The 134,789-nt window shown below is 40.2% G+C and overlaps 6 protein-coding genes across 9 annotated transcripts; 3 read left to right on the top strand and 3 right to left on the bottom strand.

Moving 5' to 3' along the window:
* Positions 1-13,419: 13,419 nt before the first annotated feature.
* Positions 13,420-17,135, bottom strand: LOC122747572 (40S ribosomal protein SA-like). The gene is made up of 3 exons (XM_043993515.1): positions 17,128-17,135; positions 16,255-16,899; positions 13,420-13,447 (listed from the first exon to the last, which is right to left on the bottom strand). Exons 1-3 carry the CDS (start codon positions 17,133-17,135, stop codon positions 13,420-13,422), a joined length of 681 nt encoding a protein of 226 aa, XP_043849450.1.
* A 9,419-nt stretch (positions 17,136-26,554) lies between these two features.
* On the bottom strand, positions 26,555-27,342 carry LOC122749767 (40S ribosomal protein S3-like). Its single transcript, XM_043996283.1, has 2 exons — positions 27,298-27,342; positions 26,555-27,148 (listed from the first exon to the last, which is right to left on the bottom strand). Exons 1-2 carry the CDS (start codon positions 27,340-27,342, stop codon positions 26,555-26,557), a joined length of 639 nt encoding a protein of 212 aa, XP_043852218.1.
* Positions 27,343-47,236: 19,894 nt separating this feature from the next.
* On the bottom strand, positions 47,237-60,028 carry FBXO45 (F-box protein 45). Of its 2 annotated transcripts, none has more exons than XM_043996619.1 (3): positions 59,593-60,028; positions 51,402-51,758; positions 47,237-49,813 (listed from the first exon to the last, which is right to left on the bottom strand). In XM_043996619.1, the coding sequence occupies exons 1-3, from the start codon at positions 59,917-59,919 to the stop codon at positions 49,628-49,630; spliced, it is 870 nt and encodes a 289-aa protein (XP_043852554.1). In that variant the 5' UTR covers positions 59,920-60,028; the 3' UTR covers positions 47,237-49,627. The 2 variants fall into 2 exon arrangements, with proteins under 2 accessions (XP_043852554.1, XP_043852555.1); XM_043996620.1 differs by having other exon boundaries at positions 49,679-49,813; positions 51,307-51,758.
* Positions 60,029-60,087: 59 nt separating this feature from the next.
* WDR53 (WD repeat domain 53) lies at positions 60,088-73,696 on the top strand. The gene is made up of 3 exons (XM_043990455.1): positions 60,088-60,428; positions 66,642-67,137; positions 73,070-73,696. The coding sequence occupies exons 2-3, from the start codon at positions 66,658-66,660 to the stop codon at positions 73,661-73,663; spliced, it is 1,074 nt and encodes a 357-aa protein (XP_043846390.1). The 5' UTR covers positions 60,088-60,428; positions 66,642-66,657; the 3' UTR covers positions 73,664-73,696.
* A 13,399-nt stretch (positions 73,697-87,095) lies between these two features.
* Positions 87,096-102,591, top strand: SMCO1 (single-pass membrane protein with coiled-coil domains 1). The gene is made up of 3 exons (XM_043998958.1): positions 87,096-87,166; positions 95,239-95,388; positions 101,904-102,591. The coding sequence occupies exons 1-3, from the start codon at positions 87,111-87,113 to the stop codon at positions 102,295-102,297; spliced, it is 600 nt and encodes a 199-aa protein (XP_043854893.1). The 5' UTR covers positions 87,096-87,110; the 3' UTR covers positions 102,298-102,591.
* A 4,083-nt stretch (positions 102,592-106,674) lies between these two features.
* Positions 106,675-133,519, top strand: RNF168 (ring finger protein 168). Of its 3 annotated transcripts, XM_043997615.1 has the most exons (8): positions 106,675-106,999; positions 107,662-107,672; positions 107,771-108,107; positions 121,147-121,223; positions 123,971-124,147; positions 127,866-127,978; positions 129,147-129,234; positions 130,197-133,519. In XM_043997615.1, exons 3-8 carry the CDS (start codon positions 107,801-107,803, stop codon positions 131,136-131,138), a joined length of 1,704 nt encoding a protein of 567 aa, XP_043853550.1. In that variant the 5' UTR covers positions 106,675-106,999; positions 107,662-107,672; positions 107,771-107,800; the 3' UTR covers positions 131,139-133,519. The 3 variants fall into 3 exon arrangements, with proteins under 3 accessions (XP_043853550.1, XP_043853549.1, XP_043853551.1); XM_043997614.1 differs by lacking the exon at positions 107,662-107,672 and having other exon boundaries at positions 106,676-106,999; XM_043997616.1 differs by lacking the exon at positions 107,662-107,672 and having other exon boundaries at positions 106,677-106,999; positions 107,930-108,107.
* The last annotated feature ends 1,270 nt before the right edge of the window (positions 133,520-134,789 follow it).

Here is a 134,789-nt window from a genome sequence, read left to right as displayed (position 1 = left end):
AATTTGTAAATATTCAATAATGGCAGCACCCAAATCACAAATAATTTAAAATTATTTTTTAAAGAGTTCAAATTTCTTTTTTTTTTTTTTTGCGGGGCAATGGGGGTTAAGCAACTTGCCCAAGGTCACACAGCCAGCAAGTGTCAAGTGTTTGAGGCCGGACTTGAACCCAGGAACTCCTGAATCCAGGGCCGGCGCTCTATCCACTGCGCCACCCAGCCGCCCCCAAGAGCTCAAATTTCAAAAAAAAAAAAAGGGGGGCGCAGCTAGGTGGCGCAGTGGATAGAGTACCGGCCCTGGATTCAGGAGGACCTGAGTTCAAATCCAGTCTCAGACACTTGACACTTACTAGTTGTGTGACCCTGGGCAAGTCACTTAACCCCAATTATCTCACCAAAAAAAAAAGAGTTCAAATTTCCTACCAAGTACAAGTCCTGAAGATTCTTAAGCAGGTACTGAAGCTAGGCTCTTGATGACATCAGTGAATTTTATACAACGTTATCTCAGATGATCATGGAGGAAGCAGGATGACCTGTTTTTATGAGATGTTGGTGGAGATGAAGCTCTTGCAAGCTAGTCATTGGGAAAGCCTTAGTTGGGAGCTTAGCTAGGATCAGCTTGAGCATCTCTTAAGTCTGAGAATGGAGTACCAGGGATTTCTTCTAGCATGAAAAGGATGAAAATAGCACCCACTTCCTGGGGTTGTTGTGAGAATCAAATGAAAGGATATTTGCAAAGTACAATGCCTGGCAGATAAGTACTTAATAAATGCTTCCTCCCTCCCTTCAAAATATAGGGGGGGGGCGGCTAGGTGGCACAGTGGATAGAGCACCGGCCCTGGATTCAGGAGGACCTGAGTTCAAATCCGGCCTCAGACATTTGACACTTACTAGCTGTGTGACCCTGGGCAAGTCACTTAACCCCCACTGCCCTGCAAAAAAACCCAAAACAAACAAAGACAAAAACAAAAACAAAATATAGGGTGGGCCAAAAGTCATGAAAGGGTTTCAATATTTAATGACTCCTTTATTTTTTGTTCTTAATTTATAATACCATAGGATGATATACAGTATATGTAGGAAAGGAATTTATATTATGTATGAAAAATCAACTCTCATAAATGGTGTAAAATAAAGAAAAAATAATTTTCAAACAGTTCTTAAAGCATCATGACTGGGGCAGCTAGATGACACAGTAGATAAAGCACTGGCCCTGGATTCAGGAGGACCTGAGTTCAAATCCGACCTCAGACACTTGATACTTACTAGCTCTGTGACCCTGAGGAAGTCACTTAACCCTCATTGCCCTGCAAAAAAAAAAAAAAATCATGACTTTTGGCCCACCCTGTATAAGGTATATTGTGGATACACTCAAACTCCTCATGTCAAGTCAGATCCTCAAGTTCTGGCTTGTAGGTGTGCTCAAAACCAGTGGCATTCACTGTCTTCTACATGAGCACAGAGCTTTCTCAAAAAAGGCACTGGTCTATTCTCCATCTTTTGTAAAAATCTAGAATAGTCATGCTAGGGACCACAACCATGGGCTTTTCAACTGAAAACTGAAAACCAATTGTGTTGATTGTAGGGGGTCCAGCCCTAGAACTTCCTTCCTTTCTGCTGGTAGAAACTTGGTTTAATAGAGGCTGAGACCCAGTTATTTTCCATTTGCTCTCTTCTGAATGGCTATACAAACCTTCAGACAATGCTTTTGTAGTCCAAGGGGAATGAAAATGTTTTTCCTAATATAGAAAGGAAACATTTAACTTTGGGGGGGGGAGTGGGGGGAGGGTGTTGGGGTTTTTTAGACTTTTATTTTCCAAATTACATGTAAAAGCAAATTTTGACATCAATTTTTTTTAAAACTTTGTGTTCCAACTTCTCTTTCTCCCTCCCCTCCCACCCCCATCCCATGAACTCAAACAATTCAACATAAATTATTTGTGAGTAGTCATGGAAAACAATTCTGCATTATCTAGGTTGTGAGAGAAAACAGATGAAAACAAAACTTCAGATTAAGGAATTGTCAAAAAAAAATGTGTTTCAGTCTGTTTTCAGATACCATCAGTTCTTTCTCTGTAGGTGGATTGCGATTTTCATTCAGAGTTATATTGAATCATTGCCTTGCTGAAAATAACCACATGCTTCCCAGCAGATCATCTTACACTAATGCTGTTATTTTGTATACAGTACATTTCTCTCTGCTTCAGTTCATGTGGGTCTTTCCAGATTTTTCTGATAGCATCCTGTTCATCATAATTTTTATATAGTACCTTGAACCTGACAGAGAATTTTCTTCACTGGGCCCAGGGCTGGTGCTTTGTCCACTGTGCCACCTAGCTAACCCATGATGACATCTTTAAAATAGGGGTGAGGGGTAGGAGGAATAGACTGGGGGAGGGGGAGGTAGAGGTGGAATGGGGAGAGGTAGCTGAAGGTACATGAAGTGTTTGGGACAAACTGCCTCAGTTTACCCAAATAACTCGAGGAGACCACCAAGTCAAGCAGAGACAGATTTATTACATTCTCATGAGAACGGGCAAACTCAATGACTGAGACTGAGTCATAATAAAAGGCTCATGCTTTGGATTTTTATAGGAATTTTTTTTGGGGGGGAGTCCTCACGTGCACTGGGTGAGCCACAATCTAACATCCAATCCTGTCTCACCCAGTGTGTACTTAGCTCGTGATCAATGTGTAGAGACATATATACATGTTCCAGGAACAAGGGGGAAAAGGGGAGGGGGAAACATTCCTCTATCTGATAGCAATTAATTCATGACAGGGACTGGGGTCTGACATGTTAGGGGTGGGGGGGCAGACTGGCCAGAAACACTTTTTTTATTACAGGCCATAAAACTAAGATGTAGCTGACAAGTAAGGAGACTAAGCAGGGCTAATTGGAAATAAAACTTAAACAGAGGGGCAGCTGGGTGGCTCAGTGGATAGAGCACTGGCCCTGGAGTCAGGAGGACCTGAGTTCAAATCCGGCCTCAGCCACTTAACACTTAACTAGCTGTGTGACCCTAGGCAAGTCACTTAACCCCAATTGCCTCTCCAAAAAACAAACAAACAAAAAAACTTAAACAGAGACAGTAAGAAGTAACAAGCAATAAAGAAAGGCAAAGACAGAGAAACTAACTATACTGGGGGGCTGGGTATCTTCCAGACCCCATCCTCAGAGTTTAATCTGACTCAAATCCATAAGCATTTCATACAGAACTGACTCAAGTCCATCATCATCTCATACATGAAGGAAACAAGAAAAAAGCCTATGGATGGGAGGGGAAGAGGGGGAAGAAGAAGGGGAGTGAGTGAACCTCACTATCATCAGAATTGGCTCAAAGAGGGAATAACATACATACTCAAGTGGGTATAGTAATATATTTTTGCCCTGAGGAAAAGTGGGAGGAGGAGATGGGGGGGGGGCAGGGGAGAAGAGGGGAAGGAGGGAAGGGAAGTTTCGGGGAGGGAATTGTAAAAAGCAAAACACTTTCGAGGGAGGTGAAGATGTTCTGCAGAACACCACATGTATGACATATATTGAATTGCTTGATTTCATAGGGAGAGTTGAGAAGGGAGGAAGGAAGAAAAATTTAGAAAACAGAATTAGCTCAAAGGCCTTAACCTCATCAGAGTGGGCTCAAGGAGGAAATAACACACATACAATAGGGAAGAGTAATCTATTTAACCCTACAGGAAAGTAGGAGGGGAGGAGGATAAGGAGGGAAAGGTGAATGAAGGGAGGGTAGAGCAGGGCAGGGGATAGTCAGTAGCAAAACACTTTTGAGGAGGATTAGGGAAAAATAAGGAAATATTTAACTTTTGAGCACATCTGGATATTTGAACCAAAAGTTGCTAATGACCATGAGAAAAATCATGCATATTAGAGCAAGGCAAGGGAAATACTTGGAACACAGTGGAACAGGAAGATAGTATGTATATATATAAACATGCATATACACCTATATATACATGTACATATACACATACATACATAGAGAGCACAAACACCAGAAATCCAGGTTAGTTTTCCATCCTATAGTATCTTTGATCTCCTTCTCCACCTCCTGGTTTGGGATGGTAGTGTAATGGTGGGAAAATGGGGTACTGGTTGGGGTAGGAGTTGGGGTTCTTAGGAATTCCTCTTTGAAGAATTACACCCTCTTGCACACAAAACGTAGTTAGAATAAGGTGGTAGTTTATTTAGGAGCAAGGGAAGGGAAGGGTGATGGGGGAGGGAAACCATGAAAGAAATCCTTAGACTTTCATGGGGAGATTGGCATAAAGCACATGGTTCAGAGGTACCAAATCTCGAACAGGATACTGGAAGGTACTTTTATAGAGGACTGATGGGGGTGGACCATCTGCCCGTGAAAAGTTCTTTTAGTGAGAGAGGACCATCCCCCACTGGTGGTAGCTGGGGGAATTGGGTGAGCAGTGGAGGACCATCCCCCACTGGTAGTGACTAGAGGAGGGTGAGGGGTGGCTACGGATCCCTCTTCAGAACACAAAGGCCGCAGCCACACCCAAATTTATCTCCCCAGGGTAAGGGAGACCAGAATGAAGGGTAGGAATCCCAAGCTAGCTCAGTCTGATTTGGTTCAGTTTATCTCTGTCCTCTGGTTTAGTTTCTCAAGGAGAAGATTCTTCGGTGTGCCCCAGAGAAATTCTGGGGTGCTCTGCGCCCCATGACAGTAGAATCTGCATGTGCTGAAGTGGGCCAGAGGCTACAGTGGATACCTCCTCAAAGGACATGATTTTGATCATCCACCAGTCTTAATCTTGATCCATGCTTACTTCAGCTCATCAGTGCTTTTGTCAGCATTTCCTGAAGCTAAGTATGCTTTTGAAATTACAGAAGATAGCAGTACCAGGAGGCAGAACACTCACTCTCTAGTAACTGACATGGGAAATGGCAGAACCACTCCAGTATCCTTGCCAAGAAAACCCAAATGGGTCAGACACGAATGAAAAACAACAACAACAACAGCAATCCACCTGCCTCCCTTCCATGGAGAGGGAGGAATACTATGGGTGCAAAATGTTGTATATATTATTACTACATAATAATAATAATATAGCTATAATTACTAACATTTATGTGGGTTAGCTATACACTTTACAAATATTGTTTCATTTTATCTTCACAACAACCCTGGGAGGTAGATGCTATTATTATCCCCATTTTACAGAGGAGGAAACTGAGGCAAACAGAGGTTAACTTGCTTAGAGTAACCCAGCAAGTAAATGCCTGAGGTGGAATTTGAACTCAGGTATTCTTGACTCCAGGTCCATTACTCAATTACCCATTGCACCATCTAGCTCCCTAGAGGACTTCTCACACCCCATCCCCATCCTCCTTAAAGGAAAAATTGCTAATCAACCAGACTGGAGATACAAAGACAAAAACAAAACAATTCCTGACTTCACATAGCTTAGGAGAAAAGTAAAAAAACTTTTCAACTTGTCACAGGGAAAATAGGTGGTAGGGGTCCTTAGGTATTCCTCTTTAAAGAACTGAGAAAATGGCTTAGAGATAACATGATTCTCTGAGGCACATTTCTCCTCAACAAGGAGGCCAAAGCCTTTATAGAGGACAGATGATGGGGGCACAGATGGGGTGACCACCTGACTATGGGAAGTTCCCTTTGGGAGTGGGAATTTTCAGGGAAAATTTTCTTTTGGAATGATGGTCTTGACCTCTGGAGTTATCTCTATCTCCTAGCTAAGGTAGTAGCCATGCCTAACTGATTTTCCTACTATAGAATTTAATCTCCCCCTACTTCTTAGGTGTGTCCATCCTGATAGCTAGTTGGACAGTTTCCCAACCCCCATGTCAAACTCCTTTGGCCATAAGGTGCATTTTTTGTAATATACACAATACACTCAAATACATAGAATCCAAATGTTGTGGGGAAATAGGGTAGGGGTTTGGGATAGGGATAAGGGTTGGGGTAGGGGTTCTAAGGAATTCCTCTTCAAAGAATTATATCCAAAAAAAAATCAGTAGAAAAGGGAGCAGCTAGGTGGTGCAATGGATAAAGCACAGGCCCTGGATTCAGGAGGACCTGAGTTCAAATGTGGTCACAGACGCTTAGACACTTAATAGCTGTGTAACCCTGGGCAAGTCACTTAACCTTCATTACCCTGCCCAAAAACAACAACAACAAAAAGAATTACACCCTCTTGCACAGAAAACCAATAGAATAAGATAATAGTTTATTTAGGGGCTGGGGAAGGGAAACAAAGAGAGAAATCCTTGGACTTCTTCTCATGGGGAGAAGGCATGGCACAGAGCATGGCTCTGAGATACCAATCTCCTCGAGCAAGAGACAGGCAGAAACTTTTATAGATGTCCGATTGGTGTAGGAGGCAAAAAAAGGGTTAAGAGAAAAACCTAAGACCCATGCTTTTATTCAGACACTAGCTCTCAAAGGGACCCCAGTTAATGGATAACTTACAAGTCAGGTTGCTAAGTTCTCTTACCCACAGTAATCAGTACCCATAATGGAAACAGAGGGAGCTTGGCGGTGAAGGCCTAAGACTATAACTATGATACATTGACAGGCTATAGAAACTTAGACTAGGAATAAATGAAAAATGAAGATGTTTGAAACTAATTATGGGAAACAGAAAGAGTCATGCACAGTAAAGGCCAAATTTGTCCCCAGATTCACCTTATGACATGTAAACCCCCAAAACACACCTCCACAGAAAAAGGCACCCTCCTCGAGGGTTGGCTTAGAACCCCAGGAACTCCAAATTAGGATAAACCCCTCCCCTGTACCTCCCCAAGGTGGCCATTATTATGAGACTGATAATCAATTTATCCATACTATACATTGAGAACTAAAAAATTTACTGAGAACTGATTCCCCACCCAGTCCCCTTTTCCTAGACAAATGAATTACCTGGGGCTGACCAATCTTTGTCATTTCCAGACTCTTGATTGCTTATGGATCTCCACCAAACAAACTATCCCCTCCCAAAGATTTCTAAGCTTACTTCTGGAACTTTAGGTTATTATGTAAAAAGGTCCATTTACATTAAATAGTTTCTGTCTGTGAGAAACTTACTTTTCCCAAGGGCTGTTTCATAGCTCTCTCTGTTCTGTTACCTCATAAAAGCCCTGTCCCCTGTTCCCATCTTTGGGTATTCCTAGCTTCGGAGCTTTGCAATACCATGAGGTATAGTTCCTCTGCCCCGATTAAAGACCTTATTTTCTCCTATATTGATTGTTTCCTTAATTTCCAGGTTAACATATGGGGGCTCTTTCCGGGATTTGAAGACTCTGTGTCCAGCAAGCCACCGTTTTTTACCTCCAGACGCTCAGTGCCAGAAAGAATCTTTTGTGTTCCAGTCTGGACTCAAATTCAGAGGCAGGGCCTCGGTAAGGGTCTCTCAAATTCAAAACTTGCGTCCTTTTTGCTTAAGTTCCTAAAAAGCTCTTTGGTCAAGGGTCTGGTTATGTCCATGGATGACTTTGTAATGGGTCTGTTGACAGGTCCCCCAAAAGGGGATGGCTGCAGGTTTTTTATGGACCATATGTGGCCACTCCGATAGGTCCTGCAAAGGACAGCTGCCAGGTTTTGTTTTCAAATCATGTACCACATGATTGCAAGTACTAGCAGAATTCAAGTCTGACCCACAACACTGATGGCCACAGAGGGGTCACTCCTTTTTGAGTTTAGTCTTGATTCTGCCAGTCCAAAAGCTAAAGGCCCTGAGTGGGACTTTGCTTTTTTCTTTCTCCTTTTTCAATGGCATTTTGAATAAGCAAGACATAAGTATAAATCTGAACCCTCCTCCCTTAAAAAAAAGGGGGGGGTAGGAAAATAGGATTTTTGTTTTTGTTTGCGGGGCAATGGGAGTTAAGTAACTTGCCCAGGGTCACACAGCTAGTAAGTGTCAAGTGTCTGAGGCTGGATTTGAACTCAGGTACTCCTGAATCCAGGGCCTGTGCTTTATCCACTGCTCCACCTAGCTACCCCCCAAAATAGGATTTTCGATAGGACATTTTGTCCCTCAGAAAAAGGTCTAGTTTTTTAAGGAAAAAAGAGACGAATTAATCTAGCTGTCATGGGGAAAATGATGGCCGAGCCCCGGGTGATACTGGAGATTGGAGGTGAGCAAATAGAATTTTTTTTTTTTGAGGGGCAATGGGGGTTAAGTGACTTGCCCAGGGTTACACAGCTAGTACGTGTCAAGTGTCTGAGGCTGGATTTGAACTCAGGTACTCCTGAATCCAGGGCCGGTGCTTTATCCACTGCACCACCTAGCCGCCCCGCAAATAGAATTTTTGATAGACACGGGGGCCACCTTTTCTGTTTTAATCTCTCATGCAGGACCCATCAAGGCATAAGGTTGTGGGGATGGGCAGGGGGAGGACCCTAAAATGTAGGCAGACATTGCCTTTAATATGTATGCATGAAGACCATGTGTTCCAACACTCCTTCCTGATTCTAAGCTCCTCACCCTGCCCCCTACTGGGGAGAGATATTATAGGAAAGCTGGGGTCGCAATTTACCTTAATACCTCTTCTTCCCTTACTCCCCAAAGCATCTGTCTCCCTCAGACCAGATAACATCCCTTTAGAAATCTGGGGACAAATAGACATGGATGTCTGGGGTGTAGGGGTCCCAGGGCTGGCAAAACAAATAGCTGGGGCAGCTAGGTGGCACAGTGGATAGAGCACCAGCCCTGGAGTCAGGAGGACCTGAGTTCAAATTTGGCCTCAGACACTTGACACTTACTAGCTGTGTGACCCTGGGCAAGTCACTTAACCCCAATTGCCTCACCAAAAAAACAAAACCAACAATCCTTAAACTTTAGACACTGAAACCAAAGATTCCAGAAAAGAAAAACCTAATCTAGTTTAGTGATGGCTCTTCCTTTGTTGAGAATGGGGAGAGGAAGGCTGGGTACTCTGTGGTCTCCCTGACTGACACCATTGAGGCCCAGAGCCTCCCTCCTGGGACTTCTGCTCAGAAAGCAGAACTTATTGCTCTTATGAGGGTCTTAGACTTGGCTAAGGGCAGGTCGGTTAACATCTATACTGACTCCAAATATACTTTCCATGTCCTCCATGCCCATGGCGCCATCTGGAAAGAATGGGGATTATTAACCTCTAAGAACTCCCCCATAAAACATGGGTCGGAAATCATGCACCTTCTTGAGGCAGTAACTCTCCCTCGTGAGGTGGCTGTGATGCACTGTCAGGGGCACCAAAGGGGAGATTCCTTATGTTGTGGGCCCAAAGTACCCTAGAAGTTCTTTGGAGCACATCAAGGAATCTTGTCCTTGAGAGATTAAACCAGAGGACCGATAAGCCTAGAGAGCTAAGGGGAACCATATCAGACTGAGCTAGCTTCCGGACCTCCACCCTTCATTCAGATCTCCCTTACCCCTGGGGAGATAACTTTGGGTGTGGCTGGGGCCTCTGTGTCCTGAAGAGAGAGATGGCTTGAGAGATCCATAGCCACCCCTCACCCAATTCCTCTAGCCACCACCAGTGGGGGATGGTCCTCCCTCACTAAAGGAACTTTCCACAGTCAAATGGTCACTCCTCCCCGCACCATGATCCTTTATAAAAGTACCTGCCAGTCTCCTGCTCAAGGAGATTGGTACCTCAGAGCCATGTGCTTTGTTCCATACCTCTCTCCCCATGAAAAGTCCAAGGATTTCTTTCATGGTTTCCCTTTCCTCCCCCCTTCCCTTCCCTTGCCCCTAAATAAACCACCATCTTATTCTAACAGCTTTTGTGTGCAAGAGGGTGTAATTCTTTAAAGAGGAATTCCTAAGAACCCAACCCCTACCCCAAACCCCCTACCCCATTTTCCCCCATGACATTGGATTTCCCAGGAGAACAGGAGAGCAGACCTTGCTGCAAAAGCTGCAGCCAGAGAGTGCCATGCCCTTGCCTTAGTTCCCCTCTACCCTTCCCTTCCCCCAGGAGTTTCTCCCTCTTATACACAGGAGGAAATAAGCTCTGCTACTGGCCAAGGTTTTACCCTAGAAACCACTGGTTGGTATAGATCCCTCACTGGTCAGCTTCTCCTTCCAGGCAATATGGTATGGAAGTTAGCTTCAGGCCTGCATCAGACCACCCATTTAGGAAGGGAGTCCTTAATTATCCTGATTAAAACTCTATTCACCAGGAAGGGCATTACCAAAGCTGTGGGGGAAATTTGTCACAGATGTTCCCTATGTGCTCAGACTAATACAGGTGGAGCCTTAAAACCTCCCTCTCTTCTGAAACCAGTCCAGCACAGGGGGGAGCTCCCAGGAGAGCACTGGTAGATTGATTTCACTCATCTGCCCACATGCCGGGGGTTCTTTTGGTTTTTGTTGATACTTTCACTGGCTGGGTGGAGGCTTTCCCTAGCAGATTCCAGAAAGCCTCTGAGGTAGCCAAAGCCCTCCTAAACGAGATTATTCCCCAATTTGCTCTCCCCAAATCTCTCCAGAGTGATAATGGCACTGCCTTTACCTCTCGGGTTACTCAACTCATAACAAAGGCATTGGGCATTACTTAACCCTTTCACGCTGCCTGGCACCCCCAGTCCTCGGGAAAGGTATGTCATGGAGAAAATGGGGTAGGGGTTTGGGAAAGGGATAGGGGTTTGGGGTCCTTAGGAATTCCTCTTTAAAGAATTACACCCTCTTGCACACAAAAGCAGTTAGAATAAGATAGTAGTTTATTTCAGGGCTGAGGAAGGGAAGGGAAGGGAAACCAAAAGAGAAATCATTAGACTTCTCATGGGGAGAACTGCATGGCACAGAAAGTGGCTCTGAGATACCAATCTCCTCGAGCAGGAGACAGGCAGGTACTTTTATAGAGGACTGATGGGATTGACCATCTGACTGTGGAAAGTTCCCTTAGTGAGGGAGGACCATCCCCCACGGGTGGTGGCTGGAGGAGTTGGGTGAGGGGTGGCTGCAGATCTCTCAAGCCATCTCCTCAGGACACAAAAGAAGAACCACACCCAAACTTTTCTCCCCAGGGTTGAGGGAGACTAGAATGAAGGGTGGGGGTCACTGAGTTAGCTCAGTCTGATCTGGCTGTCCTCTGGTTTAGTTTCTCAAGGAGATGGTTCTTTGATGTACCCCAGAGAACTTCTGGGGTGCTATGGGCCCATAACAGGTAGAACGCATGAACCAAACCCTAAAAGGAACCTTACTAAGATCTGTACAGAAGCAAAAATAGACCGGATCCAGGCACTCCCCATTGCTCTCTTCTAGGGCTAAACTGGGTCTAAGCTCTTTTGAACTCATGCTTGGACAACCATTTCTTTTTTTTTTCTGATAAAAGTATTTTTTTCCAGTTACATGTAAAGATAGTTCTCAACATTTGTTTATACAAGCTTTCCAATTTCAGATTTTTCTCCCCCCTCCCCTAGACAGCAGGTAATCTGATATGGGTTTTATATACACATAATAACATTAATCCTATTTCTGCATTAGTCCTGTTATAAGAGAAAAATCAAAGCAATGAGGAAAAACCTCAAAATAGAAAAACAACAGCACCAAAAACAAAAGAAATCGTATGGTTCAATCAGCATCTATACTCCACAATTCTTTTTTTTTTTTTCCTGGATTTGGAGATCCTCTTCCAACATGAGTCCCCTGGAACTCTTCTGTACCATTGTATTGGTGAGAAGAGTCTAGTCCATCACAGTAGATCAACACTCAATGTTGATGATACTGTGTACAATGTTCTTCTGGTTCTGCAGGCCCATAAAAGACTTTTACTATGCCCCCAGTGATTTAGGGACAGCTCTATATCCATAACCAACACGAAGCAGTTACAGAATACATGACTGTTGCCCTTTTTCCCTAGATACAAAGAAGGGGGGAATGTTATGAGAGGATTATGGGCCCCGGTTACCCCAGAAGTTGTCTGGGGAGGTCAAGGATCAAACTGAGCAAGCTCTGGGACCACCAACCTGCATTCCAGCCCTCCTCACCACCTGGATGAGGTAATCCTGTTGGGTGTGACTACACCAGGAGAAGACCCAGGAACTGCCCACCAGCAGACTGCTTTGACCCACCAGGATGGAGTTAATGCCCATCACCAGATTGCTCATGACTAATCATCAAACTACCCCAGCCTACCACCAGACGACCCCCAACCCATCCCCCATACCCACACCATCTTAGCCCTATAAAAGGGCACTCCCCAAGCTAGTCGGGAAGGAAAGCATTTTTCTCTAAAACCCCAATAAACCTGTTCTTTTATTCCTAAATAGGACTTGCGCAAGAGTGTAATTCTTTTTTTTTAGTGAGGCAATTGGGGTTAAGTGACTTGCCCAGGGTCACACAGCTAGTAAGTGTCAAGTGTCTGAGGCCGGATTTGAACCCAGGTACTCCTGACTCCAGGGCCAGTGCTCTATCCACTGCGCCACCTAGCTGCCCCAACAGTGTAATTCTTTACAGAGGAATCCTAAGGACCCACATGCTTTCTCCCCATATCATGGCTCAAATTAATAGGTCTTTGAGGATAGAGGAGTTAATTTGTGCATGCTAAATTATCTTAAGAATTTTTACCAATATTGTTTTTGTGTCTGTCCCTGTAGAATGCCATTTGTTAAAATGTTCTATATGTGTATGTATGTGTCCCTTGCTATTCAAGCTGAGCCCTTTATCTTGCGTTTGATTAGCACTTTGCCACTCAAAGTAGAATTGTCAGAAAGGTAATTTACACAGAGAGGCAGTTAGAGAGACTATCTTGATTTATCACCAGTTTAAAATGAGATTATTGATAATAATGGTCTGATATTGAAATGCTAGTAGATAGACTTCAGATAAATTGAAAATTTTACCATATGGAAATAGTTCCAGTTGTAACTGAATTCTATTCATCTTATTTTAAGTGAAATATGTCTTCTAATAAGATGTGTGGGTTTTAAAGGCGAGGTTTATTTTGAGATTTACATTAAGACAAAGTGTTTTAAAAATTTGGATCTGGAAGGGGTACTTTTTCTTCCTCTCTCTCATTGGCTGAGCCACCTCTCCTGTCTTGAGGGTCAGCGGGGGACGGCCCAGCTGCTGCTACCTGCTTCGGGAGCAGCTGCTGGAAACATGGTGGGACGGAGTGGGGGCGATCGCTGCTGCTGGGCCCTCTTCATCAGCTATTGTATTTACTTTGACCGCAAGAGAAGGAGCAACCCCAACTTCAAGAACAGGCTTTGAGAGCGAAGAAAGAAACAGAAGCTTGCTAAAAGAGAGAGCTGGACTTTCAAAGTTACCCGACCTTAAAGATGCTGAGGCTGTTCAGAAGTTCTTCCTTGAAGAAATACAGCTTGGTGAGGAATTACTAGCCCAAGGTGAATACGAAAAGGGTGTTGACCACTTGACACATGCCATTGCTGTCTGTGGGCAGCCACAGCAGTTGTTGCAAGTTTTACAGAAGACTCTTCCATCACCAGTGTTCCAGGTGCTGCTTCTGACTAAGATGCCAACAATAAGCCAGAGAAGTGTGAGTGTACAGAGCTTGGCCGAAGATGATGTGGAATGAGAAACATGTCAATGTAATAAAATCTTAATAAAAAAACAATTTAATTAAAAATTTGGATCTAGAAATAACTGTCTTTCCTTTCCTTATTTGAGAGATACCTTTCCACTATTCTGGTTATCTCCCTGTGGTCACTCACAGTATTGCAATAAAACTTGGGAAACTGAGTCACTGAGTCTTGTAATTCTTTTGGGACGACTCACGATGGTGGTCTGATGAGATGATCGTCAGACTGGAAAGTTCCCTTAGTGAGGGAGGACCATCCCCCACTGGTGGTGTCTGGAGAAGTTGGATATGGGGTGGCTGGGATCTCTCAAGCCATCTCTCTGCTCCTCAGGCCACAAAGGCAGCAGCCACACCTAATCTTATGTCCTGTGGAAATTTATTTTGATTTGGGGACCCTACCTTTAGGCTGAGATTAGAAAGCCTTAGGCCCTCAGGGTCTCCCCCCCCCCCCCTCCTCAGTTTCAGCTGAGTGAGAAAGAAAAAAAAGCCCCCAGCTCCCTCTGACCTGAGCGGATCCCGGATAGCCTGTGCTGAGGCATGTGAAACTTGGAGCGCACCACCCCCCCCACCAGCCACAGCTCTGGCTGGTGGATTAGCTTGGTCTGTGGGGGCGTAGGAAACCCTGAGATTTGAGTGGAGAGAAGAAAAGGTATATATAGACCTGGGAGACAGATTAAGGGGAGTTCGGCTGACTAGAGGAGGAAGGAGACTAGAGGGAGATGGACTAGAAAAAGAAGAAGCGAGGACAGACTAGATAGACAAGATTAAGGAGAGAACGGCTGACTAGGGTAGGACGGAGACTGGAAGGAGACGGACTAAAAAAAGGAGGGGGATGGACTAGAGAAGGACGGACTAGGAGAGAAGCTGACTAGAGGGGAGCTCAGACAAGGACGGAGGAGAGTTCGGTTCGGAAAAGGAGAGACCGGGCTGACAAGGTTACAGGCCTTAATACAAACCAGGGAAAGTATAACTTGCCCTGAGGCTGGAGGCGGCTAAGGCCCTTATTGTATTCAAGAAGTTCGAAGCTCAGCAGGTGCGAAAGAGAGACGAAAGAGACAAGAGACGCAGTGGAAAGAGACCACAGGAAAGCAGTCAGGTTGTACACTTTATTTCCCTGTATTCCTAATTTGAAATAGTATCTCATAAATAAACTCTGCTTTGATTATTTGGTTAAGAGGCTTCTTAATCTTTAGTCTATCAGTTTGGGAGCAGTGTGGTGGAACTTTATAAACGGCCCACATTAAATTAACGAAGTCAGATAGCCAAATAGTCAAAAGTCCCCAGTTTAGTCCTCCAGTCAGATTAGCCCCCCAAATTAGGCTAGTCATTTAAAAATATTTTTACAGTCCCCAGGGGTGGAGGAAACTGGAATGAAGGGTGGTGGTCCCAGAGCTAGCTCAGTCCTGATCAGGTTCCACTTATCTCTTTAGGTGTGTCTGTCCTTTGAATTAGTTTCTCAAGGAGAAGGTTCTTTGATGTACCCCAGAGAACTTCTGGAGTGCTCTGGGCCCATAACAAAATGATGAGCAGGCAGATTGGACTGGAAGAATGAGGAGGAGACAAGAGGAAGAAGGTTTGAAAGAAGCAATGAGGGTAAAAATTAGGTTTAGAAGAAGGAGGCAGAATAGTTTCAAATGATAATGAGGTCATGATCCAACTCCTGTGGATGGTGAGAGAAATGATTATTTCATTTATTAATAATGAATTATTTAATTAGGACCAAAGTTTTTCTCCTTTTCTACTTCCTCATCCAGAAATCAAACAGTGTGGGAAAATCTTGGCCAGAGACTTACCCAGACTAAGATCTAATCAGAGAATAAAAGAAATTCAAAGTTTAGGCAAATGAGTGGATTCCTGCTCATTATGTTGAGGAAAATGTGGATTCTTCCTTTTGTCAGACAGATGGTTTGGAAATTGATTTCTCTTTGACCAAGACTTGGGTAATCTAAGTCATATACCCCCAAGACCCTCATTAGAATGAGTCCACATCTCATTGTAATATTCATTGTCTCATTAGTTGTTAACCTATCAGAGTTGATTGCCACCCTCAGAACACCCACTCTTCCAAGGGCATATAAACTGTGAGCCCAACCCCATAAGGGTCTTTGGCATTTGAGAGTGCCACTGACCTCTTTTATTAATGAAATACTAGCATTATTAATAAAATGATTAATTACCTAGAAACTATGTCTCTCAAACTTTTATTTATTTATTTAGCTATTTGTTTATTTGTTTTTGTGGGGCAATGAGGGTTAAGTGACTTGCCCAGGGTCACACAGCTAGTGTCAAGTGTCTGAGGTCACATTTGAACTCGGGTCCTCCTGAATCCAGGGTCAGTGCTTTATGCACTGTGCCCCCTAGCTGCCCCTCAAACTTTTTAAATGTCACAGTGGTCAGATGAAATAGAGTCAAGGAGGAGGTTGTAGTTTGAAGAGGTTGATTACCTGGGAGGCCAGGAATGTCAATACTGTTGTGGGCCCAGAGCACCCCAGAAGTTCTCTGGGGCACATCAAGGAATCTTGTCCTTGAGAAACTAAACCAGAGGACAGACAAGCCTAGAGAGATAAGTGGAACCAGATCGGACTGAGCTAGCTCCGGGACCTCCACCCTTCATTCAAGTCTCCCTCAACCCTGGGAGACAAGATTAGGTGTGGCTGTTTCCTTTGTGTTGAAGAGATCTGCAGCCACCCCTCACTCAATCCCTCCAGCCACCACCAGTAGGGGATGGTCCTCCACCCCCTCCCAAATTCCTCCTTTGTCACTGCCTTCTCAGCTGCAACCTGCTCTTTTTTCTCAATCTCCTCTGGATCCCTGTAGAGCAGGACTTCACCGGCCAGCATCCACCACATCAGACCCACGGAGTGAGCTCCCTTGTTGTTGCCTGGAATGGCAATGTCCACATAGCGAAGTGGAGAATCTGTGTTGCACAATGCAGTAGTTGGGAAGTTAACATATGATGCTTCAGTCAGAGGCTGGTGATCCGCCTGAGGATCAGTGACCACGAAGAGGTGAGGTTCCCGGAAAGCTGCCTGATTCTGGTTAGTGACAGTGCCTGGGGTGAAACATCCAGCAATAGGTGTAGCGCCAGTGGCAGCAGCAAATTTCAGAACAGCTCGCTGGCCAGTGTTCCTGGATGAGATGACACTGACATCAGCAGGGTTTTCATTGGCAACAATGGCTCGAGCAGCGAGCAGAAGCTTTTCCCCAGTTCTCTTCAAATGAATGATGTAGATGCCATCACTCTTCCTTTTGTAGATGTACTGTTTCATCTGGAAATCCAAATTAGTGCCACCCAAATGGGTTCCTGCAGTGAGAAATTTGAGGACATCTTCCTCCTTCATCTGCAAGACATCCAGGGCTCGGGACACTGTGAAAGTTTCCCTTTAAAGTTACGCGGGGAACGAGGACAACACCGTATGGACCCCTCTTCTGGGTAGCACAGAATGTTGAAAACTCCAAAAATAAAGACAAGGGATGAGGAGGAAAGGAAAGCCTATAAGCCAAGTGCTAAACTCTTTGAGAAAGGAGGAAACTCATAGATGACTACAACAAGGATCCAGATAGGGTGATATAGGTAGATGGAGTGAACCTCAAAGGAAGAGAGGTTACAAAGTCATGGCAGCAGGGATATGGGGTAAAGCAAGAAGTAGGATGGTTTCTCTTCCAGGCATGTAAGGGCTACAAAGAAGACCAATTTAGCTAGACCACGGAATTTGGGAAGGGGAGTAATAAATAATAAGCCTGAAAGGGTAGGTTGGGGCCTGGATATGAAGGACTTTAAAAACCAAACAGAGAAATTTATACCTGATCCCAGAGACAATAAGGAGTGGCATTCACTGGAGTTTACTGAGTAGAGTTAAACAGTCAGACCTGTGTTGAAATGAAATCACTTTGGCAGCAGTTCAAAGAATGGTTTAGAGAGGGGAGAGACCTAATGCAGAAAGAACAATTAGGAAGATACTTCCATAGTGCAGGCAAGAGGTGATGAAAACTTGGACTAAGGTGATAGCCATGTGACTAGATAAAAGGGACAGTTGTGAGAAATGTTGTAGAGGTAAAACAACAAACCTGAGTGGGAGTTTGGGAATGGTTAAAAAAAAAACACCTAAAATGTATTAATGTTGATTAAAAAAAATTTTTTTTCTTTGTTTTTTTTGCAGGGCAATGGGGGTTAAGTGACTTGCCCAGGGTCACACAGCAAGTAAGTGTCAAGCGTCTGAGGCCGGATTTGAACTCAGGAACTCCTGAATCTAGGGCCGGTGCTTTATCCACTGCAACACCTAGCCAGCCCAAAAAACTTTTTAAAGAATGAAATGAGGCTCCATATACATCAATGTGGGAAGCTAAGTGATAAAGTAGATAGAACACCAGGCCTCAAGTCAGGAAGACATCTTCCTCAGTTCAAATTTGGCCTCAAACACTTACTAGCTCTGTGACTCTGTTTACCTCGGTTTTCTCATTTGTAAAATGAGCTGGAAAAGGAACCACTCCAGTATCTTTGCCAAGGAAACACCAAATGGGGTTACAAAGAGTCAGTTATGACTGAAAGATGACTGAAAACAACACATCAAAATATTTATAGCAGAACTTTTTGTAGTAGGAAGAACTGGAAACAAAGTAGCCCGGTCCATCGACTGGGGAATGGATAAATAAATTTGTGGTACATGAATGTAGTGGAATGTTCCTGTGCTGTAAGAAATGATGAATGTGATGAATACAGAGAAATCTGGGAAGATCTACCTGAACTGATGCAGAATAAGAAGAGCCAGGGGGCAGCTAGGTAGTGCCATGGATAAAGCACCTGCCCTGGATTCAGGAGGACCTGAGTTCAACTCTGGCCTCAGACACTTGACACTAGCTGTGTGACCCTAGGAAAGTCACTTAACCCTCATTGCCCTGCAAAAAAAAAAAGAAAAAAGAAAAAGAAGAAGAAGAGCCAAGAAAACAATATACACAATGACTACAACAACCTCAAAACAATCAAAAGTGAATGCTGTGCAATGACAAAAACCATGCTTAGTCCCAACAAAGAGACAGAAAAAGACAGTCCATTCCCCCTGCTCTTCATTCACAGTGGTCAAGTTCCACAGGTGTGGAACATTGCTTATAATATCAGATTTTTTTTTCCTATGTGTTAATCTGAATTATTTTATCTTCTTCCTCTGTTTTTTTTTCTCTCTTTTTAAAAATTTATTTTTTTAAAGGGATGACTCATTGAAGAGAAAGGAGGGGGGGCAGCTAGGTGGCGCAGTGGATAGAGCACCGGCCCTGGAGTCAGGAGTACCTGAGTTCAAATCCGGCCTCAGACACTTAACACACACTTACTAGCTGTGTGACCCTGGGCAAGTCACTTAACCCCAATTGCCTCACTAAAAAAAAAAAGAGAAAAGGGAAAATCTAGGTGATGTAAAAATAAAAGATAACAAAAATTTTGTTTAAAAAAAAAAAGAAGGGCAGAGCAGGGAAGGGAAAGGAAGGGAAAGGAAAGGGGCAACATGGCAGAAATAAATTTTTCTGGCCTTTGATTTCCAATAAGCAAAGTAAATATTGGAAAAATGCAAGGGTAGGAAGATACAAAAGTTCTCAAGCCCCATTCAGAAAGAAAAGAGGTCAGCTTTGCAAAGAATATGTCATTTGTGGCTGAACCCACTACAGAGTGTGGGTTGGGCTCAGAGGTTGGTTTGAGGGAATATTTCTCTTCTTTCTGGGTTTCTCTTTACAAAGCTCACTGATAACTGTGCCAATCCTGCCCTCTATTGACAGAAAAAGGCTGGTTATAATAGGGATCCTTCCGTGTATGAATCAGGTCCCTTCCAACTCTCAAATCCTGTGATTCTATGAAAGATGGTGACCAAGAATGAACAGAATCACAGAATTAGAGCTATAAATGAGCTCAGAGGCAAGATGGGACAGGAAAAGTTGTACTACTCATCTATAACATCTGAGACAAGTAGTCATCCAGCCTCTACTTGAAAACCTCTTTTGTGGGAATCCACACCCCACTGAAGCCACCCTTCCAGCTCTGAGGGTTAAGCAGGTTTTTCTTACATCAATCTAAATTAATCTGGAAAGGAGTTACCCAAAGAAACAGACACGACAAAGTATAGTGGAAAAGGTCAAGTTTAGGAATGGACAACAAAGCAGGGTCTCAGAAAACTGATGTAATATCCCTTTCATTCTGTCATCTGTTCTCTTCTGTTGTATGGAACTCCTCAAGGGCTGAGCAATAAAAATAATAAATAAATAAATGAAGGAAGGAAGGAAGGAAGGAAGGAAGTGACAGGCAGGGAGGGAGAAAAAGCTAGCCACAAGGTGCCTTATCCACTTTAAGCAATTTTCAGCTGTTCCCCGGTGACTGAGTCATGGCATGGCTATCTGGTTCAGGATTTTATTTTTTGTTTTGTTTTATATTTTGTTTTTTGGTTGGACAATGAGGGTTAAGTGACTTGCCCAAGGTCACACAGCTAGTAAGTGTCAAGTGTCTGAAGCTGGATTTGAACTTCAGTCCTTCTGACTCCAGGACCCAAGCTCTATCCACTGCGCCACCTAGCTGCCCCTGGTTCAGGATTTTAAACAGTGCTTTTATTGGGCATGGAGCAGATAAACCTGGAAAGTTCCACTTATTGAATGACAATGTCACTGTGCAATTCATAGATCTAGTCCCTGAGACATAGATAGCAAGGAAATGGGAGTTTGGATTTTGGCTTAATGTATATTTTGCTCTGGGTGCTTATCCTTCACTGACAAAGATGGAGACGGAGCTATGGATGGAGGGCAAAGGCATCCCATCTCTAGAGGAGAGATAGGCAAGGCAGAGCTAACAGTAGTACTGTTCTGAGAGATCAAACAGCCCTTTAGCTCATGCATATTCTAATATTAGTCTCTACATTGTTATGCTCCACCTAGCAGCTCAGTTGAGCCCTCTACTATCCTGTTTCCCCCATTAATGATGGAGCAATCAGAAGTTTACTTGAACCTGAAAATCACACCTCCTATACTAATTATTTAAGGGAGCAAATAGATACAATTTTAGTCTAGTACTCTTGGTCCCTAATATATGTGTGTGGGGCAGCTAGGTGGTGCAGTGGCCTTGGATTCAGGAGGACCTGAGTTCAAATCTGACCTAAGACACTTGACACTAGCTGTGTGACCCTGGGCAAGTCACTTAACCCCAATTGCCTCACCAAAAAAACAAAACCCACAAAATGTGTGTGTGTTTGTGTATGTATCTCACAACTTTTTTTAAAAGATAGAGAGAAAGCAGATGACACAATGAGCTATTATAGGAACAAAGAGATTCCTTGTTAAGTTGAGGTCAGAGACGGAAAAATACTAAGGCTATGGTGGCACTGCATCTGGTTGAGGCTGGGTATTAATTCTACCAGTAAGGAGAGAGTCCCATGCCAACAGGCTTTGGGACTGGGGTTATACTTAAAATAAGAAATTTTAAAGGACACAATTATTAATTATAATAAATGCTGCCCCTCTCACCGGGTTGGCTAGACTGGGTTAAAAAGATATCCTGGAGCAGCTAGATGGCACAGTGGATAAAGTTCAAATCCGGCCTCAGGCACTTAACACTTACTAGCTGTGTGACCCTGGGCAAGTCACTTAACCCCAATTGCCTCACTAAAAAAACCAAAAACCAAAACAAAACAAAAAGATATCCTGAAGAGTAGGAATTCTACTGACCCTACACCTCACCAGCTACCCATAGGTGGTACTTTGGTTTACTGTGCCTCAGGCAACAGGGAAGCCATGGTAATGATTCAAGCTAGAGTTCCCTGAACCAACAAAATGACAAAGGGGGTTTTCTTGTCCCCTCAAAGGGATAAACAACGGAATGGATGCAAGAGATATTGTGGGGGGCAGCTAGATGGCACAGTGGTTAAAGCACCGGCCCTGGACTCAGGAGTACCTGAGTTCAAATCCGGCCTCAGACACTTGACATTTACTAGCTGTGTGACCGTGGGCAAGTCACTTAACCCCCGTTGCCTAAAAAAAAAAAAAAAAAAAAAAAAAGAGAGAGATTGTGGAGGCAGAATCAACAGAACTCAGTAACTGATTGTACGCAAGAAGTGAGAGACCAAAGAGTTTAAGGTCTTTATTTTTTTGTTGTTTAGAATTTTATTTTCCAAATTACATGTAAAAACAAATTTTGACATCAATTTTTTAAAACTTTGTGTTTCAACTTCTCTTCCTCCCTCCCTTCCCACCCCCCCACCCGAAGAACTCAAGCAATTCAATATAAGTTATACATGAGTAGTCATGGAAAACATCTCCACTTATGATCTTTATATTAACCAAGGTTTCACATATAGAAGATTGGGGAAAGATGACAACCTTGGATCAAGTTAATTTTTTTCCATTTTTTTCAAAGTTGTGTGATGTTTAAAATCTAAATTGTGGTCGCCTTAAATTAGAAACTTCAGCACTAGTCTTCGGGCATTAAACATTTATTAAAGCATACAGGTATTCACAAGGAGTTCAGAAAGTTAAGAAAAAGCCTATGTAGCCTAGAGTTCCAGCCTGGTTGGGTTCTTCCTCAAGTCCTCCTCCAAGAGCCTGCTTTAATCAGGAACTCTTTAGCAAACTGATTTTGGAAGCTTTTTATAGGTCTGGAATAGAGGCGGTCCTTACACACTGCTTCAAGCTGATTGGTTGGCATCCTCCAAACCATTAAGGGCTAGCCAGGTGTGATTACAATCTAATTAACTTTGAAGTAGACTAATCAGCAGTCAATTACTCTCACTTGATTCAATCAGTTTAGATTAATCTCCAGGTGGGTCTTTAAGTATCTGCTAAATCCCAAAATTTTATCACAGTTGGAAGCAACCTCAGAGACCATTGAGTCCAACTTATATCACTTGACCTCACATGAATAACCAGAAGTAGGTAACAAAGTAGGAAGTCTCATCCTTTTGTCACATCCCAGATACATATCAGAAACATAGTATTCCAGAAAGACAGCAGATTACTTTATTATTTATGTCAGGTTAACAAATAGTGGCTTCAGTCCCAAAGCAGGGAATCACCAATCACCCTTGCTCATTTCTTTCTTCTCTAACAATTCCTGAATGACCTCTTTCCTGATGGCATTTGCAAATTCCTATCATCTTTCTTTGGTGTACAAGAAATTAGTTCTTGAAATGGCTCTGCTCTGACCTTTACAAGAAAGAATTCATACTTTTTGGCTCCAGAGGTTTAGTGTTTATTCATCTTCTCTCTCTTCTCTGGGTCATATCTTCTACCCTCCAAGTAAGATGTAATCTCTGCCTCTTCAAATCAGCAATGCTCAGCTTCCCTGGAGCAGGGGTGGAGAAATAAGATGGTAATATTTACCTAGGGATGAGAATTAGTGATCAGGTATGTGGAATTTCAGGATAGTGTATAGAAAACCATTAAAGTAACAGATAACAAGGTCAAGGTTTGGTATAGAAGCAAATAGAATTAAGAGATAGACTATGAGAACAAGTAAAAGTCAAAGGTGGGGGGGGCAGCTAGGTGGCACAGTGGATAGAGCACAGGCGCTGGAGTCAGGAGGACCTGAGTTCAAATTCGGCCTCAGACACTTAACACTTACTAGCTGTGTGACCCTGGGCAAGTCACTTAACCCCAATTGCCTCACCAAAAGAAAAAAGAAAAGTCAAATATCTGAAGTTATAATCACACACACAAAAGCAAATTTTATATTGTGAGTAAAAGAGTTGTAGGGTCAAAAAGAAAGATGGTTATGATTAATGGGATTTCAATTATTATAATTTTAGAGTGAATGGACCTTAATGAGGTGCTAATGTCTATTGTGTGACCTTACCTGTGTGTGGTGGATGGTGGAAAAGAAGCATATCAGGAGTTAAATGGTAAGGAATTGTGTGGTCAGGAAGATAAAGCATCCAACAACAGGAGTATTGAGATCCCTGAGGATGCTGGCAAGAGATAAAGTGAGTTGGGCAGCTGGGTGGTGCAGTGGATAAGGCACTGGCCATGGATTCAGGAGTACCTGAGTTCAAATCTGGCCTCAGACACTTGACACTTACTAGCTGTGTGACCCTGGGCAAGTCACTTAACCCCAATTGCCTGCAAAAGAGAGAGAGAGAGAGAGAGAGAGAGAGAGAGAGAGAGAGAGAGAGAGAAAGTGAGTTAAGTGCTAAAGTTACAGAGGAAGTGGAATTGCATGTGAAGAAAGATGCAGAACTTCCCCACTCCTATCCCCAACACATTCATTAGGGATAGCTTCTGGATGAAAGATGGAATATACAACCCCTGAGGATGAGAGACAGAGATGGAAGTTTGGGCTGAGACCATATATTCATGTCGTTCCAATAAGAAACCACATGTATTGGGGCAGCTAGGTGGCACAGTGGATAGAGCACTGGCCCTGGAGTCAGGAGTACCTGAGTTCAAATCCGGCCTCAGTCACTTAACACTTACTAGCTGTGTGACCCTGGGCAAGTCACTTAACCCCAATTGCCTCACACAAAATAATAATTAAAAAAAAAAAGAAACCACATGTACCAAGGGACCTGCATCAGACAGAGATGCAGAAAAAATGATGGAGCCTCATGAAGGGATTACATGGTACAAAGCAAGGAAGATGGAACTTCTACAAGAGTAAGAGTGTAAGAGGAAAGAGATTTGGAACCTCCATAAGACAAGAGAGAGGAGAAACAAATCTGAATCCTTGACAATAGATGGTGAAAAAGGAAAGACACCTAGATTTATTCATATCCAAATAGATGCTACCAGGGCACAAAATCTGGCTCCAAAGGGGAAGATGGGAAGAAGTAGGTCCCACAGCAGGGGCCAACTTACACCAGGAAGCAATCCAGACCAATACAATCTCTGTTACTGCAAGTGATGAAGACCTGAGGTGTAGAGGGAAGCATGGATCCACTAGAGGTCAGGGTCGTTTAATACCTTACAGAAAGAGTGGAAAAAAACTTTCTTGATGAGTTGGAGTACTGGCCTCTAACAGTACTCTTTACAGATGTATTTATTTATTTTTTAGTGAGGCAATTGGGGTTAAGTGACTTGCCCAGGGTCACACAGCTAGTAAGTGTTAAGTGTCTGAGGCTGGATTTGAACTCAGGTACTCCTGACTCCAGGGCTGGTGCTCTATCCACTGTGCCACCTAGCTGCCCCTCAGATGTATTTTTAATACAGTTAAATAGTCTGACCTATATTTGATAGACCATTTTATTTTATTTTTAAACAGTTAAATAGTTGGTCCTATATCTGATCTAGGTCAATTAGGTGGTTCGGTGGATAGAGTGCTAAGCCTGAAGTCAGAAAGACTCATCTTCATGAGTTTAAATCTAGCCTCAAACATTTAGTAACTGTGTGGCCCTGGGCAACCTGTTTGCCTCAGTTTCCTCATCTGTAAAATGAAATAAAGAAGGAAATGGCAAGGCACTCCAGTATCTTTGCCAATAAGACCCCCAAAAAGGGGTCATGAAGAGGTGGACATGACTGAACAACAATAATGTATCTGATATCTTTGTAGCCCAAGTACTTGCTGTGAGCAAAGGATTCTTTTGGAAGGAAGCTAAATAAATGCTACTAATATTTCAAGAGTTTTCCTGGGTTAGAGCATGAACCAGAGAGATTTTTTTGAAACATCTCCCCTCCACCCTAAAGATTATAGGTCTGTCTTGCAAGGGTCAGAGTCAAAATGACATAGAGGTTACACATAAAATTAGTTTGATGTCAAAGTACTAAGAAAGCTTTCTTCCTTCCCTCTTCCTTTCTACTTCCCCAACTTCTTGCATCATTGCTTTCTTTATACCTCATTCCTCCTAAGTTCTCCCTCTAGGTTAGACTAACAATTTAAAGACTTGAATTTCACATTGTTTTGGGTTTGTTTTTAGGTTGGCATTATTATAACATTTTTAAAAATAATACTATGGGTTAATAGAAACATCAAAGAAACAAAGAATTAAAATGTAAGCTATGTAAAATCCCAACTAAAACCCGAATGTGTATAATGTATTCATTCAATAACTAAAATCCCAAGGAAGACAACACTCTCAATATAATAAAGTACTGCAAAACAATTGGCAATTTTCAGTTATCAAAATTGTGGACTTTTCATTTTGTATCCTTTTTTCAATCAGGAAAAAAATTCTTTTTTAATGTAATATAACATACATATAACAAAAAAGGAAAATAATAAATGTTGGAGAAGCTGTGGAAAAATTGGAATACTAATTCATTGTTGGTGGAGCTGTGAACTGATCCAACCATTCTGGAGAGCAATTTGGAATTATGCCCAAAGGGCTATAAAGCTGTGCATACCCTTTGACCCAGAAATACCACTTTTGGGTCTTTTTCCCAAAGAGATCATGGAAAAGGGAAAAGGACCCACATGTACAAAAATATTTATAGCTGCTCTTTTTGTGGTGGCAAGGAATTGGAAGTTGAGGGGATGCCCATCAATTGGGGAATGGCTGGACAAGTTGTGGTATATGAATGTAATGGAATACTATTGTGCTGTAAGAAACGATGAGCAGGAGGAGTTCAGAGAAACCTGGAAGGACTTACATGAACTGATGATGAGTGAGGTGAGCAGAACCAGGAGAACATTATACACAGTATCATCAACATTATGTGTTGATCAACTGTGATAGACTATATTCTTCTCACCAATCCAATGGTACAAGAAAGTTCCAAAGGATTCATCATGGAAAAGGCTCTCCAAATCCAGGGGGGAAAAAGGGAACTGTGGAATATGAATGCTGATTGGATCATATTATTCTTTTGGTTTTGGTGCTATTGGTTTTCTGTTTTGAGGTTTTTCCTTTTTGCTCTGATTCTTCTCTCTCTCTCTCTCTCTCTCTCTCTCTCTCTCTCTCTCTCTCTCTCTCTCTCTTTCTCTCTCTCTCTCTTTGGTTTGTTTTGAAAAAGATTTTATTAAAGATCTTTACAGAAGAGCTTTGGGCACACTATTCCAGATGTCAGAGTCCTGTTATGCTGGGGCATAGCAGGTTGCTCTGCCTTCCCACTCTTCTGCTCTGAGATGGGGGTGGTAGGAAGAATCTCATCCTTTGGGCTCTACGATGCTCACATGGTCAGGCAGGGGCTTCTTGGGGCCAATCTTGCCACTTGGGTCCCAGGGCAACATGATTTTGACTTTAATTCCCAATATACCCTGTCTGAGGAGGCTGTGGCGCACAGCTGTATTGACATAGTAGTTGACGGGGTCTCCACTGTGGATCATCAGACCATCCACAAACTTCATGGACTTGGCCCTCTGGCCTCTGAGTTTACCAGGCACCACCACTTCAAATCCCTTTGCTCCACTCTCCATAATGAAGTGGAGGACACCATAGCAGGCTCTACGCACAGCAAGGCCTCCCAGGAGCTTGTAACGCAGGGACTCAGCCTGAGCAATAGCACAGAGACCTCTGGTGGCCACCTTCTTGGTGTACAACTCTACACTGCCTTCGGGAAAGCCAAACCTCTTCTGCACTACAGCTGTCAGTTCACGAATCCGGCAACCCTTCTCCCCAAGGACATTCTGAGTCCTGGTAGCCAAGAAGATGGTTTCTGTCCTGGTTGGGGTAACTCGAACCTCCACCCCAGAATAACCATCCTCCCTGGTGAGAAACTCATTCAGTTCAGCTTTAAAGATGTCATCAGGGGCAGCTAGGTGGCGCAGTGGACAGAGCACCAGCCCTGGCTTCAGGAGTACCTGAGTTCAAATCTGGCCTCAGACACACTAGCTGTGTGACCCTGGGCAAGTCACTTAACCCCAATTGCCTCACCAAAATAAAAAAAGATGTCATCAGCAACAAACTTCCTCTTCTTGGAGATCTGCACCGCCATCTCTGATTCTTCTCTTATAACATGACTAATGCAGAAATATGTTTAATGTTATTCTTTATATATAACCTATATCAGATTACCTGCTGTCTGGGGGGGGGGAGGAGGGAGGGAGAAAAATTTGAAATTGGAAATCTTATATCAACAAATGTTGAAAACTATTTCTACATGTAACTGGAAAATAATAAAATACTTTTATTTTTCTAAAATACATATAAAACAAAATAGAAAAATACATCACAAACTTGTAACAATGGCTATAAATACATTATCTTACATCATTTTTCATAGGCAATAGGTTGGTTAAGGCACATACATATTGAATTTCACGTTGTTAACAACCCAACATTAGTTGTAACCCAGCGGATGGGAAGTGAGGAGGAAAACTGCCAGAGACTAAAGACTTATCCATGTGGACCCATCCTGAAATCTCACTGCCAAGGAAGATCAAGCATTTTAAATTCCTTCTCTTTCTCTCCTCCTAGAAGAAACTGCACTTTCAAGTTGTGTTCTAGTATTTTTTTTTTTTTTTTTGCTGCATGGAGATTTTCCCTTTTATCAGAGTCTCTTAGATGGTGCTCTGTCAACATCTACTCAACCCTTCAGGCAATGCTGCCAAATATGTCCAAATGGTGCCAGAGAGATACTCCCCAATGTAGCAGTTCAGAGCATTCCAAAATTCTTTAATTAAAATGAGTACATTAAAAGACCAGTGATGGTTCTAGAGAACAGTTAGTAAAGTATCTCTTCCTCCTCTTAGCAGAGAGGTAAGGGAATATAAGGCTAGAATATTAAAGATGTGATTGTTGTCTGAGGTGTTTTTGCTGAGCTGGGGGTTTTTTTTCTTCTTTTTTGAGAGAGAGAGTTCAATGCCAGGAGTGGAAGGGGGATATATCCAGAAAACCGAAAGGTATGAACAATTAATTGATGCCAACAAGATGGCTTCTGATCCTAAGATCCTATCTTATACACATATTGGATGCATGACTGTGGCCAGGTCACTTGGTCTTAGTACCTTAGGCAATTCTCTAAGACCATAAGGTACAGAGAAAGTGGTTGTTGTTGTCATTCAGTCATTTCAGTTGTGTCCAACCCTCTGTGACCCCATTTGTAGTTTTCTTGGCAAAGATACTAGAGTGGTTTGCCATTTCCTCCTCCAGATCATTTTACAGATGAGAAACTGAAGCAAAGAGGGTTAAGTGGCTTGCCCAGGGTCACACAGCTTTTACATGTTTTGAAGCCAGATTTGAACTCAGGAAGATGTCTTCCTGACTCTAAGTCTGGGGATCTATCCACTTTACAACAATTATTCCATTATGTCATTCACCTGAGAGAGCATTTGAAAGATGCTGATTTTAGGGGCAGTTAGGTGGCGCAGTGGATAGAGCACTGGCCCTGGAGTCAGGAGTACCTGAGTTCAAATCTGACCTCAGACACTTAACACTTACTAGCTATGGGCCCTGGGCAAGTCACTTAACCCCAATTGCCTCACTAAAACAAAACAACAACAACAACAAAAAAAACAACACACAAAAAAAAGAAAAAACGATGAAAGATGCTGATTTCTCAGCAATGGTCTCCACTCAGAAAAGCCAGAGAGTTATAAGCAATGGAATAAAGTTCAAGTTCATTGTAAAGACTTCCAGCCAGGTAAGAAATATTGTTGTGCAGTAAAAAAAAATTGTGAATATGAATACAAAGAAATATGGGAATGTTGTGTACAAGGAACAGCAAGTAGACCAGTAAGGCTCAAACAGTGTATGAGGGGGGTATTCTGTCTGGACTAGAAGGATGGGAGTCAAACTGTGGAGTGTTGTAAATTCTGCAGGAATTCCCAGGGTTGTTGTGAGAATCAAATGGAATAATATTTGCAAGACAAGTGCTTTTTTCCTTTCTTTTTTTCCTTCCTTCCTTTTTCCTAGAGATGACATGGAGTCACTGAAGCTTCATGAGCAGGCCTTTGATTTAGGAATAATTATTTTGGCAGCTGTGTGAAACAAGATTAAGGAAGGAAAGTGATTGGATGCCAGAAGACCAATTAGGAAGCTGTTCCAATAGTCTAGGTAAAAGGTAATTTTGTCGTTCAATCATGTCTGTCTCTTTATAGCCCCATTTGGGGTTTTCTTCACAGAGATACTATGGTGGTTTGCCATTTCCTTCTCCAATTCATTTTATAGATGAGGAAACTGAGGCAAACAGGGATAAGTGACTTGCCCAGAGTCACACAGTTACTAAATGTCTGAGGCCAGATTTGAATTCAGGAAGAGTAGTCTTCCTGACTCCAGGCCTAGCATTCTATCCACTGCCCTTAAAAAGTACTAAGGACCCTAATTAGGATACCTTGTAACATAAGTAGAGAGAAGAGCCTATCCATCGGTTCCAAGTGTACAGTTGACGGTGTGCTGGGATGTGAGACCCCAAGAAACTTAGAGATCTTAAACTTTAGCAGAAGTGGAAAAACAATCCTAGGGGAGGCTAGGTGGCACAGTGGATAAAGCACCAGCCCTGGATTCAGGAGGACCTGAGTTCAAATCTGGCCTCAGACACTTGACACTTACTGGCTGTGTGACCCTAGGCAAGTCACTTAACCCCAATTGCCTCACCAAAAAAACAAAACAAAACCAACAATCCTTAAACTTTAGACACTGAAACCAAAGATTCCAGAAAAGAAAAACAAACCCTGTCTCACACCTCAGGAATGTGATGTTGTCAGAACACATAGACCAGGGATCATGCAGACCCTGGAATATTTGGAGAGTTCTATTTATGATGTAAACACTGATAAGCATATAAAGGTCTGCAAGGAACATAGATGATATGCAAATTCCATACTTGCACATCAGCAAGATGTGTATATCACTTGACCCCCACATACCCCCTCCCAAGGTCCCCTCCTGGGTAGTCTTTGCAATCTCATTACTCTTGGCATGTAGCCTTCTTTGTCTGAAACTGTATCAAAGGTCAACTCTCCTTCTATTTCGAGAGACAGTCTCCATCACTACTCTCTCCCAGCCATGTATTCCTCCTTCCTGATAAATCTCTCTATTTTACAAGATTTGCTGTGAGCCAGCCAATTCTTTGGATGAGGTAGTCCCTCGACTCCACCCACAACAACAATGGTTCATTGGGGAATAAGCCACATCAGGAAGAAGTTGAAACCTGGTATTAGGGAAGCATGCCCAGACTACTCCAGCCTGAATCCAGAGGTTACTTTCATTTTTCTCCATTCTCCAATCGTGGAAACCCCAAAAGAACAGGAACCATTTAAAGATCCCGTTTTAAAGATACCATTCATGAGTACAAAATTGGGACTGACTAACTGGAGCTGAGGAAATTAGCTCAAGGAAAAATGGGTAACACCAGAAGTGCCCAGATTATCTGGCGACTGGATTAGCATGATGACCCTGAGATGATGAATGTAGAACCATGGTCACAGGACCATGCACTCCCCTTGGGAGTGCACAGCTCTTCCTCCAGCTCAGACACCAGAGTGTAAGACCAGAGTCTCACCTGTTATATGGTAGGCAGCTCTACAGATGCTCTTTATATTTGGTCAGCAGTGAGCAACTCTAGTAAATGTGATTCTCGGTGGTAAGTACTTACATGGGATAAATAGTATGTACCTGCATAAGACTTTATTTGGTCTCCTGGGGAAGGAATAAGCATTTATTGAGCACCTACTATATTCTAGGCACTATGCAAAATGCTTTACCAAAATCTTCTCATTGGCTCCTCATTAAAACCTTGATTAGTAGGTGCTATTATGATCCCCATTTCGCAGTTAAGGAAACTGAAAGACAGGTTAAGTGCCTAGGTCATCCTCGTTGTTGTTGTTGTTGTTGTTGTTGTTTGTCCTCAAAGAGGGCCAAGACTTTCGGGAGGTGATGTAATAACTTGCAGTGAATTGGATTTAAGTGAGGCAGGGCTGTGCAAAGTAACCAGCTTCACTCTCTCCTCCAGAGACATCTGGGTCCAGTGGCAGGATAGATCAGGACCACTAGAGATGGCCCTGATGCAGTGGGAGACCTTGGCCTTTTTGAGCTAAGGTCTCCCTTGCCCCACCTTCTCAGTTTGCCTGGGGCAACTCCTATTCAGTGATTAAGGCTACTTAAGAAATAAGGCAGGGGCAGCTAGGTGGCGCAGTGGATAGAGCACCAGCCCTGGATTCAGGAAGACCTGAGTTCAAATCCAACCTCAGACACTTGACACTAGCTGTGTGACCCTGGGCAAGTCACTTAACCCCGATTGCCTCACCAAAAAAAAAAAGAAAGAAAGAAAGAAGGCAAAAAATGGCCTCTTTTACTTAGTCTTGCATGAATGAATTCATGAATGAATCTATCATGGGGAAAGACCCTCAGGGTTTCTGGCCAAAACAGAAACAATTGCTATTTACACTTTCTCTGAGCCATTAAGAGGTCAGACAATGGCCAAATGAGTCTTAGGCTGGGACCTGTAATTGGCCAATCAATGAGAGGCCAGAGCTCAATCCACTGTACCCACTAGCTGCTCTATACTGTATGCAACCTGTTATAGGGTTGGGACATATCAAGGAATTTGGGACTATTAAAATTTAATCTGGGGGCAGCTAGGTGGCACAGTGGATAAAGCACCAGCCCTGGATTCAGGAGGACCTGAGTTCGAATCGGACCTCAGATACTTGGCACTTACTAGCTGTGTGACCCTGGGCAAGTCACTTAACCCTCATTGCCCCACCGAAAGAAAAGAAAAAAAAAAGTCTTTGATTTCTCTCTTGGTCTCCTTTCTCTAGCACCTAAATAAAAGATTATATTATTCTAATTGGATTTGTGTGTGAGAGTGTTTAATTCTTTAAAGAGGGATGCCTAAGGACTCCCGCCAACAATTTTCCCCCTGACACAACTTTACTATGTGATAGTGAAAAAATATGCATTTTACATAATGAGTGTAAGGCAGGACTGGGGGGTGTCGGGGTGGGGGTGGGGGAATGAAGAAACCTGGCTGGGTTGTTTAAGTGACTGAAGCTGATAAACAAAGAAGGCAGGAGACTCTAAGGTAACATCAGAGGTGAGAGAGCAGGGCTACAAGAGAATCACTATCTTCACCATCTTCACCAAAGAAGTTCCAACTCTACCTACACTGCAGGGACCTACTTATTGGAGTTGGGAGTTTGCTCCTTACTGCTGGACTGGGGTCCAAATATGATGTAGGCCCTTATTCATTGTTGTTTTTTTTTTTTTTTGCAGGGCAATGAGGGTTAAGTGACTTGGCCAGGGTCACACAGCTAGTAAATGTCGAGTATCTAAGGTCAGATTTGAACTCAGGTCTTCCTGAATCCAGGGCCAGTGGTTTATCCACTGTGCCACCTAGCTGCCCCCTCTTATCCATTTTATAATTTTAAAAAACATAAAGTTCAAAGGAGTATGAGTTGCTGTTGTTGCTAGCAGGTGACCTCACTTGAATACTCCAGAAATGAGCCAAATATAAATGTTCGCAATTCAATACAATCCAACAAGCTCTGGGTAGAGACATGAGTCATTATGCTATTATCAATAAGTATCCAAGATTGAACCTGATCCATTTGTCCTCAGTTGACATATGGGTTATATCTGTAATTGGTTCTTAATAGATTTTTTTTTCCTCCTGTGGGAAAACAACAGTGTTCTACTTAGCAAGTACTGGGATACTAAATGCATCCTAGCAAAAGAACTCTTTCCAAATCAATGTTAAAATCATCCCCAGCCCTTGCTTCCCTTACCATCATCAGTCTGTACCTGACAGCAGCAAGTTGCAAAAATAGATTATCAGAACAACCTGCATAAATATAGTAGCAGAATTGGAGGGTGGGGTGCCTAGTTTCTATTTTTAAGATTCTTACTGGTCTGATTTATTAATGTGCTAACAACTAGCTATGCGACCTTGGACAAATCACTTAGTCTTTTTGCAATTTGTTTACCCCATTAGTAAAATGGGAGTGGAGGTGGGGGTGAGTGGGGATGGAGGAGGAAAGTGTTCGACTAAACGACTCCCAAAGTCTAAATTGCAGCTATTCATTTAGGCATGACCTCAGCTTATTTTGCTTTGGACCTGCTGCTCTGCTCTTGCTTGTTAAGTCATTTTTCAGTTGTGTCTAGTTTTCCATGACCCCATTTGGGGTTTTCTTGGCATAGATACTGGAGTGGTTTACCATTTCCTTCTTCAGCTCATTTTACAGATGAGGAAATTGAGGCAAACAGGGTTAAGTGACTTGCCCAGGGTCACACAGCTAGGAAGTATCTGGGGCTGCTCTGATCATTGCTTCTAATCTCACCACCAAGCCTTGATTGAAACCACCTCCCTTAGTCTCCTCTACCTCTGATTGGAGGGCTAGAGGATGGAGTAACAAATGCCTTCCAAAGGCTTCCTTTATAGAGGGCAGAAAATTGACTTGACTCACTCCACTCTGCATCTGCTGCTCTGCATGCTTTCACCTCCACGGGAACAAGATGCCCCCCTAGCTGGGTACCCCTTTCCTCCTACCAACACTCACTTTCCTACCTCCCCCCAATTCCTGCCTCCTTGGGGGCAGGAACTTTCTTTTTATTAATGGCATCCTCAGTGCTTAGCACAGCACTAGCTTGTGTCCATCTTTCATTTTGCATTTTGCAGTAAGGATAAAGAGACATGATTCTACAGTATGTCAGCTATTTGAATTCAGAGGTCCTGAAATGAAGGGACAAGTTACTTAATATCTCAGATTTGGTTTGAAGCCTCATCTTTACTTCCTGTGTCATCAAAGACTAGAAATGTATGAATCATCAAAATGATCTTTGAGGGGCAGCTAGATGGCGCAGTGGATAAAGCACCGGTCCTGGATTCAGGAGTACCTGAGTTCAAATCCAGCCTCAGACACTTGACACTTACTTGCTGTGTGACCCTGGGCAAGTCACTTAACCCCCATTGCTGCGCCCAAAAAAAAAAAAAAAGGAAAGGGATTCTTTTAATGTTTCAAACAATGATTTCTAGGTAACCTTGGCCCTCTTCAGTCAAAGGTCCCCTGAATGCCACTCCACATTCAAGGCATGCTTTGGGGCAGCATCTATTCAAAACCACAGTTCACAAGTATTCCTGTTGGTTCTTTTACCCAGAGGACACTCTGTTTCAAAGCAAAAGGCATTTACTGAAACAATATAGCAAAATAAATGACAAGAAATTACCTTCCCTTACACACTGGAGATATACACTATCACAGATTTCCACACCATTGGTAGGAGAGGGAACCCATACAGAGAATACACATGTCCAAGGAACACATGATGAGAAAGCACACTGGAGGAAAACCACATTGAGTAGACACATACATAAGGAACATATGTGGCTAAGGCAACATGTATGACCAAAGGGCCACAAATAGGGACCATACATAGCTTGCATACTCCTAGGGTTGCATTCCCTGCTGGAATCCTTCTCTGCCTGCAATGATGCTGCTTACTTCCTCACAGAGCCACCAAGATCATCATTCTCTGGGTTTTGCTGTCACCTGCTGAGCTATTCTCAGCTCCACCACTGCCGTCTGCTGGCTCTCTACTGCACTGTCACTGTAGCTGCATTACTGCCTCTTCCCCTATAAGAAATCTCAGCTCTCCTACTTGTGCTTCAAAACCACATCCAGGGAAGCCTTTAGATTTTAAGTCTGCCTTGTAAGCTGCTTTTCTTCAGCCTCAGCTGCCACTCCTTGAATTCAGTCTATTTTCTGAGCTAGAATAAAAAAAATTCTTTCCCTTCCCATCATGACCCTGTTTTATGCAAATCACCCCAGAACTTCACCTAACATAACTTAAAGTGGCTAGCTGGAGTTAGCAACTTTTTGTTATCCTATTTTCCTGCCATCACCAAAGGTGCTGTCTCTCTCTACATATATTCGTGAAGGAGGAGAAAGGAGGAGGGGGGAGGAGAATCATTTAAATAGCACCTGATATGGGGGTTTGTGGTAGTTCTTAGGTATTCCTCAATAAAGAATTATACTCTCAGGGCAGCTAGGTGGCACAGTGGATAAAGCACAGGCTCTGGATTCAGAAGGACCTGAGTTCAAATCCAGCCTCAGACACTTGACAGTAGCTGTGTGACCCTGGGCAAGTCACTTGACCCTCATTGCCCTGCCAAAAAAAAAAAAAAAAGAATTATAGTCACACAGTCTGATTAGAATGAAAGTAGTTTTTATTTGGTGCTAGTGTCAATCTGAAATTAATAAAACAATCAATACAGGAGAAATAAGGTCTTTAATCAGGGCAGAGGAGTTATAACTCAGAGTATCACAGAGCAAGAATGCTAAGAATACCTAAAGATGGGGACTGAAGACAGGGTTTATATGGGGTATCAAAACAAAGGGAGCTATGAGACTGCCCTTGGGAAAAGTAAGTTTCTTACAGACAGAAACTTCTTAATATAAACGAACCTTTTTACATAATAACCTAAAGTCCAGGAAGTAAGCTTGGGAATCTTTGGGAGAGGATAGTTTGTTTGGGAGAGATCCATAAAACAAATCAAGAGTCTGGAATTGACAAGGATTGGTCAACCCCAGGCAATTCATTGGCCTGGGAATGGGAAATAGATGAGGATCAGTTAGTTCTTGGTAAATTGTGGTTATCACTAGGGAAAGTGATGGAGAGGGAAATCAAAGACTCTGCCTAGAGAAGGAGGGCTTAGAAACATTCTCCTCCTGGGACAGAGAGCAGGCAAAAGCTTTTTATAGAGGGTAGATGGGAAAGCTTGGATGCTTGTCATATTCCTGAGAGTCAAGGGGGATTTTTTTTTTTGAAATGATGGTCCTGACCTTTGGAGTCATCTCTGTCTCCTAGCTCTGGCCAGGTAGTAGACATGCCTAAATGACTTTTCTGCTATACAATTTTATCTCCCCTTACTTCTTAGGTGTGTCTGTCCTGATATCTAGTTGGTCAATCTAAACTTTAATAGTCCCTTGATTCCTTGATATGGCTGTTCTATTATCTGGTCATCTTTGCTTTTGCTTCTCACAGGAGAAACCCATTCTGATTGATTCTAAGCCCATGTCAGCACCTATGTGCCATGCACTTTACAAATATGATCTTGTTTGATCCTCACAACAATTCTGAGATAGGTGCTATTGTTATCCCCATTTATAGTTAAGGAAACTGAGGGAGAGGTTAAGCGACTTGCCCAGGGTCACACAGCTAGTATCTGCAGCCAGATTTGAATTTAGGTCTTTCTGACCCCAGTGTGCCACATTGACCATAATGAAGGACTGGCAGTTGTTATGAAGAGACCATCAGAGAAGCAATTAAGAGACCTGAATACCTATTGGCTCTTTCACTGACTTCCCATGTGGCTTTTTTTTTTTTTTGCAGGGCAATGGGGGTTAAGTGACTTGCCTGGGGTCACACAGCTAGTAAGTGTCAAGTGTCTGAGCCAGATTTGAACTCAGGTATTCCTGAATCCAGGGCCGGTGCTTTATCCACTGTGCTACCTAGCTGCCCCTTTTTTTATTCTTTTTTTTTTCCGTGTGGCTTATAAGAAGTTGCTTTTTGTCTCTGTGCTTGTTTCCCTGGATGCAAAACTTAGAAAACCCTTCTTCCTTCCCTTCTAGGAATGTTGTGAAGATTTAATCAAGGCTTTATATAATTTTAGAGCTGGAAGTGTCTTTACATATTACCAAGAACACCCCCTTGTTTTACAAAAGAGAAAATTAACATTCATTGGGGGAACATGACTTGCTCAAGTCATAGAGTGAGTTACTGATGATCAGAACTGGAACCCAGAACTGAATGCCAACCCAAGACTCTTCTCATTACACCAAAATGAGATGGATAAGAAATCATTTTAAGGTCCTCAATAGAAAGGCACTTGGAGGGGGCAGCTAGGTGGCGCAGTGGATAAAGCACCAACCCTGGATTCAGGAGGACCTGAGTTTAAATCCAGCCTCAGACACTTGACACTTACTAGCTGTGTGACACTGGGCAAGTAAGTCACTTAACCCTCATTGCCCAGCCAAAAAAGAAAAAAGAAAAAAGAAAAAAAAAAGGCACTTGGACAAGCTTAAGTGTTGGATTCTTTTAGAGGCAAGGCTCAAAAAAAGTATAGCTTCCAGCTACTCACTACTAAACATGTTTTTCACCATAGCTATGAAGTCAATCTTCCAAGCAAACATGCGGGAGAATGCTCACTTCAACTACACAGGAGGCTTTCCCCAGTTCCCCCTCCCTGACTCTGGACTCCACCAACTACACTTCATAGTACAGTGACACATGTAAAGAACCTCATTTGTTATATCAGCTTCTCTTGCACTCTCTCTATTCCAAGCTTCTCAGTCTACGATGAAAATTATTGTTGGGCTATCAAGGGAAGCCATCGACAATTTCAGAAGTTGTGACAATAATACAGAAATGAGCGATTTATGGAAGATGCTGGTACCACAGGGAGACAGAGAAAAGCAAACATAAAGGGCAGTCAGGTCTAAGGGTGCTTGTTGAGGACGGTACTGGGTGTTTCTACTTCACAAGGGCGATGCTCAATTTGCATATTTGAGCCAGAAGGAAACAATTCCAAATGCTAGTGTTGATTCTTTGATGGAGAAACTGGCCAGCTACGCCCATAAAATAGACTAGAGTGGTGTTCCACAGACTGCCTGATCATCCAGTAATTCCTCAAGCACATCCTTCCCCTCCCCCACCCCCCACCTGCCAGGAAACCTTTTCCCTGGAGGAGGCCCCAGGAAAGCCTGTCCTCTCATTTCTCTAGGTCCAATCTGGAATGTTAAATTTTCCATTGGTCAGGCAAGTCTATGGATTATGTACAATTGAAATGATCAGTCACAAGATCCAAAATAGTAAAAAAAAAAAGAAAATTGAGGTCAGAGTAGTAAGTGATAGACTGAAAGATCAGGGAAGCTCAGAGGACTTAGAGATCATGGTGAGAATAAGTTTAGGTGATGAAAGGATAGGAGGTTGTGGGTAGAAAGAACAGACCTGTTCTTTACAGAGTCCTGGGTCATGGAAGTAACAGTTACGGGCAAGGGGTATGCACCCAGGAGATTTGGCTGGTTTTTTTTTTTTAAGGCAACCGTTTATTGACCACTCAATCATAAAGGATGTTATTTAAATAACAACTTTTTAAATTTAAATAACCTTTTTTTTTGGTGAGGCAACTGGGGTTAAGTGACTTGCCCAGGGTCACACAGCTAGTAAGTGTTAAGTGTCTGAGGCTGGATTTGAACTCAGGTCCTCCTGAATCCAGGGCCCATGCTCTATCCATTGCACCACCTAGCTGCCCCAAAATAACCATTTTTAATTAACGACTAAACCTGACTTTAAAATATGTGGTAAAATAATGGAATTTGGCAGATGCCCAGAGGTCTAACTTGATTGACTTAGTAGTGTTTGAACATTTAAATTGACACAAAATATCTTGAGGTTTGAAATCACACAATTCATGTTTTAACACACCCTAAATTTTTGAGACATTAGTGTATGCCTGGGCACATTTGGCATATCCTGTATGTGTGCCCCTGGGTTATAGGTGATGGTGAGACAAAGGGTCTAACCATCTTCTCAGGAATAGATAAAGTAGAAAGATGGAGATCAAGGGTTTAAGAACTGGGAGGCTCATCATCAAAGGGTCATTAATGTGTATATCTAAGTCCATAAATATAATGGCAAGTTTTGAGTTGAAGAGAAGTGCAGCTCCTTGGGAAAGGAAAATAAATAGCCTGTAGATAAATAAAACAAGGAAGCTAGTAATGAATAAAATTAGGATCTGGCTTAGGTAATAGTTGATGAAATGAACTTCAAAGGTCTCAGTGACAAAAATTTAAAGTGTCAGGGAAGAGTAATCAGTATCACATTTCAGGAAATAGTATCTTTTGGAAGGGGTCAGATTTTCATTGGTGTGTGAAAAGATGAAGCATGACAGAAAATCTGTTGATCCATAGGACCAGAGGACAAAATGGAATGGGATGGCAAAGAACAGGGACCATGGAGTGGGCTAAGATGAACAAGCATGAGTGGAGGGAGAAAAGAGGTTAGGATTTTTGCTTCAGCAGACTCCGTTACTGCGATGAGGGGTGCAAGACCTGCCACAGCATACAGAAATAGTTGTTTGGGACTGACACCCTCCAGGTAACTCTGATGATTAAGAAGGGAGTCAGCTCAAGGAGGTGGTACCAATTTCCTGGACTGGTCATTCCAAACACAGAGGAGGAGCCATGGGTGTAGGCAGCAAGTTGTTTGGGAATCTGGGTCAGCAACACCTGGTGTTTGATGCTCCCCAGGTGGTTAAACTCATGCTCATTCCCAGTCCTATCCCAAGATAGAATGAGGCACACCCAGAAGACACCTCACATGAAAAACAAGCACTGAGCTCCCCATCTCTGGAGCACTGGAAGCACTGACGCCCTGCTATTTTGGATGATCTGAAGATTCCATGATGGATATATGTTCGCTGTGGAGCAGGCTCTCTATTGTCATAGTCACCCTGTGGCTTAGAGTCAGGAGTGTTCATGGATCCCCTTAACTCTGGTAGTTCTTGAGAAAAATGGAGGATCTAGGGGATAGGGGAAGGGGGGGGAAGGGGGGGAAGGGGGGGAAGGGAGGAAAGAAGTGACCCTCAATTGAGCCGCTTGTCTGATGAGTATGACAGCATAAGTTGGCTGGTGAAGTTGTGAGCAAAACTCAAAAACCTAGTGTTTGGAAGTATGTGTTCATACTGATACCTTAAAAATCAGATTGCTGTTTGTTACAAGGAGTTTGGGGTTTGTTTGTTTTTTTTCAATGAGAGGAGTCGAGGAGGAGGAAAGGGAAAATGGGTTGTTGATTTTTAATTGAAAAAAAAAATCCATCATATTGCTAGAGCCTTTTTCCCCCTGAGAACAGGTGGTTGCCAGTGTCTTTCAGTGTCTGATCATCCCCTCTCCAGGAGGGATGAGGAAAGGGAGGTGTAGGCTGAAATTTAGACAAAGAGTATTAATAATAGCAGACTGTCATTCTACAACTTCCAGCTCACCATGTCAACAGGGATATTTCTTCCAAGGCTAGGGATGTGAGAGTTGTCCTCAGCTCAGGGACCTGGCCGCCAGCTTCTGGTTATAGATACTCTTTATCATTGCCACAACCATGTGGTTTTTTTTAATTATTTAATGTTTTCTAAATTAATTGCTACTTACCAATTAATGGCTATTGCACTCATTTTGGCATTTATTATTAATATTATATATATATATATATATATATATATATATATATATATTAGTAAAGAATTGTTTCCCTAACTTCCTTTCTTGTAGTTTTAGGCCTTCAGGCCTACATACCTAAGAGTGTGCACCCAACAAAAGCATTCAGAGTCAAGGGAGCAGGACCAGGAAGCCAAGAGAGCCAAGAGCATGAGCCAAGATGGCAACCCTAGAGTGGTCAAAGCTTTTTAACCTCTTTTGATAGAGGTGGGTCATTATACATTGGCCAAAGCTAATTGGTTAACATCATTCAATTCCATTGGTTGACATGACTTGAGGGTGGTCCAAATTAAAATGAACTCTACCCATGACCTAATGAGGAAGTATGCATACAACCACCCATGAAGGGCAAAGGCAAGTCCAGATGTGGTTTAATCCCATCAGCTCAATTTAGCTAGGAAAAAAAAAATCAGTCTCCATTTCTTTCTTATCCTTGGGCTGGCCCTGATAAGATTTGCTAAAGTTCCTCAAGAATTGGACTTTCTGAAAAAAATAAAGAATTGGACTTTCTCGAGTGGGGGAGGAGGGAAGGGACTGAAATTGATTTCTGGGTCCCCCCAAGAAATTATCAGTTTCTCACAGCCCTCTGCAAGTCACAGAATAACTTCAAAATTTAGCATCAAGTCAGGATTCCCATAAGAGAAAAAGAAATCAGTTGCTGCGAGATTGTTTTGTTGTTAAAGCAACAACTGGTTTGTCCCTCTTGCCACTCCGTTCTCCAGACAAACAAGTGCTGCCTTAAAATTGCCCTTACTTTTGTACCACTCTGACCACAAGTAGGAAGGGGAGGGGAACTATCTCTAACAGTTCCAGCCACCTGTAATAGCAATGGAGTCAAAGAAGGTTGCCAACCCCCTCAGTGGTAGACAGTAACACCCTAATACAGGAATAAAAGGCTTATATGTTGCGTGGTTTTGTAGTTAGTCACCTGCACCTAATGTGACACCAACATCTTATTCTTTTTGAGAAAAATTCCGTATTTACCTATAGTCATTAGTCATTACTTGGGGTTGTTAATCAAATCACGAGATCGCAAGCTGACCACTGAGATGAAAAGGAATTTTGTAGAGATTTTTTGCTCTAAACCTTTCATTTTCCAGAAGAGGAAACAGTAGCGGCAGGTTGGGATGTGAATTCAGTTTCCCTGACGCCAAATTCAGATGTCTGTTGTAACAATAATTACTCTAATTAGATCTGACAATCACTCTTGTCAGGAAACTAGAAAAGCCAATGGTAGCAAAGAAATAGAAAGAAAGCAGTTATCCATTAAGTGAAGAATAACTAAACTCCGGGGGGGGGGGGGGGGGGGGGGGGCGGCAGCTAGGTGGCGAAGTGGATAAAGCACCGGCCCTGGATTCAGGAGGACCTGAGTTCAAATCTGGCCTCAGACACTTGATACTTACTAGCTGTGTGACCCTGGGCAAGTCACCTTAACCCCCATTGCCCTGCAAAAACAAAAACAAACTAAACTCATACAGTGGAAATTATTTTACAGTAAGAAATAAATGACAAATATGAGGAATTCAGGGAAATATCAAAAGACCATATGAAGAAATAAACAACAGAAAGAACAATGTACACAATGACTACAATAACGTAAATTAAAAGACTACTAAAAGTGATGTAGGGATGGATTTAATTGATCAAATTGATCGTGAGGCATCCCAAAAAATTACAAAACTCAGTGACTCAGTTCCCAAGTTTTATTATTAAAAGACTTTGATGACCACAGGGAGAATACCCAAAGAAGAAAGGTGTCTTGGTTTGGGAGATGGAAATTATATTTATAAAGGAAAATGTAGGTTACTTCCTCATTATCCTATTTTGGAATTCTTGGGGTCCTAAGACATCCCCCAATGTGGGTACCTTTCTCACTAGGGGTGTGTTTTGGGGGTTTAAACGACGTAAGGTGAACTGAAAGACACATTTGATCTTTCTGCGCAAGTTCATAAAACAAGTTTAGACTTGTCAGACCCCAAGGGTCTCTCTGTTCAGGATATCTCTTTAAGATCTGGTTTCTGTTTTCAGTCATCCAGGAATATTATGGTCATTAATGGTTAATGGCCCCTGGTTACCATCTCCTTAGGCATCTGTTGATAGTGTTTGTTGATAAGGACTTGAACCCACTTGGTTACTGCACCACTGATAAGAACTTAGATCTTAGTTTCTCTTTGGTCACCTTCATCAAAAGGATATCAAGTAGGAGGGGAAGAGGATAAGGAGGGAAGGGTGAAAAAAGAGAGTGCAGAGTGGGGGAGGGGACAGTCAGAAGTAAAACACTTTTGAGGAATAGGGTAAAATAAGATAGGAATTAAGAGTAAATATCATGGGAATAGGATGGAGGGAAATAGTTATGATGATTGATTATAATGGCAAAACGTATGGTACCTACTTTGCTGGGCTATTATGAAGAAAATTCTGTCAAGTTTAAGGTACTATATACAGGTTATGCTGAACAGGATACTATCAGAAAAACCTGGAAAGACCTACATGAACTAAAGCAGAGTGAAATGTACTGTATACAAAATAACAGCAATAGTGTAAGATGATCTGCTGGGAAGCAACCCATCTACAGAGAAAGAACTGATAGTATCTGAAAACAGATAGAAACCCATTAAAAACATTTTTTCTTCTTTGACAATTCCTTAATCTGAAGTTTTGTTTTTTAACTGTTTTCTCTCATAACCTAGCTGATGTGGGAATGTTTTCCATGACTACTCATGTATAACTTATTTTGAATTGCTTGAGTTCTTGTGGCTGGGGGGGTGGGAAGGGAGGGAGGAAGAGAAGTTGGAACACAAAGTTTTAAAAAATTGATGTCAAAATTTGTTTTTACATATATTTTGGAAAATAAAATTCTAAAAATAGAAAAAAAAACACCAAAAGGATATCAAACTGTCACTATAATAATCAATCTTTTTCCTAGAGAACATATTTATGAAATACTTCTTTCTGTGAGGGAGGGGGGGAAGGGAATGGGGCAGGGAGGACTATAAAGGGATAATAATGTTGCTTACATTGCCAAAAACAACCACTATATCTGTTGTTTTACCTTAACTGTTTTTCTTTGTTATGAGGGAAGGTTCAAATTGGAACAGGAGCTACCCATAGTGATATGAAAACAAGATATCCAAGCTGTACATAATAGAGAGTCACAGTTCCCATATAATCCTTTTTATAAATAAAAATGATCTTTTTTTTGGTGGGGGGGTTCTTTAAATTCAGAACTTTAAATATTAGAAACAAAAGGCCTCAATAAAACTCCCCCCATATACTACAAGGAAACCAAAGTACATAAGAACAGAAAATTTCCATGTGTGGCAAGACCTTCAATGCTGTTTAAATTTGAAAATAAGTAAACCTGGACCCCATGCAAATGGCACTCACTTTTTCAGGTTTTGTTTCTTCACTTACAGACCAAATAACAGTATATCATTCCACCTTTACAGATAGTATTTGCTGTGCTTCTTTTGTCTTAAAAAAGGTAAAAGGCTGAAGTTCACATGGCTTATTATTAATTCAATTCCACAAGCATTTGTTAAGCATCTTCTATGGGCCAAAGTATTAACTAGGCACAGGGTAAAGATACAAAGCAAAAGTCATTTCCCTCAAAATCCTACACTGTAAGGCAGCTCACAGCACAGTGGAAAGAGCACTGGGTCCAGAGTCAGGAAGACCAGAGTTCAAATGAGGCCTCAGACAATTCCTAGCTGTGTGACTTACCTTCTGCCTGCCTTAGTTTCCTCAGCTGTAAAATGGAGATCATACTAATGTAAAGTTGCTATCTGTACAGGACTAAAATTCTAGCTAGACTGCCTAAAAATCTAATGAGTGGTCGCCATAAATTAGAAGCTTTAGCAAGAGTTTAGACTTTTAAGTATTTATTAAGGAGCATAAGAATTTGGAGAGGAGAGAGAAAGAAGCCAAGATTCCTTCATTTATCTATCTCAGAGAGCCAGCATCTCAGCTCCCCTCAAACCGAAATCACGGGCAAAAAAAAGTTCCTCCTCCCAGAAGCCTCCCTCAAAAACAGAAAGAGGCTCCACCCCCCCACCTCCAAGCTAATTGGCTAGTAGCTTTGATCAGCAGTACCCACGAGCAAACATCACTTCCTGATGCCAAGGCCACATGGCTATGTCCTCAGGCCAGAGCTCACAAAATGTTCCTCCAAGCAGGAGGCATTATTCCAACCCTCACACTAACACCTACCTTCCAGGGTTGTGAGGATCAAATGAGATATTTGTAAAGTACTTAACACAGTGCCTGGCACATAGAAGGTTCTATCTAGATACTTATTCCTTATTCCCCATCTGCAACCCTCAGAAGAGATTCATGTGGATCTAGAGTTAAAGTTTCAGTTCAAATTACTGCACAAGAGTTAACTATCAATAGCCAGGATTTGATAGATCTCATCCCATCACATGAATTTGAATTCTTAAAGCTTACTAATTTTTTAAAATGTAAAACATTACCACATTAGTCATTTTGTATAAGAAAACTTGAATAAGAAAGAAAAAAAGAAACTGAAAAATAGAAAATAGAAACTAAAAATAGAAAAAAAACAACCTTGAACTCTGTGTTCAATCAATAAACAGTTCTTTGGAGGTATGCTTTATCATTAGTCCTTTGGGATTGTCTTGGATCATTTTATCATCTTCATTTGACCAAGGACCTAGTAATGTGACCAAGGACCTACTAATGTTATCAGATCATAGTGATATTAAACCAGATTCAAGATCTCAGGATAATTTCTTTCCTTGTAGAATAGATCATGGTCTTCTGTTTTAAAAGGAACAAAGAATAAACTTAATTAACAGAGTGGCCAATGGTCATTTCCTTATTGTCATCCCTCCTCTGGGAGTTTCATTATTAAAGCCCACACACAAAATCTGATTCACTGTCAAATCTTAAGTTTGGAGGAACTGGATACTTTTTGTAGAAAAAGTCCTGAAGCCTAGAGAACACATTGCTCCCAATACTATTTTAATGAATAGATTTAATTAAAAACAAACTGTTCAAGGAGGATCCAAAAGGAAATTAGGACAACAGACTGGTAAAATGATCCTTGGTGCCTGTTCCTGCTAAACAAGACAAATTCAGAAGACCAAAACTAAATGCAGTGAAAATTCTTTGTGACTGCTTAAATATATCAGCAGCATCAAATTAATTCCCCACCAGACTACTGCAGTAGCAGGGGCTAATGACTAAGTGATTTGGGGAATGTGCCTCATTTTCCTCAATTCCTGGCCATGAACCGAGCTGCCAAACAGCTGTGCAGAAGGTGGTGGCGGAGGCAGGAGTACGAGGCTCTGGAGAATGACTGTCTTTCTCTCCCCACTCTATTCCAAAGCTGATAGAATGATCATCTGTCAACAAAAACCCATATTCCTTTTCTGCTCTCAACACCAAGATCTTGTCCCCTAAGACTGAGGCCCACCATTGATGTAAATAATAAAGAGTTGTCTTTTTACTCTATTCCATACCTCCGAACATTTTCACCCATTTCTTCCCACCTTCCATTAAATCATTACCCTTTCTCATCCTCAACCTTCCCCTACAAAAAGCTTGAGTTTCCCCAGTCCCCAAACATCTTCCCTTAACTCCACTTACATCCAACTTCCATCTCTTACTATTTACTGCTAAACTCCTAGCAAGATTAATCTAAGTTCTCTGTCTCTACATTTCCTCACTGCCCCCCCAACCCCCTCCCACTGTAATCTGGCCTTTGTCCTCATCATCCTAGTGAATTTGTTTTCTCCAGTGTTTCCAAACCCTCTTAAGGCCCAAAGCCTTGACCTTTCTAAACACAGCATTTAATAAGAGACCACCCTCTTTCTTCTTGGTAATTTTTCTTAGTTTGGCTTCCATGGCTTCCTTCCGCTGATTATCCTCTTCCTCATCCTGCCCCCTACACATAGTTGTCTCCCAAAGCTTTATCCTCAGACCTCTCTATTCTTTTTCCCTTAACAATCTCATCTGAACCAGCCCTGATCTTCCCCATTTGCAACTGTCAGTTGGATAGTACCTTGAACTCACTCTAATCAAAACTGAATTAGGGATACATCAGACAAGCAAACTTTTTTAAAGCAACTTTTACCCAGAAATCTTTTATTCAGACACTTAAGAACTTTTAATTACGACTGAGGACTTCATAACCTCAAACCACCTTGTTCTTCCCTAACTATATCAGATAGCTGATAATGTTGCTGTGGTAAGACAGGATATTAATGGGGAAAAAATAATAAAAATATCTTGATTTTCCATAATGAAGGACGTTCCTAATTTCCCACTACGTACAAAGAATTAGATGATTCTTTTGACTTTTACAATCTCATTTTAAACACAACTAATACCAACTTGCTTTTCAATTGCCTTTCCACGACAGAGCTCTAACTGTTTTAAAACTGGCTTTCATTCACATGTGGTAGTGAGCAAGGGGCAAAAGTCTCTCCATTTTATAGATAACAAAATCTGAGGCAGAATAGGAACACTTTAGATGATTTGCACTCAACCTTCAGTAAATCCATCCTTCTAGGGTTGTAAAAAACAAGCATAATATTTGCATAATTGTGAGACTCAAATGAAAAGTTATATAAAATGCTCAGTAACACTTAAAACCTTATATAATCTATTATACTATGAACACTAACTTGGCAGTGATGAAAAGAATAAGATGCCAATTCCTTGAACATTGTAACAGTTTATTTTAATATTTTATACAGCTAGTATTGGTCTCCAATAAATTATATCAAGTTATAAGTGAAGGCTCTTTACTTTTCCTGGCTGCCCTCCCCCTATTACCCAAACTTTACTTTATAGAAATTGCAAATGGGACGTTGGGATATTTAAAACTCCTTCAAGAAAGATAGGATCTACCATAAGATTTTGACAATTCGTGATTGTAAGTTCGCTGTGCACCAACTATGTGTCTCTATTGTTCAAATAGCACCTATAAAACTTAGGAGCAAACAAAACATTCAACATAAGTTATCAAATTTTCCAAATAAAACATTCAGGAAAAGTTCTTGGAATTGGCTGTATTCCTTAATGAGAAAGTGGCAAGTAATAGGGGAGTTTATATTCTTCAAACTGGAACCAATTTAAATGAGGCCAGTTCTCTTTATGTAAATGATAAAGTTGATGGGTTTTTCAATATTGCTGTAGCAGCTATCTAACACACTCACACTCACACCCCCACTGTATTCAGTTTTAATACAGTATTTAAAGATTCCTTCCATGGATACATACGCAACAGGTATCCCTCTTCAAGCAATATTCCAAAGATAAAATACTTTAAAATCCTTCAAATGGCAGCATGTAATATATTTGTTCTGGGGCTAATTTCTACCACTCTTTCAGATGATTATCTAGTATTACAAACATAATTCTCCAGAAGACACCCAAGAAGCCCAGCCAGCTGCCTGCTGTACTACATACCCTGATTTTATTAGATCTAAAAACAAACATATACACGGCAACAACCTAAGAGGCACAAAGATTCTCCCTTAAAGCAAGCTCTTAACACAGAGACAGGTTTGAAATCACACAATTCATGGTTTAACACAGAAAGATGATGTAATTGATTTTACTCCAATCACTCCACCCCCAACATCTCAGTCCATATGTTGAACATTATCAGTTCCAAAGAGACATCAGATAAGGAGCTACTTCTCCATGAAATCATAAATTTTAGGCAAGGGTAAACCTTGGAATCACTTACAAAAGCCTTCAGAATACTGACAACCTGAAGCTTTTGGGGAATATTTGACAAGTCCTGGGAGGCCAATTATTTTCAGGGAGGTTGGGAACATTCTTAGCCTCTATGTGGAGACCAGAACTGGTAAGAATTCCTATCAGTTAAGAGAAAAGTATTATTTTGGTAACCCATCAGTGGCTTAGCTGCTTGCATGGTACAAACGTGGAAGAATTGTTGAAAAGATATCCAATAGTCTCTACTGCAGTAAAGATACAAAACAAAAGGAAAAAATAATCCAGTAATCCTTTTCCTAAGGCCAATTTATTATACTAACATGGGTCTTAAATTTAATATTTTCGAGAGCAAACATAATTGTGTGTGTCTGAAGATGAGATACTTTTTTTCTTGGAAGGTCAAGACATAAGATCAGACATCACATGAATGCATATTGAGGATATTTTTAGATCATCCTTATTGATACCAACGTGTAACCAAAAATAGATTTACCTTCCTTCACTCTTTAATGGAAAGGAAATTTTTAACTAAAATATCTGGAGTGTCCTCATCATCATTTTGGACTATGAAAACAAAATGCAATTAGCTATGGAAACCTTAAGTCAAATATAATACAAAATGAACCAACACAGCACCTCTCTGTAAACTCCTTTTTTAAGTAAATTAGCTATCTAGTTGTCCCAAAAGTTGTTCTAATTTGTACCATGTAGTGGTTTTTCTTTTAAGAAATTAAACCAGAACAAAGCATCTTTGTCCTTTTTGGTTTTTTACAGTTTTTTTTTTCTTTTTACATGTACGTATATACAACTTTTAAAATAGCTGCACAATTTTCTCTGTTAGAGAAGTGCAGTCCAGGCAGACCATGCTTCTCAGTATATTAAAAATATTAAATAAAACCCAACCAGCTTCATTCTCTAATAGCCACGCTGGCTGAAAAAGGGATTGGGGAGTTGGGAGTGTGAGGGAGTGGAGAACAGGCAGTTGTAAAATGGGATCAGTCTCTCTACACAAATACACTACTTACCTATCTCAAAGTTATCTCCTTATCTTATCCCTGTCACAGCATCTCAGAAATCTCACCTTAAATATCTGAGATCACACATTGCTAGCTTTGAGATGAAATCTGTTGCAACATGCACATAATCAACTGCCCACTCAACCAACTGCAACCCTGAGGATTTTTCTGGACTGGTTGAAAGAGGAAACATAAAGACAATCCCTGCTGTAGAGTTGTTTCTCCAGTTTACAATTCCATGTGTTTCCCAGGATGTTTCTTGGACAAGCATGCACGGCATTGTCATCTCATGATTCCACTCTCCACAAGCAGATTTCTCCTCCATTCCTGGATCCCAACAAAGCCACCGTCATCCATCCAATGGTTTCCCCAGATAAACCAAAGTCACCTCCGTGTTGCCATACACAGCAGACACTGCTGGGTATAAGCAGACCTTTGGCAGTCCTCTAAAGGCAACACCTAGAAACTCATAGCCACGTTCAAAAGCTAAAGTCTTATCTTCCATGTCTAGGATAACACGAATCCTTTCTCCTATCTGCAAACAAAAAGAAGAAAGGAAAATTAGAAGAAAAGCCACAAAGAGCTAGCCAGTAGGCAGAATCTCTCTCTTAAGCCTATAATGGGTTCCCTACTTATTTCTGACTCTTAGAATTCTTATTAAGTCTTAGCAATGGTGTCATTTCTCATAGGAAGTCTTTCTTGAGTCCTCGCAATTTTTACTTTAGTGTTCTCTCTTTACAAAAATTACTTTGATTTTTCTTACCTCTATATGTGGTTCCCTCTCCTCTCCTCCCTCCGCACCCCCCTGCAAAAAAGAATATAAGTTCCTTGGGGAGGAACTTTTTCATTTTTTTGTCTTCGTATTCCCAGTAAAATGTTCAATGTTTGTTGAAGTGAATTTAATTATCTTATTCAAGCTGAAGAGTTTCCATATCATTTACTTTTGTTATAAATTAATGTACTCACTGAGGCAGAGTTGAATGATGTGCCCAGTTCAACCACCTCTATTTGAAGAGATAGTTTCTTGGGAAACAACTACTGGAATATATGATAATTTTACAAAAACCAAAAACTAAAAATTTTATATAGTTTATATTAGTATTTAAAAAATCATCTCTACTTGAAACACCAATGCATTTACAATTTTTGTTACCATGAAAGGACAAAACTAGCTACAAGTATAGAATGTAATTAAATATCTATTTGGCATAAAGCAACAGCAATGCTTGTTAAATTATTCTAGAAATACAATGTAACCAAGTATTTTCTCATTTCAGAAATTAATGGAAGACAAAGAATAACCAAAGAAACACTAATGTTGATTATTAAGCCAGTAATCTAACAAGGATGTTTTATCAACTTTTCCCACCTGCACTAGACTCTACAGGGGATGTATACAGTAACCAAGCACCTATTTTTATTAATAGAAAAAAAAATGTGAATTCTGAGTCATAAATAAAGCCTGCAATTTAACTTGATCCTTTCTTAGAAAAATCCTTGAAGCCCTCAGAATACCGGGTGGCAATGATATTTTTGGTAAGAAAAAGAGAACAATTTGAAAATGCATTGGAAAAGATGGCAAAGACAAGATAGGATGATTAAAGGTTGTGTACATATTATTAGATAGCAGGTCCATGCTCTCTAGGAGGACAAACAGACTCCCTTTTCAGAAGCCATCTCTAAAGGAGTTCAGAAATTCTCTCCACTAGTAGAAATTATCCCAAAGCTCTCTCACTATATTCTCCAAGAAAGGCAGAGATGCTATGGAAAGAGCATTAAATTTGGAAGCAGAGAATTTGGGCTTAAACTCTAGTTCTTTGTAGACTAGCTTTGTAATGTTAGCCAAGTTATCTCATCTCTCTGGGACTGATTGCTTATCTGTTAAATGAGGGAACTAGACTTGATGACCCCTACAATCACTTTTAGATGCATATCTATAATCCTGTGTGAAGTAACTAAAGAAGACCTGCAACAAATCCTTAGGGAATATTAGGATTCAATAATGAAGTAAAAAGGAGATATGATCACCTTAAGGATATGTTAGGCCCACAGCTTTTGTCATCCACAACTTTTCTTGTGTGATTCCAGGGTGGACCAATAGCAGGCAAGGCCCAGTTTCTCACCTGATATTTGGGTGCATTATTGCACTGTGGAAAACTGCCATTGACTTCCCCGTTATGTAGTAGGTTATTGTCCACTAGGTTCCAGCCCCAGCTCTGGTCGTCACTGCCCAGCAATGCCACGTAACCCTGACACTGCATTGGGGCCCGTTTTGTGGCAATTCCAATCACAGCCACAGTGCCCAGAGGGCCTTCCCACCAGACCTCCCAAGCATGACGGCCCTCACTGAAACCAATCTTGGTCCTTGCACCATCAGTGCTCTGAGCGATGGGATTCCGATGTAAAGTAAACCCATTCTTCTTTATGTAGACATTTCTGGAACAGTCATTGGTGCTGAAGGCATGTTGGAAGGCACGTACCTAGAAATGGTGAGACAGAGGTCCAAAAAAAAATTGAAAATTAGCACCCCATATATATTAAAAATCACCTGAACCTCAAGTTCTATATATACCTAAAATATAAAAATTTATTTTTTATTTTGTTATTTTTTGCAGGGCAATGGGGTTAAGTGACTTGCCCAGGGTCACACAGCTACTAAGTGTCAAGTGTCTGAGGCCAATTTGAACTCAGGTCCTCCTGAATCCAGGGCCAGTGCTTTATCCACTGCGCCACCTAGCTGCCCCCAAAAATTGATTTGCTTTTTAAAGCTAAGGTTTCTAGATAGACAACAAAAAACATTAAACTATTTTAAAAATTCAGCTATGATGTTTTCAGCATTTTTTGAACAAAATTCCTAGGCAGTGAGCAAGTCACCCTGTTGGCTCATACTGAACCAACTAAAAGTCCATGAATTGTTTTTAAACCAGGTCTCCTTGTCCTATAGTTCTATGAATAACTTTCTAGCTAGAACTACAAGCTTTTATATTCTCTTTTTTTTGTTTGTTTTTTGGTTTTTTTTGTTGTTGTTGTTTTTAGTGAGGCAATTGGGGTTAAGTGACTTGCCCAGGGTCACACAGCTAGTAAGTGTTAAGTGTTTGAGGCCGGATTTGAACTCAGGTACTCCTGACTCCAGGACCAGTGCTCTATCCACTGCACCATCTAGCTGCCCCTTTATATTCTCTTTTAAATATTATCTCATTAACCTCCACCTGTCTAAATATTTTTTAAATTCCAATTTTGTCACCAACATGCTAGTTCTACCTCCCAGTTTCATCATACTCCCAATTTAATAAACATTGCGTCCCCTATCACTGACAAAAATGTTCAGTACCCCTGGAGTCCTGTGATATGCCACTAAAGACCTTATTCCACATTGACAGCCATACTTAAGGTGTGCTTATTAATTAGCTGTCTACTTATCTATATCACATTTCTCCATCTTTTACATAAGAAAAAGACCAATAAGAAAAACTATCAAATGCCAAGATGAAATCAAGTTATCCAATATCTACACTATTCCAATGTGCCTTTCAAAAAGAAGAATAAATAAAGTTCAATTTACCTTGACTTGTTTTTAGAGAATCTATGCTGGTTTATATCAATCACCACTTTCTTTTCAAAGAAAAGCTCAAAAATCACTGGGGCTAATAAAGTCTACAATGTTGCAAAATATGCACATCAAAACTCAATCTCTTGTTTCTGAATCTCCCCCCTTTTAAAAAGTAGATACATTTGCCCAACTCCAGTCCCTCTCCCACTACCCATGATTCTCAACTTTTTTTACAACTACATATGAAAGTTTTTTACGTACTTCTATAATGTAATTTGTCTGAGTCTAAAGATAAAGTAATTTAAAGAGTACAGTTGTTTCTCTCATTATCTCCTTTCTTAGTTGGGTCTTTTATTGCCCCTTATGAATGCATATTCTTGCTTTTCTAGTCAAATATCAATCTCTTTGAAGCAAATATGAGTTTAGTAGTTCTACCTTATATCCTTTGTTAAAATACACCATGCTAGGTGGCGCAGTGGATAAAGCACCAGCCCTCTATTCAGGAGGACCTGAGTTCAAATTTGACCACAGATACTTGACACTTACTAGCTGTGTGACCCTGGGCAAGTCACTTAACCCTCATTGCCTCGAAAAGAAAAAAGAAAAAATACACCATCTAAGTAGTGAGCCTATGCCAGGTTCTTTCTTCTTCATGGTTCCTATTTCATTTTCACCATGTCATATCCTAGAGCTCAGTACTGCCTACTGTATCAAAATTAGAGTCTTTGGGAAGTTAATATTAGCCTTCTATCATTCCATCACATTTTATATTACTACCATATAAATCCTCAACTCCAGACCAGCCAACTGGCTTCTAATCCTTTATATGATTCCTTCCCACTGTCAGGTCTTCTTAAAACATCAACAGATATGTTATCTTCCTCTTGACAACATTGTTGCTGATAAGAATTACAACATTTTTAGACAAAACCTTCAAGTAGCTCTAAAATTTATGAAATATGAAAAAATGCTCTAAATTACTATTGATCAGAGAAATGCAAATTGTGACTGCTCTGAGGTATCATCTCACACCTATCAAAGTGACTAATATAACAAAAAAGGGAAAATATTGGATGTTTATGGGGATGTGGGAAAACTGGGACACTAATCCACTGTGGGTAGAGTTGTAAATGGATCCAACCATTCTGGAGAGCAATTTGGAACTATGCCCAAAGGGCATAAAGTGGTATAATACCACTGCTAGATTTATATCCCAAAGACATCCCCCCCCCCAAAAAAAAAGACCTGTTTGTAGAAAAATATTTATAGCAGCTCTTCTTGTGGTAGCTAAGAATTGGAAAATCTAAGGAATGCCCATCAATTGAGGAATGGCTAAACAAGTTGTTGTGGTATCTGATTGTAATGGAAATTATACTATAAAAAATGACAAGCAGGATGATTTCAGAAAGACCTGGAAAGACTTGTATGAACTGATGTATCGTGAAGTGAGCAGAACCAGGAGAATGTTGTGCACAGGGACAGCAATATTGTTTGATGAAGAACTGTGAATGACTTATTCTCAGCAATACAATGATCCAAGACAATCCCAAAGGACTAATGATAAAGCATACTATCCACCTCCAAGAAAAGAACTGATATTGATTGAACACAGCCTGAAGCATTCTATTTTTCACTTTCTTTCTTTCATTTTTTTCCTTTTATTTGAGTTTTCTTATATAAAATGACCATAGTAATGTTTTACATAATTGCACATATATAACCTATATCTAATTGCTTACTGCCTCAGGGAGTGGGGAGGGGAAGGAGGGATTAAATTTGGAACTTAAAACTTTAAAAATAAAAATGTTCATTTAAAAAAATTTAAAAATAAAATCCATGGGGGGCAGCTAGGTGGCGAAGTGGATAAAGCACCGGCTCTGGATTCAGAAGGACCCAAGTTCAAATCCGGTCTCAGACACTTGCCACTTACTAGCTGTGTGACCCTGGGTAGGTCACTCGTAGCCCTGCAAATAAATAAACAAACAAATAAATAAAATAAAATAAAATTAGTGAAAAAAAGTTAAATAACCACAAACTCAGCAGCACAGCCCAGGCTTCTCTAACCCTCTTGACTGATGTTACTCACACACTGAACCATAATCACAGACATCCTCCAGATAGATAGCATCTAAATGCAATCATTAGAATTTATAAAGTAAAGCTCAAAGGGAGATTGACAATTATATGCCCAGGTCAGTTGGACTTACCATTTTACCTCAAAAGTTACTTTTTTTTTCTTTCAACAAACATTTATTTTATTTTCCATTTACATGTAAGGGTAGTTTTCAACATTCATTTTCATAAGATTTAGAGTTCCAAATTTTTCTCCCTCCCTGCCTCCCTTTCCTCCCCCCTCCATAAGATCCAAATCAGGTAATATATGTACAATCTACAAGAGTTCTTTTTATCAGTTCTTTCTATAGGGGTGCATAGTATGCTTCCTCATTAGTTCCTTGGGATTAAAAGTTACTTTAAAAAAAAAAAAGTAGTCACTGCATAATCTGTAACTACTTATCTTCCTTTAGTAAATTCCACTTTTTCGGTTCTGTGTTTAAAAAAAAAATGCACATCAACCTACATTTAGAAAAGGATACCAAAATATTAAAATGAACAGGACTGTGGGTGACACCTACTGATATGGTTAGCCATCATTTTTAACCTGAAAGAGTATGGCATCTAACTACCACTATCTTACTGCTTCTGTGTTCTATATGCGATATAGAATATTCTATACAACATAGAAGGAATTTTCCCCAAGGAGTCTGTATTGGCAAAGTTTTTCTATAAAAATTCACCTGTTCCATACCACAAATTTCATAAGCATGCTTTCACCTTTCACTGACAAAAATGCTCAACTATGAGAATATTGCACAGAATATTGGAAAGTCTGGGTTAGGAATCCAGCTCTCATTGCTTGTGTGACCTTAAGCAAGTCATTTAGCTTCATTAAGCCCAAATTCCTCATCTAATAAAATGAAAAGATTAGACTAACATGGCCTCTAAAGTGCCTTCCAATTCAAAATCTATGATCATAGGTTACTAACTAGCATAGCAGAACAAAAAAAGGTTCAAGTTAGAAGAGGAAATATCCAAAATATTTTCAGTCCCTCTCTAAATGACTTCAAAAGTCAGCAATAAGAAGATAATCTTTAAATACTCTTTCCCATTTCCAAAATAATATGTAATTTGCTGAGAGCCTTCCCATACTGAAACTCTTGCCTCCAAGGTCAGTCATTAATAACTTGCTTCTTCTTAAATCCAAAGGCCTTGATTTTTACATTAATAAATGCTCATTGGTCTTTGCTAAATTTGACATTCCATCGGATGGTTTTATATACCATCAATCTCCTAACTCATCCATTTCTTCTCTAGTTCCTCTTCCTCCTCTGCTCTGAATTCCCTATTTATTAGAAATCCCAAGTCTTGGTCCTTGATCCTTTGCCTTTTTTTAAAAAAATTTTTACTCTTTCTCCCTTCATTTATCTACTTTAACTTGATGTCTTGTCACCTCAGTTCAATAGCCCCCTGCTCAAACTCATTATCTTCCCCCCCAAACAGCTCCTCCTGCCAACCTCTCTCTATCACAGTCAATGACTCCATCTTTTTATGCCTAGTATCTAGGCACAAAGTCTTGGTATCATCTTTGACTCCTACCCCATGCTCCACATCCAAGCATCAAGTCCTAAGTTGTTGTTGTTCAGTTGTTTCAGTACTGTTTGACTCTTCATGACTCCAACTGGGGTTTTCCTGGCAAAGATAGTTGAATGGTTTGCCAACAAAAACAACAAAAAACTAAAAACGGGCTGGGTAATGGACCTTAGAGGAAAAATTAGTCTAACCCACTTATTAAAAAAAAAAAAGAGTCCACAATAAATGAGCTGACATGCCTAGGGTCATATAATTATCTATAGGTAGCGCCAAGACTAAAACTCAGTGCTCTTTCCACTACACTAAGTTATCTTTCTCATATCCATGTTCTCCCTTCCATCCTCAGTAGTGAAGATACTACCTCATCACCACACGCCAGGTTACCACAACAGACTCTTACAACTGGTTTCCCTGATTCCTGGCTCCTCCCAATTCCTGCCAAACGAAACTATCTTTGCCACAATTTTCTTCACATCACTTGCCCACTCAAAAACCCTCAAGAGTTGCCTGTTCCTCCTGTATCAAATTTAAACTTCTTTGCCTAGCTGTCAATAGCCCCTATAACATGTTACCATCCTACATATCCACCTAATGCTCTTCTTTGGGCAACTTGGTAGCACAGTGAATAGAGCTAGGCCTGGAGTCAGAAAGACCTAAGTTCAAATCTAGGCTCAGACACTAGCTGTGTGACTCTGGGCAAGTCACTTAACCTGTTGGCTTCAATTTCCCAAATATAACATAGGGATAATAATAGCACCTACCTACCTACCTACCTACCAGGACTGTGAAGATCAAATGGGATGGATAACTATAAAGTGCTTTGCACAGTGCCCAACGTATAGAAGGTGCTATATGCTAGCTATTATTATAATTATGTAGCTCCCAAATATGCCTATCACACAAGGTCTCATCCCCATGCCATGTAAATTATATGCAGAAAGGTACCTGAGTACCTTCCATCAACCACAGCTTCTGCCTCGAATGCCCTCCCTTCTATTAACATACTCAAATCCTACCTGTCCCTCAAAAAAGCAGCTAAAGTTACATCTCTTTAGCCCAACTATTTCTGTCTCTCTCCTGAACAAATACTTTTTATGACCTTTAGATTGTAAATTTCTGGAGAAAGAAAATTTCTCCTTTTCACTTTTGTAATTGCCTTGTAGACAAAAGGTGGTCAATAACTGATGATTGATCAAGTGACTAACAATGTATTTTCCCAATCTCCTTCATTCTTACAACCACTAAAGAAAAAAGTTTTAAGTAGAAAAAGTGTAATTCTATTTCTGTGCCATAACATTCCAGCCATCTGAGGAAGGGTCCCCACAGTGGTGGCCCCACTAGACTGACATAAAGACTAATCGTAAAAACTGAACAGAATATGACAGAGTAATGATGTATTTTTTTAATTCAGAAATTAGTTATATTTGATAATACCATAAATGCCAGATATCCTAAATATTAGTTGTACAGACATACTTGCTTTAAAATAAAAAGCACAAACATGAAATTAGGGGATGTTTGGTAGAAATTAATTCAGCAAAACTCCTTGGTCAGATGTAAAAGCTGAATTTAAAAAGACTACTTCCAAACATTTTTCCTGAATTCAATAGCTTTTGAGTATCATGCCAACAAACACTTTAATTTTTTAATTATAATAAGTCTGTGATACCTAATAATAAGTCTGTAACCCCTACATAAACTCATAACAAGCCACTTAAAGCACATGAAACTATGTTGGAGTTACTGGGAAAAACTACAGATACTGATGATGTGAATGTAGGGTATCTTTAGATCTTAGGTAAAGAAACCAGACAGTGTAGCTTCAATGAATTTTTTTCTAATTTGTTAAACTGAGGTTTGAATTGAATTGAATCTTAAGAGACTAGACAGTGCAGCTTCACTTAATTATTTCCTAATTTATTAAACTGAAGTTTGAATTGACTTGAAACTTAAGAGGTTAGAGAGTATAGCTTCACTGAACTGTTTCCTAATTGATTATAGGGAAGTTGTGACTCAAAAGATGTTTGATAGCTCCGTCAAGTAATGATATTTTAGCTTTGTATCCAGGTCCCATTGACATGACTGACATTTATAAAACTAAGTCCTAGCCCTCGTTCTCTTTCATACATTTCTTTTGGTGCAACACTGGGCATCTATTCTTAGCTTTAACTGAACCCATTCCTAGCTCCTCCCAATTGTTTACATTGTACTGGGAGTATTTCCTAGGTGGCCTCACCACACAACCATCACTTGAGAATTGTTATTTCCCTCTATGACTAAGATGCATAGGCAAGATCCTTGGACAAACAGAGGATGTGGAGCAGGTATGAGGAAAGAGAACAGCTACAACTATCAAAGTGGAGCTCAAAAGAGAGTATTTTAGAAGGCTGAAGAAGTGCCGCCGGGTGGGGCTTGACAGGGTTCCTACCCCTTGAAAGTTTGAAAGATGCTTGGGCATATCTGCAATCCAGAGCCTAAAGCATAACAAATTTTTAGGCCAGGGCAATAAAAGCGTATATTTGTGCCTGGGAGACTGAGGAAACCGAGTTTAGGGGAGTGCCTGCAAGTGCCCCAGCAGAACAAGAGATGGGGGAAAAGGGCGGGGGGGGGGGGAGCATATACAAGTGCCTCAGTGGGAGAACAAGAGATGCGAGTAAGGGGGGTGTATGACAGTAAGTGCCCCAGTGGGAGAATAAGAGATGAAGGTAAGGGAGGGGGGGAGTGACTGTAAGTGACCCAGTGGGAGAACAAGGGACGTGGATAATGGGGGGGGGGAGTGACTGTAAGTGCCTCAATGGGAGAACAAGAGATGGAGGTAAGGGGGAGAAGGGGGGGGGGGAAGGAGTGACCGTAAACGACCCAGCGGGAGAACAAGAGATGGGGGTAAGGGGCCGGGGCGGGGGGGGGGAGGAGAGGAGTGATTGTAAGTGACCCAGTGGAAGAACAAGAGATGGGGTGAGAGGGGGGTGCAGAGCTACAGAGAAGCCGATGCTTTTTAGAAGAGGGGCCGGACCGTGTCCAAGAATGCAATCCGTGGTGTGCTGGGCCGGACGCAGGGCGATCGGGGCCGGGGGCCGGGCCGGAGGCGCGGAGGGAGGGCCGGCGCCGAGGCTCACCTTGGCCTTGTAGCTGGGCAGGTTGCAGAGGATGTCGGTGCGCAGCGCCTCCTCGGCCAGGCTGCGGGCGCAGAGGCTCCGCCACACCTCGCTGTTCTCGTCGCCGTGCAGGCAGCGGTACCAGTGCTTGCACACGAGCGCGCAGCTCCGCAGCTCGGCCAGCTCCAAGTACGAGAACACCAGCTCCAGCACCCGGCTCGGCAGCCGGCCCCCGGCCCCCGGCGACCCCGAGCCTCCTCCTCCCGCTCCTCCGCCGCCGGCACCGCCTCCGCTGCCGCCCGGAGCCGCCGCCGCCACAGCCGCCGGGGGCGCCGCCGGAGCCGCCATCGCCGCTCCCCAAGCCGCCCGGGGACCGCCACGACCGCCTCCCGCCGTCTCTGCCCCGGAGGCCGAGTCCGGCTCGGAGGCAGGAGCGGCTCCCTCTCCGGCCCCACCAACCGCCGCGCCGAACCCCCGCCCCCGCCCGCACTGGGGCGTCCGCCAGCCCCGCCCCACTGTGGGCAAGGGACGCTGCGTCCGCGCGGTCGCCTCCACGGCCCCGTCACTCCCCTTCCTTCCCTCTCCCCGGGCCTCCTCTCCGGCTCCTCGCGACTGGGCGCAAGCGCGGTAACCGTCCGAGTTGCGCGGCCGTCCAGTGGCGCGCCTGCGATTCCGCCATGCCTGTTGAGGGCACGAGGCGAGGACGTCGGTCCTTAGCCAAGCTCCTCTTGGACCCGGATGTGACTGTTCAGGAGACAACGGACAGCGAGGAGCCCATCCCTAGTGGGTCGGTTGAGGATTGGGCGCTGGGCCATGAGATCATCAGCAGGCGCCGGGAAGGCCAGGTGTTCGGACAGGTAACCGCTTTGGCGGCTCGGGGCTCGCTGCTTTTAGGGGCTTCTGGCTTCGCCGGTTCTACGGGTAGCCGCTTTTATTATCGGGGAGCATTTCTTCTAAGTCCGGGGCTGCCCGCCGGGGTCCCTGAAGCCGCCCACGGGCCAGTCTTTTCTCTGGCCCTGGTTGAAGGCCGGGTCCCTGGAAGGGAAGCGATGTTTGACCAAATGATTTCGTGGGATTGTGCTTGGAGCTGGAAGAACTTAGAAATTGGTCGGTTTCCCTATGGGCGAATTGCTGTCTACTGGAGGCTCATTGCGTGGACTTTGAAGGAATGCGTCTTTTGTTCAGCTTTTTGCGTTTTTTGCTGTATAAAGAACGACATAGAGATATATACCAAGAAGTACAATTAGATGATTTATCTTGGACTGCAAGGGATGGGGGATGGGGTGGAATAGTCATATTATTACCCTTTCTTTAGGTCCCTTAGTTATTTTTTTTCTTTTTTTTCTTTTTTGTGAGGCACTTGCCCAGGGTCACACAGCTAGTAAGTGTTAAGTGTCTGAGGCTGGATTTGAACTCAGGTACTCCTCACTCCAGGGTGGGTGCTTTATCCACTGCGCCATCTAGCTGCCCCTATAAGGGGCCTGCCCTTAGTTATTAAAGAATGCTTACAGTACCCAAACTTTTAATAAGACAATTAAATACCTTATAACCCTTATAAACAAAGATTTCCAGAAACCTTCCTGGTGCATTTTGTATATATAATATAGTATTCTATATAGGTTACATAGATACTATATTTGCATACAATATTTGTATCTATTGTATATAGTATCTACATATGTACATATGCATATAATATAGTCTCTATAGTAATTAATAATATTCTAACGAGGGTAGGGAGGGGACCTGCAGCTTCTTTGCCCAAGTAGAGTTTGATATGCAGTCTTTGAATATTTTTCTATTTAGTTTTTCCTCTATGTCCTTTCTCCTACATTAAAGTGCTTTTTTTTTCCCCTTTTGGCGAGGCAATTGGGGGTTAAGTGACTTAACTAGGGTCACACAGCTAGTAAGTGTCAAGTGTCTGAGGCCGGATTTGAACTCAGGTTCTCCTGAATCCAGGGCCCGAGCTCTAGCCACTGTGCCACCTAGCTGCCCCCTCTTCCTATATGAAATAATCCTAGTTCTCCTTACCTGTCTTGATAAAGCCATTGTGATCATTTCAGGCCCCAGAGACTTGTTTCTTTTTCACCCTTTCTTTAGATAAGACTAAATAAGGAGCACTGCTAGCAAAAGATTGACCACTGTTTGATTGCCACATGGTGAATTTCCTCTTTTCTTCCTACATTATATACTCTAGTGATTGTGTACCCATACAAAGGAAACTATTCTAATCCTAATTAAATGCAGGATTTGACAGTCTTTAGTCTGATGTTTTTCAGTGGTAACCCTACAGAATTGCAAAGTGGTGAATATTGGTCTTTGGCTTCACCTTCCTCTTTTGGGACCAGAATTAGGACACTCAACACAGACTTATTACCTTCCTGAGAAATGCCCTGAATCCATAATAAAACTATTTCTTCTCCAACACCGGTCCAAATTCCCATTGCCTCTGTGTTGACTGTATTTCAGGTGTTAAGGGGTGGGCTATTTCTAATATTTTAAATCCTATCAGGAATTGTTTGGATTGTTTTTCAACATTGACTTGTTAATCTTGATATAGGAGAGAAGGACTGAGGGAAGTGTTTTCTCCCAAGGGGTTCTAAGAAAGGGAAGTGATGCCAGAGACAATTTTTTTTCCCACTTTACAAGAGAATTTCACCACCGGAAGTGTGAGCAGTGTGAAGAGTAAGGTTGCCTCATATTCAGCAAACCTCTCCCACCATGACACAAAACCAGAAATCATTGTGGTGGCACCTCATTTCTGAAATGTTGTCAAGATCTGATTTAATTCAGTAATGATATTCATTAAGCAAAAGTTTATTGAGTCCTTTTGTGTAAGCTTTTCCCTTCCAACTATTTCCACCCCCCCCCCCAATTCTGGTTAGTTTATTAACAATGGTGAAGGTTGGCATTTGAGTGTTTTACAAACTACTGAATAATTCCCTTGATTTTTCTCAAAACAAATTTCTAGGACCCAGAAGTAAATTGTTGATTCCGGCTAATCCTCTGACCAATAAATACTGATTGACCCAATAAATTTAGATCCAACCTTAATGAGTGTGGAGATTCATGCCTTTCTTGCACTGGCTATGAATTTGCTGCTAGCTAGACACACCCCATTGTAGGTCCCCACTTTATTTTTCTGACTAGCTTGAGTGGGCAGTTAACCTCACCTTTATGATTCACAGAATTAGCTGTGAAACCTGTTTTTCTTCTAGTACTGAAAGTTTAAGGCAGGCTGACACTAAATGTCCCTATCTTAGGGCACCAAATTACTATTGCTTGTTCCTGTCAGGAAGTATTTACAGGAAGTTCATTTGGTTTTGGTTAGGATATTTTGTAAAAACTAAAATATTAACTTGTTAACTTTCTAAAATTAATGGTTAAAAACTGCAGCTTCAAAACTTAAGTTGATCCTTTTCAGAGAAGACTTATTTTAGGCAAGATGGTATAGTAGAAAGTGTGCTGGATTTGGCATCAGATGACCTAGGGCCAAATCCCACTTACTAGAATAATAATAGTTCATATTTATATTGCTTTAATGTTTGCAAACTCTTCATATATGTTATCCAGTTTGTTTCTCACAACAACACTGTTGTGTTCATTTTATAAATGAAACTGAGGTTCAGAGATACTCAATGGCTTGCTAAGGGTCACAACAGCAGAATTTAAAACCAGGTATTCCTAACTCCTTAAGTACAGCTTTCCCCATAGACATGGAGCTGGAAAGGACCTTAGAAAAGAGTCTAGACCTACTCCCTCATTTTATTTGTTTGTTTGTTTGTTTGTTTTGCGGGGCAATGGGGGTTAAGTGACTTGCCCAGGGTCACACAGCTAGTAAGTGTCGAGTGTCTGAGGCTGGATTTGAACTCAGATACTCCTGAATCCAGGGCCGGTGCTTTATCCACTGCGCCACCTAGCTGCCCCCCTACTCCCTCATTTTATAAATGAGGAAATTTGTACAGAGACAAAGTGCCTTGCCCAGGATCACTCAGGGAACATGTGGAAAAGCCAGAATTTGAACCCAAGTGCTCTGATTCCAGATTCAGCACTCTGCTCTGTGCCTTTGTGACCTTAAACAAATCGATCATTTAACCTCTCTGGTCTTCTATTTCCTCACTTATAAAATAAATTGCTATAATTCTTTGTCAGCCGGTCAGCATTACTCAGGCCCACTATAAGGGAGATGCAAAAGAACCAGAATTCTATTTAGCAAACATTTGTTAAGTGCATTCTTTGTTCACCACTGATAAAAGATCTAGTACAGGGGCGGCTAGGTGGCGCAGTGGATAGAGCACCGGCCCTGGATTCAGGAAGACCTGAGTTCAAATTTGGCCTCAGACACTTAATACTTACTAGCTGTGTGACCCTGGGCAAGTCACTTAACCCCAATTGCCTCACACACAAAAAAAAGATCTAGTACCCTAGATGAATTTAAAATCTAATTAGCAATATAGGACCTGCACAGGTGACCTAGTCCAGAACTTCTTAAACTTTTTCCACTCATGACCCCTTTTCGCCCAAGAAATTTTTTGTGACCCTTATATTCAGTTATACAACCCCATATGGGGTCATGACCTATAGTTTAAGAAGCTAGGACCTAAGGGGCAGCTGGGTGGCGCAGTGGATAGAACACCGACCCTGGAGTCAGGAGGACCTGAGTTCAAATTCGGCCTCAAACACTTAACACTTGCTAGCTGTGTGACCCTGGGCAAGTCACTTCACCCCAATCACCTCACACACACACACACACACACACACAGAAGCTAGGACCTAGTCAGTGTATATGAGTGAGTGCAAGCAAACCACATAAGTATAAAAGAATTGTAAAGGCTAAATTATCAAAGTGGGCAGCCAGGTGGCATAGTAGATAGAACCCCTGCCCTGGAGTCAGGAAGATGCATCTTCCTGAGTTCAAATCTGGCTCAGACACTAGCTTTGTGACCCTGGGCAGGTCACTTAACCCTGTTTGCCTCAGTTCCTTCATCTGTAAAATGAGCTGGAAAAAGAAGTGGCAAACCACTCCAGTTATCTTTGCCAAAAAAAAAAAAAAAAACAAAGCCAAATGGAGTCATAAAGAGTTGGACACAACTGAAAGAACTGAACAACAACAAAAATTAACAAAGCAGAATAAAAGTGGATTCTGTTTTTAATAGTCTTCAAGATTTATAGCAATAACAACTCACTTTTATAAAGCACTTAAGGTTTGCAAGTATGTTCCCCACAACCCTTTGATATATTATCCCCTTTTACAGATAAAGAAACTGAGTCTCTGAGATGTTCAGTGACTTGCCTATGATCACGTAGCTAGTAAGTGTCTAAGAAAGAAGATGAACCAAGTTCTCTTGACTCTTTGTTTTTTTCCCCTCTAAATCATGTCATTTCCTGGGTTCTCCTTGGTTTTATTTGCTTCAATCCCTGGTTGGTCGGTGTCTCCTCCCAATAATAATATGTTCTTTTGCTGCTCTTTTCTTTTTTACTTTGTTAACTTTATAAAAATTACTGTATTTGATTATGTGGAGAAGCACTGGGGTTGCTATTTTAAAGTTGCTTTGATAATTTAACTTTCAGCATCCCTACTTCAATTAGTTGATAAGTCTTGTTATTTCTATTTCAACAATATATTTCACATTTGTACACCCCTTTTGGCTTCTTTTATAATGATTGTTATTCAGGCCTTCATATCTTCTCAACTAGACTTTTGTAATAACCTGCCTGATTTTCTTGCCTTTACTTAGTCCTCTTTCCAATTTACTCTTTTTTGTTTGTTTGTTTGTTTGTTTGTTTAGGGAGGCAGTTGGGGTTAAGTGACTTGCCCAGGGTCTCACAGCTAGTAAGTGTTAAGTGTCTGAGGCCGGATTTGAACTCAGGGCCAGTGTTCTATCCACTGTGCCACCTAACTGCTCCTCCAATTTACTCTTTATTCTACCAATGGAATAAATCTTCCCACTACATTGCTCTTATTAGGGCTTGTCCAGATCTAGCTTCCTATGATTCTAAAATTATCCTGTTCTTATTGTCTCCAGGTTCACAAATTTTAGTCCATCCTTTTTTTTTTTCACATACCAAAACCTGAGACTAGAAAAAAAATTTGGTCAGCTGCTAGATCCTTTTATTCAGTTTAGAAAACAATGTTAGGGATTTGGTTCTCTATGACCCTGTATTAAATTCATATGTGTTATCTAAAAGCAAGAATAACTTTAGCAGTATAATATTACCCTATTCCAAGCTACACTAAAGACAAGATCACTTGGGCCCTGGTCCTAATTGACTTGCTTACTTCTAAGGTCAAGTCTAGGCAACCAACATACCCTAAAAAGTTAAACTTTTGAGAACTCTGTAGATCATTAAACTATATCATTTAGACAGAAGTAACATATTGAAGTGGAAAGGAGACCTGTATTCTAATCCTGCCCTGTCACTTAATATCATTGCTTTTAGAGTTAGAAGGAATCTGAGAAAACTGAAGCATAGAGAGGTTTACACGAGTTGTCCAAAGGTAGACAGAGCCAGAAATGGAACTCTCTGGCTTCCAATCCAGGGCTTTTTAGCTATATAACTTTGAACAAGTCATTTAACATCTCTTTGTCTTTATTCCAGCTGCTTTATTTGTAAAATAAGGACCTGACCTATCTACCTCACAGTGTTTTGAAGATTAGATGAGGGGGCAGCTAGGTGGCGCAATGGATAAAGCACCGGCCCTGGATTCAGGACTCCCTGAGTTCAAATCCGGCCTCAGACACTTGACACTTAACTAGCTGTGTGACCCTGGGCAAGTCACTTAACCCTCATAGCCCTGCCCAAAAAAAAAAAAGATGAGAAAATCTATGCAAAACATTTTGAAAACCATAAGGCACAATACAAAAGTAAAGAATTATAAGTGGGTTTTTTTGTCCAACTTATTCATTTAATTATATTTGTTGCATTTTAAGTTTGGCTTTTTAAACATTCCCTCCCCCCCCCCCTCCTTTTTTTTTAACATTTGGATTAGACAGTACAATGTTATATTTGTCTACTACAATTAAGTTCTTAAAGAAAATGTAAGATTTCTTTTTTTTTTTCCTTCATAGACTTTTCTGAACTATTATGGCAGTAAAATGGACTGGTGGACATTCTTCTCCTATTCTGTGCTTGGGTGCAAATAAAGAAGGGCTGGTGGCTTCAGGAGCAGAGGGCGGTGACCTCACAACTTGGAGCCAAGAAGGGATTCCATTGGGACAGATACAATTCCAAGGGACTGATGATGTTACCTGTGTCAAATTCTCCCCTACCTGTCCTAACAAACTGTATGCATCACATGGTGAAGTTATCAGCATTCTGGATGTCAGATCATTCAAAGGTTCCATTGACAATTTCCACGTGAATGAAGAGGAAATCAATTGTCTTTCATTGAATGAAACAGAAAACCTGCTAGCTTCTGCAGATGACTCTGGAACTATCAAAATCTTAGACTTGGAAAACAAAAGGGTTAGCCGATCCCTGAGGAAGCATTCAAACATCTGTTCTTCTGTTGCTTTTCGGCCTCAAAGACCTCAGAGCTTATTATCATGTGGACTAGACATGCAGGTGATTTTTGTATATTAGTACATGGGTAATCCTAAACCAGTTGTTGCTTACCACTTCAAATTAGCAATTTGAGCCAAAGATCTTTCTATTCTACCCTACTTCAACTTTCCTTACTTATTTATGAACTATGGACTTTCTCTCCTTGTCACTATTCTGGTAAAGAATCATCCTTCAGATGTAGGGATTTCATTATTTGATTTTGAGTTTATGCCTGTGGGAAACAGGACTGAAAGCAGCATTATCACATACCCCGTGTAACCCAAGGAACCAGGAGCTAGAAGTGGGCTGAATCACTTATTTTTAGCCCCGTGTTTTACTATAGAATTGTGGAAAGTAATAATTCCACTATAATCTGTTGGTTTGTATACAGCTAGAGTACTATTTTTGGTCCTGGATACATTTTAAGAATTACATTGAAAAACTAAAGAACAACTAGAGAAGAATAACCAGGATATTGAGTTAAAAAATAATCTCATGGGGGGCAGCTAGGTGGCACAGTGGATAAAGCACCGGCCCTGGATTCAGAAGTACCTGAGTTCAAATCCAGCCTCAGACACTTGACACTTACTAGCTGTGTGACCCTGGGCAAGTCACTTAACCCCCATTGTCCTGCAAAAAAAAAAATAATAAAATAATCTCATGCAAAAAAAAGAAACTGGAGATGATGAACCTGGAGAAGAAGTGACTTAGGGAGATATGATTATCTTCAAATATTTGAAGGGCTGTCACTCAAAAGAGGGAATGTCCTTATTTCCTGTTACTCATAAGTAGGAACAACAGGTTACATTGAGGTAGATTTTAATTCAGTATAAGAAAGAACCTTGACAACTCTAGCTGTCTCATAGACAGTCCTGTGACACCCACCCCTGGAGATATTTAAATAAAGACTAGGTGACCCAGCTTATTGGGGATTCAATAGAAGAGGCTTTCAAAAAGCATGCGAGGTTGGACTAGATCAGAAGTGTCAAACTTAAGGTCCATGCCAGACTAGGCTAAAATATAATTGGGAAACATTTAACAACATAAATAAAAATGCATTATAACATAGATAATGTTAATTTGTGGTCTTCTAAATCAATATTCAGTGGGGCAGCTAGGTGGTGCAGTGGATAGAGCACCAGCCCTGGAGTCAGGAGGACCTGAATTCAAATCCAGCTTCAGACACTTAACACTTACTAGCTGTGTGACCCTGGGCAAGTCACTTAACCCCAATTGCCTCACCAAAAAAAAAAATCAATATTCAGCCTGCAGGAATCTCTTTCTATTTGAGTTTGACATCACTGGACTAGATGACCTGTAAGGTTCCTCACAGCTCTTAATTCTGTGAATAATAACAAAGTCCCTTCAATTCTTGATTCTAGTGATTTTTATACCCTCCTTTCTTATACCTGTGATACCTTGAAACCCCTTGAGTTTTATTCAAGATCTTTATGAACTTCATACATTGTTCATTGCTCTTGGTGAAAAAAATGCCTATATACTCATGCGCAGGGACTTCATATACCAAAGCTAGGTATTTATAGAAGCAGCTACTACTGTGAAGCTCAGACACTAGCCATTCTTTTCAGCCCCTCTCTACTAGGTCTCCCAACCATTCTGGACTATTCCTCTTCATTTTAGATAGCTGATAAATAACGACAATAATAATAACACCTAATATATAATACTTTAAGGTTTGCAAAATCCTGTACAATCATGTTATCACATTTGCATCATTGTAACCTTACACATTCTCTACCTCTGCTGTACTTGCAGTTTTCTCTGATTGCTCAGTGCTCTGCCACTAGACCTAGTATAGAGGTTCAGAGTTGAGAATAGTTGGAATATAGGCCATGCAGTTGAAGGTGGGTTCAGTAGCACTCTAAGGACTTATATGGTAGAACTGCCAAAAGATAGTCATCTGAGGTTTTCCTTCAAACCATGAGCTTGACCAACAGTGAGATATATTAATAATATAGTTCCCAAGCAAACTAAATTAACAAAATGTCTTATCTTCAGGAACGATTTTTAAAAGTTAGACAAAAACGATGAGTGGCAGGAAGTTCTTACCAGATGGATTCCTACATTTTTCTTTCCTGATAAAGTCTTTCTTTATCCAATGGCACCAATAGGATTTTTGCAATTTTATACATTTTTATCTCTTAGCAAAGAAATAATAAGGTATAGCTACACATTTTACCATCCCTTTTGATTTGCATTATCCAAGACTTACTAAGTACACTGAAAGGGACAAGAAGATTTTAGGACCAAAATGGGATTCATTAAAGTTCTTCAAAGCTTGGAATTGCCAATTATCTCTATAACTGAAATTTCAAGTGTTTTTCTTCTCTTACACTTGTACAAATTTTTATTATAAAAGTGAATATAGGGGCAGCTGTGTGGCGTAGTGGATGGAGTATTGGCCCTGGAGTCAGGAGGACCTGAGTTCAAATCCGACCTCAGACACTTGACACTTGCTGGCTGTGTGACCCTGGGCAAGTCACTTAACCCCAATTGCCTCACCCCTCCCCCCCAAAAAAAGTGAATATGTTTGGAGAAAGAGAAAAGGATAACCTCATAGAGCTGACAAGGTTGAGAGAGTATTTTCCCCTCAGTGGGGAGCTAGTATCAGAGAGGCTGATAAATTAGCTAGTGTTTCTACTCTAAAAGGGGACATTGTTAACTGAAATGAATCTTTGAATGATATAATATGTACAGGAAGCGGGTTAGGGCTTTATTAGGACTCATGGTGGCATATCTTGTATTCCTTGCCCATTCTAGACACTAGACAAACATCATGTCAGAAGAAGTGTTAGCAGCTTAGCAACCCACTAGTGAAAGGTGCTAACCTGCCAATCTCTGCCATACAAGGTCTTGTCCAGAAATCCATCTTTCTTAAGTATCCTGGTCTGCTCTTTTGTCATTTCCCCCTCCCTTTGTATCTACCTGCCCCAGCCCTAAACCCCCCTAAATTGTTTTCATCTTTACCAAAGATGCTCTTTTTTTGTGCTCTCTCCCTATTTCCACTCCCTCTCTTAAAAAAGACCCCACCAAAAAAAATCCCAAGTCCAAGTTTCAGATACTGACAGATATGACTGAGTGGTTTGCCCAGAAATTTGAATGTGCCAGCCTTTCAACATTTAGGGGGGTTGTTAAAGGGTGTGGCAGAGAAAGGAAGAGTGTTCAGGTAAGGCAGGAATGGTTTGAAAATCCAGAATAATTGGTAATGACGGTGGAGTTTCAGGCTAGCCATTGTTGAAGATATCTAAGACTCCTGAGAACCCATTTGGGTGATTTGAGGGAAGCATGAATTTGATCAAGCATTTGAAAATGCTTTGTGGGTATAGTGTCTGATAAGAGGAAGAAGTAGTCTAGCCCCTGGGGAGGCAAATATAAAAGATAATGCAGGAACCTGGGTAGTATCAAAAAAGATCTAGGTCGGGGCAGCTAGGTGGCACAGTGGATAAAGCACCAGCCTTAGATTCAGGAGGACCTGAGTTCAAATCCGGCCTCAGACACATGACACTTACTAGCTGTGTGACCCTGGGCAAGTCACTTAACCCTCATTGCCCTGCAAAAAAAAAAAAAAAAAGATCTAGGTCATATCAAATGCTTTTCAGCAGTTTAGCTTCAGAATTTCCTTTTTACTTCTCAATTACTTTGCCCTCATTTCGTTTTAGTGTTTAATATCTTATTTTAGATTCCTTAATATGTCTTTGATCTCACTGTGTGTTTGCTTCACGGTTGCCTGGTATTTATAAAATATAACAGTTTCCACCTAAGTGGGTTTTCAGACATAATGCCTTGCTAGCATAAGCACAAGTTTAGGAGAGATATTTGGTAGGTACTAGATATCGTAACTGTTGAGAATGAGTTTGTGAAAATGACTTTAATGTGGAAAGAGAAGACTTCTTGAATTGTAAAATCAGATTGCTAATAGCATGGATGGCATCAAACCTGTCTGTCCAGTGGTTCATTTTTGACTTAGAAAACAAAGTCTTGCATGTCTCCGTGTCCAGTGTAATTCACAGAAAATAATAAATTTTTAGAATTTAGAAAGTTTAGCGATACATTCTTCCTGTTTGAGGAAAGGGGAAAATCTTGATGTTTTCACTTTTAGACGGAGAAGAGGAAATAAATTATTCAAATGCAAAAGTCTTGCCAAAAGTTTCTTAGTAAGTTTATTTTTAAATGGGTTTAAATTGGCTTTATAGATTTTAATTAACACCTATAAAGTCAGCTTGGGAAGAAGCAAGGAGACACAGCCAGGGATATCATCAGGAAGAAGACATTGGTCTTCAGACTACAGCAGTGAGTGGCAATTGACATTAGTTTAGGACTCCCAAGTTTGCTTTTGAGAGACCCCTAGGTCAAGTCGAGAGCCCCAGATCAGGGAAAAGCATCCTCCTCAGGTGTGTCTGATTAGTTTTATTCTACTGAGGTTGCAGGCAAGGAACCAGGTAAGAAACTAGATATATCTAGCCCAGATGGTTCCAGGTATAGAAATCTACAGACCATTGGAAGGACAAAGGGAGAAGGTTAAGTGACTATGGAATAAACAACCTTATAAAAAAGACTAGGCTAGAAAAAACAAAGGTTTTCTTAGACTGCAAGAGTGTCCAAGACCATGATTATTTGGATAATTGTCCATTCCCAGCGTAGCTTAGTATCCATCTTAGTAAGGTACCCAATGCCAGGTTTTACCTGGAGATCAATCAAATCCAGTATTTATTAATACTTTTATGTACCAGGCACTGTGCTAAGGAATGAAAAGAAAAACAGTTCCTGCCCTAAAGGATTTTATATCCTAATGGGGTCGATAACATGTATATAAATGGGTTTATACAAGATACAGGGTATGGAAAGTAACCATAGCAGGGCATCAAGGCAGGATTAAAAAGACCTTTTGATGATGATGTTACAATATGATAGAGTCAGTTTGAAGAAATGCTGCCTGAGAATATTCTTTGGGAAGTTAAAATATTACCGGGATCAATAATTGGTCTCCCTCTTTGGAACATTATACAGAAATCGTCATGAGGGTTTGAATTAAATTCTTATTAAAAAGAGGAAAGCCCTCAGTGTGTTTTGTATGGATCCTTTGTGGAGGATTTACAAAAAAGATAAGGACAGTATAGTCTATACTGGTTCAGGAAGTACTCAGACTGATAAGCTCTCAGTGTTCTAATCAGAGGGCCATCACTGGTTTATGTAGTAGTGGTCAAGGTTTTTAGTGCTTAGAGCTAATGAATGAAGCATTTATTAAGTGCTTACTATGTGCACAACCCAGTGCTAAGACAGGGGACATGGTGCTGGTGATCTGACTTGCCTGGTACATACTGTCTCCTGTCTCTCCTTCTTCGTGCCTTCTTGTTTCAGCTTTGCAGGCTGCCCTCAGAATGGCAGTTAATTGGTAGTTGGTAGGGATGACTGGCCCATCTATCTCCACAGGAGTTGCTTCCAGAAATGAAGGATGTAAGGACTGGGCTGGAAGTAGGACTGGTTTTCTGGGGCTGCTGCCTCTCTGTGCTTTTGTGTTGCAGCGCTACCATTCCCAGAGTGCTCTTTCTCCTCTCTACCATCCCCCCTCCCCCATCTCTCTGTCTCATCTCAATGGGATCTGCAAGCATCTTCAAATTCTAGTCAGACATGGGTGGTGATTTAAGTAGACTAAATAACTCACTAAATTTGATTGGGTGAGCAAAATGTTTAAAACTTTGTTGTTTGTGGAGAATGACAAGCAGCAACCTAACATAATAAAGACAGTGTTGGGCTTAGAGCAGGAAGTCTGTGCTGACAGACCAGTCATTAACATCTTAGAACTAATTTCTTCACCCATAAAATGAGGATTATACTTCTACGTATCTCCTAAAGTTGTTAGAGGAAAGCCCCTTGCAAAGGACTATTAAAATGTGAATTGTTATTATACATGACTTTTGACTTTTATTTAAAGGTAATGCTGTGGAACCTACAGAAAGCTCGGCCACTCTGGATGACAAACTTACAGGAGGATGAAACAGAAGAGATGGGAGAACAGGCTTCTGGTCAACTCTTTAATCCTGCCCTAGCTCACTCTCTCTCCGTGGCATCTTGTGGGAATGTTTTTAGTTGTGGTGCTGAAGATGGTAAAGTCCGAATTTTTAGAGTGTTGGGGGTCAAATGTGAACAGGAATTAGGGTTTAAGGGCCACACACTAGGGGTGTCACAGGTGCACTTCCTTCCAGATTCCTATTTGCTGCTCACTGGAGGGAATGATGGGAAGGTAATGTTATGGGATGTGAGCAGCCAAGTTGGGAAAAAACAGAAGAGTCCTGTAAAATTCACCCATAGGAAAAAAACTAAAACTTCAACCCATCCCAAACAAAAAGAAAATGATAATGCTTTAGAACCAGATGAAGCGATATGTACTGAACTCTTACCAAAGCTAACTGTTGAACATGGGGAAAAAGTGAACTGGATCTCATATACCAAGATAAAGGGGTCTGGAAATATACTTGTTGCTGATCAGAGTAGTTCTATATCTGTGTATCCCCTAAGTGATTTCTAAATTCAATAAAGAAACCATTAAAAATCCATTTCTTCTGGGAGAAGAGTCTGTCATCATTGTTTCTTCAATATTTTGAAACATTTCACTCCACTGCTTCTGACCCCAACCAATACTTAAGTTCCCCACCCTGGGACCTTGCACTCCTGATTGATGAAGACTCTCCATATCTAGCCCAACCCTGAACCTACACATTCTGCTGCCATTTTCATTAGGTGACTCCCCGCTTCCCACCTTGCCCCCACCTTTTTGGGGGAACAATAATCAAATCAACACCACCTACCTAAAAGGAGATGTCAGTTGCCCTCTGGCTCCATTCCCCATCCCTGTGTATTCCCAAACCAAATCTACTTCCTCCCCACGACCACTCTCTTAATATGTCTTTTTTTCCCCCTGGGGCAATGAGGGTTAAATGACTTGCCCAGGGTCAAACAGCTAGTAAGTGTCAAGTGTCTGAGGCTGAATTTGAATTCAGGTCCTTTTGAATCTAGCTAGCTGCTACCTAGCTACCTAGCTGCCCCCGAGTATTGTCTTTTTTAAAACATGCTTTATTCTTAATACTTAGTGCCTGATACATGCATCCCTTAATGATTTTCATTTATTAAGAACCAAGCAGGGGCAGCTAGGTGGTGTACTGGATAAAGCATGGGTCCTGGATTCAGGAGGGCCTGAGTTCCAATCTGGCCTCAGACACTTAACACTTACTAGCTGTGTGACCCTGGGCAAGTCACTTAACCCCCATTGCCTCACTAAAAATAAATAAATAAATAAATAAATAATATCTGGGAACATGCATTCTACCATTAAAGATTACAGGAAACTTAAGGAAAAGGAGTATGTGCCCAGTTCATGGAAACAAGTTAATGAATATAACCAGGATTAGATCCCACAGCCCTTATTTTGCCCATCTGAAGTTAATCACAAAGTCATATGACTTAGGCAAAATAGAAACTGTTCACTAACAGCAAAAACAAACAAAAAACTAGAGATCTCAGTCCCCGATAAATGACTTGATTAGCTTTGTTGTTCAGTCATGCCTGACTTTATTTTTTTCCGTTACATGTAAAGATAGTTCTCAACCATTGTTTATACAAGCTTTACAATTTCAGATTTTTCTCCCTCCCTCCCCTCCCTCCCCCCCTCCCCTAGACAGCAGGTAATCTGATATAGGTTATATATATATATATACACACATAATAACATTAATCCTATTTCTGCATTAGTCATGTTATAAGAGGAAAAAAATCAGAGTAATGATGGAAAACCTCAAAATATAAAAAACAACAGCACCAAAAACAAAAGAAATAGTATGGTTCATTCAGCATCTATACTCCACAGTTCTTTTTTTTTTTTTTCCCTGGATTTGGAGATCCTCTTCTATCATGAGTTCCCTGGAACTCTTCCGTGCCATTGCATTGGTGAGAAGAATATAGTCCATCACAGTAGATCAACACTCAGTGTTGATGATACTGTGTACAATGTTCTTCTAGTTCTGCTCATCTCACTCATCATGAGCTCACGCAAGACCCTCCAGGTTTCTCTGAACTCCTCCTGCTCATCATTTCTTTTTTTTTTTTTTTTTAGTGAGGCAATTGGGGTGAAGTGACTTGCCCAGGGTCACACAGCCTAGTAAGTGTTAAGTGTCTGAGGCCGGATTTGAACTCAGGTACTCCTGACTCCAGGGCCGGTGCTCTATCACTGCGCCACCTAGCCGCCCCTCATCATTTCTTACAGCACAATAGTATTCCATTGTATTCATATACCACAGCTTGTCCAGCCATTCCCCAATTGATGGGCACCCCCTCAACTTCCAATTCTTTGCCACCACGTAAAGAGCAGCTATAAATATTTTTGTACATGTGGGTCCCTTTCCCCCTTCCATGATCTCTTTGGGACCTGGAAGCTGCCTGGCTCCTGGCGGTTGCCTCTATTCATAGAATTGCCTATAAGTCATGTCAATCAATGCTACCAGCCAATTAGCTTGGAGCTATGTGGGGGGACCGCCCCTCTTCCCAATCCTGCAGGAAGCTTCCACTTGAAGGGACTGAGAAACCGTCTCTTTGGTTTGGAAAGAAGCTGGTGGGAGCAGAAGAAGGAGGCAATTCACTAACTTTCCAAATTCACTCTCTTGGATAACTAGGTGAAGGCTGTTTTCTCTCTCTTTGCTAACCCCTAATATATGTTAATAAATGCTTAAAAGCCTAAACTGTTGTTGAATTTAGAAGTAAACCTTAGCTAATTCTCCCCACACACTGCGGGGGGTGGGGGGGAACAGGTAAGGACACACATTAGATTTTAAACATCACACTTTTAAAATTTTCACTGCATATAGGAGACCTTTCACTATTTTTTTTTGCAAGGCAATGAGGGTTAAGTGACTTGCCCAGGGTCACACAGCTAGTAAGTGTTAAGTGTCTGAGGTCGGATTTGAACTCAGGTCCTCCTGAATCCAGGGCCAGTGCTCTATCCACTGTGCCACCTAGTTGCCCGACCTTTCACTTCTGAGATTATCTCATCAAAAGAAATTTAACTCCTATCATCAGGGTAATTATACCATGCCAAGTTGAAGGAAATGAAAAATGTACAGCCAGAAAAGAGGTTGCCTCCTGTCACTGGATTCTTCATGTCTAAACTGATATGGATGGGACAGATAAATGCCTCTTGCTCGTTGGGCTATATGGAAGAAATTCCACATGGCCCTGCTTTAAACTGTCAAATATCAGCCTTAGAGCATGAAGATGATTGTAGGAAGGTTGTTAGCAGTATCTGACTTAAAACAAAGAAACTGACTCTACAGAGCCACAGCTCAAAAGAAAAAAGAAAAATCAGAGCAAAACCAGTTTCCAGAGGAGTTCATGAAAGGTTTGGTACTTTAGGGTTAGGTACTTAGAGTCTGATCACAAAGCAATGAAAAAGATCTAGAAAGGATTTAGTGCCCTCAAAGTGATAGGTCAACATTGAGACTGTATGCATTGTATGCTGCATGCAGGGTCAGAATCTGGGTATTACTGAATTCAGCAGCATCAAGCCAGATGTCTCATTCAGCTTGTGCTACCCCTCTCAGCTGAAGAGCACCATACAAGAAGCACATGGCAATATATAGAGGAATCCAGATCAACTTCCACATGGTGAACATTTTTGTATAAGGTTAAAATTAACCTCAAGGACATTGAAAGCAAAAAAAGCAGGGGAAAGTTTCCCTGGAAGGACAATGTGTTGCCCTTCCTTCCCCAGTAGTGGGAAGACCACCAGATCAGAGGTCGGAGGATCCGGGTTGACTTTGGGCAAATCATATCACCTCTCTGGGCCCCAATTTCCTTGTCCGATGCAGTAAGGCAGTGAAGGTATTTTGTGGTCCCCTGGTGTTTTTCCTTCTTTGTGTGTCCTGTTGGTGTGATATCCTTTCCAAGGAGGTATGAAGGAAACAAGCAATTATTAAGCATCTATTATATGCCAGGCACTGTACTGAGTACTTTACAAATATTATTTGATTCAGCAACCCTGGGAGGTAGGTGCTATTCAATGGGATGACCATTTTACATTTGAGGAAACTGAGGCAGAGGTTAAATGACTTGCTCAGGGTCACACAGCTAGTAAGTGTCAAGGCCAGATTTAAACTCAAGTCTTCTTGACTCCAGGCCCAATTCTATCCATTGTATGGTCTAGCTGGAGGGGGTTGGGGATGGGGGGGCGGGGCAGAGTTGCTTTATGCTTTTTGTTTCCCTGTGCCTGACTTATAGGTCTAGGTCACATTACCAACCTTCAAATGTCTGTTTATTACTTTGTAAATAAACAAGGCACATTTTATTTCCTCGGTTTAGAATATCATCTCCCATACTCTCTTTCTGTAAATCCTGTCAAGTCCCCGTGTGTCCTTGGGCAAATGATTTCACTTCTCTGAGGAATGTTAGAATGAGGAAGTTAGAAAAGATGGTCTCAATAAGTTCTCTTCCTTTTTAAAAATTATGCTTCTATAATTCTACTCTTCCTACAAATTCTAAATCAAGCTGCATTTCTGTCAAATATCAGTTGCCCCAGCCTTCTATGAGAAACTATCCTTTGTACTACCATAATACTTATTATATCTTCTACTAACTTTGAATGCTCCCACAATAATTATTGTATCTTCTACTTAGAATGTTACTTTGTTGTTGTTGTTGTTTGCAGGGCAATGAGGGTTAAGTGACTTGCCCAGGGTCACACAGCTAATAAATGTCAAGTGTCTGAGGCTGGATTTCAACTCAGGTACTCCTGAATCCAGTGCTGGTGCTTTATCCACTGAGCCACCTAGCTGCCCTTAGAATGTTACTTTGACAAAGGGGTTCATGGAGCTGTACACAGTGGCAGGAATGCAAGTCAGAGGATGCTAGCTACCTCCAGTCTGCCCCTTCAATGCTGCTAAGTGCCTCTTTGAAGCTTATTAAAGCTGAAAAATAATTTGCATCACACTACCTCTAGCTGCCTGGATAAGGAAGTAAAATGAATTTGTGCACCCCAACCTCAATATCAAAACAACTTCGTATACTTCCTGTTGAGAAGGGTGCAAGTAAGGTTAGGGGGAAAAATTGTTTTGACCTGAGAGATCTTTTTGTGTTTTGGCTGGGCATGACTATAAACCTGAGTAAGAAAAGGGCTAAAACTGGATTGATTAGTCATAATATATATGTGGAGGGGAAGCCACGCAAGTTGTTTTCTAGTATTGTGGAAGATATCCTGTGTTAAGGTCTAAGAAAAAGAAGAATTTCCTATTGATGGCAAGGAGCACACCTACTGAAAAATGACACTGTACTAGTTAACATTGGATTATATCAATGGCTCACATTTATGTACTGCTTTTAAATTTTCAGAGCCTTTTCTTGGCAATCATTCACTTGAGAGAATTGTGAGAATTGAGTGAACCACGCTGATTTCATCTTGTGACTCAATTCTGGATCTAGCTCAATCCCCTTTCTATTCCATTATGGGTCTAGTCCAATTTCTGTCCTGTGAGAAAACTTTATTCGATTGTGAGAATTGGGAGAAAATGTATTGCATTATTTGAATCTAGCCCTCTGTGGCTGGGAAGCTGGAGCACCTTTACCTGTTGCTCAACTAAGGACATAGGTTATGCTGATCAGAAACCTGGTCAGATGCAAAGACTGATGCAAGGAGTTTAATCACAATTATACATCTCATGCAACCCATATATCTCATTTGAAAATTGGCCCCATACTTGTCAATCAGTTACTGTTTCCTTGTTCCTTTGATTGAATACAGACAGTTGTGAGGGGAGTAGGATACTTCTTGTTTTTGATTTCAGGGAATTGTATCTGTTTGCTCTCCCACTCCCAATTTGGAAAGCTCCTAATCTTTCCACTAATTAGAAATCAGATGACCTAATCTTGTATCCTGGTTTATATATAGCCTGTTGTTTTCTTTTAATGCATAAAAATCTGTCTTCCCCTGTATTCAGGGTCCAGTGACAAACTGAGGAAACCTGGTCCCAATTTGTTATGCAATTGGCATGCATTGCTTAATAAAGTGATATGTTTGGAAGACTGAATCTTTGTTTCCTCAGTTATTTATTTTATTTTTAGGGAGGCAATTGGGGTTAAGTGACTTACCCAGGGTCACACAGCTAATAAGTGTCAAGTGTCTGAGGTCGGATTTGAACTCAGGTCCTCCTGAATTCAGGGCCGGTGCTCTATCCACTGCGCCACCTAGCTGCCGCTCCTCGGTTATTTTAAATGACACCTGTCACATACTCATTTAGGCACTCCACAGAAATCTGATAAGCACTTGAAGATCATCCTTCTCAGCAAAATCCTATTATATAAAAGAGATTAGATTAAGAACCCTTACTGAATAATTTTAATTCAATGTTATCCAACAAGATTTATTAAATGCCTATGTACCAGGAAGTGTGTTTGGTTCCTGGGATACAAAGATGTGAACTAGAATAATCCCTCTCCTAAAGGACCTCATACTTACTAGAAGAATACAACCTGAAAATAGATAAGTAAATACAAAACAGTTTAGAAGAGGGGTCACTGACAAATGGGGAATTTAGAAAAAGCCTTGACACTAATGCACTATTGGTGGAGTTGTGAACTGATCCAACCATTCTGGAGAGCAATTGGTAACTATGCCCAAAGGGCAATCAAACTGTGCATACTCTTTAACCCAGCAATACCACTACTAGGTCTGTATCCCAAAGAAATCATAAAAAAGGGAAAAGGTCCTATATGTACAAAAATATTTATAGCAGCCCTTTTTGTGGTAGCAAAGAATTAGAAAATGAGGGGATGCTCATCAATTGCGGAATGGCAAACAAGCTGTGATATATGAATGTTATATAATACTATTGTACAATAAGAAATGGTGAGTAGGCAGATTTCAGAAAAACCTAGACAGACTTGTATGAACTGATGCAAAGTGAAGTTAGCAGAACCAAGAAAACATTGTACATGGTATCAGCAACATTCTGTGATGATCAACTATGAATGACTTAGCTCTTCTCAGTAATACAATGATCCAATACAAAGGACTCATGATGGAAAATGCTATCCATATCCAGGTAAAGAACTAATGGACTCTGAATGCATACTATTTTCACTTTCTTTGTTTTTTGTAGGGGTTTTTTTTTTTCCCTTTTGGTCTGCTTCTTCTTTCACAACTGTAACTAATATGGAAATATATTTTACATAATTGCACCTATGTAATCTATATCAAAGTGTCTACCATTTTAGGAATAGGGGATGGAAAGGAAGAAGGGAAAAAATTTTTGAACTCAAAAGTTTTATAAAAACGAATGCTGGGGGGGGCAGCTAGATGGCGCAGTGGATAGAGCACCGGCCCTGGAGTCAGGAGTACCTGAGTTCAAATCTGGCCTCAGACACTTAACACTTACTAGCTGTGTGACCCTGGGCAAGTCACTTAACCCCAATTGCCTCACTAAAAAAAAAAAAAAAAAAAAACGAATGCTAGGGGCAGCTAGGTGGCACAGTGAATAAAGCACCAGCCCTGAATTCAGGAATACATGAGTCAAATCCTGGTCTCAGACACTTGACACTTACTAGTTGTGTGACCCTGGGCAAGTCACTTAACCCCTCATTGCCTTGCAATAAATAAATAAAATGAATGCTAAAATTGTCTTTACATATAATTGGGAAAAATGGAATACTATTTTTTTAAAAAAGCTTTGTTTGGCTTAAAAAGCTGAATCATGAAAGGTATGAGTGATTTCAAGATGCAGAGGTATAGAAAGAGAGCATTTCAGGGAGAGAGAAAAACCTATCAAAGAGAGGTACAAGGGGGCAGGTAGGTGGCGCAGTGGATGAGGCACCGGCCCTGGATTCAGGAAGACATAAGATCGGGTCCAGCCTTAGACACTTTATACTTACTAGGCAAAAAAAGAAAGAAAGAAAGAAAGAAAGAAAGAAAGAAAGAAAGAAAGAAAGAAAGAAAGAAAGAAAGAAAGAAAGAAAGAAAGAAAGAAAGAAAGAAAGAAAAGAGAGGTACAAGGTGGAATAGCATGGATAGAGGACAGCAAATAAGTGGAAATATAGGTTGTAGACACATTTTTTTTTTTTGCAGGGCAATGAGGGTTAAGTGACTTGCCCAGGGTCACATAGCTAGTTAAGTGTCAAGTGTCTGAGGCTGGATTTGAACTCAGGTCCTCCTAAATCCAAGGCCGGTGCTTTATCCACTATACTACCTAGCTGCTCCTGTAGACACATTTTGATGAGCATTAAGTAATGAAAAATTTGTATTTTATCCTGAAAGCAGTAGGGAACCACTAACGTTTCATGAGCTGGGAATGACATGGCCAGACTTATACTTTAGGAATGTCAGTTTGGCAACCATCAGGAAGATTGGAGAAGGGAAAGACTGGAGGCAGTGAGAAAGCTATTGCAGTAATCTAAGTGAGAGGGGTGAGGACCAGAAGTAGGGTAGAGGCCATCTGGGTGGAGAGAAAGGGATAGATAAATCACGATATGCAGCTGGACTTGCTACCAATTAGATTAGTCCATCAACATGTGCATGTTGGTCAGTTCGATTCAATTTAACAAACATGTCAGTAAGTCAATATAACATTTATTAAACACCACTATGGGAATACAGATACTTGGTGTGTGTTTGGGGGGAAAATGGGACACCGCTGTCCCCCTCCAAATTTGGAAAGCCCTAAAAGCATGTTTTACTTACCTTTGCTTTTTCCATAACCAGAATTTTTTGTTTGTTTGCTTTTGCAGGGCAATGAGGGTCAAGTGACTTACCCAGGGTCACATAGCTAGTTAAGTGTCAAGTGTCTGAGGCTGGATTTGAGCTTAATCTTTCCTCTAATAAGAAATCAGATGACCTAATCTTGTATCATGGTTTACATGCTGTTAATTGTTTTCTTTTAATGCATAAAAATCTTTCTCCCCCTATATTTGAAGTCTAGTAAAAAACTGAAGAGGCCCAGTCCCTATTTGTTATGCTATGTGCTACATTCTAGGGTCTTAGGTGTCTACTCTGTACCAGGTGTTATGTTAGGTGCTGAGGCTATGAAGCTGGAAAACAACACATTCCCTACCCTCAGAAAGCTGACAATCTACTCTGGGGAATATGACATGTACATAAATAAATGGAGTAGAAGAATATGATAGTAGAAGAGAAATACAAAGTTCTATGAGAGGCTCAGAGAAGCTTCATGAAAAAGTTGGCACCTGAATTGGCACTTAAAAGAAGAGAATAACAACAATAAGATCTGATATAAGGTTTTCAAAGCACTCTATATACATTAGTTTTATGTTAAGCCTTTCAGTAGGTAGGGGTATGGATAGAATGTGTTCTAGCCATGAGGGATGATCTAGACAAATGATAGAGACAGAGTGGTACAGGATGAGATCAACAAAAAGCCAGAAGTCTAATCTGATTAGAACATACAGTACATAAAAAGGGGAATATAAGACAAGAGCTGCAGATGGAGAATGGGCTGTGCCCAGAAATGAGTAGGAGGAAATCGTGTTGAATTATATTGGCTAAATCTCCTAATGTTTTCAATGATCCCCAAATGCTTCTGTGGAAAAAGCCTATTTCTTCCACAACGACCAAGAATCTTCCAATAATATTATATGGCTGAGAATTAGGGAATGTCAGAATCTTAGAAGAATTAAAATTACAAATAACTCAAAGAACAGTGGCAGAAGTGATGGTGTGGAGAACCAAGGGGAATCATGCTAACAGTAATAACTTGCTTCCTAGAACTGGTGTAAAAGACATCAAGGGTCAGCATAGTAAAAAGTAGCCTTTAAATAAAACTTTAAGGATTGAAAAGCACTTGCCATATATTATATCAATTTGTCCTCAAGATAATCCTGGGGGAAAAAAAGATAATCCTGGGAGATAGGTAATCCCGACTTCACAGTAAGGCAAAAAGCAGTTTTAAGTGACTTGGCCTGGGCCACACAGCTCTTATATGATAGTAAGCAGGGAGGGGAAGGGGAACAACAGACTGAGCACTGACTGGGCCTGGAGTCAAGATCTAAATTCAAATCCTGCCTCTGACACTTACTATGTATGTCACTCTGTTTTGGTTTTTGTTTTTGCAGGGCAATGAGGGTTAAGTAACTTGCCCAGGGTCACACAGCTAGTTAAGTGTCAAGTGTCTGAGGCTGGATTTGAACTCAGGTCCTCCTGAATCCAAGGCCAGTGCTTTATCCACTGCGCCCCTATATGTGTCACTCTGAACAAGTCACTTAACCTCTTTCTGCCTTAGTTTCTGCATCTGTAAAATGTTACTTCCAATCTCACAGTATTGTTGTGAGGATCAAATTAGTGAAAATGCTTTGCAGATCTTAAAATGCTATAGAAATGCTAGTAATGATGACAATGATGATGATAATAACCAGAAAAGAAATGGGCCAGTAATATAGCAAGAATGAAATAATAAATGGCCTAAAAGAAGAAAAAGGCCTTGATTGTTTGGGGTTTATCTTTTAAAGAGGTTTTTCCTGGGGCAGCTAGATGGCGCAGTGGATAGAACACCGGCCCTGGATTCAGGAGTACCTGAGTTCAAATCCGACCTCAGACACTTAACACTTACTAGCTGTGTGACTGTGGGCAAGTCACTTAACCCCAATTGCCTCACCAAAAAAAAAAAGAGAGATTTTTCCTTTTATGAGCAAAGATGATAAAGATTTGCAAGGACCAGAAGTCTTAGAGGGAGTACCCATATTGATTAAATCAAGGATCCATCAAAGTCTATGTGTATCCTGTGTTTTCAACTATATTGTGAGCCCTATGAGTATAAGCACCAACTCACATTTGTCACTTACCTGCAGTATACTTCCCAGGACACAATAGGCACAAATAAATACTTGATGATGATAGCCATACCTTTAAGCACATCATATGCCTTACAAAGGGCCTGGAATTACTCTTAAAAACTAATGTTTTTTCAATGCGTCCAGAATTAGAAGGGAAACAGAAAGCTAGGAAACAATTTAATGGCCAGTGTTTCTGATAAAGTCCTCATTTCTAAAATATATAGGGAATTAAATCAATTTATAAGAATCCAAGTCATTCCCAATTGAGAAATGGTCAAAGGATATGAACAGGCAGTTTTCTGATGAAGAAATCAAAGCTATCGCCATATGAAAAAATGCTCTAAATCACTATTGATTAGAGAGATGCAAATAAAAATAACTCTGAGGTACCACCTAACACCTATCAGATTGGCTAATATGACAAAAAAAGGAAAATAATAAATGTTGGAGAAGCGTGGAAAAATTGAAACACAAATGCATTGTTGGTGGAGCTGTGAACTGATCCAACCATTCTGGGAAAGCAGTTTGGAACTATGCCCACAGGGCTATAAAATGTACATATCCTTTGACCCAGCAATACCACTATTCAGTGATCATAAAAAAGGGAAAAGACCCACGTGTACAAAAATATTTATAGCAGCTCTCTTTGTGGTGGCAACGAATTGGAAATTGAGGGGCTGCCCAACAATTAGGGAATGGCTAAACAAGTTGTGGAACATGAATGTAATGGAATATTATTGTGCTATAAGAAACAATAAGCAGGCAGATTTCAGAAAAACCTGGACTTACATGAATTGATGCTGAGTGAGATAAGGAGAACCAAGAGAACATTGTACACAGTATCAGCAACATTGTGTGATGATCAACTGTAATAGACTTAACTCTTCTCAGCAATACAATGATCTAAGATAATTCCAAAGGACTCATGATGGAAACTGCTCTCCACATCCTACAGTAAAAAAACTGTGGAATCTAGATGCAGATTGAACCATATTGTTTCTACTTTTGGGGGTTTTTGTTCTTTTTTGAGGTTTTCCCCTTTTGTTCTGGTTCTTCTTTCACAGCATGGCTGGTGCAGAGATGTGTTTGATATTATTGTGCATGTATGGCCTATATTGCATTGCTTTCTGTCTGGAGCAGGGAGGGAGGAAGGCAGAGATGTTTAGAACAGGAAATCTTATGAAGATGAATGTTGAAGGCTATCTCTATATGTGGCTGGAAGTTAATGAAATACTTTTGTGATTAAAAAGAAGGGGAAAAACTAATTCTCTCATAAAGTAGTAATTATCAAAACAATCTAGTACTGGCTAAGTAATAGAGAGGTGGATCATTGGAATAGAATAGGTACAAATTACGCTATAGTAAATGACTACAGTAATCTAGTGTATGATAAACTCAAAGATCCAAGCTTTTGGAACAAAAACTTATTATCTGACAAAAACTTCTGGGAAAACTAGAAAACAGAAACTAGGTATAGACCAACATCTCACACTATATACTAAAATAAGGTCAAAATGGGTACATGATTTACACATAAAAGATGATACCATAAGCAAATTAAGAGAGCATGGCATAGTTTCTCTGTCAGATTTATGGACAGGGGAAGAATTTAGAGCCAAGGAAGATATAGAGAGCATTATAAAGTGTAAAATATATAATTATGATTATATAAAATTAAAAAGCTTTTGCACAAAAAATCCAATACAGCCAAAATTATAAGGAAAGCAGAAAACAGGGAAAGAATTTTTGAAACAAAGTATCTCTGATAAAGGCCTCATTTCTCAAATGCATAGAGAACTGAGTCAAATTTATAAAAATATAAGTCATTCCCCAATTAATAAATGGTTAAAGGATATGAACAGGCAGTTTTCAGACAGAAATCAAAGCTATCTATAGTCATGAAAAAATGCTCTAAATCACTATTAACCAGAAAAATGCAAATTAAAACTGCTCTGAGGTATCACCTCACACCTATCAGAGTGGCAAATATAACAAGAAAGGAAAATATTGGATGTTGGAAGGAATGTGGGAAAACTGGGACACTAATCCACTGTTGATGGAGTTGTGAACTAATCCAACCATTCTGGAGAGCAATTTGGAACTATGCCCAAAGGGTTACCAAACTCTGCATACCCTTTGTTCCAGCAATACCACTGCTAGGTTTATATCCCAAAGACAACCCCAAAATATTTATGGCTGCTCTTTTTGTAATGGCAAGAATTGGAAATCGAGGGAGTGCCCATCAATTGGAGAATGGATAAACAAGCTATGGTATATAATGGTGATAGAATATTATTGTGTTATAAGAAATGACAAACAGAATGATTTCATAAAGGCCTGGAAATACTTATGTGAACTAATGTATAGTGAAATGAGCAGAACCAGGAGAACATTGTGCACAGTGACAGCAATATTGTTTGACTGTGAATGACTTAACTATTCTCAACAATACAATACTCCAAGATAATTCCAAAGGACTAATGATGAAGTATACAATCTATCTCCAAAGAAAGAATTGATATTGATTGAACACAGACTGAAGCATGCTATTTTTCCCTTTTTTTCTATTTTAAAATCATTTTCTTATGCAAATGGATAAAATTTTAATGTTTTACATAATTGCACATGTATAACCTATATCTGATAGCTCACTGCCTCAACGACGGGAAAGGGGAGGGAGAGAAGGAGGGAGAGAATTTATAACTGAAAAACTTTAAAAAGAAATGTTTATTATCAAAGAAAAAAATAAAAATAAAAACTAATACTTTGTAATATACAACTCATGAAGGTGTTAAAATTTCAGAGTAATTCATATTTGTCCCAGGATCACCTCTCCTTTTATTTGGAGCACTACATAATTTTGCAAACATGTATGTATTTGCAGACACACACAGTTCCCTGTGTGAATAAAATATTAGTTTATTAAGGCTGATTACACTAATCAAGGCAAATATTGTGGTGTGTTCCTAGGCATCTGTGTTTGCATATGCTGTTCTTTTAGACTATATTTAGGTGTCCCGGCTATTAAAAGCTTTCAGTGCTAAGTGACCTCAGGGTGAATTTATATCCTATATTCATGCTGTTGCTCACTATTCCTGAATAAGAAGACTGGACTCAAATCTATATTAGTGTCTTAATATTTATCATCTTTTTGTTTCATGAAGATGACCAGTGAAGCCACATCTCTGCATCCCCTGAAAGAAGCAATGAAAAGGTCACTAAGAACTAGTGGGGGTTGGGTTGGGTTGGGAATGGGGGGTTTAGAGGAAGAAGTATGGTTCAGCTTTTCTTTGAAGGTAGATAATAGTAAGGGTAGAAAGGTACACAGTAAGTTGAACTGTCCTGGGAGCTTTGGGTCTGCTAATTAGATTCCTGTTCTTGTTAAAGTGGCATACAGAAGGTGTAAATCTAGCTTCATAAGAGAAATCAAATTCTACTTACTGTGTCATCAAAGAAAGTGTGTGTGTGTGTGTGTGTGTGTGTGTGTGTGTGTGTGTATTGCAGTTCCTTTATGAAGGCCAAGACATGGAATTTGGGGCACACGATCATAAATAACTCATTCTATGCTCCACCTGTTTCTTTTTTTTTCCCTTCTTTTTAATTGTTCCTCTTGTCAAATTTAATGCACATATTTTTTTACTTAACATTTCATATACATACCTCTTTTTGTATTTCAATTTTTTTTTATTTTTGCCATAATAAAAAAAATCATTCCTATTATCTTATTAACTTTTCCAATAAGTCATAGTTTAAAGAAGACATCTCTAGTTCCACTGGAAATTCTTTCTACCCTGATTTTCCTGTCCTATTCTCTCCTATTTCCTAAGAGACTCATCAACTCATACTACTGGCTTCAGGGTAGTGGATCCTTATAAGCAGCCATCCACCAGTGGCTCACTATCCTGGCTAAGCTTTCCAACTTGGGTCTACGGAGCTCATCCTAATGTCTTCATCTTAAGCTTTTTGTGTTTTTTTTTAATTATTTCATTAAATATTTCCTGATTACATGTGAAAATTCTTTAAACAATCATTTTTTTTTTTTAGTGAGGCAATTGGGGTTAAGTGACTTGCCCAGGGTCACACAGCTAGTAAGTGTTAAGTGTCGAGGCCGATTGAACTCAGGTACTCCTGACTCCAGGGCCAGTGCTCTATCCACTGCGCCACCTAGCTGCCCCTTAAACAATCATTTTTGTAAAATTCTGAGTTTCAGATTCTCTCCCTCTCTCCCACCTCAACACCCCACCCCCGAAGACAAACAATATGATATTGATTATACATATGAAATTATGCAAAACATATTTCCACATTGCAAAAAAACCCCACAAAATAATAAAAATAAAGAGAATAAAAAAAGTATACTTGGATCTGCACTCAGAATTCATCAGTTCTTTCTCTGGAAGTGGATAGCATTTTTCATCATGGGTCCTTTGGAATTGTCTTGGGTCATTATCTTGATAAGTGTAGATAATTTTTTTCTTTCACAATTTATCATCATACAATATTGCTGTTACTGTGTACAGTGTTCTCCTAAACCTGCTCACTTCACTTGCTGCAACTGTTTCTTAAGATGTACTTACATGGCAAAGAATTGGGAATTGATGGGATGCCCATCAATTGGGGAATGGCTAAACAAGTTGTGGGTATATGAGTAATAGACTACTATTGTGCTGTAAGAAATGATGAGTAGGTGGGTTTCAGAAAAATCTGGAAAGACTTACACGAACTGATTCTGAGTGAAGTGAGCAGAACCAGAATATTGTACAACATTGTATGATGATCAACTGCTCTTCTCAGCAATACAATGATCCAAGACAGTGCCAAAAGACTCATGATGGAAAATGTTCTCCACATCCTGAAAAAGAACTACGGAGTCTGAATGCAGATTGAAACATACTATTTTAACTTTTGCTGTTGTTTTTTGTTGTTGTTTTTCTTCTTTCTTGTGTTCTGATTCTTCTTTCACAACATGACTAATGTGGAAATATGTTTAATATGATCATAATGTATAACCTATATCAAATTGCTTTCTGGATTCTGGAAAGGGAGGGAAGGGAAGAGGGAGAAAAATTTGGAACTCAAAAGTTTCACAAAAACAAATATTGTGGCAGCTAGGTGGTGCAGTGGATAAAGCACCGACCCTTGGAATTCAGGAGTACCGGTGAGTTCAATCTGCCTCAGACAATTGACACTTACTAGCTGTGTGACCCTGGGCAAGTCACTAACCCTCATTGCCCCGAAAAAACAAACAAAAAAAACAAATACTGAAAACTATCTTTAGATGTAATTGGAAAAATACAAGAAAATACTATTTTAAAAAAAATTTAATGACAGCTCTAACTCTAGTACAGCTAGGTACAGTGGATAGAGTACTGGATTTGGAATCAGGAACACTTGAGTTCAAATTTGTCCTCAGACATTTACTGTGTGACCCTGAACAAGTCACTTATACTCTGTCGCAGTTTCCTCATCTGTAAATTGGGGATAATAATAGCACCTCCCAAGATGGTGCTAGGACAAAATGAGTTAATGTTTATAAAGTGCTTTGTAAACTTTAAAGTCCTATACAAATAATAGCTATTTTCCTTTAGTTCTCTAGCAGCTTCTTGTTTGTCTTTTATAATAATGTTTTGACTATGGTATTATTAAGTCTATGACAGGGAAGTACATGGTATGTTCAGAAGAGTGAGTATTTGGAATCAGAGGATCTGGGTTGGAATCTCAGTTCTGTCACTTATTATCTGTGTGACCCTGGAAAATTCACTTTACCTCCTTAGGCCTGTTTTCTCATGTGTGAAAGGAGTAAGTTGACCTATACAAGTTCTAAAATACTAACCCATGATAACAACCACATCTTTCATTTATTATTAATGAGCAGTTGTTACTTGCCTATCCTGCCAAAGCAGGAAACAGGTAGGAAGAAGTGAGGATACAAATATAATGATACAGTCAATACCCTCAACAAACTTTTAAAACTACTAGAGATGACTAGTAAATACACATTGATAAATTTAACAAAAATTAGAATTTCATAAGAGTACAGATGATGAGACTAGATGAAGGAAAGGATCGGCTTCTAGCTAAAAGTATCAGAAAATGCTTTAGAGAGGAAGTTGTATAATTACAGATTTTGTTCCATCATATTTATTGAATAACTATTATGTGTTAGACACTGTTCAAGGTGCTTAGGGGTGATAGAAGGGATTTATGACTTTGATATGGGGATAAGGACATAAACTTGTGGGGAAAAATGACTAACATACAAGTAGGTAAAAATTTAAAGTACCAATGAGTGGTATAGCCAATTCCTCTTCCAGCAGGTTAGAGAAGATATCACTTGCAGATGGAGTGTTCAGGGGAGGCTCAATAGTTGAAAGGAGGATTTAAGGTGGAATTTGACAATTGGGGAAGTTTTGCCTAGGTATAGAGTAGGAGAAAGGAGCACAACAGGGAACCATTCAGCTGAAGGAGTGTCAGGAGCATGAAGAAATACAAAACAGCCAGTGAGTGAAGGGAAGAAGAGAGCAATTCATTTGATGTCAGTCAGTCAGTAGTCAGTCAATAAACATTTATTAAGCACCTCTGTGTTCTAGGAACTGTGCTAAACAAAGAAAAGAAACAGTTCCTGCCCTTGAAGAGCTCATAGTCTAATGGAGTATTGTGTTCATTTGCACCAGGAACTTACCAATCAACTTGAATTTTAGAAAGATATATATGTCCAGAAGACTGAAGTTGGAAACATGTAACAAAATGACAAGACAAAGCACTGCATGTTCCTGTATGAATAATATAGGTACATTTGGCTCAGAATGAACAGGGCAAAGAAAGCTAAGGATAACAAAAAATGGTGGGTTGTTTGTTTGTTTTTAACATAAGCAACATTAGGGGAAAGAGGAAACTCAATAAAGGGATAGAATCACTGCTTGGGGTGGGAGGGACAGTGAAAATTGACAATAGAAAGAAGGTTTGACTTCAATTCCTGGGAAAATTCATGGAAAGAGCATTAAAATTGTTAGAAAGCTGGAAAAGGGGGCAGCTAGGTGGTGCAGTGGATAAAACATCGGCCCTGGATTCAGGAGGACCTGAGTTCAAATCCGACCTCAGACATTTGACACTTACTAGCTGTGTGACCCTGGGCAAGTCACTTAACCCCCATTGTCCCACAAAAAAAAAGAAGAAGAAGAAAATAGAAAGCTGGAAGATTTTTAGAAAGAGAAGCATAGAATACAAAGAGTCACATTTTACAATTTATATCAGATTAATATAATTGTTTTTTTGCTTTTTATTTGTGTTTTGTTTTTAACACGCTTCTGCCTTCTTAGACCTCACCTGGAGTCCTTGTGTTGCATTCTGGGTACCGACAAGATTACTAAATTAGTAGGTAGGGGAATATTGTATCTATGGTGTACTTTGATCTTAGCAAAGCTTTCATAAGTATCTCTGGCTATTCTTGTAGAGTAGGGTGGAGAAAAATAATTAAAAGAGAATACTATGAGGTGATTCAGAATTGGTTGGATGACCAGACATCAAAAAGTAGTTTTAATGGTTTGGGGATTTCAAATCTGATAGGAGGTCTAGGGAATACCCCGGGATCTCTGCTTTAGTCATAGCTGGCATGCTTAGAGGCATATTGCAGATGACCACAAAGCTGGAAGGGATTGCGAGATACACGGGATGACAGTGGTATTTGGATTCCGGGCTGACAGGATCAAAAAGGATCATTTTGGGATCTAGCCCATTGAGGTGAATCTAGTAAGAGGGAATTCAGTAGCAATAAACGGAGAGTCTTGCACTTGGGTACAAAAAAGCAACTCCATAAATATAAGACAGGAGAAACATGGGTTGATAATAGTTGTTCTGAAAAGAATCGGGAGATTTTGGTGAACTGCAAGCTCAATGAATTAGTAGAGTGATATAGAAGCCAAAAAAGCCAATGTAATATTGATCTGCATTAGGAGGGGCAAAGCTTCCAGTAAGAGGGAGGGGATAATTCCACTACACTCTGCTCTTGTCGGACTTTGTCTGGAGTCTTATGTTCAGTTCTTGGTACCACAAATTAAGAACAACATCAATACACTGGAGAATATATAGAGGAAGGCAACCAGGGCAGTAAAAGACCTTGGATTCATAACATATAAAAATTAGCTGAAAAGACTGAATATATTTAGCCAGGAGGAAAAAATACTTTGGGAGACATCTTAGCTGTTTTCAGGTATTTGAAAGTCTGTCACATAGCAAAGGGACTGGTCTTGTTCTATGGTGTCTCCAAAGGACAGAACCAGGAGTACAGAATGGAAGTTGCAAAAAGGCAAAATTAGGCTATATATAAGGAAAACTTTCCTAATAATAGAACTGTACAAAAGTGGAGTGGTTTGTATTGAGAGGTGGTGGATCTCTCCTTCTTGGAGGTCATCAAGCAGAGGATGGACAACCACTCATAGGGTATGCTATAATGAGAATCCCTTTTGTGTTGGTTTAAACTTAATTGCCTTTGTGGTTCCTTCTAACTCCCAAATCCTTTGATTTTTAAATGAGCTCAAGAAGTTAGAACTTTGGGAAATTTTAACATGATCATCATAGAGGAACTATTTAATACAGAAGTGGACACAATTTTAGGGGAAAAGGTACTATAAAGAAAGAAGCACAAAAAACTGAACACTAACTTGGGAAAATGTACATTTAGGATGAAGGAAGAGGACTCAATAAAAGAGACAGAGAAGGGAAAGATAAAAAGATACGAGCCAGGAGAACATAATTTTATGAAAACTAATAGGACCTTTAGGTTGGGTTTGTTTTTGTTTTTGTTTTTGGTGAGGCAGTTGGGGTTAAGTGACTTGCCCAGGGTCACACAGCTAGTAAGTGTCAAGTGTCTGAGGCCAGATTTGAACTCAGGTACTCCTGAATCCAGGGCTGGTGCTTTATCCACTGTGCCACCTAGCTGCCCCTATGAAGGATAATAGGAAAGAGACTTTCGCTAGTGACATTTTAAAATGCAGAGTATTGGGGGTAGAGCAATAATTGGTAAATATGTGAAAGGTAGAAATAGAATTTCCACTGAAGAGAGAAATTTTGTTTTAAAAGGAATTAGAAAAATAGCAATATAAGCAGGTAAACCACCAGAATTAAGTGAAGGTTTTCTCAAGGTAGGGAAGACCTGCTTGTGTTTGAAGATTTCTGGGTAAGTTATTCTTGGTTGTAAGCCTTTATCTTTTGCCTTTTGAAATACTGTATTCCAAGCTCTCTTTTCTTTATTGTCATTGCTGATAGGTCTCATGTTATCCTGTCTATAGGTCCTTGGTATTGAACTCGATTCTGACTGTTTGCAACATTTTTTTCTTTGACTGGGAGCGTCTGAATTTGGGCTATGACATTCTTGGAATTTTCATTTTGTGGTTTCTTTCAGGAAGTGTCCAGGGGCTTTCTTCAATTTTTGACTTTACCCTTTGGTTTTGTTGAATCTTAGCATTTTCATTCATTATTTTTAAAAATATATATTATCTATGTTTTTCTATGGTTATGGCATTCAGGGAGTCTGATGATTTTTAACATTATCTTACCTTGACTTGTTCTTCAGGTCATTTGTTATTGACAGGAAGTACCTGGACATTTTCTTCTATTTTTTTTTTAGCCTTTCAGTTTTGTTGTATTATTTATTGTTATCTCATTGAATCACTGATCTCTGTTTGATTCAAATTAATTTTGAGTGTTTACCATGAGTTAAAATTTTGTACCTTAATAAACTAATCTGTTTATTCCCCTTCCAATTCTTTCCTCTGGAACTCTCATTTCATTTACATGACTTTTTTTTAACTTTTACTTCATTTCTTCAAGGAATTCTAGTAGAACTCATAACAAATTTGTGATTTTCTTTGAGGATTTGCTCATCAATGAAATGAAATTATTTTCTTTTTCTGTACTTGTGTCTTGGGTAAACCTGGCTTCTGGTTAAAAGATAATCTTTATCATCATTTTCTTCTCTTTACTCATTTTCCAGCCTTATTCCCTGAATTTTGTAGAAGCATATTTAACACCAAACTTTATTTTAACATATTGTAACCTTTTTTTTGTTCAAGATTCCTATAATTGTTACATTAAGTTATCTTGGGGAAAGAGAGATTTCTGAGTATGGGAGAACTATGCATTTCTCTAAAATAGAAATGCTCAGATTTAGAATAATGCCAAATTAATAAAAATTGTGTCTGGCAGAATTGTGCCTAAAATGCACACTATTAACATTTTTTTTTCTTCAACAATTGGGACTCTGTGTCAGATCCAGGCTCTTTGTATTTCTGGGAGGAATAATGGCTCTCCTGATCTGTCTGGAGCCTGTGTAATTGATACCACATTCTATAAGGACCTCAGGAACAGCTCTGGCCAGCATGCTATGCCAAGGTGGTCTTTTCAGTGCAGTCTGTGCCAGGATAGTTTAATCCAAGGCACATCCCAATAATAGGCTAAATCCTGTAAGATGCTGGACCTTAGGTTGGGGTCAGAGTGATACAGCTAGTCATTGTCTAGACCCTAGTCCAGACTCTATGCCTCTGAAAAAGCCACAGGCTGTAGGCTCTCCTATTTTGTCCACAGTTTCCAAGTTGGCATTTCTGTGTGCTAAAGTCTTATGCTAGGCTTTTTCTGGCTGGGTCCTTTCCACATTTTCAGAAAGCTTCTGGATATCTCCTTGTGCAGATGCAGGCTGGCAAAAATACAGTTACTGTGGTTTCTCCTTGGATTTTGTGATCATTACTCAGGCCTCGTTTTCTTTTTTTCATTCTTGCTGGAATCATTGTGAGAACTGGGATGTTCTGCTTTTGCCCATTCTCTTACCTAGAAGAGCTGTTTTCGAAGATTTCTAATAATTACCAATGAATTTCAAATCAGTCACCATCAAAGCAGTCAGACTCTATTTAAGTTTAGGAGCTCAACCAACTTTGCCCACTGATCTAAAGTTTCTTTCTTTCCTTCTTCCTTTCTTCCTTTCTTTTTTTATTCCTACTGGGTTTTCCCACCTAGCCCAGACTGTAAGTGATTTATGGCCTGATGCCACTACTGACTGTCACAGGCCTTTGTTTGACCTAATCCATTTCTTACCTGGGCTGTTTCCCCTATCCTTAGGCAACCAGGTGTACCTCCCCAACTCCTTATCATAGTTATGTCTAACCAGGTTGGTTTAACCAATTGCAACTTGGAATTCAGAAGTTCAAGAAATCACCCAGCTTCAAACTCCCTGGTAGTTGGAAGATAGGTATGCACTACCACACTTGACTAAAGCTTGATTTTCCCATTCTTTAGGGTAGAGGAAAAACTTCAGACCTTGGAGACACAGTTTGAAGAATTGGACTCTGCCATGGAAAATCTTACTCAAAAGTTTGATTTTCACAGAAAGAGTCTGGAGAGCCAAGCAATCCAAGATGAGATGTGGACAGCAGTTCTGGAGATTAAGTAAGATCAAGCAAAAGTGAAAAAAAAAGTGGATGTTTGTGGCTTAAGATTTAAAAGAAAAATTTGATGGCCATCCAACCCTGAATTTCCCAGTGTTCTTGCATTAATGGGTCATGCAAGAATCAAATTTTCCTAGATACAAAAAGGGCTAAGTGACAGCTCATTTCAGTTCATACAAGTCCTTTTTTTTTTTTTGAGGAGTGCTGTTTATTTATTATTAGATGTTTCATAAAATTTAGAGTTCCAAATTTTTCTCCCTCCCTCTCTTTCCTCTCCCCTCCACAAGATCACAACCAGGTTCTATATGTACAATCCACAGGTGTTCTTTTTATCAGTTCTTTCTATGGGGGGTGGAGAGTCAGCTTCCTCATTAGTTCCTTAGGATTGTCTTGGATCATTGCACTGCTGAGAGTAGTTAAGTCATTCACAATTGCTCATTGAACAATACTGCTGTCACTATGCACAATGTCCTCCCAGCTCTGCTCACTTCAATATACATCAATGTTCATCCTGTTTGTCATTTCCTATAGCACAAGACCATTCCACCACAATCATATAGCACAGCTTCTTCCTCAATTGACGGACATTCCCTTGATTCTCAATTCTTAGCCTCCACCAAGAGTTTTTATAAATATTGTTTGTACATTTTTCCTCCTTTTCTCTTTTTCATGATTACTATTAACTGTTTCCCTTCCATCCTATTCCCTTCCCCATGATATTTATTCTATTATCCCTCTTCTTTCATCCTATCACTCTATCCTTCCTTCTTTTGCCCCTCTCTCTTTATCCCCTTCCCCTCCTATTTTCCTGCTGGTTTTTTTTTTTCTGGATTTGGAGAGCCTTTTCATCATTAGTCCTTTGGAAATTTCTTGTACTGTTGGATTGGCGAGAAGAATTTAGTCTATCACAGTTGATTAACAAACAATGTTGATGATACTGTGCACAATGTTCTCCTGGTTCTGCTCATCTCACTCCTCATCAGTTCATGCAAGTCCTTCCAGGTTTCTCTAAACTCCTCCTGCTCATCATTTCTTACAGCACAATAGTATTCCATTAGATTCATATACCACAACTTGTTCAGCCATTCCCCAATTGATGGGCATCCCCATAACTTCTAATTCCTTGCCACCACAAAAAGAGCAGCTATAAATATTTTTGTACATGTGGGTCCCTCTCCCCTTTCCATGATCTCTTTGGGAAAAGACCCAAAAGTGGTATTGCTGGGTCAAAGGGTATGCACAGCTTTATAGCCCTTTGGGCATAATTCCAAATTGCTCTCCAGAATGGTTGGATCAGTTCACAGCTCCACCAACAATGCATTAGTGTTTCAATTTCTCCACAGCTTCTCCAACAGTTATTATTTTCCTTTTTAGTCATCTTAGCCAATCTGACAGGTGTCAGGTGGTACATCAGAGTTGTTTTTATTTGCATCTCTCTAATCAATTGTGATTTAGAGCATTTTTTCATATGGCAATAGATAGCTTTGATTTCTTCATCAGAAAATTGCCTGTTCATATCCTTTGACCATTTCTCAATTGGGGAATGACTTGGATTCTTATAAATTTGATTTAATTCCCTATATATTTTAGAGATGAGGCCTTTATCAGAAGCACTGGCCTCAACTCTAAAATATATAGGGAATTAAATCAAATTTATAAGAATCCAAGTCATTCCCCAATTGAGAAATGGTCAAAGGATATGAACAGGCAGTTTTCTGATGAAGAAACCAAAGCTATCTATTCCCATATGAAAAAATGCTCTAAATCTCTAATGATTAGAGAGATGCAAATTAAAACAACTCTGAGGTACCACCTGACACCTATCAGATTGGCTAAAATGACAAAAAAGGAAGATAATAAATGTTGGAGAGGCTGTGGGAAAATTGGAACACTAATGCATTGTTGGTGGAGCTGTGAGCTGATCCAACCATTCTGGAGAGCAATTTGGAATTATGCCCAAAGGGCGATAAAGCTGTGCATACCCTTTGACCCAGCAATCCCACTTTTGGGTCTTTTGCCCAAAGAAATCATGGAAGGGGGAAAGGGACCCACATGTACAAAAATATTTATAGCTGCTCTTTACGTGGTAGCAAGGAATTGGAAGTTGAGGGGGTGCCCATCAATTGGGGAATGGCTGGACAAGTTGTGGTATATGAATACAATGGAATACTATTGTGCTGTAAGAAATGATGAGCAGGAAGAGTTCAGAGAAACCTGGAGGGTCTTACGTGAGCTGATGATGAGTGAGATGAGCAGAACCAGAAGAACATTGTACACAGTATCATCAACATTGAGTGTTGACCTACTGTGATGGACTATATTCTTCTCACCAATGCAATGGTACAGAAGAGTTCCAGGGAACTCATGATAGAAGAGGATCTCCAAATCCAAGAAAAAAAAAGAAAGAAAGAACTGTGGAGTATAGATGCTGATTGAACCATATTATTTCTTTTGTTTTGGGTGCTATTGTTTTTTTTTTCTATTTTGAGGTTTTGCATCACTGCTCTGATTCTTTCTCTTGTAACAGGATTAATGCAGAAATAGGATTAATGTTATTATGTGTATATATATGTGTGTGTATATATATATCTATATGTATATGTATAGATATATATAGATATAACCTATATCAGATTACCTGCTGTCTAGGGGAGGGGGGGAGGGCGGGGGAGGGAGGGAGGGAGAAAAATCTGAAAGTGTAAAGCATGTATAAACAAAAGTTGAGAACTATCTTTACATGTAACGGAAAAAATAAAATATCTCAAAAAAAAAAAAAAAGAAATGAGGCCATTATCAGAAGTACTGGCCATAAAAATTGTTTCCCAGATTTCTGCATCCCTTCTGATTTTGGATGCATTGCTTCTGTTTGTACAAACCCTTTTTAATTTAATGTAATCAAAATCATCCGTTTTGCATTTCATACTATTCTATATCTCTTGTTTGGTCATAAACTGTTCTCCTTTCCAAATATCTGAAGGTAAACTATTCCTTCTTCTCCTAATTTACCTATGGTATCACCTCTTATGTCTAAATCATGTACCCATTTTGACCTTATTTTAGTATAAGGTGTAAGATGTTGGTCTATGCCTAATTTCTGCCATACTATCTTCCAGTTTTCCCAGCAATTTTTGTCAAATACTGAATTCCTATCCCAGAAGCTGGAGTCTTTGGTTTTATCAAACAGTACATTACTCATGTCCTTTACTACTGTGTCTCCTGTGCCCAGCCTATTCCATTGATCCTCCACTCTATTTCTGAGCCAGTACCAGATAGTTTTGATGACTGCCGCTTTGTAGTAGAGCTTCAGATTTGGTACAGCTAACCCACCTTCCTGTGCATTTTTTTTCATTATTTCTCTTGATATTCTTGACTTTTTGTTTTTCCAGATGAATTTTGTTATTATTTTTTCTAGCTCTATAAAATAATTTTCAGGTAGTTTAATTGGTATGGCACTGAATAAGTAAATTAATTTAGGTAGGATTGTCATTTTTATTATATTAGCTCAGCCTATCCATAAGCAATTGATATCTTTCCAATTTTTAGATCTGATTTGATTTGTGTGAAAAGGATAATATACTATGACCAGGTGGGATTTATACCAGGAATGCAGGGATGGTTCAACATTAGGAAAACTATTAACATAATCAACCACATCAATAAGAAAACTAACCAAAATCATATGATGCAGAGAAAGCTTTTGACAAAATACAGCACCCATTCCTAATAAAAACACTAGATAGCTTAGGAATAGGTGGAGCTTTCCTTAAAATAATAAGCAGTATCTACCTAAAACCATGAGCAAGCATTATATGTAATGGAGATAAGTTAGAGGCCTTCCCAATAAGATCAGGGGAGAAACAGGGATGTCCATTATCACCTCTATTATTTAATATTGTACTATAAATGTTAGCTTTAGCAATCAGAGAAGAAAAAGGAATTAAAGGAATTAGAATAGTCAAGGAGGAAACAAAACTATCACTCTTTGCAGATGATATGATGGTATACTTAGAGAATCCTAGAGAATCAACTCAAAACTTGCTTGAAACAATTAACAACTTTAGCACAGTAACAGGATATAAAATAAATCCACATAAATCATCAGCATTTCTATACATGACCAACAAAGTCCAGCAGCAAGAGATAGAAAGAGAAATTCCATTTAAAGTAATGGTATATAATATAAAATACTTGGGATTCTACTTGCCAAGACAAACCCAGGAACTCTAGGAACAAAATTACAAAACACTTTTCACACAAATCAAATCAGATCTAAATAATTGGAAAGATAGCAATTGCCTTGAGCCAATTCTAATGATATTGAGGTCTTTGAGCCAATTCTGATGAGTGTTAGGCTCATTTACTGCCCAGATTAAATAGATTACTCCACCCAGTTGGGGGGGGGGAGGTTGTTAGTCCCTCCTTGAGGCAACTCTGATGAGTTTAAGGTCTTTGAGCCTTAATTCATTTACTGCCCTGCTACTCTCCCATCTCTCCCCCCACTCCCTAAGCCTTTTCTTCTTTCTTTCATGTAGGATTTCAACTCTGCCCTTCCCCTTCCCCCAGTGCATTCCCCTCACCCCTCAATTTAACCCTAAAGATGTCATCATGGGGCAGCTAGGTGACACAGTGGACAAAGCATCACCCCTGGACCCAGGGGGATCCCAGCCAAAACCCGGCCTCAGACACAAGACAGTTGCCCACTGTATGACCCCAAGGAATGTCCCCCAGCTCCAATTTTTTATGGTTATCTAGGGTCTTGTATTTGAAAGTCCAATTTGCCATTCAGTTCAGGCCTTTTCATTACAAATATCTGAAAGTCTTCTTTTTCATTAAAGCCCCATTTTTTCCTCTGAAAGATTATGCTGAGTTTTGCTGGGTAGGTGATTCTTGGTTCTGATCCCAATTCCTTTGCCCTCTGGAATATCATAATCCATGCCCTCTGGTTCTTTAGTGTAGAAGCTGCTAGGTCTTGTGCTATCCTGACTGGGGCTCCACAGTACTTGAATTCTTTCTTTTTGGCAGCTTGCAATATTTTCTCCTTGACCTGAGAGCTCTGGAATTTGACTATAACATTCCTAGGAGTTTTCCTTTTGGGCTCTCTTTCTGGAGGTGATGGGTGGATTCTTTCAATTTCTATTTTAGCTTCTTCTTCTAGAATTTCAGGGCAATTTTCCCTGAGAATATCTTGGAAGATGATGTCTAAGCTCTTTCCTTGATCATGGTTTTCAGGTAGACCAATAATTTTCAAATCATCTCTCCTGGACCTATCTTCCAGGTCAGCAGTTTTTCCCAGAAGATATTTCACATTGCCCTCTATTTTTCATTCATTTGGATTTTCTTTATTGTGTCTTGGTTTCTCATAAAGTCACTGGCTTCCATTTGTTCAATCCTCATTCTTAGGCAATTATTTTCATCAGAGAGCTTTTGTCCCTCATTTTCCATTTGGCCAATTTGACTTTTCAAGCTGTTGACTTTTTTCTCATGTCTTTCCTGCATCACCCTCATTTCTCTTTCCATTTTTACCTCTACCTCTTTAAATTTATCTGCAAAGTCCTTTGTGAGTACCTCTATGGCCTGAGACAAATTCATATTTTTCTTGGAAGCTTTAGGTATAGGGGTCCTGATGTTGACATCTTCCTCTGAAGGTGCACCTCGATCTTCCTTGTTACTGAAGAAACTTTCTATGGTCCTCACCTTTCTCTGTCTGCTCATCTTGCCTTTCTTTTACTTGACTTTCAGCTCCTTAAAGTGGGGCACTGTTTCCAGGCTGTAGTATCCAAAGCTTAAGAAGTCCCAGGTGAGGGGCAGCTAGGTGGCGCAGTGGATAGAGCACTGGCCCTGGATTCAGGAGGACCTGAATTCAAATCTGGTCTCAGACACTTAATACTTACTAGCTGTGTGACCTTGGGCAAGTCACTTAACCCCAATTGCCTCACCAAAAAAAAAAAAAGAAGTCCCAGGTGGTATGATTTAAGGAGGATCAGGTTCTTCACTCGCCTGACCTGTTCCCTGGTCTGTAGATGACCCCAGACCAACTTGCTAATCAACCAGCTTTGTGTGTTGTGGTTGTTAGCTCTGATGAGCCTGTGCCCCTCCCCCACCTGGGCCACTGCTACTCAAGCCTACCTCCTGGTTCTTGGCAGGGGTGAAATATCCAAGTTCTGCCTCAGCAGTAGCATAGACCCCTGTAATCTCCCCCCTGCCCAGGGCTCAGCCCACTCACCAGACTGTGAGCTTATTTCCAGACGACACTGGTGCTTCAGCTGATTCAGAGGCTCTGGGGGTCTCTTTCTCTGGTGAGGCCTTCCTGGGCCTGGATCTGTGTCAGGGTGACTGTGGGGTTGGGCTTGGCTCCCATACAGATACTTCTTAAGTACATTTTTCAGAAAAAACAACATATTATTCATTTCTCATGTTTATCATTTTAAGTTGGCCTATTTGAAATGAAAATTAATCTCTCACATATCTGTAGAAAACAGTTCTGTTTCTCAAGAATTTTTTCCAACTTTTTTACAGGTTCAGTTCTTTGGAATTAAATATATTCTACAGCTACGTCATTGAAACACTTCACTACCTACACTCTCAGGTGCTTGAGAAACTTCCAGACCTGGAAAAAGGGCTTCCTACTTTGGCCACTGTTCTTAAGAGAAAAAATAATAACAAGCAGATTAGAGTTGTATGGGAGGCAGTCTTAGAGGCATCGGGACTTCAGGAAGAAGATGTCAAAGTCTTCTGTACCTTCTTTATTGCACATAGCAGCAAAGCAGAATACTACTCTGCTAATTTGAGGCAGATGGGCATCAGTGATGCAACCCCCATAATAACCAACACAGTGAAAAACCAGGCTTTGCAGAATAGTTTGCTACATGCAGTTCATGTAATAGAGAAGAAGAAAACTACAAAAGCATAAAAAAGAACAAAAAGAAATCTTGAAAATGGTGGCATTCCTCATCCAAAACTAACTCCTGTAAATATTTATGTTCACATATGAAATTCTCTAAACATCTATGTCTGTTCACAGTAGGAGGCAAAAGGGCCTCTGACTTCATTCAATCATCATTCAGTATTTACTGAGTGTCTTCAATGTCAATAGCATCATACTAGATGCTGTGTGAGATATAAAGAAGTATTTAGAGGGGCAGCTAGCTAGGTGGCGCAGTGGATGGAGCACAGGCCCTGGATTCAGGAGGACCTGAGTTCAAATCTGGCCTCAGACACTTGATACTTACTAGCTGTGTGACCCTGGGCAAGTCACTTAACTCTCATTGCCTGCCCCCCCCCCCCAAAAGAAGAAGTATATAGAACACAGAGTTTTTACCTTCAAAGCTTATAGTGTGGTTGCGGATATGAATATATAAAGAATTAAATAATCAAGTTGGCTCTTGAATCTGTATTTTGGTTATAGCCTGCTTCTATCACCTCTTGTAGAGAGTTAGGATCACAGGGTAACAGGAAAATGAAGGCTTCTGAAAATGCATCTAAAAGTTTCACTATCCCATGTGACTTAGTTTAGCAGCAGCAGTAGGGAGTGCTATAGGTTTATAATATAACTGAACTTCCCAGAGGGCACAGAGGTCATCCTCTTATGCCCTAGTTCCCTGTGATGCACACAAACACCCTCCTATCCAGCCCCTCTGTCCCACTTCCAAAAATACTTGCCCACAGACTGATTTTTATAGGACTTTTTATAGTCCCAACATCCTTCCATTTCAATTTTCCTTTATCTCTTACCAGTAACTATAATTCTTTATCATCTTTTCCTCCTTTCTCTTTCTTATTCCATCCTAGTTACCAAATAACCAGTCATTAATCTTTAGAATGTTGAGACTATTCCAGGTCAGGGATGGAGAAGGAATAAGGGAACAGCCCTTCTAGTGTCCATTAAACTACCAAGTACATCATCATACTCTGTATACTTTGGCCTTCAGCTGTTTCTTATTCAGTGCTCCCTTGCTCTCTAGCTTAACCTTTTGACCATGATAACATTACAACATCAAAAAATGTCATAGGTAGCAAAAGCATATGGTTAAATGCCAAAATGACATAATACAGGGCTGGAGGAATTTGAAGGAGGAAAGAGAGATAGATCACCATTGACTAAAGTAGTCAGGGAAGGTTTCAACAGAAGAGCCTTGAAGGGTGAGTAGGATCTGGGTTAGTGGAAAAGAAGAAAGATTTTTCCAGAGGAAATAAACAGCTAGAAGACAAAAATGCACACTGAATGTTCAAGTACAGGATACAGAGCAGTCTGTCAATATCGAAGAAAAGTAAATTAAATGGAAGGTGTTGAATGTTAGCCAAAGGAGTTTGGACCATTTTCTATAGGTGATAGGACTGACTACCTGAACGTTTTTAAATAAAGGTAGGTATTATGCTCATGTCCAAATTAAAAGATAGAACAAGAGAATTTTCCATAGAAATATAGTGATTATCATTTCTAAATCTATGTCTAGTCTTTTAGTATTATGGAAATACACTAAGTCCCTGCCCCTTCCTCTTTTAGAAATATTAAGAAATAATAATATTTCAGTCTCAAATCCTTTTGGAGTCATTGAAATAAGTCTTACTTGTACTTGATCAGAGAAAAACTAATGCATTACTCTGAAGCCCTTAATTTCTGTCTTACTAAAGATATAATCATATCTTATAATAGAAGATAAAAAAGAAGACATCAGCGATGCAACCCCCATAATAACCAACACTGAAGAACAAGGTTTTGCAGAATAGTTTGCTACATGCAGTTCATGTAATAGAGAAGAAGAAAACTACAAAAGCATAAAAAAAAACCAAAAAGAAATCTTGAAAATGGTGGCATTCCCCATCCAAAATTAACTCATGTAAATATTTATGTTCACATATGAAATTCTCTAAACATCTATGTCTGTTCACAGTAGGAGGCAAAAGGGCCTCTGACTTCATTCAATCATCATCCAGTATTTACTGAGTGTCTACAAAGTCAATAGCATCATACTAAGTGCTGTGTGAGATATAAAGAAGTATATAGAGGGGCAGCTAGGTGGCACAGTAGATGGAGTGTATGTAGGAAAATTAGGACACTAATACACTGCTGGAAAGACCTACATGAACTGAAGCAGAGTGAAATGTACTGTATACAAAATAACAGCAATAGTGTAAGATGATCTGCTGGGAAGTACATGGTTATTTTCAGCAAGGCAATGATCCAATATAATCCTGAAGGACTTATGAAAATCGCAATCCATCTACAGAGAAGGAACTGATGGTATCTGAAAACAGACTGAAACACTTTTTTTTGACAATTCCTTAATCTGAAGTTTTGTTTTTTATCTGTTTTCTCTCACAACCTAGCTAATGTGGGGATGTTTTCCATGACTACTCATGTATAACTTACATTGAATTGCTTGAATTCTTGGGGGTGGGAAGGGAGGGATGAAGAGAAGTTGAAAGACAAAGTTTTTAAAAAATTGATGTCAAAATTTGTTTTTACATATATTTTGGAAAATAAAATTCTAAACAGAAAAAAAACAACAACAAAAAAACAAAGTCAGAATGACTGATTACTCAATTAAAAAAAAATCTTAATCACTTAGCAAATGAAAGGCACCATGTTAAGATTAGTGGATGGATCAAAAAATAAAAGTCTCTAGTCTCTAAAAGACCTTACAGCATGTACACATATAAGCAAAGATATTGTTATGGGCACATCAAAGGACCTTCTCCTTGAGAAACTAAACCAAAGGACAGACACACCTAAAGAGATAAGTGGAACCAGATTGGACTGAGCTAGCTTCGGGACCTCCACCCTTCATTCTAGTCCCCCTCAACTCTGGGGAGATAAATTTGGGTGTGGCTGCTTCCTTTGTGTCCAGAGGAGAGAGATGGCTTGAGAGATCCACAGCCACCCCTCATCCAATTCCTCCAGCCACTACCAGTGGAGGATGGTCCTCCCTCACTAAGGAAACTTTCCACAGTCAGATGGTCAACCCCATCAGTCCTCTATAAAAGTACCTGCCTGTCTCCTGCTCGAGGAGACTGGTATCTCAGAGCCACTTTCTGTGCCATGCCTTTCTCCCCATGAGAAGTCCAAGGACTTCTTTCATGGTTTCCCTTCCCTTCCCTTCCCTTCCCTTCCCTTCCCTTCCCTTCCCTTCCCTTCCCTTCCCTTCCCTTCCCTTCCCTTCCCTTCCCTTCCCTTCCCTTCCCCTTCCCCTTCCCCTTCCCCTTCCTCAGCCCTGAAATAAACTACCATCTTATTCTAATTGCTTTTGTGTGCAAGAGGGTGTAATTCTTTAAAGAGGAATTCCTAAGGACCCCAAACCCCTACCCCTACCCCTATCCTCTAACCCAAACCCCGTGCCCCATTGTCCCCATGACAATATGTTGTTCAATTTAACAAACTGACTCTCCCCAAAATGTAGACACTATATACTTTTCCTTTTAATCTGCATTCTTAACCTTTTTCTCCATCATTCATTTAATAAATATTTATTAAGTACTTATTATGTGCCAGGTACTGTGTTAAATGCTGGGGACACAAAAAGGAAGCAAAAGACAGTCAAGGAGCTTCCTGTCTAAAGAGGAAGACAACATTCATTGTATTTAATAAACATTTACTAAGCGATTACCCATGTGCCAAGCACTGTTAATCACTAGTAATACAAAAAAAAAAAGGCACACTGACCTAAATACTTTGTAATTTATTGTTAGTGTTCAGTTGTGTCTGAATCTTTTTGCAAAGATACTGGAGAGGTTTGCCATGTCCTTCTTCAGCTCATTTTACAGATGAGGAAACCGAGGCAAAGAGGGTTATGTGACTTGCCCAGGGTCAAATCAGTGTCTGAGGTCACATTTGAACTGTTTTCCAGCCTCCAGACTCGGTGCTCTATGCACTGCACCACCTAGCTGCCCACTTAGTAACAACACTTGATAAATTTTTAATTAGTAAATACTTAATAAGCAATTTGAGAGGATCCCGAAAGGTATCATGCATGAGGTGGGAGCTGAAGTTGAAGAAGCATTCCATAGTTTCATATAACTTTCACCAAAGCCTTCTATAAAAAAACCTGCGGTAGTGTAAATAATCAGAAACTTGACCGGGGAATGGGGGGAGCAATGACGTCATGGCGGGAAGGTCTCAGGCATAGGCGCCAGGCATTCTGCCAAGGAGCCCGTTGATTGGCTGGCGGGAGTAGAACGTAGTCCGGGAGCGCGAAGACTCCTCGAGGCCGGAGCTTTAGTCCCACCCCGCTAAGCCTCTTCGAGAGAGATGGTTGGAGAACTCTCTGTCCGACGGATATGACATCACAGCACTTGAGACTGCGACTGCTTATTCCGTGCGAGGGGGAAAAGGAGGAGAAAAGGCGCGTTGGGGAATGTGGGCGGGGCGCGTGGGCCTACCTTGGCTGCCGTGGAGGTGGCGGTGGCGGCTGCGGTGCCGACTGCAGCAGCGGCGGTGGCCGGAGGTTCGCAGTTGAGCCAGGGAGTCGCCGCGAGCGTTGCCTCGGGAGCTGAGGAGCTGCAGCTACCGCCGCTGCTTCAGCTGAGGAAAGACAGCCAAAGCTTCGGCTCGGCGTCGCGGCCGAGGAGGGAACAGGAGCCGCCGCGCCGGGGCAGCCGAGAGGGCCTCCCGCTGTGTGAGTCTACAGGCTGGTGCTCCGAACCCGGGCGGGGGGCGGGGATCTCCAAGGCCTGGAGGCTTAGCAGGGAGCGTTCTGCATCCTTGCCTGGTGCTCTCCCAGAACCGGATCGGTTCCGATCTGGACGCTCCCCTCCCACCCCCGGTCCTCCCCGCTTTCCGAGTCCCTGGTGGTGGCTGCCATCCCTGATGGGTTTTTCATTCATTGCCGAGGTTCGTCGGTGGCGTTTAATCTTAAGACAAAAGCAATGGTAAAATGGACTTAATGACTCCAAATTTCTCTGGTCAATACAAGCATCCTCCTGACAAGATAAGAACCGCTGCCCGGGTTGGGAGGATAAAATGAGAGATTGTGTCAGATGCACCTTCGTACACTTCCAAGGGCCAAAATAGCGTAAGGGGGTGTCATTAAAAGGGAACAGGAATCGGAATCTTACTATTTGTAGACTGCTCCTGAGTTGCAGGGTTCCCATTACATTATTTCAAATTTTTAAAAAGTCATTTCAATTAAATTGCGTTTATTTATTGCTTGCCTTCTCAGTGGGTGGGGGAGGGCCCTAAAGAGATCGAGGATTTGAAAATCTAATTTTTTTAATGCTTTAATAATTTTTTTTTATAGTTAAGCCTTTGTTTTCTCTTACATTCCCCGGTTGTTAAAAGAAAAACAAAAGGTTGGTAACAATACGCATTCTTTTCTTAAAATAGAAGCACCAAGTACTTTTGCATCCTCTAGTTCTAGGTGTTTAAATTGTCTCTCTCTCTCTCTCAGGTTTTGATGCTGAATTGAAAGCATTCACTGATGAAGATGGCTTCAAAGCCCGATGCTGAGCTTTCTTTGTCCGATTGCTTGTGCCAGATATGCACGGATATACTAATAGAACCGGTCACCCTGCCCTGTAGTCACACGCTTTGTAATTCGTGTTTCCAGTTGACTGTTGAAAAGGCTAATCTGTGCTGTCCTTTCTGTCGTCGGAGGGTCTCTTCATGGGCCAGGCAACATGCCCGTCAAAATACTCTTATCAATATGGAACTGTGGAATAAAATTCAAAAAAATTATCCAGAAAAGTGCAAGCAAAGAACTACTGAAGACAGTTTGGAAGATGATGGTGAGTAAAGGGAATACATTCTTTTGGAAAACAATTAGCTTTTTTTTTTTTTAATGGGGCTGTGGGGTTAAGTGACTTGCCCAGGGTCACACAGCTAGTAAGTGTTAAGTGTCTGAGGCTGGATTTGAACTCAGGAACTCCTGAATCCAGGGCCGGTGCTTTATCCACTGTGCCACCTAGCCGCCCAACAATTAGCTTTTAAAGCCAATCCAGTCCTTATTTTTTTTTCATCACATTGGTCTAAGGTTTTTTTTCCCCCTTTGGATTTTTATTTACCTAGCAGTATTGGGTGAAGTCAGGGCCTTGTTCTTATTCCTCTTTGTATTTTCCGCTGCCACAGTAGACCTTCAGTTAATTTTTTTTTTTTTTTTAGTGAGGCAATTGGGGTTAAGTGACTTGCCCAGGGTCACACAGCTAGTAAGTGTTAAGTGTCTGAGGCCGGATTTGAACTCAGGTGCTCCTGACTCCAGGGCCGGTGCTCTATCCACTGCGCCACCTAGCTGCCCCACCTTCAGTTAATTTTTTGAGTGAAAAATGGCAATGATAAAATGCTGCAGGTATCCTCCTTTGTCTTCCATTCAAATGTTTACAGATATAGAAATAGTAGAAACTCATTGTTGTACTTAACCTTTACCCTCCCTGATTTTCAGTTTAACTGTACCTATATCTCCATTCATTCTATAAGTGTTACTAAGCTGACTGTGGTGACAGGTTCCCAGCCCTGTCAGGTAAGGCCTTTTTTGGTTGTTGTTTTATTCGCTTTAGTACTTCTCCAAGATTACTGTCTGTTGTTGTTCAGCCATGTTTGAATTTTCATGATCCCACTTGGGGGTTTCTTGGCAAAGATACTAGAGAATCTCTCTGCTCATTTTTTTTAGGACATGATAATCCATTACATACATATACCATAATTCATTAAGCCATTATCTAATGAATAAGCATCTGCTTTACATTTCTTTCCTACAACAAAAATAGCTGCAATAAATATTTTTGTATATATGGGTCTTCTTCCACCTTTAATTTCTTTAAAAAAAAATTTTTTTTAGGGGCAGTGAGGGTTAAGTGACTTGCCCAGGGTCACATAGCTAGTAAATGTCAAGTGTCTGAGGTCAGATTTGAACTCAGATCCTCCTGAATGCAGGGCCAGTGCTTTATCCACTGCCTCCCTTAGCTGCCCCCTAATTTCTTTTTGGTATAAACCTAGTTGTAGTAGTATTGCTGGATCAAAGGGTATTCACAGTTTAGTGGCTTGTTTGATACAGTTCCATATTGCTTTTCTGCACCATTTCATGGTTCCACCAGTAGTAATACATTAGTATTCATCTTATAGGCATGAGGGAACTTTAGAGTTGTTTTGATTTACATTTCTTTAATACTGATTTGGAGAATCATTTCATATGGCTACTGATAATTTAGATTTTGGGGGGGCGGTGGTGCAGTGGATAAAAGCATGGGCCCTGGATTCAGGAGCACCTGAGTTCAAATCCAGCCTCAGACACTTGACACTTACTAGCAAGTCACTTAACCCTCATTGCCCTCAAAAAAAAAAAAAAAAGATAATTTAGATTTTTTTCCTTTAAAAGTTGGCTCCTGGGGCAGCTAGGTGGTGCAGTGGATAAAGCACCGGCCCTGGATTCAGGAGTACCTAAGTTCAAATCTGGCCTCAGACACTTGACACTTACTAGCTGTATGACCCTGGGCAAGTCACTTAATCCCCATTGCCCCGCAAAAACAAAAACAAATAAAAGTTGGCTCCCCCAGTTTAAAATTTGAACTCCTTGAGAGCAGGGATGCTTAATTTTTCTGTTTGTATCCCCAACATTGAACACAGTGCTTGGCACATAATAAGAACCTGATAAATGCTTTCTCATTTATTCATTCAAGGACCTTACATTCCAATGTACCGATAGTATTACACATAGGGAAGTATTGGCTAGGAAGGGACACTTTGGTCTTTTTCCTTTCTTTTTTTTATAGTGTTTTATTTTATTTTCCAATTACATGTAAATATTTTCAACATCCATTTTTGTAAGATTTTTGAGTTAAAAATTTTTCTCCTTCCCCAAGACAGCAAGCAATCAGATATAGGTTATTTATACAGAGTCATGTTTCCATTTTGGACACTTTGGTCTTAAAAGTTACAGAGGCCCAAGGTGGCTGCCTGAATAGGAGGCCAACCACGAAAATCTGTATCCCTATTCCTGCAAAACCCTGAAGTTTTCCCATGAATGAAGGACCAGGAAATCCAATAAGAAATTAAAATATCTTTCCCCCCAAAAATTGTTCAGACCCTCCCTGCCAGCAAAGTCAATACAAAATAGCCTGCTAGCAGAACGGAGTTTGCCACAGACATGTATAATCTGCAGCCCTCTGTAAGCACAAGAACAGAAAGTGACTCCTCTGTGTAAACTGCAGAGTTGTGTCTCTTGGAAGTTCCAGGGAGAAGCACTCTCCCTGGGTAGCCAGTAACAGGATAACCAGTATGGCAGCATTCAGACAACCAGGTCAGCTCAAGGGAAGTCAGGGGCCCAGAGGTGCCTAACACTAGCCTGAGAAACCAGGGAGGGTGCAGAAGACTTACAAACTTAAAGGTTAGGGTCATAGCAGGGCAAAACCTGGGAGATTGAAGTCAGTGCAGGAACCCAGTTAATCCAGGGTCAAGACCACCAAGCATAACTATCACCCTATCCAATAGTATGACAAAAGACAGCCTGGCCCTGGCACAAAAAGCCCAAGTTCAGAAACCAAGCTGGAGAGATGAGTAAATCAAAGAAAATATCATTCAGTATAAAAAATTATTACAAATCTAACACTGTTACTGCAAGCAGCAACTCAAAGGAAAAAAATAGATTTTTCATGAAAACTATATAAGTACCTAGAAGAAATAAAAGATTCTCAGGAAAAAAGAAGTGGAAAGAAAAAAGTAACTTAGATGAGAAAGTGGTGAATCTTACCATTAAATGTAGACAACTAGAGAATAGTCAAAAGAAATCAGTGGTTTCATGAGAGCACAAAAGAGTAGAACAAAACCATAAGATTGAAAAAATAGAATATGAAAGGGCTAACATTTTAATAGGGGAAGAAGAAGCAAGTATTCCCCTTCAGAATCTTAATGTCTTCAAGAGATTAAGGGAATTAAGTAAGAAAAACAATTGGGAGCACAGTGATTTGTTTTGAGGATTTTAAGAGGGGGAATAGAAGGGAGAGTAAAAGGAATATAATAATGTAAAAAAAGGAGAAATAAAGGGGGTGAAATTTTCCCATTTTTCACAATTGGGGTGTATGAGAAGAGATACACGAAGGGAAGGTTGGGGAGTGGCCATCAGAAGAACCTTACTCTTAATCTGAAACAGACAAAAGAATTGAATGCACATGTGAGGGGTTTGGTAAAGAGATAGCATAAAAAAAAAAGTCAGAGGTGGGCAGCTAGGTGGTGCAGTAGATAGAGCATCAACCCTGGATTCAGGAGGACCTGAATTCAAATCCGACCTCAGACTCTTGACACTTACTAGCTGTGTGACCCTGGGCAAGTCACTTAACCCCAATTACCTCACCAAAAAAAAAAAAAAGAGAGATACCATCAAACTAAACATAGAAACAAGTGAAGGTTTAAAAGGGGTGGGGCATGTTAGGAGGGAGGATAATACTGGGCAGAGAATGGGTGGAAGCAAAACCAATTCCTTGATCCTGGTTGGGAGGAAAAACAGAGACCTAGAATCTATGTGTATCTTAGATTGCCTCTTAGACATTTGGGAAACTGCTGAACAAATTGTATCTATTCAACTAAATTATTTTAACTGTTGTAAATATATTTAAAGCATCTCTTGTAAATAACATTGTATTCTTTCTAATCCACCGTACTATCCACTTCAGTTTTAGGGGTGAGTTAATCCCATTCACATTTTCAGTTATGGTCATTAATTTATGTCTCTCCATCTTATTCTCTAGAGCAAAGCTTCTTTTTTTTTTTAAATAAAAGTATTTTATTAGTTTCCAGTTACATGTAGAGATTGTTTTCAACATTGTTTATATAAGATTTCAAATTTCAAATTTTTCTCCCTCCCCTAGACAGCAGGTAATCTGACATAGGTTATATCAAACAGTGTGTGTGTGTGTGTGTGTGTGTGTGTGTGTGTGTGTGTGTGTGTGAGATAACATTAAACATATTTCTGCATTAGTCATGTTATAAGAGAAGAATCAGCAAAAAGGAAAAACCTCAAAAAAGAAAAACAAAAGAAATAGTATGGTCCAATCAGCATCCATATTCCACAGTTCCTTTTCTTTTTTCTGGATTTGGAGAGCCTTTTCCATCATGAGTCCTTTGGAACTTTCTTGTACCGTTGGATTGGTGAGAAGAATCTAGTCTATCTCAGTTGATCAACACATAATGTTGATGATACTGTGTATAATGTTCTTCTGGTTCTGCTCATCTCACTCATCATTTCATGCAAGTGCTTCCAGGTTTCTCTGAACTCCTGCTTATCGTTTCTTACAGCACAATAGTATTCCTTTACATTCATATCCCACAACTTGTCTATCCATTCCCCAATTGATGGGCATCCCCTCAATTTCCAATTCATTGCCACCACAAAATGAGCAGCTATAAATATTTTTGTACATGTGGGTCCTTTTCCCTTTTTTATGATCTCTTTGGGAAAAAGACCCAAAAGTGGTATTGCTGGGTCAAAGGGTACAGAGCAAAACTTCTTAAACTGTAGGTCACGACCCCATATGGGGTCACATAACTGAATTGTGGTGGTAGTAAAAATTTGGCTCTCTAGCAAGAGTGAAAGAAGTTTAAGAGGCCCTGCCCAGCACAAGTGCTCTAGGTTTAATATTATCTACTTCTGCTCTTCTGCCCATCTTTTGTTTTCTTCACTGAGAGCTTCACAAGTCCTTATCCTTTCTTTCCTTCCTTTTAAAACACTCTTCCAGATATACCCTCCTTTGTTAGATTTTCTTTTGTTTAGGAATAATCCCTCCCTTAATATGCATCCTCTCTTTACTTACATCCCACTCCCTTCTCCTGTTTCTTCCTGTTTTTCTGTTGGGCTGTATTTCTGTACCCACCTCTGTGTATATTCTTCCCTCCATTAAACATTTCTGATGAGTGTAAGATTCAAGTGTTACCTCTTTCCTATATTAGAAGGTAAATAGTTTATTGTCATTTAGTCCCTTATGATTGGTCACTTATAGACCTTTCTGTGTTTCTCTTTTCTCCTGTATTTCTACATATCAGGAATGCTTGGAAATCCTCTTATTTCATTAAAGGTCCATTACACCTCTCCCCCCCAAGGATTATGTTCAGTTTTGCTGGGTCAGTTATTCTTGGTTGTAAGGCTTTTTTTTTTTTAAGCAACAAACATTTATTTTATTTTTTCCAATTACATGTAAGGGTAGTTTTCAACATTCATTTTCATAAGATTTAGAGTTCCAAATTTTTCTCCCTCCCTTTCCTCCCCCCTCCACAAGATCACAACCAGGTTATATATGTACAATCCACACTGTTCTTTTTTATCAGTTCTTTCTATAGGGGTGCATAGTAAGCTTCCTCATTAGTTCGTTGGGATTGTCTTAGATCATTGCATTGCTGAGAGTAGTTAAGTCATTCACAATTGCTCACTGAACAATACTGCTGTCACTATGCACAGTGTCCTCCCAGTTCTGCTCACTTCACTATACATCAGATGTTCATTAGTCTTTCCAGGTTTTTCTGGGATCATTCTGTTTGTCATTTCCTATAGCACAAGACCATTCCACCACAATCATATAGCACAGCTTCTTCCATCATTCCTCAATTGATGGATATTCCCTTGATTCTCAATTCTTAGCCTCCACCAAGAGTTGTTATAATTTTTTTTTTTTTAGTGAGGCAGTTGGGGTCAAGTGACTTGCCCAGGGTCACACAGCTAGTAAGTGTTAAGTGTCTAAGGCCGGATTTGAACTCAGGTACTTCCTGACTCCAGGGCTGGTGCTCTATTCACTGCGCCACCTAGCTGCCCCTATAAATATTTTTTGTACAATTTTTCCCCCTTTTCTCTTTTTCATAATTACTATTGTTAACTGTTTCCCTTCCATCCTATTCCCTTCCCTATGATATTTATTCTATTATCCATCTTCTTTCATCCTGTCCCTCTTCAAAAGGGATTTGCTTCTGTCTGTCCCCTCCCCCACTCTTCCCTTCCTTCTTTTGCCCCTCTCTCTTTATCCCCTTCCCCTCCTATTTTCCTGCAGGGTTAGAGAGATTACTCCACCCAATTGAGTGTGTACATTATTCCCTCCTTGAGCCAATTCTAATGATATTGAGGTCTTTGAGCCAATTCTGATGAGTGTTAGGCTCATTTACTGCCCAGATTAAATAGATTACTCCACCCAGTTAGGGGTGTGTGTGTGTGTGTGTTAGTCCCTCCTTGAGGCAACTCTGAGTTTAAGGTCTTTGAGCCTTTTCTGATGAGTGTAAAATTCATTTACTGCCCTGCTTCTCTCCTATCTCTTCCCCCATTCCATAAGCCTTTTCCTCTTTCTTTCATATAGGATTTCACTTCTGCCCTTCCCCCTCCCCCAGTGCATTCCCCATACCCCTCAATTTAACCCTAAAGATGTCATCATGGGGCAGCTGGTGACACAGTGGACAAAGCATCACCCCTGGACCCAGGGGGATCCCAGCCAAAACCCAGCCACAGACACAAGACAGTCACCCACTGTACGACCCTAGGCATGTTCCCCAACTCCAATTTTTTATAGCTCTCTAGGGTCTTGTATTTGAAAGTCCAATTTGCCATTCAGTTCAGGCCTTTTCATTACAAATATCTGAAAGTCTTCTTTTTCATTAAAGCCCCATTTTTCCTCTGAAAGATTATGCTGAGTTTTGCTGGGTAGGTGATTCTTGGTTCTGATCCCAATTCCTTTGCCCTCTGGAATATCATAATCCATGCCCTCTGGTCCTTTAATGTAGAAGCTGCTAGGTCTTGTGCTATCCTGACTGGGGCTCCACAGTACTTGAATTCTTTCTTTTTGGCAGCTTGCAATATTTTCTCCTTGACCTGAGAGCTCTGGAATTTGACTATAACATTCCTAGGAGTTTTCCTTTTGGGCTCTCTTTCTGGAGGTGATGAGTGGATTCTTTCAATTTCTATTTTAGCTTCTTCTTCTAGAATTTCAGGGCAATTTTCCCTGAGAATATCTTGGAAGATGATGTCTAAGCTCTTTCCTTGATCATGGTTTTCAGGTAGACCAATAATTTTCAAATCATCTCTCCTGGACCTATCTTCCAGGTCAGCAGTTTTTCCCAGAAGATATTTCACATTGCCCTCTATTTTTCATTCATTTGGATTTTCTTTATTGTGTCTTGGTTTCTCATAAAGTCACTGGCTTCCATTTGTTCAATCCTTATTCTTAGGCAATTATTTTCATCAGAGAGCTTTTGTACCTCCACTTCTATTTGGCCAATTTGACTTTTCAAGCTGTTGACTTTTTTCTCATGTCTTTCCTGCATCACCCTCATTTCTCTTTCCATTTTTACCTCTACCTCTTTAACTTTATCTTCAAAGTCCTTTTTGAGTGCTTCTATGGCCTGAGACCAATTCATATTTTTCCTGGAAGCTTTAGGTATAGGGGGCCTAATGTTGATATCTTCCTCTGAAGGTGCACCTCGATCTTCCTTGTTACTGAAAAAACTTTCTATGGTCCTCACTTTTCTCTGTCTGCTCATCTTGCCTTTCTTTTACTTGCCTTTCAGCTCCTTAAAGTGGGGCACTGTTTCTAGGCTGCAGTATCCCAAGCTTAAGAAGTCCCAGGTGGTATGATTTAAGGAGGATCAGGTTCTTCACTCACCCGGCCTGTTCCCTGGTCCTTAGATGACCCCAAACCAACTTGCTAATCAACCAGCTTTGTGTGTTATGGTTGTCAGCTCTGACAAGCCTGTGCCCCTCCCCCACCTGGGCCACTGCTACTCGAGCCTACCTCCTGGTTCCCAGAAGGGGTGAAATATCCACATTCTGCTTCAGCACCAGCATAGACCCTTGTAGTCTCCCCCCTGCCCAGGGCTCAGCCCTCTCACCAGACCCTGAGCTTATTTCCAGACAACACTGGTGCTTCAGCTGATTCAGAGGCTCTGAGGGTCTCCTTCTCTGGTGAGGCCTTCCTGGGCCTGGATCTGTGTCAGGGTGACTATGGGGTTGGGCTCGACTCTTGTATCAGCACAGCAGCTCCTTCCTTCTGACCTTCCAAGCTGTTCTTGATTAGAAAATGATTTCAGCACATTCTTCTGTGAGTTATGCTGCTCCAGGCACTTTCCTATGGTGTTATTTGGATGTTTTTTGGAGCGATCGTGTCATAAGTTCAAGAGCTCACTGCCTTTCCTCAGCCCAGGCTATATTTTTTGCTTTCTGAAATATCATATTCCACACCTTTATGGTTGTGGCTGCTAAATCATTCATTGTCCTAACTCTCTTCTCTGTTTTTTAATTCTTTCTGGCTGCTTATAGTATTTTTTCTTTGCTCTAGAAGCTCTGGGTTTCTGGAAATTTTTGTTTTGAAGTTTCTTTCAGCAGTTGGTTTAGTGGATTCTTTCCAGGTCAGCTTTTACTATAAGACCTCACTTTTTCCTTTTTTTTTTTTTTGGTGGGGCAGTGGGGGTTAAGTGACTTGCCCAGGGTCACACAGCTAGTAAGTGTCACGTGTTTGAGGTCGGATTTGAACTCAGGTACTCCTGAATCCAGGGCCAGTGCTTTATCCACTGCACCACCTAGCCGCCCCTAGACCTCACTTTTTTTTAAAAGGTACTTTGACATTGTTTTATTATTTCTTGTCTTGTATAGTCGTATTGATCTGTTCTGTTTTCTAAGGAGTCTGCCACTCAGGTCAGATTTTGTACCCCTTGAGCCAAGTTGTTGATTACCTTTCCAATTCTTTTCTTCCATAACTCTCATTTCTTTTTTTTTTTTTCAGGACAATGAGGGTTAAGTGACTTGCCCAGGGTCACACAGCTAGTGTCAAGTGTCTGAGGTCAAATTTGAACTCAGGCCCTCCTGAATCCAGGGCTGGTGCTCTATCCACTGCACCACCTAGCTGCCCCCTGTCTCATTTCTTTTAAATTCTTGACTCATAATTTTTTTTTCCCCCTTTCAGGAATTCTAGTTGAACTTGTACCCAAACTTTGTTTTTCTTTAGGGCTTTGCTTGAAGATGTTTTGGAGTCATAGTTTTCTTCTGGGTTTGTGTTGAGTGTCCCTCTCCCCATAATAGCTCTTTATGATGAATTCCTTTTTGTTTGCTTGTTCTTTCACCCACCCTATGTTCTGACTTGTAACTTTGTTAGGACCAGGCTCTGAACACTTTTGGGTGGAATCTCTAAGCTGTGCTTTTGTTCTTTTGGTCATGCTGCTGCTTTCTCAGGGTATTGAGTATTGTGTTACTGTAAGATCTCAGGAACAGCTCAGGCTGGGGACCTTCAAGTTTTCATTGTTTCCAAAGCCTTCTCTTCCAGGGCAAAGTCTGATTGCTGTACCCTGGTCTGTCTGACTGCTCCTAAGTTCCTGGCATGTGTTTAAGGTTCTAAGTAACATGTCTGTGGGCTTCCCATTGGTTGGAGTTGGAATCAGCCAGGTGGAAAGCTCAGCAGCTTCAAACTGACAGGTCTGTAGATTCTCCTTTGGTCTGGGATTTGAATTTTGGTCATTCCACTTCTGACTTCAGAATGACCTGGGGGCCAAGGCTGACACTCCCAGTTCCAGATTCAGAGCCTCAAAGGTGCTGCTTGCCCAGTACAGGGCCTGCGGCCTGGGTGAAGGTCCCCTGCTCGGGCCACCCTGGATCTGTGTCCCAGAACTGGATAGTGAGCAACAGAGCTAATAGTCAATTCCTGTTCCTGGTCCCTGCACAGAGTCGGGGCTCTATGTGAGTATGGGACCTCTTCTTGCCTGGGTACACAGCTATGAGCAGATCTTGCTTCAGTTCCCACATTAAAGGACTGTGCCTACGTCTGAATACCCACATCCCTCTGGCTCTCTTTGGTGACCTGGGTTGGAAAAATGACTCACTGTGGTGTGGGTTCCTAGTCAGGACTCAATTTGTGGGTCCTGACCATATCTTTGTGGGGGCGATCTCTGTTGCGTTTCCTCTTACTACTCTGCCATCTTGTCTGGTCTCCAGTAGAGCCGATAGTAGAAACTACAAGCTGGTGAAATCGACAAGAGGTAGTGAGGAGGAAGAAGAGGCTCTATGGTGCCCCAAGTTGGAGCCAAGACATGGATGGTGGATCTTGGCCATGAGCTCTTCTCTCCTTTTTATCTAAAAATTCTTTAATATCCCAGCACTTCTCTGTTTCTTTCCCTTCAGTTTAGGTGACCTTTCTCCTTACCAAAGATAGCCGCCGCACCCCCCCCCCAACACTTCAATCACCCCATCTCTCTAATATCTAGCATCCTCCTGAATACTAGTTCACCACTAGATTCTATCTTTCTCTCAATCAGTTGTCTTATATCTTTCTTCCCTTTCTCAGCTGAACACCCAGAAAGTATTATCTATACTCATTGTCTCCACATCTTACTTCCCAACTAATCCTCAACTCTTTGTAATCTGACCTCTTCACTTCTGCCTTCTGACCACATCACTACATTGAAAACACTGTCTCCAGTTTCCATCAGTCTCTTAATTGGCATATCCAAAGATCTTTTTCTAGACCTCTATGCTGCTTTTGACTCAGTTGACCCACTACTAAATACTCTATTACTTTCCTGGCTACTTGTTCCTCTTGGGATTATCCTCACAGTATTCTCCTCTGGTTCCCCTACCTGTCCACTTGTTCCTCCTCCATCTCTTTTGTTCTCTCCACATCCATCACACCGCCCCCCCCAATTGTGTGAGTTCCCCAGGGTTATGTCCTGGGCTCTATTTTTTCTCTACAATTTGTGACCTCATCAGTCTGTATAAGTTTTATTGTCATGTGTATGCAGATGATTCCCATACCAACATTTCCAGCTTTGTCTCTCCCCCCAGTTTTAAGGCCTATGACAACAGTTACCTGTTGAACATTTCAAACTGAATATCCAATGGACCGCCTAAATTCAACATGTCCAAAACAGAACTCATTATCTTCTTTCTTCTAAACTTCCTTTTTCTATTCAGGGTGTCAACATTTTTCCAATATTTTTGGTTTGTCTGGGGCAGCTAGGTGGCACAGTGGATAGAGCACTGGCCCTGGATTCAGGAGGACCTGAGTTCAAATCTGGCCTCAGACACTTAACACTTATTAGCTGTGTGACCCTGGGCAAGTCACTTAACCCCAATTGCCTCACCAAAAACAAAAACAATATTTTCAGTTTGTAACCAAGATATCCTTACCTACTCATTTCTGTAGCCAACCCATATTGCCAAACCTTGCTTGTTTTTTCCTTTCCATAGCATTTCTCCTCTCAGACTTCATCTCTATACTCACATAACCACCACCATAGTTATTATGGGGCCATCTGTTTAGATTTTTTATCCCTCAAGTCTTTACCAACTCCAGGCTGTCTTCCACACAATTACCAAGGTAATTTTCCTGAAGTGCTGATCTGGCCATGTTACTCCTTGACTCATTCAACTCCCGTGGCTCCCTATTGCCTCTGGGATCAAATATAAACTTGATTTGGCTTTTAAAGCCCTTCACAACCTGGCTTTACTTATTTCCCCTGACTCTCTCACCTGCACTCTATGATCCAGTCAAGTTGTCCTTTTCTCTATTCCTTACACATATGCTATCTCCTCTTTATTCCTTTGCAGTAGCCATTCTCTATGTCTAGAATGTGTTTCCTCCCTGTCTCATGTCTGAAGCACCACCTTCTTCTATGTGGTACCCTCAACTGTTGGTTCCCTTTCTCCCTCTAACTACCTTATATTTTATTTTCTGTATTTTGTATATACATATATATGCCGTTGTCTCCCCTTGTAAGCTCTTCAAGATCAGGAATTGTTTCATTTTTTGTATTTATGTCCCCTGTGCCTGGCATAGTGTCTGGCATGTAGCCAACTTGTAGGTAAGCACATAAGAAATGCTTATTGACTGATTCCACAGAAGAGTGTCTAGGCAAATAGAAGGAGGAACCAGGAAAGTAGTATCATGAAAACTCAGAAGAAAGAATGTCTGGGTCAACTCTCTTGAATGTTGCAAAAAGATCAAGAACTGACTGAGAAAAAAGACTATACAATTAATGTAACAGATTAGTACTCTTGGGGAGTTCAATTTCAGTTACATATTCAGAACTATAAAAACTGCTATGTGGTTATGGGGTGGGGGGGGGGAATGTGCCAGAAATTAACAATATACTGCAGGAAAATGTACTTCAAGGGCTGGAAACAAATGCCAGAGTAACCCAGTTTCTGCTCTGAAATTTTCTTCCAGTTCTGGAGAATTTATTTTTTAAAAAGGCAATTAATGGGGCAGCTAGGTGGCGCAGTGGATAGAGCACCGACCATGAAGTCAGGAGGACCTGAGTTCAAATCTGGCCTCAGACACTTAACACTTACTAGCTGTGTGACCCTGGGCAAGTCACTTAACCCCCATTGCCCCGCCAAAAGGGAAGAAAAAATTTTAAAAAAAAGACCTTATAAAAAAATAAAATTTTTTTTTAAAAAAGGCAGTTAATCAGTTTTAGGACAAGAGGGGAAGATAGATGGCCATGTAAGGGAGAAATCCAAATTTTACAGATTCCAAGCTTGTTGTGTTTTTAAAAGGACATGAAGAGATATTTGAGAGATGCTCAGAGGAGAAAATATAAGCAAGTTTCTTTTAATTACCTTTCTCACCTGAATATGGTACTGTTAAAGTAGTAGGATTATAAAACATGAAACCAAACTAATTTACAACTTAGTCTTCATATTTAACTCTTACAGAGGATTTGTTACCATTGCCTGTGAGGGAGGCAGATCTGAAAACATATATTGTCACGATTCTTCATGGAAAATCATGCTGAAGTATGAAATCAGTTGTATATTTCGTCTTTGTTTTATCTTAATAGACTAACCAAAATTTGTGTTCTTTGTCTTTTGATCTGAAACAGTTGATGCATATAAGCCACATCATCTGCTAAGCCAACCTGGGGAATTGAGGCGTGAATATGAGGAAGAGATTAGCAAAGTAGGTGCAAATATTAATTCCTTTACTTTCTAAATAATGTTTGTGTTGTATGCTTATACTTTAATATACTCTGTAGGGCAGCTCGGTGGTGCAGTGGAGTGCCAGTCAAGAAGATTCATCTCCCTGAGTTCAAATCTGGCCCCAGACACTTCCTAACTGTGTAACCCTGGGCATGTCACTTTAACCCTGTTTGCCTCAGTTTTCTCATCTGTAAAATGTGCTGAAGAAGGACATGGCATACACTCTAGTATCTTTGCCAAGAAAAGCCCAAAATGGGTAACAAAGAGTCAGGCACAACTAAAATGACTGAACATCACCAACAATATACTCTGTAATGCTGACATGTAAATATGGCCATTGAAATAAAGTAATTTCTTTCTTTTAAAATATATCCAAGACAACTGATTTCAGTGTGCCCAAAATAATACAGAACTAGACTTTTAATAATGAGTGGCCTTGGGGCGGCTAGGTGGTGCAGTGGATTAAGCACTGGCCCTGGATTCAGGAGTACCCGAGTTCAAATCCGGCCTCAGACACTTGACACTTACTAGCTGTGTGACCCTGGGCAAGTCACTTAACCTCCATTGCCCCGCAAAAAAAATAAATAATAATAATAATAATGAGTGGCCTTTTTCTATGCTTGGGAGAGGTCCTTGACCTTGTTCGAGGGAAGAGTCTTTTTCTGTTTCCCATTATCTTAAGAGAACCATGGAGCATGGTAAAGAAGGGATGGTTATCTTGCCTGATATATTTAAGCAGGAGATAGGAGATCTTTCCAGGTCAAGATTCAGTTCTTCTTTAAAGAGTTATACTTGTTGAGTCATGTCCAACTCTTCATGTCTGGGGTCAGATTTGAACTCAGAAAAATGAGTCTTCCTAACTCCAGACCTGGCAATCTATCCACTCAGCCACCTATCTGTCCCTGTATATATGCTACTAAAGTCTTAATGGGGACATTTTCTGGAAAGAGTAGAGACAATTGAAGGCATTTGTGCTAAAATTTTGAGCTGTTTTCCATGTTATATTGCATGAAGTTTTTTTGTGGGGGGAGGATTTGCATAAAGTTTTAAAGTTGTTATTACTAGTTGGGCTTTTTGTTGGTGTTTTGGTTTGCGTTTGTATTCTGAAGCTCTGAAGACTTTGAGAGGTATATTTTGCATTTTAGTATTCAGGCTTTTTAATCTGTTACATTCTTTTTTTTTTTTTTTTTTAGTGAGTGAGGCAGTTGGGGTTAAGTGACTTGCCCAGGGTCACACATCTAGTAAGTGTTAAGTGTCCGAGGCCAGATTTGAAATCAGGTACTCCTGACTCCAGGGCCGGTGCTCTATCCACTGTGCCACCTAGCTGCCCCAATCTGTTATATTCTTACAGGATAGCTGTGATAGTTAAGTTCTCTTTGCAAATCCTGTCTTCAAGTGATTTGAATGAGAATCAAGTATTTTAATTTTTTTGGCTTTTGCTTCTGCTAAATTTTCTATCATTTAATTATATCTTTTTTTGTTAATATTGGTTTATATCTTTTGAGAAATTCTCCATTATGGAACCAATTTTTTTCTCACTTTAAAAACTCTCCATATCTTTCTGCCTCTGTTCCTGAAGAAAGTGTTGATGACGTGGAGGTGTGAGCTCTGGTATGATCCTCTGATCCTAAATAGTTTTAGAATATCCTTAGCTTATTTCTTAATTTTCCAACATCATTTTCACTGAAATATCTTTTTCAAGACCCTCCCCCCCCAAATGTAAATGGGAAATGTTTAATGAGTAACTTTTATTTATTTATATTTTTTTGGTGAGGCAATTGGGGTTAAGTGACTTGCCCCCAGGGTCACACAGCTAGTAAGTGTTAAGTGTCTGAGGCCGGATTTGAACTCAGGTCTTCCCAACTTCAGGGCCAGTGCTCTATCCACTGCACCACCTAACTGCCCCGAAATGTTTAACAAAATAAATACGGGGCAGCTAGGTGGTGCAGTGGATAGAGCACTGGCCCTGGAGTTGGGAGGACCTGAGTTCAAATCCGGCCTCAGACACTTAACACTTACTAGCTGTGTGACCCTGGGGGCAAGTCACTTAACCCCAATTGCCTCACTTAAAAAATATATTAAAAAATTAAATAAATAAATATAAATATAATGCAACATAGATATTGTTAATTTGTGGTTTCCAGGATGTGGCCTGCAGGGATCTATTTCTGTTTTGAGTTTGACACCACTATTGAGTTTAAAGCAATAAGCTCATTTTAGGGTGTTTAAGATTTTGCTTTTTTTACCATGAATTAGCATTTAAAAATTCAACCAGGTAAAAGTTTGTGTGGAGTGAAATGTCAACAATTACAAAATACCTTAACAGATTAATTGACTGTTGAAACCATGAAAACTTCTGGTTACCTCCAAAAAAGGCAATTTTGTGAGTTTTTTCAAAATTCAACAAATATTTGAGCACCTCATATATTCAGTATTGCTAGTCTTTGGATATTAAATTTGTGTAAATGCTGAGGGGAGAAATGAAGTAGTAATAAGTTATTAAAAAAATTTTTTTACCCAGTTCATCTCCTTTCTCATTTTTTTTCCTCTACTCATTGCTCCCCTATTTATTCATTTTTACTTCTGTTTGTACATGCAGGAAATGTAATTTTGGAGTCTTAGGACTTTTAAAATTATATTACCTTTTTCGTTGTGATAGATGAGTCAACATTTGTAGTCTGTTGTTATGTTCTCTATCATTTTTATTTTTTAATAAACAATTTTAAGGTGGAGGCTGAACGAAGGGCCTATGAGGAAGAAGAAAGCAAAGCAAGTGAAGAATACATTCAGAAATTACTAGCAGAGGAGGAAGAAGAGCAAAGGCGGGCAGAAGAGAGGCAACGAGAAATGGAGGAACAGTTGAAAAGAGATGAAGAACTGGCCAGAGAAATCAGCATCAATCTTGTAAGTCCAAGTGGGGATCAAAGAATTTTTTTCCCCCTTAGTTTCAGTAGTCAAGATACCCAGAAAAGTAAGAAAAGAGAAAAATATTTGGAATCTGTTCTAAGTCTACCTGCTCTGTCTTGATACTGCTTGATAAAGGAAAGCAATTTAAATTTGTAACAGCTCCAGAATTCAGATTTTATTTGCCTCATGGTTAAAACATATATTTTTCTTTTATTCCATGTGGTAATTTAAATTAAAATTTTTAAATGAACCTGACATTGTGATACTTTAAAGTCTTCTAGATGTGAAGGTGAAAAATATCACCAAATAAAATCATAACTTTTGGGGGGGGGGGGTGAGGCAATTGGGGTTAAGTGACTTGCCCAGGGTCACACAGCCAGTAAGTGTTAAGTGTCTGAGGCCAGATTTGAACTCAGGTACTCCTAACTCTAGGGCCAGTGCTCTATCCACTGCGCCATCTAGCGGCCCCCTAAAATCATAACTTGTTAAAACTGGAAAGAACCTTGAATGTCTAGTCAATCCTACCTTTTTATAGCTGAGAAAATTTTGAGGTTAAGTAATTTGCCCAAGGTTACACACTGTATTATAGTCAGAATTAGGATTAAAGATTGCAGATATTCCAAATCCTAAATCACTACTTTTCTCACTACACAGTGAACTTTGGTTTTTAAAAAAATATACCATTCATAGTAAGCTGAATCATGTTTCAGTGTATTCACAAAGCACAATCTAGAAGAAGTGAAGAAAATTCTATTTATTTCTATTTATTTTTATTTTTATTTTTTTCAATTACATGTAAAGATATTTTTTTGAGTTCTAAATTCTTCTCCCATCTACCCTTCCCTCCCCACTCCCGAGGCCAGCAAGCAATTTGATATAGGTTATACTTTACAATCATGTTATACATATTTCCACATTAATAAGAGCTGCAAGAAAGAATAAACAAGAACAATAACAAAAAAGCAACAACAAAAGTGAAAATAGTATGCTTCTGTCTACATTCAGACTCCATAGTTTCTTTTTCTGTATGTGGAGAGCATTTTCCACCATAAATCTTTTGGCATTGTCTTGGATCATTGTATTGCTGAGTTAAGTCTATCACAGTTGATCATCACACAGTGTTGTTAATACTGTGTACAATGTTTTCTTAGTTCTCCTTTCACTCAGCATCAATTCATGTAAGTCTTTCCAGGTTTTTCTGAAATTATCTGCTTATAATTTCTTACAGCACAATATTATTCCATTATATTCATATACCACAACTTGTTCAGCCATTCCCCAATTGATGGGCATCCCCTCAATTTTCAATTCTTTTATACCACAAAAAGAGCAGCTATAAATATTTTTGCACATGTGAGTCCTTTCCCCTTTTTTATGATCTCTTTGGGATATAGACCTAACAGTGGTGGGTCAAAGGGTATGCACAGTTTTAAAGCCTTTTTTGGGATGGTTCCAAATTGCTCTCCAGAATGGTTGGATCGGTTCACAGCTCCACCAATAGTGCATTAGTGTTCCAATTTTCCCACATCTTCTCCAACATTTATCATTTTCCTTTTTTGTCATATTAGCCAATTGGTACCACAGAGTAGTTTTACTTTTCATTTCTCTAATCAATAGTAGATAGTTTTAATTTCATCATCTGAAAATGCCTGTTCATATCCTTTGACCATTTCTCAGTTGGGGAATGACTTGTATTCTTATATATTTGATTCAGTTCTCTGTATATTTTAGATATGAGGCCTTTATCAGAAACACTGTAAAAATTGTTTCCCAGTTTTCTGCTTTCCTTCTAATCATGTTTGCATTGGTTTTGTGCAAAAACTTTCTAACTTAATGCAGTCAAAATGATCCACTCTGCATTTCATAATGTTCTGTATCTCATCCTTGGTCATAAATTCTTCATTTCTCTACAGTTCTAATAAGTAAACTATTTCTTCCTTTTCTAATTTGCCTATGATATCACCTTTTATCTCTAGATCTTATACCCATTTTGACTTTACTTTGCTATATGGTGTAAGATGTTAGTTTATGCCTAGTTTTTGTCATACTATATTCCAGTTTTCCCAGCAGTTTTTGTCAAATGGTGAGTTCTTATTCTGGAGGCTATACTCTTTGGGTTTGTCAAACGGGAGATTGCTATATTCATTTACTTGTGTGCTTAACTTATTCCACTGCTCCTTTCTATTTCTTAGCCAGTACCAAATAGTTTTAATGATTGCTGCTTTATAATATAGTTTTAGATCTGGTACAGCTAGACCACCTTCCTTTGCATTTTTTTCCCCATTAATTCCCTGGATATTCTTGACCTTTTGTTCTTCCATATGAATTTTTTTATTGTTTTTTTCTAGCTCTATGAAATACTTTTTTTGGTAGTTTGGTATGGCACCAAATAAGTAGATTAATTTGGGTAGAATTGTCCTTTTTATTATAATAGCACGGCTTACCCATGAGCAATTTATATTTTTCCATTTGTTTAGATCTGATTTTATTTGTGTGAAAAGCGTTTTGCAATTGTGTTCTTATAGTTCCTGGGTTTGCGTTGGCAGGTAGACTCCCAAGTATTTTATATTTTTGACAGTTATTTTAAATGGAATTTCTCTTTCTCTCTCTCGCTACTGGACTTTTGTTTGTCATATATAGAAATGCTGATGATTTATTTGGGTTTACTTTATATCCTGCAACTTTGTTAAAGTTGTTAATTTTTCAAGTAGTTTTTTTTTAGTTGATTCTTTAGGATTCTCTAAGTATACCATCATATCATCTGCAAAGAGTAATAGTTTTGTTTCCTCGTTTCCCACTCTAATTCCTTCAGTTTCTCTTCTCTTATTCCTAAGGTTAACATTTCTAGTACAATATTGAATAATAGTGGTGATAATGGACATCCTTGCTTCACCCCTGATCTTATTGGGAATGCCTCTAACTTATCCCCATTGCATATAATGCTTGCTGATGGTTTAAGATAAATACTGTTTATCATCTTAAGGAAAGCTCCATTTATTCCTATGTTCTTTGGTGTTTTTACTAGGAATGGGTGCTATATTTTGTCAAACTTTCTCTGCATCTGTTGTTCCTTCCTCTTTAAATGCTATTGTACCCACCCTTATTGTCTCTTCACTTAGGTTAAAATAGTTGCCATATTGGTGATTTATTTGGCAAGATAGTTAAAATAAGAGTTCGGATGTCCATTACAGAAACAAAGTTGTTATTGGATGTATTGCCCTAACAAAAACAAACCAAAAAAACCATCTAGTCCAGCATCCTGAGGGAATAGAGATTTTTGTGTTTGATATACAATAACACTGCACTAATCCAAATTGATTAGGGTAACTGTCATGTATGAAATGCAAGTACTTGGTAAGTTGAACTTTAAAGAGAACTTTTTCATTGAATGCATGAAAGGTTGGAATTTATAAATTACATTTCATTTTTTTAAATTGATTTTTGTCAACACGGCTAATAAAGATTCAAACCACAAAGTATGCTTTAAAAAAAACCAACAAAACATTAAATTTCCATAAAATAGATCTTGTGACTGACAGTTATGCAGTCAATACCCTTACCTTTTGGTAAACGAAAGATTTTTTTTTGGTGGAGAGTAAACTGAAGCCCAACTTCTATTAGAATTTTCTTATAAATTATTAATTATAAAAATAGAGTTATAGAGATATAATCATATAATAATCTTGTATTTTCTGAATAATCTCTTTTGTTCAAGAACAAACTGAGTGAGAGAAGTATCTTTAGCTCACCTTCAAGTGCTAAGCAGTCTTCACCAGTCACCAGCAAGTCACAAAAGAACAAGTTGAGCATCGTTGGAAGTATTCAAAAGTAAGTCTTTATGGCTGTGTTAAATGAATAAATATTTAAGCAGCTGCTATATTTCTATTGATGTATAATGTGCTTTTTTACTTTTACTAAAGGTTCCTCACCTAAGGTCTGTGGTCTTTTTTTTTTTTTTTTTTTTTGGCTGGGCAATGGGGGTTAAGTGACTTGCCCGGGGTCACACAGCTAGTAAGTGTCAAGTGTCCAAGGCCAGATTTGAACTCAGGTACTCCTGAATCCAAGGCCAGTGTTCTATCCACTGCACCACCTAGCTGCCCTGTACATTCTTAATTTAATTAAGAGTTTGTTTTTATTAGGGCTAATCACTTCCTTAATCTGGCCTCCTAATTCCCCTTCTAACTTTTCCCTGTTGAATGAAATATGTTTCTCTAACTCTTTGGTTGAATTTCTTCCCTTCATCCAGTTCAGAGGAGAATGAGATTCACATATCAGCTGCTCAGCCCTTACTTCTTGTTTGTATAGACTTAATTTTCTTTTCCTCCTCACCACACCCCACAATCTATTTCTCTTCTCCCTCTCCATTCTTTTATTGTCATCTAAACCTAATAGAATCACTCCCAGTCCTCTGTCTAGATTCCCTTTATAAAAGACTCCTGATGGTAGGTTTCCAGGGGACACATATTTAATTTATGTTTCTCCTAATTCTTATATTTGAACTTCATAATTTTCTACACAACTCTTGATCTTTCCATTCGGAATGTTTGGAAACCCTCTGTTTCATTTAAGATCCATTTTCCCTCCTTATTTGGTTTTACTCTGTTATACTGTTTAAGTTATTCTTGGTTGTAAAAGTGTATCCTTTGTAGTGATGGAATAAAATCATGTCCTCATTGTCTACCGGCCTTCTTTGTTTCCTTGGCCAAAAAAAAATTACTGTGACTTTTTCTTGAATTTTCCTATCAAGATTTGGTCTGGTACTTTTTTTTTTTGGTGGGGACAGTCGGGGTTGAGTGACTTGCCCAGGGTCACACAGCTAGTAAGCGTCAAGTGTCTGAGGCCAGATTTAAACTCAAGTCTTTCTGAATCCAGGCTGGTGCTTTATCCATGGTACATTTTCTAGATCTCTTTGGAGGAGGTGGGCAGGTTGGGGAGGAAGTATTAAGTATCTTTCTCTCAAAACAGTTCAACTTTAACATATATTTTCTTTTTAAAGGTATTTGTCACCAAAGTCCCAGTTTGCATCACTACAAACATTTCAACCTGAACTTGAAGCAGGAGATAACAGGAATTCTGTGTCTAAGGTATTTTGGTGACAAAGAAATTCTTATAACACAGTTTATTCATTGTTTTAACTTCTCTAGAAGATTTTGAGCAGAGGGTATGAGTGAAAATATATAAATGTTTCTCTTAAAACTCTTAACATTTTTTTCCCCCAGTTAATTAATCATTGATGAGGACATCTGAAATAGAACTGGGAAGCATAACATTAGAAGCTTTCTTGTTAGGGTTTAGGTGAGCAGTCTGGAGTCAGGGAATAGATAAATATGATATGTTAGAAAAAACCAGGAGACCCAAATAGAGTCTCAAAAGGCAGAAAGAATAAATTCAGGACAGCAGCACCCAGGTCTTGATTGTAAAGTAAGTTCCTCTATAATCCAAAAGTTTCTTACTTGTAGTAAGTTGTGATCTCAGTGCTTAGCTCTGTTTGCTTCATCCTGGAGGCTTCAGGAAGTGCAGAGGGAGAAAGGTAGACAACTATGTGGGCAAAAAAAATGAGGAAAGGTCCTGACACTATGAAATATGTTGAATGTAATAATTTTTGAAAACTGCGTCTTCAACATTTTTAGTAGTAAAAATGAAGTAGTCATATCCCATTCTGAATGAAATACTAAAAATCACTTTACTTTTTGAGGGACAACTACTTACAAGGGAAAACTTTCTGTATTTTAAAAAAGCCCTATTTATAATATATAGAAAAAGAAGAATTTAGGAGTGAATTGTTTGGGCTATTGTTGCTTAAGATATGTTTAGACAAATAGCTTCTCAAAATTTTGTTTAATTCCTAATACATAAGTGATTTTTACCTATATTTGTTGTTGCTTTCATTTGAGCTTGTCTATATTTTTTATCATTATCTCATAAAAGCATTATCATAATATTCAGTGCCTTCCCACTTAGCATTTGGCAATAGCCTGTATAAAGCTAATATTTGACTTTCTAGTTTTGCTGAATGTTACTTTATCTTTTTTTTTTTCCCTTGCAGGATATTAGCAGCAATGTGAAGAGCCCTTTGTGGCAAGAAGATGATGAGGATATGCCAACTTTATCTCCACAAGAATTCCTGGAGAGTCAGAGCAGAGTTGCAAAGGGTTCAATTACAGATTCACCTATGCCTCATTTAAATGCCTTTAGTGTGGAAGAAGAATGTCTTGAGAAAGAAACTAAATCGCAGATGAGTAATCCAAATGAAATTACACATGGACATTTTTATACAAATCATGAAGTGCAAACCAGATTTCTCTGTTCCGCTGAGGCTGTAGCCAAGTCTCCTGGGAAGCCAGAGAATGGCTACACTATATTTAATTCAACAGAAATAACCAGAAACAGCATTGTTGATACAGAAAATGAAGGTAGGAATCTACTGATTGATAAAGAAATTCCCAAAAGAAAAGATCAGGAATTTCCTTCTGGAACAGTCAGTGATTCAAGTAGCTCTGCAAAGAGAAGGAAACTCTGTACAGAAACTTCTTCAGAACAAGAAGAGACAGACAATAACATTGCACAGAAACTTATAGACTTGGAACACTTGCTCTTTGAGAGGCAGAAGCAAGAAGAACAAGATAGGTTATTGGCTTTACAGCTTCAAAGAGAGGTGAATAAAGAGCAGATGACACTGAATCGGCAGAAGGGGTCCCCAGATGCTTATCCCTTGCGCACTAAAGTCTCTTTGCATCCAGATGAATCTCCAAATGGATGGAGAAGGTATTCCAAGGAAAAGCACTGCAAAAAACAACCCGAAACAGAGCTTTCAAAACCTCGAAGAAATTCAAAAGATGAAAACTGGCAGCCTTCTCCTGTAATCCAAAAGAAAATTCCAGCTAATAAGAGAGGAAAGACAGCCAACTCATCCAAAAATGCACGTTCTCTACAGCCTAGTAATACTCAGAAAAGTATTTTTCAAATGTTTCAGAAAGCTGCAAAATGATGAATGGGGAGGGGTGAAGAATAAAGGAGTAAGAAACAATTTTAATGCTTGTATATTCAATAATGCTCCTATTGGCAAATGCTTTTTGGTGCATTTTGTTTCGCACATGTACCTATTACCTTTAGTTTCTCTGTTGGAAATCTGATTACAGGAAAAGTTTAAGAGAAGGTGCTGGTGTAAAACTTTCTCTTCAGACAAACTTCCAGCAGTCAACAAAAAAAATTGGTTTTCTGTGTTGGCAATAACCAAAGTACATTGAAATGGAGGATACCACTGGCTGGAAGATGCTTTTGACCATCTCTGAAATCTTCAAATATCATAAATGCTGGAACTTAAAAAAAGAATCTGCCCATTATGGTCAGTGCTCACTTGTTTATTCAATTTCATCTCAACAAAAATAAAGCAAAAACTTTTCTGCTCTCAGGCATTTAAAGAATGAAGATAGTCTTCGATATTGAAAGGAGGATGAAGGTATTGCCACCTTCCCTATCTCCTTGCTATGTCCCTAAATATATTTAAAGAAGTACTTAAAAGGTTATGGTTTCTTATCACTAAATAATATAAATTACAACCCATACTCCTAATTAGGTTTTAAATACTATAATAAAATTTTATTTTCTAGAATAGATCAGAATCAGTGTTAATGCAGGGAAAGAATATCTAATTTTTGGAAAACTGAAGAGGGTTCCTGACAAGGAAATTGGAACTTTAAAGCAAAGAGTCCAGGAGTGGAAGTGTAGTTAGATAGATTAAGCTTGAGGGAGGGAAATGTGAGGCTGAGCAGAAGGAACCTGGACAGTTTGGCTGTGGACAGGTCGGCAAGATATCCTTTGCTTTGTATTGGTCATTGGGTTTCTGACAGTTTTGAAATTAATCTACCAAATGACATTTTTGTACACTTTTATTTTTATCAGGTCATCAGTTTGATTTTGGAAGCTCCCATTTCTGTTTAAATTGCTGTTCTGAAAAAAAAAATTAAGGTGGGTTGGTGTTTTTGTTTGTTTTTTACCAATTAGGCAACAACGTGCTAACATCTGTTTTGTTAAAGTCCAGGGACATTAGTGCTAGAGTAGCTTTGACCAAGAAACACCAGGTAGTCCATTTCCTACTTACTATAGAGCTCATTGAATGTAATGGATTTTTACATTAAAGACTAAAAAGTTGACTAAAAAGTTTCTACCTGTTAAGACAAAGCTGATTTTGTTGTTGTTGGGGGGACTTGACAGATTTCATAATTGAAATTTTTGTCCAGCTGGCATTTTTACTTAATGGAATGTATGTTGATTGGAAAACTAGGTGAGACTTTTTTTTTTTTAATCAGCCAAATTAAAGCCTATTAAGCCTGATACAAATTCATTTATTTGCCTTGAGGTAGTTAAAATGGTTTAGTCAACAGCATTAAATAAGGATCAAATCAGTCTACACTGGATTACTACTGCTTTTGCATATTCCAAACAGATGTTAAGTAGTTTATATTTTGATTACATAATGTTGAAATTTATTTTGTAAATTTATTATTAAAACTTGAAAATTTTGCCTATGAAAACAATATTATAAATTGTGATTACGTTCTCAGTCTATCCCACAAAAATATATTTATTTTTAACTCCTAATATAATGGGACATGTGATACAGGAGAGAGGTGGAATAGCAAGAAAGTTTTGATCTCCTTTTCTTAGCACAGGACTTACCTAGGAAAAATCTTGAAATATTGTTTCTTTGATACTCTTTCCCCTTATTTCTATACTCTTCTATTAATTCCTAGTAAGCTTCTTCCATCGCCCTAAGTTTATGCAACAGGATGCCAACAAAGCCTAGCTCTCTTCTCCAAAATGATTACAATCCCTTTCTCTCCAGTAGAAACACCTTGTTAGCTGAATGAAGGTGATATGTTAACTAGATGTCATAAGAAAAAGTCTTACTTATTGTGCATAGAGTTTGCAGGTCACTTTGAGTCAACATTCCTAAAAGTATTTATATTACGAGGAGGCTTCTTTGCCCAGTGTCTAATTTAGTATGGAAGAGTCAGAGAAAGCAATTTGACTAGGAACAGTGGCATCACCATTTAAGTAGGCCAGCCCTGCCTTTGATTCTGCCCCCAAAATCAATTTCTCTAAAATACTCCTGCTTTCCAAAGGATCTCCCTTCAGTTTCTTAATCCAGACTTTCCAGAAAGTGTTGAGTTTTTTCGCAGTGCCAGGAAGGCATCTGGGTGGGGAGTACAGAGCAGTGTATGTGTTTTAAGTCAGGAACTAAATGTGTAATTATGTGCTTTTTGGTAATGTTATGTGAAATTTAAGAAATAACCAAATTTGTGTCTCTTAAGTTCCCTACCCCACTGCCAAATGTAGAGTCTATTTGGAATGAATACAGCATTAAAGATCAACTTTATACTAAAATGTCTAGATTCATTTATTTCTTTTGTTTTGTTTTGGTGGAGCAATGAGGGTTAAGTGACTTGCCCAGGCTCACACAGCTAGTAAAATTAAGTGTCTGAGGTCACATTTGAATTCAGGTCCTCCTAAATCCAAGGCTAGTGCTTTATCCACTGCACCACCTAGCTGTCCCTTGTTTATTTCTTATAAAACATACAATGTCAGGTCCAAATTGTTGTTGAGTCATTCAGTTGTGTCTGAGTCTTTGTGACTACTTTTGGGGTTTTCTTGGCAGACACTGGAGGGATTTGTCATTTCCTTCTCCAACTTATTTTACAGATGAGGAAACTGAGGCAAACAGGATTGTGATTTGCCCGGAATCACATGGCTAGTAAATGTCTGAGGCCAAATTTGAACTCACAAAGAGAAGTATTCCTGACTCCAGGCCTCACACTCCATCCACTAGGCTGCCTGGCTGCCACATAAGCAGTGTATAATCCTTTTAAGCACATCTGTTTTCCATACCCTTATCTAGTATCGTGGGTATGCTTGCTTTGATACAATAGTGTCTATAGTTTACATGGCATTTTACTGTTTGTAAAGCACTTTCTTGTACATTTACTCATCCAATGCTCACATACGAGTTTAGAAGTGACCTTAGAGGTCATAGAGTCAAATCCATCACCCCACCGCTTTTTAAAAAATAAAAAGGCCAGGATATATAGTAAGTGGGCACTCAGGCTTTTGATCTTGTCTTCCCATGTATTGCAAGGGAATGGCTTACTTAAATCTCTTTTTGGTTGGTTCTTAGCAACCAGAGTGAGAAAAAAAAACATTTTGAGATATCAGTAGACAGTATAATAGTGAACTAGATACCAACCATATACATTCACCAGGGTTCTTTCATACCCCCTTCGGTCCTCTGCATTGCTACATGAAGAAATTCTCTAGCCTAGAATGGCATTCAATTATGAATTTCCTTTCTGAAGGTTACAAAAATGTAAAGAATTTGAAAACATACAAAGACCTCAGTTGACTATTGCTGTGGAGACACAGTGATAGAAGGACATTCCATCATCACGTCAAATAAGGTGGGAAAATGTCTACTGAGTATCACTAATCCTCCCAGTGGGGGTGGGGGGGAATGTAGTGGGGTCTTATGACTAGATAGGACCTTAGAGGTCCTAGTCAAACATTTTTTGTTTTATGTCATGATATGCCCCCCTCCTCAGCTACCCCCAACTCTAAACAAAAATTAAGCAAAACAAAAAGTTGC

This window comes from Dromiciops gliroides, chromosome 3 (genome assembly GCF_019393635.1).
Source record: "Dromiciops gliroides isolate mDroGli1 chromosome 3, mDroGli1.pri, whole genome shotgun sequence".
NCBI classification, from domain to species: domain Eukaryota; kingdom Metazoa; phylum Chordata; class Mammalia; order Microbiotheria; family Microbiotheriidae; genus Dromiciops; species Dromiciops gliroides.
Note: the sequence above shows the minus strand (reverse complement) of the source record. Positions and strands in the feature narration are given on the sequence as shown.

Excerpts from the sequence above, each read along its gene's own strand:
- SMCO1 (XM_043998958.1), top strand. The coding sequence starts at position 87,111 with ATGAAGATGACCAGTGAAGCCACATCTCTGCATCCCCTGAAAGAAGCA. Across the intron at positions 87,167-95,238 it reads CTGAAAGAAGCAATGAAAAG|GGTAGAGGAAAAACTTCAGA; the intron begins GTCACTAAGAAC and ends CCCATTCTTTAG. Across the intron at positions 95,389-101,903 it reads ACAGCAGTTCTGGAGATTAA|GTTCAGTTCTTTGGAATTAA; the intron begins GTAAGATCAAGC and ends ACTTTTTTACAG.
- LOC122747572 (XM_043993515.1), bottom strand. Across the intron at positions 13,448-16,254 it reads AAGGAGGAATTTGGGAGGGG|TCAGAAGCAGCACCTGGAAC; the intron begins GTGGAGGACCAT and ends TTGGCATCTTAG.
- FBXO45 (XM_043996619.1), bottom strand. The coding sequence starts at position 59,919 with ATGGCGGCTCCGGCGGCGCCCCCGGCGGCTGTGGCGGCGGCGGCTCCG. Across the intron at positions 51,759-59,592 it reads TGCCCAGCTACAAGGCCAAG|GTACGTGCCTTCCAACATGC; the intron begins GTGAGCCTCGGC and ends CACCATTTCTAG. Across the intron at positions 49,814-51,401 it reads ATAATGCACCCAAATATCAG|ATAGGAGAAAGGATTCGTGT; the intron begins GTGAGAAACTGG and ends TTTTGTTTGCAG.
- WDR53 (XM_043990455.1), top strand. The coding sequence starts at position 66,658 with ATGGCAGTAAAATGGACTGGTGGACATTCTTCTCCTATTCTGTGCTTG. Across the intron at positions 67,138-73,069 it reads CATGTGGACTAGACATGCAG|GTAATGCTGTGGAACCTACA; the intron begins GTGATTTTTGTA and ends TTTTATTTAAAG.
- RNF168 (XM_043997615.1), top strand. The coding sequence starts at position 107,801 with ATGAAGATGGCTTCAAAGCCCGATGCTGAGCTTTCTTTGTCCGATTGC. Across the intron at positions 121,224-123,970 it reads ATGAGGAAGAGATTAGCAAA|GTGGAGGCTGAACGAAGGGC; the intron begins GTAGGTGCAAAT and ends AACAATTTTAAG. Across the intron at positions 124,148-127,865 it reads GAGAAATCAGCATCAATCTT|AACAAACTGAGTGAGAGAAG; the intron begins GTAAGTCCAAGT and ends CTTTTGTTCAAG.
- LOC122749767 (XM_043996283.1), bottom strand. The coding sequence starts at position 27,342 with ATGGCGGTGCAGATCTCCAAGAAGAGGAAGTTTGTTGCTGATGAC. Across the intron at positions 27,149-27,297 it reads GGAAGTTTGTTGCTGATGAC|ATCTTTAAAGCTGAACTGAA; the intron begins ATCTTTTTTTAT and ends GCCCCTGATGAC.